Source organism: Empidonax traillii, unplaced genomic scaffold, assembly GCF_003031625.1.
Source record: "Empidonax traillii isolate 1590-97213 ecotype Southwest subspecies unplaced genomic scaffold, ASM303162v1 scaffold128:size1411021, whole genome shotgun sequence".
NCBI lineage: Eukaryota > Metazoa > Chordata > Aves > Passeriformes > Tyrannidae > Empidonax > Empidonax traillii.
The window spans coordinates 392,791-496,134 of NW_020955321.1; the positions used below are offsets into that span (position 1 = coordinate 392,791).

At 44.7% G+C, this 103,344-nt stretch overlaps 1 protein-coding gene and 1 long non-coding RNA gene across 3 annotated transcripts; one reads left to right on the top strand and one right to left on the bottom strand.

Moving 5' to 3' along the window:
* Window positions 1–18,257: 18,257 nt before the first annotated feature.
* On the bottom strand, window positions 18,258–48,227 carry LOC114057364. Its single transcript, XR_003571198.1, has 3 exons — window positions 48,097–48,227; window positions 19,174–19,248; window positions 18,258–18,289 (listed from the first exon to the last, which is right to left on the bottom strand). It is a non-coding gene; the product is annotated as an uncharacterized LOC114057364 (long non-coding RNA).
* SNAP25 (synaptosome associated protein 25) lies at window positions 23,569–82,143 on the top strand. 2 transcript variants are annotated; one of them, XM_027883539.1, is made up of 8 exons: window positions 23,569–23,714; window positions 54,922–55,056; window positions 55,717–55,758; window positions 63,345–63,393; window positions 70,379–70,496; window positions 74,602–74,727; window positions 76,767–76,911; window positions 80,790–82,143. In XM_027883539.1, exons 2-8 carry the CDS (start codon window positions 54,985–54,987, stop codon window positions 80,856–80,858), a joined length of 621 nt encoding a protein of 206 aa, XP_027739340.1. In that variant the 5' UTR covers window positions 23,569–23,714; window positions 54,922–54,984; the 3' UTR covers window positions 80,859–82,143. The 2 variants fall into 2 exon arrangements, with proteins under 2 accessions (XP_027739340.1, XP_027739339.1); XM_027883538.1 differs by lacking the exon at window positions 70,379–70,496 and adding an exon at window positions 70,635–70,752 and having other exon boundaries at window positions 23,573–23,714.
* The last annotated feature ends 21,201 nt before the right edge of the window (window positions 82,144–103,344 follow it).

Here is a 103,344-nt window from a genome sequence, read left to right on the forward strand (position 1 = left end):
CAGATATCAATCCCCCACAGGTCCCAGCTCTAACATCAGTCCAGTGAACTGGCTTTCTGCAGACTTTGCCCCGTTCCTGGGATGAACCAAAGCTTTTGGCACTGCAGCAAGAGACCTCAGGCACTCACCAAAGGCAACTTCTTTATCTCCATGCAGAGAGATTAAGGCTTTAGCAGCTGCAGTCAGGAATGTTTGCCAACAGCCCATCCACAAAGCCCAAGAAGTAGGGGAAAAGCATCCATCAGCACTGAAGCAAGCCAGTGTCATCTCTGATTTGCTAAAAAGCAGGTGAGCCTTAAAGCCTTGAAAGTGGTGTATGGGGAGAGTCATCAAGGAGTCTGATCCAATCCTCCAGCCTCTGAAAGCATCTCGTACAAAGAGCACAGCAAACTGCAGCTCCAACGGTGCAAGGGAAGCCCATTTGCTCTTTAGCAAAAGGCAGAGGGGAAAAAACAAACAAACAAACAAAAAAAGGACTCCTGTAAAATACTGGAGGGGGAGGGAAAGAACATAAGGCTTGAGCAAACCCTGCTGTAAATCCCAAGAGAGTTGCAGGAAACTGCTTGGAAACGAAAGAAAAGGCAAAAGCAGCTTTCCTGGATGCCAGATGTGACTTCAGGGCAGAAGGAGCTGTGGTTTTCCAAGAAAGAGAGGATTTTGCCTTGGAGGGACAGATCTAAGGACAAACCAATCCAGCTCGATGTGAAATCTCACCCTGCCATCGGTTGCATCTTGCAGGTGTCCCAAATCCTCTCTGCAGTTAACCTTGGTGCCAGTCAGGCCGGGGGGGATGAGTCTGACCCTGCCAGACCTCAGCAGCTGTGAAAATCTCCACACACCTCATAGTCATCACTTCAGATGATAGAAGGGGCAGAGAGAAGCAGCAGCTTACTCTTCAGATCAGAACTTGAGCGTGTTAAGGCGGGATTTTCTCCTAACTTCTGAAATGATCAAATTTAGAACAGGACTCACATAAACCCAGGTGAACTTTGGGTAGCACGCCTGACATCAACCAGGTTGTTTCTCAAGGTGTCTAGCCCCTAACACTTCATGCACTGCAGAAGTTGGGTGGGCATGTGTCTGCCACAGCCACCAGCCATCCTGCAAGGCCACTGCCTCTCCCTATTCCTCCTGGAGTCCCTCAGTGGTTCTCACACTGCATATGAAACGTGGACAGTGGTGGTTCAATACAGCAGCAGAACCACTCCCTCCCGAAGCGTCGATGGCCAGAGAGGGAAAACTCGGTGGTGTTAGACCCCTCTCCTCCAGTTGCTTTGGGTTTACTGCATCAAGGGAGACAAGTTTGCTCATTCTGCCAGTGCTCTCTTTGCTCGATCCTCACTGAGCTTTCCTCAGTGTCTGTCAGCAGACAAGGAAATGCTTCTTGAGGTGCAGCTTACAGATTGCTGCACAAAAATAGTTTATTTGCTTACAGTGCCAGGGATGCAGCATTAGGGATGCTCTCAAGTCACTTGAAGCATAGTATGACTACAATACAAGCCACTGGAGCAGAAAGCCTGGAAGGGGGAAGGGAGACTAAGGGGAAAAAAAAATAATTCAGGCTGCCTTGAATGCTATAAGCTTTGCTTTTTTTTCCTCCTTTCCTAATGTGACACAGTAAGCTGCACAGGAGCACAGAGTAACAAATGGTTCCTGCAGGGATCACTTTATTAATGAAGTATTGATAAAAGCAGAATTTGAAATGCCCAAATAATAAAATGCTGCTTTGCATTTATAGCACAAGCTTAAGCTCAAAGATCTTTCATGCCTCTCTTAGTCACTTGCAAAATGGCTTTTGAGGAAGGTTCTAGATATTCTGTGAAACCCCAGATCATCACGAATTAGGGCTGCCTACATCACAAAATTATGCTCATCAACTGACTCAGCACTGGAACAAGATTAGCACTAACAACACTTGATAGACAATAACAAGACAAATTTAAGGTACTCCCAAAAGTTTATTACAGCGTCGATGCACTATGCAATGGTTGTCACTGGAAAAATTACTACAGTGTGGAGCTAATAGCTAATTTTCCGAAATGTTTTGCAGCAACTTTGAACACTCAAATGAAAAGTGGGTGTTGTGAAAATGAAAGCATTCTGAGCCAAATTTTGCTCTTAGATATGCTGTTATTGCAGCTCCTAATGAGATTTGGTCTTATAGCCGAGAATCAGAGCAGTAGCATGCAATTATTTGGGAGTTTTAACTGAAATAATGTTGATTTAGAGCTTGATGAAGTAGTCTAGTTATATAGAGTTTACAAATTTTATTTTTTTTTACACCTGTATCTTTGCAGCTGCCAGGCTCTCATAAAATAAAACCGAGGTTAAATGGAGCAGTAGCTCCTCTCCTAAGTGACTCACCGCATCTCTCTCTCTCCTGCACTTGCCATTCAGCCTCCTTTCTCCAAGGCCGTGCTTGGGTAGTGTTTTACTCCAATTTTAGCCATATCCTACATGGCCACCGAGGATCAGTTCCCCAGACTTCCCCTGGCTGAGCTAAATATGTTTGTGCTATAGGAAAAAACAACACCATATGGCAGTTGTTTGATCTCTAAGCAGAAGCTGGTTTTTGGAAAACCGATGAAGCTCCACCTGTGTAGAAAGTTGCCTTTCCCTCCCAGACACTGCAAAACTGATTTGCACACTGTACATGCCCCCAGCACCCAGGATAAGGAAACTGTGGAGGTCTGTTCTGGACTGTCACCAGTTGCTGATTACACAAACTCCGCAGTGTCATTGCTGTCTAAGGTGATCAGAGATTGGATTTTCCCTATTCAGGTACATTGACAGTCTTTGCTACTCTGACACTGGTAGCTGATGGGATTTTCCCATCCGTTTCCCAGGATGCTGACCCCAGCTGCAGCCCTGAATTTGCACATAACCTGAGGTACACACAGCGTGGCTCAACATCCACTTACATAAGCCTGACACACCACATTATCAGCCTTCCTTTAAGAGCCTCTGACATTCTCTTGGACTAATTCCGCAGGCCACTGATTCTTGCTCAGTGCAGCTGTGACCTTTGTATCGACATTGAAATCACTTAAGGACACAAGAAGGGCTCAGCCTTTCGTGGGACACAAAGTGTCCACTCTGAGCTGCCACACGGTGCCAACAAGAGACCAGCAGATACCAGCTGGGTACCCTGTGCACTGTGCCGCGGTGTGGCCTGGCTGCATCCACACCAAAAACAAACCACTAGAAAAGAAGGATGAGGAAAGGGAGAATAAGCATGATTTCCCCGAGCAAGATGCTGGCTCTGCTTTCTTTCTTCATGCTGTGCAACTATTTGCTAAAGGAAATAATTTCACTGAAGATGCTCCGCTTCCTTTGTGAAATTACTCTCGAAATGCTGATTCTCCATCTGTTGCACAGCTCCAGATTTTGCAAGATATTTAGGGACCCAAGAGCTCCCAATTCAAATAGATGTCTGACATGTTTTAAAAATTAAATTTCTGCCTTTACATGTAACAACACACAAATTTAACCCTCAATTTTTTAGGCTAGGGGAAAAGAATTTTAAGAGCAATCAGAATGATTTAAGGCAAACAGACCTGACCTTGAAACAAGATACAAACCTTGATGCAAAAGTTTATGGGCCACATCTATGTGTCAGACACACCATGTGCCACACCAAAAAGTTTACTGCTTTGTAATAAGCTCTCAAGTGTGAAAGCAAGTGAAAGTTAAACTTCCTTCACATCACACGAGCTCAGTAAAGCTTAATTTAAACTCCCCTGCCACCAACACCTGGCTCCCAGGAAGCTTGGCAGAGCACCCTACAAGAGGTGCCTGCTTCCACACCATCTCACCAACACCTGCTTCAGAAAGTGGAAATGAAAAGCAGCCTCAGTAGGGAATTTTTTTTTCCTACAGGGAAACATGTCAAAGCTCCAGGGTCACAGCTATCACATCACGGGGTTAAGGCCCAGAACCACGAGGGCAGAGCAGAAAGGGCTGTGCAGACTCACACAGGCAGTGCTCTGTGATGCTCAACACCACTCCTAGACCTCCACCAACCATCAGCACCTTCACTTCAGTCCCCTGACAAGTCTGCAAGTCACAGATTACAGAGGTGCCGTTAAAATAAACGGCTCCCTTGATGAAGCTGAGCTGCTGGCTGCGTCTTTTTCAGTCACCTGAAAACTCTGCACCTTTGCTACGTGAATTCAGAACTTCATTTTCCCGTATTGTTAATTTTTAAATTGGCTTTCTTTATCCAGACATTTTCACACTCACACCATGCTTATCTACACGTTCACATTTTTATAGAATTCTTCAGATTCATTCAAGGCAAGTTACTTTAACGACACTCTAAAAGGAAACACTTCTTGAGTCATCTATCCATAAAGTGCTTTGACTATCATGAGTCTGCCCACTGAGGACTCCAAGGGACAGCACGGACCAAAACGTAGAGCTGTCCTAAAACCCTTTTGAGTTGCAAGCAATAATTGGAGACCAATCTGTAAGAATCTTTTTGGGCTAGGAAGAAATGCTGTATAACTTATATGAAATGTGAGCCAGTCTCCAAACTGATGAAGGTCCCAAACAGCTTTCTTGGTTTTTAGATAAAGACTAAACCAGGTCACCATGGCAAAGATAATGTGTTCAATACAAGACATGTAATAAGTCAGTCATATATTCTACTTTTCTGTCACCAAGGGGTCTTCCAGAAAACCGTAATCTCACTGCAAAACCTTGCTTAGTCTTTCATTTCTCACTGCAGTTCCAAAAAGTAGCCACTGAAGTGATTTGTGAGGGCTCCAAATTCTCCATTGAAGGCAGCAGCACCCCACCAACTCAAAGCAACGGTAAGTCAAGCCCATCTTTCACCCTGTTTAAAAATTAAGGTTCAGCGCACTGCCAAGTTTCCTTCTTGGACTCACAGATGTCTGAAAAGTTTGCTTCAAGAGACAATTAGCTCTTCCATTCATCCTGTGATGTGTTCATTCAGAAACCAAATGACTGCCCTCTTTCATATTAGCCAAGATTCATGCTCTCATATCTCAGGGTAGCACTCTGGAGCAGACTGAAGAACCACTTAAAAATGATGTATTCATTATTCATTTCCAGAGTTCATTAAATAATCTTTCATATTTGTTTTCTTTGTATTTTTTTTGCCACGACTGAGTGCAAATAAGCTAACTACTGGGTCTCAGAGGAGAAGATCAAGGATGCTGATTACCTCAACATACAGCCTGTGCTCTGCTGGAGGTTACAGAGGAGTGTTTCTCCTCCTGAAAACCCCAAAACATACCCAGTGTAAACAGCACTCACTGCCTGGTTTGGGAAGGACTCCGACAGCCCTCACCAGGGCTTTGACAAGAGTGGAGCATAAACCAGCTTTTTCCCTTAGAACCAGGCAGGCATTCAGGGGGGAAAGCAAGCAGCAGGCAAAGGCTATCCTTGGGGAAGCAGGGGAGCCAGAACTCCACCCCAGGGAAATGGTCTGCAGAGAGCAGAGTACAACTTCCATCCCAGGCACCAGGCAGAGGATGTCTTCCTGAAAACAGCAGAGAACTGACTGATAGAGAAATCCTATGAGAAAGAACCACTGCCCTGGGGAATGGCCAGAGTCCGAGGTTAAAGCTGTAATCCCTGTTTGGGGATTTTCATATAACCCTATTTTGGTTGGTTTTGAGTCAGAAAGAAATCCCTGCTCTTCTCCTCATGTCCAGTTCCTTCACTAGATGAATGAACTTTGCAAACTAGGAAAGGTCAGGAGAAAACACATCTCCCCTACACTGGCATTTGATGCAGGACCAGGCCAGTTCCCAACCAAACTGAAGCCTGTTGACCACTTACGAGCTGCCTCTATACTGCTGTCCTCAGAATCCTTCATGTAGTCATTGCCTCCGCTCCCTTGGGCTCTGGGGGAGGAATAAGCAGCATCAGCAGCCTGAGGGACTACCACGGTTGTTTTGCAGAAGTTCAGGCTGTTATTTAATCGCTACATCCTCAGATGATAGACTTGGGTTATGTCAAGCACTAGAGATCCACTGTAGCCAGAAGGGCAGCGCTCTGGAAAAGCAGCCTCGGATTTGACAGGGTGGAGGAGGAGGGCTGAGGCTGCAGTGAACTCTGCTGCACTGCTGGCCTCAAAACACACTCACAGGTCAGTGCCTTGGTGGCCCCTTGATGTCTCACAGGATGAGCTCCTTCCTGAGAAAGTTCTGCACTCGGGAAAGAGTCAGAAAAGCCCTAAGGACGGGTAGCAATCCTATGGGGCACATCCCTGTACCTGGTGTCTAAGGCAAGCTCTTCCTCCCTCTCCAGCTGCACATATTCTTTCCTCAGCACTAGGAAAAAAGGATTAATCAAGTGCCTAGTGCTGCCCACAGCTCTGGAGCAAAGGAAAGAGTATGCCAAGCCAGGGCTGTGACAGATGCTGCCACAGGGCAGGGATGCCTTGATCCCAGCGCTGTGTGGGTTTCCCAGCCAGAGCAGCACCAGCTCTGCTGATATTTATCTTGTTTTTCCACGGGGCTCTGGTTAGTGAAGCTTTAAATGTTTTTCTTCCCCCTTAACATGGTTGCTCAGAATGAGGCAGTTGAAGTGAAACGCAGAGGTCCTGAAATCAGGCAGGTTTTGTTAGCAGGGTACATTGCTCCTCTCATCAGCTGCCTCCCACCTCCTTTCCTTCCTCCACATGACATCCCCTGTTGTTTAGGCACTAATGAAGACAGCAAAATGGTTATAGGACTCTGGGGATCGTTTGTCAGGAATTCTGTGCCTATTTTAAAGGTCTGTTCCATTAAAAAAAAATGTAAGGACTTCTCTCCTAAGGATATTCCTCAGGAACTAATTCATGTGGGAGAAAGGATGCAGTGCAGGTGAAAACTAAAGAAATGCCTCTTTGCTGAATTACTACAAAGAGATAATCAATATTTACCTGCACACTTTATCACCACCCTACAGGACAGCTGCTCCAACACATGGGAGGAGATGAGTAAAGGTACAGGGGAAGGAAAAAAATCGCTATATCCAATCCTAGCCTGTTTTACAGGGCAAATACCTCTATTAAGAAGGTAAAAGAGAGCTTGATGTTTTCACTTGCCACACATCATTTACCTGTGCCCAGGTGAGCAGCAAAGGGCATTGCTGAGTTTCACCATAAACCCCACCTGGAGCAGGATGAGGTGGTTTTTGGTAAGGCAATTGCAGCCCACATGTGGAATTTCTTATGAGAGCAGCCTCTGGCACTCTGCTTCCTGTAGGAGAGTCAGACTCTCGGACAACTTCAGGAGACAGCAGTTACCTTCACACCCATATACCAACACTTTGAGGTCCTCTGCCAAACTGGACCCAAGAACAGGTCCAGCCAATCTGGAGGTTTAAACCTCCATGGCCCACCATGCCCAGGGACAGTGGTTGCCTCAGGTCCAGATAAAGCTGCAGTTTAATCAGTCTTGTCCTCTGAGACAGCTGTCAAACATCGGTACCAGCACTCTGCTGGTTGTCAGCACGGGTTTCGGACCTGCCTGATGATGCGGCCCAAAGGCCAAGATCTGGTTCAGCCAAAGGAGACTGGGCCAGTTCAGCTAAACTGTGTAAGCAAAAATACAGCCCTGGCACCCTGCACGGCACAGGGGCTTCCAACATCTCTGCTGACACAGACCAGGAATAATTCACCAAGTTCCTTTTCCCAGAGGACACAATACAGCCCACACCTCCAATGCCAGCTGATGCCATCTGTGCAGCACAGAAACTACCCCCAGCATCTTCATTCTTCTTTTCAGTAGGACACTAATATTCTATACAGCCATGACATGGGGGTGCTCTGTAAAGGAGGCAGTTGTTGAAGTAGGTTGGTAACAGGACTGAGATCTTTCACCCATAACAACACCTCAAACTGTCCCAGCTCATTGGTGTCCATTCAGCAATTGATGAAATTATCAGGAGGTAACAGAGGGAAGGCATTCACACACCAGACATTCCTTACCAGCCTTGGCTCATGGGAGAGGTCAGATTCTAAAGTGAACTGTCCTCACTTTAGGCATTGAAAAGAATCGGGGTAAGACACGTTGGCAGAGAAAAAAGACAAAGCAACCAACATCACATCCCTCTCTCAAGAGGGAGATTATTCCCTTCCTGTGCATCTTTTTCCCACTCTGTTCCTATAGCATCCCTCCTTAACACTCTGCTTTGGAACATCTTCTGAAGGATTAAAGGGCTTCTCTTACCCTAGGAGGGAACAAAGCACTAGGCTTGTTCAAACCATGCTGCTTCCAAGGACTCTGTAAGTGAAGTAATCCATGTGATCTGCTCCACTGAACCACAGGGAACACACAGACACCTCCAGACTGAGAGCCCTTCAGAGACAAGCACAAGCAAAGAGAAAACTACCAAAAATAGAGGTCATGAAAATAGGTGCTGTCATGATGGATTTTCCCCAGAAAGTAAACTAAACAGGAATCCTGCTCCAACACCAGTTAGCAGCTGCCAGTGAGTTTTCCTGGAAGCTCATTTAAACTCTGTTCCCAGCAGACCTTTACACAAACCTGTTGTGGGTACACAGGGAGCACGAAGTCACTTTTCCCTTTTTTTTTTTTTTTCCCCTGCTTTGTATCACCCTCCTACAGCTGGTGTGGGATTTGTACAGCTAAGAGCTTCAGAGCCCTTCAAGCAGGGACAGAAGACAGTACTGGTGCTTTTCCCCTCCCTGGGAAAATAAATAACAACAGCAGTCCCCTCCATACTGGGTTGAAACCTGCAATTAAGAATTCATTCAGAGGCAGAATCTCTAATTGGTCTCTCCCAGGAGAAGGGGAGACTCAGCTTCTTGTGCTGTTGTGTACGCTGAGAACTTAAAGAGGACTCCAGAGAAATGATGGTGGAGGAAGAGGAGCCACTTGGGTTCTTTCCTGCTGGGGCAGGAAGTGCAAGGGAACAGAAGGAGGGAAAACACAAAGCCCCACCACCAGAAGAGGTTTTACACCTAATATTGACAGGTTTAGCTTTTGGAAATTGTTGTCTTTTTCTCTGAATACTTGCAAGACTTAATAAAAATAGGCTTTCTGAAGGAGCCAGCTGCTGCCTGCCATCTCCCCCACACCTATAGAACAGCAATACAGAGTGGGCTAAGTTACTGCAGCATCTTCCCTTGCTTTGTTTTATTTTTAACTCTGTGTCTTCCTCCAGTTCTCAGAACAACTCCTGCACATCGCTGTCATTTCAGACTCATATCCCACAGTGGATTTCAGATTCTTGCAGTATTTCAAGTCTCCCTAGATAAAGTGTCAGGGCAGATTATTTTTCTCGATCCCAGTACCCCTTTTTATTATTTATTTTCACCAGACTTCTGGAAAGTGCTTTTTGTTTCCCCCTGAACAAAACAACCAGGACAGCAGGGCCTCATTGTACACACAGTCCTCTTTCTTCTGACCCAAGACCTGATGCTGCTTAGGCCAGGCTGCTACAGCACAAGGTACACTGAGGTCAATCCCCTTCCCTCAATACAAGTTAACACTCCAGTATTGGACCATGCTTAAAAATGGCAAACATAACACAGTGGGACTTTTCCATCAGATAAATTATGCCTTGGAAGTGAAGAGAGGATAATTGGAGAAGTTACGAATTTTAGCTGCTTCCACTTCGCGTTTTTATCTTATTATCTACTGTTTATAAAATTTCTCATTAGACCACCCCTGTGTCTTTAGGCAGTCAGCACGTTCTCTGAAGATATTTTCGATATAACATCCCTAGTTAGGTTTGAATCTTAGAAGAGTAAACTATACCATCTGAAAACAATAAAGTTGCCACCAAGCAACCCCTGCTCTTGTAACCATCGCTGCTGTGTCTCACACTTTTGCCTGAAGCGCCGTAGGAAACATTTTCTAACCCCTATCAAACACCACACATCAAAGCCTGGATCAAAATGACATGGAAAGACAACAGCAGTAGCCACAAGTACCGGGCTATGCAGTATTTTGCCTTTTAACCATACTGTGTCTCACAGCAGAGGAGCAGCTGTAACAGCTCACCACAAATACACCCTTGTGATTCCCTCCAGCCTCCTGGTGAGGTGAGACCAGACCATTATCGTACAAATTCTCTTTTTCACAGAGAACACTGCAAGCCCTGCCCAAGCAGGACAGTCCCCATCACTGGGATAGGGCAACTCAGCCAACTCCTCTCTCACTGGTTTCTCTCTGTCTCAAAAGTTCATTAAGCTGGTGGAAGATGAAGGCTCGAGTTAATCTTGGGTTGCCTTCATTCAAAATAAGTAGCTAAAAAATCCCCTCATGGGTTACTGCCTTCCTCTAGAAGCCTAAGCAGTGATTTTTACCTATTTTTTAACACTTTACCACTATCAACACACCAAGCTAACAGCTGTTTGTCCCATCTGATCTCTGCCTTCAAGGGATACTATCCAAGTACTCCCCCATTCCTCAAACCCTTTCCTTCCATGCACACACCATTGCTGGTTTTTTTCCTTTAGATCTGATGATTTCCCCAATATCCTGATGCATTTTTTTTTGCTTGACTTGTAATGAAGGCTAAGCAGACAACACTGAGTGTGTTCCTGCTTCACCTGCTCTCCCCAGGATTTTTCTGTACAAAAATAACCAGAGGTGAATATCCAGATTCATACTTAAAAAAACTAGAGCATACAAACATGACTACCTCTGCCCACCCAAAATTTCCCTTCACATTTCACCTTCCATGACACACTTTTTCCCTCCATGTTGCTTTGCACAGAGTCAGGATATTGGGATACTGGGAAGAGCTCTCGCCTTTCACTGCACGAAATGAAAATTGAGATTCCAGCTCAAACTTTTTAAAAATTAAAGACAAAAATAATTGCTGTGTCCACTCAATCATGGCCAGCAGTCCCGGGAGAACAACAGTGGGAACTTTGCAACCCACAGGTGGATTCCTCAAACCAGAGCTCTGAATTTCACTTGCTGGCAATGATCAGGTATTTCATCTTCCAGCCAAGATGCGCAGCGTGATGAAAGCAAAGGCTTTAGATCTCAAGAGAGAAACTGAATCTCCATTTCTCAGGTGACAAACAGTAATTCACAGGGAGAGAGATTTACCTGCATGTCTTATTGCAGCAGAACAGGAATATCATTACCTCATTCCTCCCACTTCCTTGCAGTTTCCACAGAGAATGAAGGCAGTTTTGAACCCAGTTTTGACTTGTTGCACTGTCCCAGGAAGGGAGACACGAGAAAGAATTGGTACTTTGAGAATTCGGGGGTTCATTGACATTGTTTAACTACTGGCACCTGAAGAGGCTCATGTGCAAACTGCCAGGCCCAACAATGAAAAATATTCCCAGATCAGGAAAAAACATTACATTAGTGTATCACAGTTTGTCCTGCCAAACCAGGATCCTGCAGTTAGTTTTGAGAACTATGAATGAAGCTCATGCCTTTATTAGCATGGGCTTTTCCTACATAAAGTCTTGCCTAGTTTGGATGTTGCCTTCCCTTCCTTTCCCTCATCCATATTAAGCTGTTGTTACTTCACTTGCAAGTATTTATCTACACAGAGCCAAAAGCCAATGATCCATGTAAGCTGCTTTTTGCAGCCCCTTAGTCAATAGCAAAATTGATAATGACTCCTGGAACAGGCCACTGCAAAGGTTCAGGTCCTGACACCACTGGCTCAGGCTTCCTTAAATCTGACATTTTAGTCTCAATGGCCACTGAGAGTTTCCACAATGTTTCTGATCACTGTCCAAAGGAATCACCTGGTGGTCTCACAAGACCTGAACTAGTGCCCACCACAAAACTGCTTCTAAGATGGGGGGGTTTTAGACAACAAACTCATTGGGGCATAAATATCTTAATCACTTTGTTTGTATACAGCACAAGAGAAGATGTGATTAATCTTGCTTCAGGCACTACTGTCATGTTAATTAATAACAGCAGTGGTATATTCAAATTATGGTGCAGCCACCCCTCCCAAAAGCCCCAGTGCTACCTCTCTTGGATCAGGCTGTATGCCAGGAAAGAAAAATATTGGATTTCTATAGCGTGTTTAAAAAGAAGTTAACTTACAAAACTCAATAGCTGAACTGTAACTCTAAGGTTCAGATTAGGGCCAGCTGACTGCCCTTGCATTGAAAGAGGGGGGACAACTGTTTCTTGTTACTCTTCAGCAGCTGTCCCATTAGCACTGCAAAACTACAGTTTAGCACACACACACACAAAAAAGAGGCTTCCAGCACAAGTTCTTCCCTGCATTCTGATTTCCAGAGCAGGCAGGTGGAGCTGAGGGCTCCAGCCAGCACGCAGAGCTCTGCTGGCTGGGGATGCAGCAGTCTGCACAGTGACTGCTCAGGGTGCAGAGAGGGATGCTGGCAGATTGCTCCTGAAAGGTCTTTAATACAACCAGAAGGAGAGAATTCATTTGGCCAGAAGAGATAGAGAAAAAGCCTTTTGCAATAATATCAATAAAATCTCATTCCATCTCTATCCCACCCCTCCTAAATCCCCATTGCAAAGTTAAGACTGATTTATTATTAGCTGGTTGAGATGAGCAATTAAAACAGAACATTAGAAGACACTTAGGTGAATTCGGCACCTTGTGTGGATATGTGGCAATAAATCTGTTCCCTGGCAGTGTGTGGGAGAATTCCTCCCTGCTGTGCATTCATAGCCAGGATCAGGCAGGGCCTCACTTGCTCATTGCCAAATAAGCAGTGGGACTGGTGCATAGGATGGCAGCAATCCCAGTCTCCATAGGCAGGAACAAAACAGTGCCAGGGATAATTCTTCATACAGGTAAACTGGAGGCATCTCCTTTTCCACGAGGAAATGCCAGATATTAATACACACAAGCTGCTTCTCCCTTCAGCCTGTGTTATCTATTTATGAGGGAAGAGAAAGACCAGAAATTGTGCAGAGCCTTGACCCTCCCCCCAACAAACCAGTCCATGTCACCAAGCAGATCAATTCAAAGAGCCAAATTCCAATACCTTTATCACACCCAGAAGTTTCTCCAGCTTCTAAAGTGAAGAAGGGCTGCACAGTGAATGATGACCTAAGCAATAAAGTAGTAACAGCTGGGTTTTTGGACAGCCCCTGTGCCAACACAAGAGGGCACAGCAATGCTGCCCTATCCACAAAGGGCCACATCCTGGCTCCTGGCAGAAGCACACATGTGGGGAGCAGGGAAAAAACCTGGAAAATTCCTGGGAGGAGCCTACAAAGCTTATGAGGCAGCACATGATCCAGCTCCCCTGACACCAGCAGGGCAGCTCCTGCTCTGGCAAGCTCCTTACTGTCGCAATCCTTGGTCCATTTTCCATCCACTGTGGCTGGAGGTGTAAGTGCTGGAAGCACGGCTTTTAAACAGCTGAAAGCTAGAAAGCAAATACCTGCTGCAAAGGGATTATTTTTAATTTCTTGGAGTATTTGGGGCCGGGCTCCCAATGAATTCAAATAGCTGAGATTACTTACAAAGCCGGCGCTGCTGAAAATCCCCCAAACGAATGACTCCTGCCTTGAAAGGACCTTGGCTCCAGCACAAAGCTATTTCTGCCTTAGCATGATCGATTCTACCAACCTGCTGGGCTTTTTGTGCAGGAGATGTCGGATCAGCTGAAGGAGACGTTCTGCAGAGAGAGGCTCCGGTGCCGAGACAGAGCAACGCAACCAGCAAGGCAGCGGGCCACGTGCCAGGTGACTCACAGGAGCGAGGGGACACTCAGAAACCAAATAAAGTCACAGAATATTCTGAGCTGAGAGGGACCCACAAGGATCATCAAAGTCCAGCTCTTGGCCTCGCACAGGAGAGCCCCAGTAATCCCACCATGTCCCTGAGAGTGCTGTCCAAACTCTCCTTGAGTTGTGACCACAGCCCTGGGGAGCTTGTGCCAGTGCTCAACCACCCTCTGGGTGAGGAGCCTTAAGAGTAAAGAGCTAGATTACTCTATCTGGGCCTTCCCTGCAGATCTGTGCTGCTCACTGCCTTCCAAGGGTTCTGCCCACTGGGAACATGAGCAGCTCTGATCTCTGGTGCAGCATAAGCAGCCACAGTCCTGCCAGCCAGAGGCTCTGCACCAGCCTGAGGAATGGCTGGGGAGGCAGGAGGAGCATCCTGACTCTTGAGGAATACATTCAGTGCAGGTAGCTCAGGGTGCAGCTGCAGAACAGGAGCAAAAGCTGCTACAAGGCTACTTGCATGTCCAGACTCTTCTTGAACGTGACTTTGGACACTGCTCACCTACTTCAGGGACAGGGAGAAGCTTCTCTTATTCTCCTTGAACTATTTACTACAAACAAGAGTCAGATATAAAGTGTAATATTAAACATTTTTGTCTTGTTTGTGTGTGTGCTGTGGGATTGAAACCCCACAGGAATAAGTGACTCACACAAACAGCTTGGGTGTCAAACTCAGATCCCCTGACAAGTAAGTGCTCACAAAGTTTGGGGTAAGGACAAGGCAAAAGCCAACACTGAAGTTTGTCAGGTGAGGCAGCCTTACCACCCCAGGGTTAAATCCCTGAGCAGGTAACACACACAACTCCCTGCCCATCTTCAACTGTGTGTTCAGGGCTCTACTCCATCCTCAGTTCTTCACCTCCTCCTGTCTTTTCTCAAATGCTCCCCTGCACACCAAACCTCACCCTCAGCCAGCAGCCAAGAGTCAGCCTAGACGTTAAACCCTTCACTTTTAGCCTTTCTTTAGGAGGGGAAAAAATAACCGGTCCACAGACATATTGCAAAGGCTTAACCTCCACCCTCCAGAGGCAGGAAAAGTCAAATAGCAAACCGTAAATCTAGAATATGGTCAGGTCAGGTCAGGTGTGGGAAAGCAGCTTCTCTGCAGCTCTCTGTGCCTTGGAGGTGCTCCAAGTGCCACACCACCCCCTCTCACCATCCCAAATCACTTCCAAAGGTGATTTGCAACAAAGGGGCCACCATCCCTTTGCTAAGCAGACAACCACAAAAGGGACATCAGCTCTCTTGACTTTGTGCCTTCACTCCCACCAAGACTCACAGAGCCTGAACAGGGGCACATGAGGAGCCCCCATCTCCTCTGCTCGGCTCCAGAGTCAAACTAACAGCCAAGCTCCCAGCAGAGCAGTCCCCAACATCCCTTGGGCCCGGAACAGCAAGAAAAATGCCAGAGGCAAAGGCGTATTTTTATCTCCCTGTTATCTGGATCATCCTGGTCACAGGGAACATTACTTAGGAGCCATGGTTTCAGTTGTAGTAGCAATACTAAAGTAATAATCCATTTTAATTGTTTATTTATCTTATTATTTCTCTAGTCACCTTTAAACACCCTCCCTTTGCCTTGGAAAGGTGTTGGGAGATCCTGAGGAAGCCCAAACCTCTGGAAATATTTTAAAAGCATTTCTGACATAAATCAGAGATAAATAATGCCACAGAGCTGCTCTAAGGAAAAGAACAAGAAAGGAAGCACTGCTGTAGGCACTGATGGGATCTGGGAGGGCAGCTGAGCCTGATAATGGGCTTAACAGAGGTCCCAGGGCAGCCTTCATCCTCACCTGGGGGTGTTCTTTTGTGGTCTCTGCAGGCTCCAAGAGACTCCTCTTAATAAAAGGTCTTTTTTTTTTTTGGCAAGTGTGAGAGCTGCAGTCTGACTTGTGGGTGGTTGCTCAGACAGTCAAAGTAACGAGGATTTTCCCACACAAGAAACCATCTCTAAGGAAGTATTTACAAGCGATCCAACAGAAATCAGCATCATCATTTAGTCCAAAGCTGTCTGCAGACCTGCATGGAAGTCCACAGGAAATTTTGGATCAGGCCTCCACTTTCTCCAGTCCTTTCTCATTTTCTTACACTGCAAGGGCACACCTGGATCAGGTGACATAAAAGCTTCTCCTCAGCACATCAACAAATCCAAGCCTGACCTGTAACACCCCCTGCCATGCCAGGACTGGGCTTACCAGCAGTGCCGGTTGCCAAGTGTTATCACACTCCAGTGCTTGGTGCTTGCATGAAAAACGGAGGTTTGACAGTAGGTGACACCTCACATTCAGCTCCATGTCATCCCCACAGCTCGTGTGGGAACCAGGCTCGCTAATTACTCAAGAGGAGTCTGTAACTGTGCATATTTCAGGAACAGGCAGGTCAAAGAACAGCCCTTAAAACACCTTCACACCAGGGGCAAGAATTAGGTTGAGAGAAACAGAGTTTTCCTCAGATCATCTCTGGTTCCTCAAAATATTTTGGAACATTTATTAGTTTTTCAGGGGAAGAAAGGAAAAAAATATTCCACATTCAGAAGTTGGGGAGCTCTTGACAGATTAGCTTCCCTCACTTGCAATTTTCAGCAAGTTTCTCCATTTAAAAAAAAAAAAATCAATTATTTGCAGAGCACTAGGAGGTGAAATTGAAATAACTCTCAGGAAGTTTCCAGGGCAGTTTTCATTCCCATTTAAGAGATATATTAAGACATTGACCCATAAATCCATAGAGATAGTCTTTCTGTTAGACCAAGGATGCATAAGGCTCCTTTTTTTTTTTTTTTTTTTTCCCCTCACACAAGGCTGAGGAATACTGCCAGGAATAATTTTAAACCTACTGCAATGCATATGGAAGCTGTAGAACACAAGGGTTAACAGCTTAAGCTACATATTTCCCTGGTCTATCCTGAAACTCAGTCTTTCTGTTGTACAGAATAAACCTGGCCTCCTTTTGAGTCACTTGAATTATTCCAGATGCACATCCATGTGATGGAAAGTTGACATCGTGGCCCAGAGGAGCACTTGCCATTCCCCCTTGAGTGGGTTTCCTGTCTGATTGTAGCCCCTTTCTGGGCAGAGATTAAACACACATATCAGGCTTTGCCAAGAGCCTTCAGCGACAGGAACGAGGCTCCAAAAGGATCAGTAAAGCTTCCCTTTGCTTAACAAACCTCCTCTCCGGGCAGTCGCACTGTTGGCTTTCCAGCCTCTCCTCAGAGAGGTAAATTAGAGGCAGCACCAAGTCCCCCCGGGCAGAGATACAGTAAACAATAGGTGAGGATGAAAACATTTACAGCCTGAATAGGGGAGGAAAAGGCAACACGAAAAGAGGCTGAGACACATTCAAGCCCCAGTTTCAATAGGGGAAGAGAATTCTCTGAAGCACCAGCAAGGACCGCCCCAGGCGATTCTCTCAGGGAGGTTTATGCTTCTCTGTCTCAGCCCAAAGCACTCATTTTCAAGGCAGAAGGGACTTTTCTCCAGAATGATAGAGCTGTTCAATACCCAGGCTAGGATCAAAAGCCAGGTGCCTGCTCTTTTTCTGGAGCTTGGTCTCTTCCACCGCTCTGCACAGCACGTAGTTAGGAGAATTTGCCAGGGAGGGAGAACCTTTCCTTGCACAACAGAGTGAAAGCTGGAGCAAAAGGTGTTACCCAAAAGCTAAAACTGAATATGTACAATAACCTTGTTCAGATGGGCAGCAACACTCACGGGCTCTGAAAGGAACAGTAATCAGCTGTCTGGCCTATATAACAAAGATAATTAATATGGAGCAATGGCTGATGGTGAGCACTACAGTCCCAGGATCTGTAAACACTGGAACTCAAAATAAATGAAAAAAAAAAAAAAAAAAAAAAGACAAAATAGTATACTCACCTGTCCAAACCCTCACCCTCAGCTTCTGAGCCTCCTAACCCTGCAATTCCCCTAACGCCACACCTGGAACCAGAATCCAACTCACTCCTCAAAGAGAAGCTCAGCTTAACATTGAGTTCCTCACTGAAAACAGCAGATAATGGGTAAGGTAATCCCGAAAAAACAAGGCCGTGAGGGCAAAAGAATCCCTGGGACTGTGCCTACATTACAAAAAAAAAAAAAAATTAAATTTGTATGCTTGACTGGGCTGCATATGCCTCTTGTTTGTTTGACTGAGGGTGATCTAAAGTCCTGTTGTGTGGCAAACAGCTCACAGATAAAGACTGCTAATAAGTGAGGAAGCCTTTCCCTCTTTTTCTGAATCATTTTTATGGATGCCTGAGGTTATTGCGAACTATTGCATCAACACTGAATCACTCCTTCCTTTGCATATTTAAGTACAAGCCATCCTCTTCAGAAAACTTTGTTATTTCATTGAATCAAAGCAATTAAAAAAAAAAGGGAGAGGAAAAAGGTCAACATCCTTACTTTCAGCTTCCCAAGTCACTTAATCTCAACTTGGATTTGAGCTACACAACCAGACAGCAGCACCAGTTGTTACATCAGGGGTTTAGAAGCAAATGGAAAGGAGGAGGTGAAGCAAACCCAGGAGACAGTCAAAAGGAAAACATCTCTAAAGCTCCCCTGAATTGGTGACACTTACCTGTTTGTTCCATTTTATGCCTCTGGGTCTCTCTGAAATAGAGAAGAGCAATTATAAAGTGACCCACTTTCCTCCTGTTTAGTGTAAGGAGGAAACAGGGGGAAGGGGAAGGAGGGGAGGAGAGGAAGAGTTGCAAAAGGATAATATCAAAGGGGAGAGAGAAGGGGGGAAGGGGAAAAGCAAATCCTCACAGAAGGTTGGAGGGTAAATTGTGATGACCCAGTTTAAAGGAAGAGCAGGAACTAGACCTACTGACAGCCAACACCTTCCCACCCACTCTAAGGAGATGAAACAGTAAGGGAGAGGAACAAACTCAGGGCTTACAGCATTTCTTCGGGGTGCAAACCCCTTCCTCCAGGACAAAGTCCACGCAGCTGAAGTTCCCCACCAAAAGAAAGGGCCCCTCCCATCATCCCTTTTACCTGGGTAAGGGAGGGGCGGAGCAACATCCTGGTGGGGATGGAGCAAATCAGGGCCAGGTGTTAAAACTTAAGATCCAAAGAACTCAGGCAGTTTGCAGTAGCCGAGGCTGCCTCACAGGTGAGGCTGGGAGGCACATCAAGCTGCCAGGGAAATGGACAATCATTCTCCTTGTAAAGACCCGAGAAGTGGCATCACATGTGCTCGAGTCAGAGGCAATCACTCGATTGTCCTGATGTCATGATCCAACGTGGCAGCTCTAGCCTTCATGTTTTGGTTTGCTTTACATTTCTGTCTTTTGCTTAAAAGATTAGTGGTGTTTCTATTTCCCTCCTTCAGACCCATTTGCCTCACTCAGTATAATCAGGCACAAGTGGAATGAAGTCGGTACTCGTGCACCACTTCACACTATTCAAAACTGATTAAATAAATACTGTAACAAATACATGTACTGTGTGGTTGACAATTCTAACCATAAAGGAAGGAGTAGCCGCACCCTCATCTCCAGGTGGTTTATTAAAAATCACAAGCCAGCTTGTTGAACTCATCACAGCACCACTGATTACAAAGCCTGCAAATGAAGGGAATTGCAGTTCTCAGTTCCAAAAGTCTAGGCACAGTTTTAAATTGCCTGTGTTTTCCTGTAAAAAAAGCAATATCCCCCGAAAGCATGACCTTGTTTATTTTAATAAAGCAGGATAGTGTTAAATGAAAAATGGAGTTTAACCCTTACCTGCTGTCTCTCTCACGGGCACACAGAGATACCTGTGTTTATACCCCCTTTCTTCTGTAAAATATAGACCAAGTGATCCTACTCCTCCCTCCTTCTGTGTCCAACATCTTTGTGACTCTCTCTGTGCCTACTCAGACTTGGGCAGAGCCTTCTTCTCATGACAGTTGAGCTTGGCCTAAGTCTCCACTTGGCGAGGTTTTTGGAGACCTCAGACCAGCCCTACCTCCAGGCCAGAATATAATTGCTATTATATTTATAATTATAATAATTATTCCATGATTATATTGTGACAACTTCTCCTTTACACATCAGGCAAGAGATGTTAGAGCCTGGCCTTGCTGGAAATGACACAGTCACACTGGAGTGTGTAGCTGTGGGAAGGACCCAGCCAGGGCAGAAGAAGGTGGGGTCAGCTCTGGAGACTCAGACTCATCAAATATTTAAGTCCTGGTTGCTCTTTAAGCGACTAGTTGGGAATCAGGTACCAAAACACGGGGATCTGGCTCTGCACATCTAAGCGAGTAATCAGGAAATCAGGGGGGACTCAGCTCTGAAGGCTGATGTTAAAATCATATTTTAAATGTCTCTATTTTTGAACATAAGCCTCAGAGGAATCTTGGCTTGGCTGGAAGTGGAGCACCTGATCATAGACAGGTCCCTAAAAAAGCCCACAGCTTAACTGCATATCTAGAGATCCTGAAACTGCAGGGCAAAATCAGGCCCAGCCATTCCCTCAAATTGAATCAGAAGCAGCCTGGGGCACATAGATGCAAGTACTGATGGTCAGAATCAGTAGTTACATAAACAGCAATGAACGACAGAAAATAATTGGGAGTTCTGCATAAAGAGCTCGATCCTCAAAATGTTCTTATCACACGGCCCATAACAGACTAGGGCATGCCTTGGCACCCAAGACTGGAAAACAAGAAAAGTGGAGAGGCTGTGAAATGTTCAGGGCCTAAGCAGGTACATTTTTCCTCTCTTTTTTGCTTTATGCCTAGTTCAGTCCATTCCCCAGCCACATACTTGAGGCACAGATGGGCAGTGCTGAGCTAAACAAGATATTTCCCTCTCTGCTGAGAAAAAAATAAAGAATGGAAATGTCTGAGGAAGCTGGGGGAAATCAAGGCAGACTTGGTGTTACAACCGACTCCGGGAGCGCCCAGGAATTAACATCCAGGACCTACTGGCACTGTCAGCACTGTGGTGTTTTGTTCACTTAGCTGCCTCCCAGCCTTGTTTTGCAGCACCCAGGAGGGTGTGTTGGAGGCTGAGGGTGATGCTGTGACAGCCAGGAAACTCCCACTGCCCACAGACCTCAAATCGTGGCCAAAAGAAGGGCTGCTCCTTCCTCCTCTGAACTTGTTGCAGGCTCTGCCTGCTCTGCCTTTTGCTGGCTCCTGGCTGGTAACGTGGGAACCCACATCATGTCCCTCTCATACAGCTAAGTGTGTTCCCTGTCTCATTATTCATGGGCTGTGCCCACAGGTACCAGTTGTTCAGCCTGCTGAATATCTGCCTGAATAATTAGGAATGAGCTGAATCATTCTTAGACCAAATTCCGGTTTTCTATCTCCTCCTCCCTCATTTACAGGCTTTGCTTCTCACAGCTCTCCTGTGCACAATGTGAAATGAGTGTGCAAGTACTGTGGGAGAGAGTAAAAAAAAAAACAAAAACCCCATGTACTTTTTCCTTTTTGTCTTTTTTTAAACCATCCTCAAAAGACGATCAAGAATCAGCTAAAATTGCTTAGTAGCACTTATTGCGACAGAAATCCTAGTGCTTTGGTGCAAAAGGCTGCCCCCCTCTGCATCTTCCAGGATAGAGGCACTCGTGCTCCTGAATGACACAGGATATATCCCTTCCCTCACTCATTTTCAGAATAACTGTAGGAAAGGTAGTTGTTCCTACTAAGCTTACTGGGTGACGTTTATGATCTATTTAATGATTTTGCCCTATGTTGTTTTATTAAAGTACGTGATTTCTGCTGCGGCAGAGCTTGAAAATGAATCTTAAATTGAGCACAGTTTGCTCACTGGAAATCTACCTTTTATCCTGCTCCCACTCCCTCCCTGCTTTCCCTTCCTTTTTTCCATCCCTTATCCCTCTTTCCCCAAGTTATGCTGCATTTTATTTTGCCTTCACTGCATTTTCCTCCCTGGCTTTCGATAAAAGGAGCCAAATTCATCCCTGCTGGTATCCAATGGACTGAAATTCTTCTCAAAGGCGTTATTGGGCTGAATCCAAACCCAGCCAGCATTGTGCAGTGCTGGTGGCTTAGTCAAAACAGCAGTTTATAATTTTCCTTCCCTTATCTACCGTTAGGATGAATTATTAATAAGTACTAGTATTGCTCCCTTCAAAAATCATACTTTATTTCAAAAGCACCTATCAGACAAGCTGTCTGACTGAAAATTCCTTTTTAACTTTCCGCGTGTGCTTGGAACTCGCACAGACAGCCTGGCTCTCAGATCGGGGCTCGCTCTGGGATTCCTCCTGCCATCTGCAGTGCACACCTAACCCGAGCGCTGGGCACGGTTAACCCGTGCGTGAGCCGGCCGGGAAAGGTTTGTTTTCCCAAATTGTCGTTTGTGACGCTAAATCTGCTTCCTAGTCAGGCTGCTGTTCCGGATCCCTCACCTGGAGGAGGGGGGTGTCTGCACAGCGTTAATCTGATGCTGCAAGTCTGTGTTTACAGCCCTTAAACCTGACAGGTTCCCTCCTTCCCTGCGGTTTCCGTGTGCACAGCTCATTAGATACTCTAATGCAGCAGGAAGCCCCTCTTGCCTGAGAATTCCTTTGCCGTATATTTAGCAAACTTTTGACTGCTTCCCTTCAAATGAGACTGAAGGACATATTTTCGTAGGAGAGGGTGAGACTCACAAAGCACGATCTACAGTCACGTTTTTCTGTGGGGAACTACAGAGCAGGGGAGGAGGAATCACCCGCAGTTCTCTCTCCTTCTCCCCCGCGCTTTCCCTTCCCTCCCCTCCCCGTCCCTCCCCCACGCCGATACAACCATAACACGAGAGGAACGCGCTCCAAAATACAGCTGCATCGTCTTCCCTCTCTTCCGGTTTTCCTTGCCTTGGCAAAAGGGGGAGGGATATGATGAGGATGGAATTATCGCTAATGCGGGACCGATGTTTTGACTCTGTGTCATCCACAGACTGTTTAGAAAAGCCTGTACCAGGGTGTCGGAGTTAAACGCAGCCAGTGCTCGGTTATTGCTCACAGGAGAGGCTCAGACAGGGGAGAGGGAGGCATCTGTAGGTCTGGATGGTTCCATAAATGAAGGCACCAAGGCTTGTGGCATGACCAGGGAAAGGATGGCTGAGGTTACGAAAGGGAGCATCGCACTTCGGCTGCAATCCCAATCCTTCATTAAATTCTCCATTAAGAGATAAATTTTACAAACATACACGGTTTTGTATGAAATGAAAGGATTTCCTCCCCATTAGAAATCACACTGGAGACAGCTCCATTTGCTCCAAATTAGGTACGCTCTGAATGAATATTTTAATTAATCCATGATAAATCAGCCAGGCTCTTTCCTGGAACAGAGCTACCGTTTCCCTCCTCGGCAGCAGTGGGATGTGTTCCCTCTGCTCTCTGAGTGTAGGTGCCCAGGCTTTTGTTTATTTTTAATTTCTCTCTTTTTTTAACCTGTCCCTCAAATGATCAGTTACAACACATGCCCTCATCCATGGATTTCCTTGCGTTTGGCTGCTCCTACTTAGGCGGGAGGAGGGGGGAGAGGGGGGGAATAACCAGATTAACACACCCAGACCCCCGGCAGGACATTCTGAGACATAAAAAGAGGGGAGAAGGAGGAAGAATTCACACATAAAAATAGAAGCCCACGTAGATTGGCCATATATGGAGTACCGGGGACTTCAGAGGGATACCCTCTTCGGACCACCCCTTGGCGGAGGGAATCGCTGCTGCGGGAGGACCCCTCTCCCCCCTCCCCGGCCCAGCAGCGGGGCTCAGCCCCCTGCCCCGACCCCGGCGGCGGGGAGGCGGCGGCGGGAGGCGGCGGGGCCGGCGGAGCGCGGAGCGGTGCGGTGCGGCGGCGATGACTCAAGCGCGCCCGGCCCGCTCTGCCCCCTCCCGCTCCCCCCGCCGGGGACGGCTATTAAAAGCTGCTGACGTAGGAGCGGACGGCCATCTTTGATGAGGGCACGGCTCCCGCTCCATTGAAGAAGGAGCCCCGCGGAGGTCAGCAGCGCCTGTCCTTGCCTCCCGGCCAGCGGCCGCACCGACCCGCCGACCCCGCCGCGCCGCCCTCCCATCGGAACAGGTAAAGGGGGCACACCACGGCGGGCATCCAGGGGATGAACGGGGGGGTACCAACGAAAATGAAACGGAAAAAAAGGGATATGTTTAAAGAGGGACCCGTTCGGCTGTTTTTGTTTCCATCCTCCGGGCTGCTGCGGGCATGGAGGAAGGCAGGGAGAGGGGGGTAATCTCGCCGCCAGCCTCATCGCGGGCTGCCGGCAGCCGGGCTGTGCCTCTCGGCCGTGCGGGCGGCGGGAGGCCGGCGGGGAAGGGAAGGTCGGAGGAGAAGGGGAACCAGCGCCATTCCCAGCTCGGAGCGGGAGGAAGGGTGTGCGGACGCTCTGCGCTGCAGGGCCGGACCGGGCTGTGCCGCCCGGGGCACTGCAGCGCCCGCACCGCGCCGGGGCTGCGGCGGCGCTTCAGCACCGCGGACAGCGCCGGGGCCGCGCCGGGACCGGGGGGGGATATCCGTGTGTGTGTGTTTGTGTGTGTGTGTTTGTGAGTCTGTATATATATATATATGTGTGTGTTACTGCCTGTGTGTATTACTGCCTGTGTGTGTGTATGTATATATCTCTCTATATAAATATATATAAATATTTATATATCTATCTATCTGTGTGTTCAGCACCGCGGAGAGCGGCGCGGGAGCCGCGGCGGAGCCCCCCCGGCGGCCGCGGGGGCGGCCGTGCTGCAGCGCCCTGCGGCTCCGCGCCCCCCGCCCCGGGGCTGCCCCCCCGGACAGACCCCGCCGCGCCGCACGGGATTGGGAAGCGATTCCCGACTCGCTCATTCCAGGACAGGACCGCGGGCAGGAGCAGTTGTGGTTGTGCAGCGAACTGGGCGAAGAGGGGGGGAAATAAAATTTTAAAAGAATAATAATAATAATAATAATAATAATAATAAAAGGCAAATAGCTTTAGTTCCTGAAATTAATGGGCGCTTGGCACTTCGACCCCTCTGGCCGGCGAGGTGTTTGTGTAAGGGAACCGGGGCGTTATGTAACGCGTAGCCCGCGGGGTCCTCCCGGGGCCGGGCAGTGCCCGCGGGGACGACCGACCGCCCCCCGGGGCTTCCCCGCGCCCGCGGCGGCTCCGCGCTCCGGCCCCTCCGCGCCCTCCCCTTGGCGCCGCTGCCCCTCGGGCGCCTCGGGCACCCGGTGCCGCGGGCTCCGCTGCCCCTGTGCGGTGGGGCGAGGGGGGGCTGAGCTCCCTCCCGGCCCCCCCTCCCCGCTCTCCGCGCTGCGGAGCGGTGCGGAGCCGCCGCCTTATGTAACGCGGGCTGCCCCGTCACGGCTCCTGGCCACGCTCCCCCGGCGATGTTCCCTCCGCCCGTCCTTCCGCTCCCCGGCACCGCAACCTCCCCGGACCCCTCGGTGCGGCGAAGTTGGTAACTTCGCTGCTTTTTCTGCGGGGCGAATAAACAAGGGGAGAAAAGGGGGATTGGGCTGCGTGTCCAGACACTGCGCTGCGTAGCTGCGTCAAAGCGGGGCCGCGGGATCTGCCAGATTTACGTGCTTGGCTTGAATAATTGCTGCTGGTTTCGTTCCCAGCTGAAAAGCGGGGGCTGAGGGGGGGCTGGTCTGCGGTGCAGCCCGGGGGTGGCGGAGCAGCCCCACAGCCCGTACCCGTCTGCTGCCAGCCCCGGCCGCAGCATCCGCAAGGACATGCCCGTCCCACATCCCCTACCTCGTCCCAGCTCTGGGCATGGAGCTGCTCCCACACCGACCATAGCAGCATGAGGATGGTGTGGGGCAGCCGCCCCTGTGGGTGGCAAGGGAAGGGATGGAGCCATACGGGAATTGAGTGCTCCGAGGGATTGTAGCTATAGGAAGTGAATCTCTCCTAGGCCCCCATCTCCCTGCATGTCCCCGCATCATGGGCAGGGACTCCAGTCCAGGGAAAAGCAGCAGTGGTTTTCCATTGCTGCTGCGTAGCGCAGAAGGGGTCAGCCAGGAGGTGACCACTGAAGAGTTTGATCCTTCGGATGAGTGCCAAAAAGATAACAGAGGTGACCAAACCAAAGGTGCAGGCAGGCCTGATTTGCAAAAGCAAAAGCTTGAGGCTGCCTCCGAAGTCAGGAGGAGTTGCAGAAACTCAGCACGTTATGAAACAAAATGCAGCTGAATAGCAACCCCCAAATAAATGCAGCTTAACTTTCTTTCTAGAGCTAACTAGAAAATTAGAATGGCATTTCCAAGAGCCCTCGGGACCAGGCTCTGTGTCCACTGAACTCATGGGGGCAGTGAAAGAAAGAACAGCAGAATCCAGCCAGTACTGAACCCTCAAAACACACCTAATGTAGATGCAGCTCCAATTTGCAGATTTATTGCACTGGAGGTGGGAACTGCTTTTCAGGTCAAGGGAAAGCTTTTCATTTGTCTCCCTATGCTTTAGGTATGGCAACAAATAGCAAGATTGAAGTGCTAAGGCAAATAAAAGCATGGTCTGTACCTAATGCTTGCACTGCTTTAACTGAGAGAGGTAACAAAACAAAATACTTTCCTGTCAGCGTGAACAACTTCAGCGATTTTTATGTCTGTGTGTCACAAGGCTACAGCTGCTGCATTTGTAGCAACCCTCGGGAAAAAATGGAAAGTATATGGCACGGTGTAGGGCTCACTCTTTTTAATGATTTCTCCTCTCAGGAATGAAGGGAAGAAACTGTTTTTCCTTTGCTTTGGCTCGTTGTCACACAACTACTCTTTTTCTTGTAATTTTTCTCAAACCTCTGTCATAACTCTTTATAACATAAGGATGGTACTTTTATCTGCACGTATTTATACACACACACACGCACTCATTTCAGAGATTTCTGGGGTTCTGAGCTGTAAATGCAGACTGACTTTGCAGCTTTCCCTGGGCAGAACGCATTTTTCTGTCTGTGGAGTTTCATGCCCTGCTACCAATGCAGTCACCTCTGGGCTGGGCCAGTGCCAGGCAAGCTGTAACAAGAGACTTGTTCAACCGTTTTAGAGCATCCAGCAGAGACAAGAATAATGCTTTGCTTGAGAGCTGCAGCAGGATGCAGATCTCGGGCGGATCAGGATTACCTCTAGGAAGCTGGACTTTGGAGCGGGCACCAGGGTTCATGCATCTACTCCTGGGAGGGCTGGATATAGTTTGTTGAGGCCATAAGTTGTCAAAGAGTAGTTTATTTCTTTTTAGCTCATTATTTTTGAGCCTTCAGTGATATCTCTCACTCTGGCTTTCTTGCCTACTGACCTTGCAGATTTAGCTTGCTGCATCATTATTGCAACCAGCAGTTCTCCAAAACACACAAGTGATATTCCTGGTTCTTGTCTGTCACCCCCTTGTTACTCCCTCCACAAATGCTTAGATACACACACTTCCACCAGCAAAATCTGCCTCTCATCAGATCACACTTTTCAATACGCTGTCCCACATCCCACTAAATTTTCTAGGACTTTCCTTTCCACCAAGCACAAAGACAAGTCAACTTCATAGGCTCAAAATATCCCCTCCTGCTTTGTGATGGCCCCACGGCTGACACTGTGAGACTCAGAAGTGGAATTGAATGGCCTAGGGGGAGTGTTTGAACTACTTGCCCTGTTATTTTTAGAGGGAAATTTTGCTTTGCCTTTATGTCTTTCATTTTGCTCACTTGCTTCATTTTCCTCATCTTCGTGCTGAGCTGCAATCCTCTTTTGATTCCTGCTAAAGACCACCAGGATGAAAGGCACACAAACTCAGGCATTAGGACCCTGATGATTGTCGACTTCTGATTTTGATTATTCCAAAGAGTCTAATCCAAAGTCAGTTGAAATCAAGGAAAATACTTCCCTGCACATCGTTCTGTGGGACTTGCAACTGAACATTGAGGAGTTCAGGTTTTTCGAAGGGAAGCAACTGCTGAAATGTGCTGGCACTCAGTAGTTCTAAAGAGAATGCAATCATTGCATTATAACCTTTTTATTTTCTTTCTTTCTTTTTCTTTTAATAATGAGAGATATGGTATCTTATCTCCCTCACTGGAAAAGGCTGAATTCTACTGCAAGCGCGGGGAGGAGAAGAAGGAAATACCAAGTCATTAATCATGGCTGTTCCTGCCCTTCGAAAGCTGAAAGTTATTGCTGACCAATCTCTGCTCTGTTTGGCTACTGAATAGATTTTTAATTTTTTTTTTTTTTTTTTAGAGCTAACAATGCTTTAGTTCCCCCTTTTTTTTTGAAATGGGATTTAAGTTAATATTGGGCCCCATTGTTAATTAGTGTGATTAGCATAACTGAGTGCTGTGCTACACCGCAGGCAGATAAGCTCCCGAGCTGGGACTCCCCATTCGTATTTTAAACCCGAAATGGGTGTATTTGCTGAAGGAGCAGCTCTTCTAAAAACAGAAGTCACTTGAAATGCCATCTTCCCCCCCCCCCCAAACCCCTATTTTTCCCCAGCCTGGTTCCACTGTCAGAGTTCCTCAGAGCTGAGGTGCACACAGTCACTCTGCCTCCCCAGTGGTGACGCTGAGCAGCGATGAGGCAGCGCAGGAGGAATCCTGCACGCTGTGCCTCTATTTCAGGTTGGGTTCTGCTGCACTCTGCTGGTACGTAACACCGGCAGAACTTTTTCTGTGGTGTAAAACCCAGGACACAGCTGAGCTTTTCCCTCAGTTTAGAAAAAGTCAGAGGTTCCTAGCAGTAGGCATGTGTTTTCCTTTCAAGCTGGGAAGTCGTGTGAGGTTTTGCTGCATTCCAGTAAATACGCAGGAAAACGATGCTTCTTCCATCAAGTGTTTAAGGCAACATTTCTAATGTTTGAGACATAGAACTGGTAGATTAGAAGCATAAAAGGAAGCAAAGCCGTCTCACTGTACATGTTTCTAAAAGAGGGGAACTGCTTTTATATGTTTTCACTGTAATTATAGTTTTCTTTGTGCTTTTGATAGAACAAAGTTATTGTGCCAGAGTTTACTGGTAGAATCCATGAGCAAAATGATAGTTATCATAGCCTGTGTCAGTGCTAACAGCTCAAATTTATCCTAGATATTACAGGAGGATGCTTCACGGAGGTGACTTTGGAAATGAATGCAAGATTTGCTATTTTTTACTCAAAACCTGCCCGTTATCAGCAAGGTGCACATACAAGGCACTGCAGAGTGCTTGGTAGGGCACGTTTGTAATTTTACATTGATCACTTCCATCTCCCACATCTTCTCAGTAGCATTCCCTGTCTGAAAATGCCAGGCAGCAAATCTCCAAAGGCTTTCACAGTCACTAGGCTGTCAAACACACCAGAAGACTGAAGTGAGGAGGATCTAAAGGCTCTGATCACTTCACAGCTCTGCTGTTTGTCATGATGTATTTATTTGTTATATTTACTCTCCACTCAAAGGAGAGGAATTCTGATTCTGAATTGCAATACAGTTGTAGCAGAAGTAGTAATTTTGTTTTTCCTTTCGTATAAACCAGTTATTTGGAGGATATGCCAACCTTTCCTTTGGTTCTTTTTACCTCTCCTGGAAATTATAGTTCCCAGTGGAACTGTGCAGATGCCAGTTCCTTGATCTGCCTTACAGAGGTAAATATATTTCCTCCAGCTACTCTAAAAACTTCATGAAACAAAAGTATACTTCAATAGAGCTGATCTGTCAAAATAGTGTTACCATTCATTGATTCCTTTTTTTAAACAGGAACAGAAGCCTTCCCTGCATATTTAAGCCTCTTTTAAAATAAAAGATCCTAAAATTAGCTTCACCGTGCTTTAGATGCAAATGGAAGTTTTCTTTCTCCTCCCTGCTGTAGTATTTTTTGGTTCAGTCTGGTCCTCATTCACATCCTTAGGCACCTCACCATTCACCCCAGAGGGATTTAGCCAGGCTTGCACTTCTGCAGGCACCAGGGAATTGCTGGTTCATTCAGCTCCTGCCTGGAGCCTCTGCACCATCCGTGCCCACGTGGACACAAACCCCCCCGAGCTCGGCGCTGACCCCGTCAGCCACCGACATCGTTAGGAGAGAAATTTCTGTTCTCTGTTTATTAGGCACAGATATCTCTTAGGAATAATTTGTTCTCACAGAGAATGGTAAAAGGCTCTTGCAATTTATAGAACTGGAGAAGTTCAGTAACATCTGAACCTCAGATATTGTGGGTTAGTGATTAAAACACTGGAGCTGCACCCAGAATATCTGGATTCACGTGCAGGTCTCACACATTACATAAATTTAACCTTTGTCCAGTGCCTCAACTACCTCCATCCACAGAAGAAAAAAATTATATCAAAACAACTTCTAGTTTGCATTCCTCAGCTTCAGATGTAGGATAAGTATCTCCTACCTTTGGAAAGATATTTTTATGTCTATTAGGACATAGAGTTTTCCACTTCCCGGGGTTGCTGATGTAAGGATTAATACCCCTAAAATGCAGTATCCTCCCAACAAAGGTGGTTATCATTTACTTATCATTTGAGGGGGTGCTACACATGATTATTCCCTTCAGGCAATAATAAGTTAGTAACAGGCTTGACTGGAAGGTGCCATATAAACCCAGATTTTTCATATTACATTCATGATAATAATGGAAGAAAGTGATCTCAGACCAGAAGGTAGATGCAACATCCTCACTTTTGATCATGCCTAACACAAGACCAGGAGTTGGCCAGAGCTGTGCTTTTTACCAGAGCTGTGTTAGGGCTGTGGGGGAGAGTGGGATTGAGTTCTCTCCCTTCAGCAGCGCCGGTTCCAAACTGCTAACGCAGCAGCTGAATACACAGCCAGGGACATTTGGTGAGCATTTGAACATTTCAGCCAAACGTTTGCTTTTCTGGAGAGTATTCACGTGAGTGACACTCAGGTGTGTGAAAAGCCCTCAAGAAACAAAGTAGGGGATGGGAACCCAATTAAATTGGAATTCGCTGCCTGACTTCAAACAGCCGTAGAAGCGTTTGTCTTAATTGCTCAGCCGTATGGAGACAGGTACCGGTGGCCTGGCCTTTTGGAGGATTTCCTACCGGTTCTTTGCCATTGAAAACATGTTCTTGGAATATGAAATTCCTGAAATTACATGTCTTGTGTCATACCAATGGCAGGAGCGAGGGGCAGGAAGGCCAGCAGCAGCACAGGGTTTTAAGATGGCGCTCGGTGAACGCACGGAGGGGATTATATGACGTAGCTGTTGGTGGTCACAGGAGACTAGACCTGAGAAGTCTCTTCAAGTCTGGTTTTCCTAAGAGGTTTTCTTATTTAACAAGAGAAAAGAGAGGAGGGGGAAAAAAAAAATAAAGGCCTGGGTGGTTCTTTGCCGTGGCAGAGGCCTGTCGGTTTAGTTCATTTTAGAGATGAGCACGTCAAGAGACAGTGGAAAAAACCCTCGAGGCACCAGGAGTGCACTAAGTGGAATTGAAAATGCTCTAGACCGCCTTTGTAACGCAACAGTAGGGCCATCTGCAGGCTTTAGGTTTTCAGTATTAGCAAAGAGGTTTTATTATTTTAAATCGTTGTGTCGCCTAGTTCCCTTTTTCTTAATTAACTGCTCGAAATAGTACAAAACAGCTGCTCCTGAAGCAAATTTCAGGCTCCGAAAACTGTTTTGTAAGCCTAGTAAACAAGAACAGGTGCGCACTTCTAACAGGCTGGCAAATAAGAACACCTGAGAGCTGCAGACGTCACAAAAAAGGTGTTATCTACTGTAGTACCCCAATTTCCAGATTAGTGCCCAGGGCACTTAAGGTTACAGTATTAAGCAGGCTGATCAATGGTAGCATGTGACAGAAGAGCAAAGCAGCATCCCTCATCCTCTGGAGGCCTCAGTAAATGCACTGCCTTTTTGGTTCTTGGAGTTTGGGGTCTCCTCCCAGCCCTACCTCAACTTCCCCAGCTCTCTGCCCTCATCATATTCTCCAGATGCTCTGGAGGGAAATCACCTTCTCAAGGGAGGGAGATGTGAAGAAAGATTCCTTTCAGCTCCATTCAGGACAGGGGGCTTGGTGTGCTGGTATGGCCTGACAAGGCATTACAGGGAACGGGCCACCCAGAACACAAAGGGAGAGAAGGGAAAGAGAAGGAAGACAGGAACACAGTTCAGGTGGAGGTGAAGAGCTCACTCCAGCTCCTGCTCCATAAGCACCCTCAGCTGCAAGAACCCCAGAGCTTCCCTCTCCTTTGACTGGTTCACTGAGTGAGAGGCCAGAAGAGGTTTCCCATCTGTGACCTGAACACCCTATAAAACAGAATGTCCCACAGGCTACTGGGCTTCTCCGTATTAACTGCTTCTCCAGCAGCACAGTTATCCAGTTTTGATTTCAAAAACTGCCCACAGTGAAGAATGTGACAATATATGGTTTTTAATTGAACAGTGAAATCCAGTAAATTCTTTATTGTGGATGCAACCATTTATCTGCAAAGATATTAAACTGCTGCTTAGACTGATGAGCAGCTCTCCTGCTGCCATACTGTGATTCTCCCATGGTTACTCCTATTCCTTTTTGGAGCAACATTTGCTTTCCTCTTTAGAGTTCATATTCTTAAGTGCCCCACTTTCCCAATCAGGATCCCATTATATTTCTTTCTTTCCTTGCCCCCAGCAATTCTTTACTTGCACACAGAAGATCACTCACAAAACTTCTCAAAGATTCCCCAGCCTGGCAGGTGCAGAGATAAGACCCTGATCCAATGTCCAAGGCACACTCCATGATGCTGGAGATCAGATGGTCAAGCACAGAATGTGAGACTCCAGAGCTATTTACAGATTTCAGTTTCTTTACCTTCTGTTTGGGGTCTAATCTGTTTTTGTGGTGACATTTCCAAGAAATGTGTTGTACACTCAGCTGTTCTCCAGACAAAGAGCTGTTCCATTCATGCCTGCAGCCAGAATTTATTTCTCAAAACAATGAGCTTCCTGTAGTAGAGAAGTCAGAGACCTTTCAAAATTTAACCAGGCTTTCCACTATTGTAAAACACAGTAGGCCAAATCCTGAGCTTAGAAGAGTTACTTTTATCTTAACCAAAAAAATGATCCACTGAACCAGTAAAGCTGAAGAAGGGGAGAGGAGGATAAAAATGAGAATAAAATAACTAGGGAAATGGAAAAAAACCCCACAAACCCAAACACACAAAAAAAGACTAACCCCAGCAGACTAAAATAAGGGAAAGGACAGGATGGACTTTCTGATTAATTCCTTTTCTTGCTGTTCTGTGCGTATCAGCTCACCAGTGACTTCCATCAAGAGACTTACATCAGTACTCAGGTTTTTGATAGAGACATTGTAAAGGTGCCTTGAAGTGTTAGGTTATAAAACAGTCTCGCTCCTGATGTCCAGTCGGCATGCCTTTAGCAGCCACAGCCTTCTGTTCCATCTTTGCATTTCACAAGGCAGAGGGGGTGCAGAGGTGCCCCCTCACTGCCAGTCTCAGCCTTACAGACACACACACAGACACCAGGATGGCATTATTTGGGACAGCTGTCCCCCTGCAGTGTCTCAGAGACAAATAGCTGAGCAAAAGGATAACAACTGCTGTCCACTCACTGCGGTGTTTGAGACGTGCACTTGCTCTGCAGCACTTCCATTGAAAATAAAAGCCAAGCAGTGTTTGTGATATCACAAGGCAAAGCCCAGACTTCTTTCTTTTTTTTTTTCTTTTTGCTAGAAAGCCTAAAAAAGGCACTCTTTTCAAGCATGTCAGAAATAGAAGGCTGTTTTAGGAGAGACATGAAGTTATCAGTGCAAATTAATAGCGCCAGATGGGGGGTTAAATTACTGCCTCACAGCTGAAGACATGAGAGTGAATGAAAGCGGTAGACTATAAAAAGGGCATCATCAGAAGTGATGAGATCCCACTGCGAGGTGGGATTTGTGAATGCCGTGCTCGTGCTTGTAAGCAGTTGCTCAGATGAGTGGTTTTATGGGCTGGAGCGAGCGAGAGAAAGGAACAAAGTCATCCTGAAGATCTTGTCTCCCAGTTTACTGCTTTGTTTGGGACGAGCTGTCCAGCAGGACAAGCCACAATTGAATATTGTGGAGCTTGGTGTCCTGAGCTGGCACACAGGGCAGGGGAGCTCGGCCGAGCAGTCAGAGAAATGTGGCTGTGGACTGGTTTTGCGTGGCAAAGTTTTGGGGGGATATCGGGGTGGCTTCTGTGAGAAGCTGCCAGAAGCTTCCCTGGGTTCAGTGGAGTCAGTGCCAGCTGGCTCCAAAATGGACCCGTGAGTGACAGTGGCAGGGCCTCAGGGATAAAAAGTTTAAGAAGAGGAAAAAACCTCTGTGCAACAGCAACTGCAGCTGGAGAGAGGAGTGAGACTATGTGAGAAGAACAGCTCTGCAGACACCAAGGCCGGTGAGGAAGGAGTGGGAGGAGGTGCTCCAGGTGCAGGAACAGAGGTTCCCCCATAGCCTGTGGTGCAGACCCTGGTGAGGCAGGACGTTCCCCTTCGGCCCATGCAGGTCCATGGGGGAGGAGAGATCCACCTGCAGCCCGTGGAGGACCCCACGCTGGAGCAGGTGGATGCCCAAGGGAGGCTGTGACTCTGTGGGAAGCCTGTGCTGGAGCAGGCTCTTGGCAGGAGCTGTGATCCCCTGGGGGAGCTGCACTGGAGCAGCCTGATCCTGAGGGACTGACCCTGTGGAAAGGGACCCACGCTGGAGCAGCCTGTTCCTAAAGGACTGACCCCATGCTGGAGCAGTTCCTGAACAACTGCAGCCTGTAGGATGGAGCCAGTTGGAGAATTTAATGTCTCCCATGAGAGGGATCCCACACTGGAGCAGGGGAGGAGTGTGAGGATTCTCTCCCTAAGGAGGAAGGAGCCACAGTCCACATGTGATAAACTGACCACAGCCCTCATTCCCTGTCCCTCTGCACTGCTGGGGGGAGGAGGTAGAGGATTGGGAGTACAGGTGAGCCCAGGCAAGAGGGAGGGGTGGGAGGAAGGTGTTTTAAGATTTGGTTTTATTTATCATTATCCTACTCCGATCTGATTGCTAATAAATTAAATAACTTTCCCCATGTTGGGTTTGTTTTGCCCATGACAGTAATTGCTGTGTGATCTCTCTGTCCTTATCTCAACCCACAAGCCTTTTGTTATATTTTCTCTCCCCTGCCCAGCTGAGGAGGGGAGTGACAGAGTGGCTTTGGTGTCCCCAGGCTGTTGTGCTGGGATAGCGCTATCCGAGTCAGCTTCCAGAGCAACAGGGAGCTTTGTCAGGAAAACTCCAGAGTTTTAAGGCTGTTGTTACTGAAAAAGTGGCAGTTCTTACACTAAGAAAGCAATTCTTTAATGTAGGTCTTTCCCAAACCTTTTCAGTGGAAGAGGAAGGTTTGTTTGGTCATAATTAAGCACTTTTTCACTCTCTGGACACAGTAACCAAGAAGCCCATTCAAGAAAAAAATGTCTTGAGTACAAACAATTGAATAACACAGAGCTGGGTTACAAGGGGGACTTGCTGTGGAGCTGCTCCTCCTTTCCAAGGGAAGTGCAAGTGGAGCAAGCAGTGCAGAACAGAGGCTCAGGAAGCACTGAATGCCATTCTTCTCGTGCCCTAAGAAAACAGGTCTGCAGCTGTGGCCTTGGCATGACACAGCCAACAGCACAACCTGAATCTCAGAGCTAACAGTGATTTAATTCTCACTGAGAAACTCGGCAGAAAGTCACATGCAGACAAACATACTGTGGATTATACAAGGCACTGAATCAGTTCTTGAAGTCCAAAACAGAGGCCAGGCTGAGAAAAGTGGCTCATCAGCACCTCAGCAGTCACGTGGCTGAGATCCTCTCAAGGTATGACGCAGTTCAAGAAGCAAGAGAATAATTTGCAGCCAACCAATTCTATAGTGAAATCCCCGTAACTTCTCCATGTTCTGGGAATGCTCACCACAAATTTCTATTTTTCTCGGCTTCATCTGAAATTATTTGATGAATCTTTTCTCAAAAAATAATTTCTAGATCTCTAGGCTGCTCATTGCTCATATTCAAGGCTTGACCTGGCCTGCATTCCTTCCATTTTGTACCCAGGGCTTCCTACTCCCTAACTGAGTGTGCAAGGGCTGCAGATGAATATTCTGAACTAACTATTTCAAAAAGTGGTGTTTTAGCAAGCATTTGTTCCAAGTAATTTTGCCCACAGGCTTCTTGACAGGAATCTGAACAGAGGCACATGAAATAATACTGTTTGGAGGCTATTAAAAATGCAGAATTGCAGCTGGATATATGTTGTTCCCGTTTCCTGAGCTGAGTTGTCACGTTCCCCTCTGCAGAAAGAGCGACTGTCACAGCAGCAGTCACAAGAGGTGCAGCCTGCAGAGAATCACAGGGAGGAAAAAAGAGTATCTGGGACAGTGATTTAGCTTGTCTGGATTATAACGTTCCTCCTCGATGCTTTAGTGTTGTTAAAAGTCATCCTGAAGGAAGATGACAGGGTGTTCAGACCTGCCATGAGTAACACAGGGGAACAAATAGCTGCTTCAGGAAGGCTGATATGGTATTACACGTGAAAAATCCTAGGCAAGTTCCAGGGAGTGCTGGAACAAGAACATTCGACCTGAATTTCAGCAAACCCCTTTCTGTGCTGCCATATGTTGGGATAGGGGGAAGAGCCACGGAACTGGCTTTGAATCCGTGAGGTGTAAAAAGTTTTTCGTGTCTGGGTGACATTTTCACCTACTCGTGGTCACTCTGAGAAGGGACACAGCAAACATGATGCAGGGGATCAAAAAAAAAAAAAAAAGTCCATCTCAACCCAGGAGTGGATTGTTTTGAGCTGAGTTAGAGATGTGACCATTTAAAGAATTTTAACAGGACTGCCAGGACCTGTCTCTCTTCAAAGGAAGGGAAGACAAATGCATGTGGACTCGTGGGGGTCAGCAGCAATCTGGCATTATTTGAGCAAATGAAACCCACTGCAGGACTGCCAAATACAGATGGACCAAAGGGGGCTGTCCAGATGTAACTGCAGATGTCAGAGGAAATTAAGCCGCTCAGTTGTGCTTGTGATTCAAGAAGTTCCATTTCTAGGTCAGATGACAGCTTAGTTGGCCATTAAAGCAAACATCTCTGACTCCCCTTGAAGTTTTCTGCCTAGAACTCTTAAAAAAGCAAAGGACAAGTGCCATTTTTATGGGAAGCACATTGTAAAGCCATGTGAAGGATTACACTTGTGGAGGTAAACAGTGAACTAAGGAAGCAGGTTCTTAAAGCGTGAGGTTCTTTAGTACTCAGTAGAAAAGATAAATTGAAATAAATATTTCTTTCACTGGGAAAGCCAATATTGCCAGTTTTTCATGTGTGAAAATGTAAATACAATTATTGTTGTTTGTGATTCATTAGAATTTTGAGTAAACTACCAGTAAAGTTTATTCATCTATGCTGTTGTTGTGTTCTGTTGAATGATATGCTGGTATAGTTGTGAAATATGGGTCACTGAGGGATGAAGTGTTTGTTTAATAAATCACACTGAAGAATGTAGAAATATTTTTAATCAATGCTGTTGAAATTAATTTCTTTCAAAATTCAATCACCTCACTCTGTATAAATATCTCCATTACTGCTTAAACTACTTAATATTTCTCACAGGAGGACATGTCAATTATGTGGTAAAAACTGAAAGCTCAGAATGGGAAATATTGGGGGACATTCAGTATTTTAGATGAGAAATGTTACTCATTTTTTACCTATTCCAATGCCTGAGAGAACAGCACTTCCCTCCAGAAGTAACATAACCTGTGGCATCTGTTTTAGTAGGTGGCTAACTACAGGTTGTACAGAATGTGTGACAGTGTAGTCAGATCCCCAGACAATAAAAACAGACCTTTGATTTGCTGGAGGAAAGGAAAGGAATAGTTTTTGTCAAAGCTTTGAAAAGGATAAGAGGAATTTTTAGAAATAAACACGTGCACCCTTTTTTGTCATATTCTGCAAAGCTCCCATTTATGTAAGAAATGAAGAGTTTTCATCTTCTTAGTAAGCTTTTTGATCATTAGTTGGTTAGTTTATAAAATGAGTATATTGCACATTTGGAATGACATGGGGAACTTTTTATTGTCTCTTTGCTTACGTGTGTCAGTCTCTGTGTCTGGCCCGAGTTTAGTTCAGCTCCTGCCAAAGAGTCTCCACTGATGAATGACATTTGTTCTGTTGTTTAGCCCAAACCCCCCTAACGCACTTAGGCTGATTACAGACTCCCGAGCCAAGAAACACTGACACACAATCAGAACTGGAGGGAGAAGGGGACAAAGTTTTTTTGTTTGTGCTGTGGAGATGGTAAAAAAGCCTTTCCAGCCTCAGACAGAAATGTAGTGGAAGTGGGAAATGTTTCCATCTCATTTTTGGATGAGATGAAGAAGATGAAGACTAATTTGGGCTTCTCGTGGCTCAGCCATTTCTGGAGCTGATGCATCAGATGTCTGGGATAATATAGAAGCTGTGGTTGTCAGCCTCTAATGCAGGTTCCTGTCTCTTCTGGAAGTGGCATTAAACAAAATATATGGCCTTGAAATGTCTATTGTTTGGAACAGCAGGTGCTGTCCAGGGTTCAGAAAGAAGGCTCTCTTTTAAAACAATAAATGGCTGGAGAAATCATATTTTAATGGTGTTGTCCTACTGAATTCTGTACTCAAAATTGCCCAGAACAGCTGGAAAAGCTTAACATGGTTCTCCTTTTCCTGGCTTTCCCCACACTCCGTGGCTCTTCTGCCTGTGGGCCTTGGAGTGTCTTCAAAGAAAACAAGTTGATGGGCACTGCTATTCCTTGGTGTCCCCGGTCTGAGCTACCTCTCAGCCTGGGGAGATTGCCAAGGCATCTGCTGGGAGGTGATTTTGGGGACCCCTGAAAGGCTCATATTCTGTGACTGCCTTTGAACTGATCATGTTTGGAGATCGCCCTGACCCTGGGAGTGGGTAACCCTGAGGGGCAGGGGACAGCTTTCCCCCCTCATCCCTGGGTCTCTGTGAGCGCTGGTTCATGCCATGAACCTCTGGGGCTTTGCCCACACCCCTTTAGTGCGTGACTGACACGACTCCTTGGTGGTTACAATCCTCATGTCCAAAAAAGCTGAGGCAGTGAGTGCCAGGGGTCAAACCTCTCCTCCAAAGGCAGGGCGAAGGGGAGAGTGCACTGAACAACTCATCACGTTTCCTTTTAAATGGGGATAAGCGACACAACACTGGTTTGGGATTTTTGAGGTTGGTGGCTTCTTGGGCAGGGACCCATAAAGGCTCTCTGTTCCCAGTTTTAGGAAGCTGTTCTGTCAGGCCACCTTCACATCGTGCCACCTCTGCTAACCAAGGGAAAGTGTTCATCAGCAGTGGAAGGAAGGAGCCTTCTCAGCAGCCCAAACGTGGCACGTGCCTTACCTAGTCAAGCTTGGCTGCCTCAGTGACATTAATTTGCTCCTGACCTAACGCTCCCAGCACTGCAGTTCAACGTGTTTATTAATTCTAGGAACGAGCTTTCATGTGAATTTTATTGTTGCACCGAGGCACAATGAGGTGAAGATATGTGGGTTCTATTCCATTTTCCATCTCTGTGCCATAAAAACGTAGCATTTGTGGTGCCTGTATTATTTGTGAGCTTGTATTAGTGCTTAGCCTAAGGTCTGTTGAAATGTCCTGGAAATAAAATAGCCTCATTAAGCTTTGGGGTAGAGTTTTTAATTCTTGCTCTTGTTTTAAGTCGGAGGAGGTTTGAAGCAGCAAGGCTTGCCAAAGAACTAGGATTCCTATGTCATGGAAAGCTTGGCTCAGACACATTAAAAAAAAAAAAAAAAAAGGGGGGGGGGAGAAATTTCCCAGTGGATGATCACTCGTGACATTAATCAACTTCTAACTGAGGACTCAGGGTTGGTGTATTGTTTTTCATCTCAGGGAATTTTATACATTCCTCAGAAGAAGATGGCCACAGGTTATCATGGAGACAGGTGTCTGTACTGAGTGGAATCATATTGTGGGGCAGCACAGAAAGTACCACATTTCAGTAGCAGAGAAATCTCTTTTACCAAAGGGGAATATTACTTGATTCTGACAAGCAGGGCAAAGCTCTGCTTTCAAAGAACGATTGTTAAATATGAATAAATATTGATTTTTCATTATGAGTCAATATCTGTAGCTAGACAAGGTAGTCAATATGAGCTGCTACGAAATTAGCCTTATGAGCTAAAGTTTGCTACCACTGGGTTCGTAAGGAAGTTTTCATTGCTTCAGCAGAAGAGAGAGTAACACCTCCGAAAAACTGTGCAGGAGTTTTCTTCTCACCTTAGTCTGACAGGGAGAAGGGTTTTTATAGGGTTTCGTTAAAGAGGGTGACCTCTTCCAGGCTCTTAGGCCGAGTCCTCAGAAGACACAGATTTTAAATCCTTCCCTCAATGAATCCAGCCTTAGTTTAGCTGACCCAGACTAAGACATTTCCCTGCTTTGCAGAAGTGAAGAGAGAGCCATTCAGAGCCCTTCCTCACAAGCTGCTGTTTTTGTTCTTAAGCACAGAATTAATCTAAAATTAATTTTCCCCATTTGCCAGTTTCAGCTTCAGCTACAGTTATTTCCATATGCCAGGGCAAAGTTTTAAATCACGGTCTGTATTTTGGGGTTCCTGCAATTCAGATTGGAGCTAAATTTGCCTCACAGACTGCTGCCAGCTGTCTGCTGGGCACTGATGATGGTTCGTGTTCATCCAGGGCCTGTCTGAAGCTTCAGACAGTGATTACCCTCAGTGTCTAATGAAACCTGAGGAACTAATTAATCTTTTTCGTGACTCTGCTATTCTGCATTACTTAACCTGGATTCCAGGCAGCCTCACGGGGAGGAATGGGGAATGTAGGGAAGAAGGAAGGCGCAAAGAACTTCTGCTCTTCTCCCTCCACCTGAGGCTGCCAAACCTGACCCTGCTCCGTATCCACCGCCCTGGTACCGGTGCTCGGGTCTGGATCTGCAGGGCTCCAGCTCTGGATCCTGCAGCAGACTGCAAATGCAGCAGCAGCTGACAGCAAATCCCTGAGGCAAAGGGCCTCAGTGCATCAAATATTAAAGTGGATACTGCAGCACACCCTCCCTGCTTCGCTCCTGCCTGAATTTAACACCCGGGAAAGCTCCTCCTCAGCATCTTCAGTGCCACCTTGGGAGCGGCGATCGCAGCAGAGTCACTGCAGAGACTGCAGTGCCCTCTGGTTTGCAGGAACCGGGAGGGGTTGCAATGAGGCAAAACCCTGGGAAAGGAGGATTTATGGGTCCGGCTGAGAGCAGTGGGAGAGGGGGAAAGGCATCCCCCTGCTGCTGGACTGCTGTGGAGCAGAAGAATCCAGGGAGGTGCTGCAGAAAACATGAGGGCTCCTGGCAGGTTTGCAGTGATCCCTCTGAGGGCTCCTTTCTCCCTGGCAGCCACCCAGGCCCAAAGTGTAATAAACGCACAAAATGGATTATTTTTCTTTAAAAATAGACCATGCCCCTCCCACGGGCTCCTTAAATAAATCTCTTGCCCCTGTTCTCTTCAGCTCAAGGTCACCTGGCAGTGCAGCTCTTTCACCAACACATTGGTACTTCACCCATGAGAGAGGAGAGTGGAGAGCCCGAGGGCTGAGGCCACAGATGTGCATCCTGTCCTTGTCCACTGCTCACTGTATCTGGGCTAAGCCCCAGGAATTTTGGACAACAGTCTGACTGTCAGTCACAGGGCTCCGAGCTTACAGGGGCTGAAGTACAGTTACAGAGCTCTCCTAAGCCATTAACTGATTTAAGTGACATAAATATTCCCTTTTTTTCCTCAACAAAGGATGTTTTTTTCTTTTTTTTCATTTGCTTGAACAAGGGGCTTTTAGTCTATCAGATGGGTCCAGGCTCTATGTCCTCGAGATGTGCTCTTTAGATGTGTTTTCAGAGCTTAAGAGGGTAACTTCATTTAAATCTGAGCTTTTCAATTTACCCTTGGGTGAAGTGTGAAGGCAGCAGCTGCACTACAAGATCTCTCACACCACATGGAATTTCTGCTCTGTGTGCCATTGGGGTTTCGTGAAGGAAGGAGCCACCTCCCTTTTTTTATTCCCTTATTGAAAAATAAGTGTCAGCACAGTGAATGCAGTTCAGTCTGAAATATCTGAACTGGGCAAGGTTGCTTGCAGAAAACAAATTCTATATCAGACACAGAACTGTTCCCACATTATTCTTAGGTCAAGAATGAAGACTCACTGGTTCTTCAGGAATTTAAATTACATAAAATATACAAGCAAACAACGATTGCTGTAGATTTAAATTGGATTACATTCAAATGAAGTTCATGCCCCATCCTGCTGTCTTATAGCACTTGTATTTATAAATATATAGTAAAGCACGTCAATATTCTTGATTGGAACTAATTTTACTAACAAATTACTTCATTAGCAACTATTGTTCTTGTCTTCATAACGTTCCCATTTCTAAAAATCCTCAAACGCACATTTGCAGGACGGATAGAAGTGAAGGGAAAGCTCTCCAAGCTAAAACCAGCTGAAAAAATGGCTCTCTACTGGTGGGTCTTAGAGGGGAGACACATTTACTGTTCCCTGACCAGCTCCAGCAAAACCCTTGGGTGCCCCATCTGCTTGGCACACCGAGCCTTGAACCCTGACTGCTTGGAAGGATAAAAGCACCTTGAGGGGTAGAGTGTTTTATAATGCCTGATCCCACAAAGCTTCACAGCATTCCAGCTCCTCACTCAGGATTGCTCAGTCCTGAGCTGTTCAGCCCCAGTTTGGTCTCACCCTGGGCTCTGCCCTGTGGTCCTTGTCATGCTGAGCTTTGTAAGCACTGGTGCCTCTTGCTCCCAGTGTGGGTGACTCATCCCTGCAGTGCTCCAGAGGCAGCGCTGCTGAGGGCCGCTTGTCCTTGAGACAAGCTGGGCTTCCATGCAAAAGACTGGAAAAGCAGGCTGAAACCCAGAAATCCTCTGGATTTATGCTCAGGTGAACGAACACAGTGTGTGTCATGAGAAGGTAGAGAGGGTTGGAAGGCAAATCCCGTTTTTCTGATATAAACCGAGCACCGTTTTAATGTTTGGAAGAATCACGTTGGCTGTCACTATTCATCCATGCAAGGAATAATTTATTCCTTCATTTTGGCATGGCTTTTTATAAAGCCTCTGGTCTTAAAGACCCAAAGTCACCCCACGCAGGTTCCAGCAATGGCAGAAAAAAGTTTAAGGATTTAAATGAAAAATAAAAAGGAATTGGAGCTCTCACTGCCAGGCAGTGAGGCAAAATCCCTCAGCCCTCAGCTGTGTAGCACATACTCAGCTCTTCAGCTTCAAATCTGGAGCTGTAGGATATCGACAGTGAGACTGTGGGAATATCCAGGCACGGTTCTGGGAAAATCCTCTATTTGCTGAATCCTGCAACCTGTTCCTGAGCAGGCTGTGATTTATTTTCCTGAGCTTATTCTCGCTGTTTCTGCTGGTGGCATGTGAATTGCCCTCGTCCCAGCTCACTGCTGTGGTTCATCGTCCAGCAGCTGAGCCAGTGGGTTGGTTTTGTTTCAACACATGCCAGAGCCAGAGAAACCTCTTGGCCATGCTGGGTGTCAACCTTCACATGTGATCCTCAATCTCTGTAGCTCCAGGTGTGCTTTTGTGCCTCAGACAGATATGAGGCCGTCTGCTTTTCTGCTCTGTTTTGGGGTTTTTTTGAGTCCTGTTTTCTCCAGTAAAAACACTCCTGTGTTACAGCACTGAATGCACCCTTTGCCATCAGCAGCAGTTGTACCTGCACGGCTCTGGGATCTGGGCATTAAATATCAGGGATTGCAGCAGGAACCCCCATGTACCTCTGTGTTGAAGTTTGCACATCAGCTTCCCCAGAGCCAGACTGCTGTGGCCAAGAAACGGTTAATTGCTGCTTATTTTATTCATGTGATCAAATTTAATCTCTTGTTTTATTGTTCAGCAGAGCTCTGTAAATCTCCTGTGTCCCCACAGGACTCACCCAGCTCCTGTCTTCCCCAAACCTTTCCCCTGCAGATTGTATCAGCCTAGTTCAACACCTCCATGTCCCTAAACAAGAGCCACGGCAGGGAAAAGGGGAAGCTTTGGCAAAACGTTTTAAGTTATGTCCTTTCAGGGCCATTATCTGTAGGCTTGATGAGATTCAACCAATAACGATGCAACTGTAACACTCAGGGAAGAGGCAACATTCCCACAAGGAACTGGAAAGTGTTCTCCTCCCAAACACAAAAGGAAAAGGCTAGAAAGCAAACCAGCCCATCTTGCGTGTCCTTGTGGGACTTAATTCCTTCCCAAACGTGTGCAAACTGAATAAAACGAACTAGCTAAATAAAAATCCCCACGCAGAGAGAAAGATTTTGATCCTCTGTTAAAACAGTTTGAGCGGAAAGGATTTTGCAGCCTCTCTGTTAATCTGCCGATCACGTGGTTGAAAGCGATGCCCTTGAGGCACCATCCAGCCTGTGTTGTTGAATTGATTGGTCAACAAAAAAAGAAAGGAGGAAAAAAAAAAAAAAAGAATAGAAGTTGGGCTCTTGTATTAGGATGGCTAAATCCTTGCCTGCAAGTCTGGGTAATCTTCACTGGAGGAGCGTGCTGGGGCTTTTTTCATCAGCCTGTGAAGGCTGAAATGGGCTTCAGAAGAAAGAGGGGTTTCTAAATCAGCCTCGTGAGCCTGTAACAAATAATGAGAAGTTCTCATACCCTGCACCAGCAAAAGCCAGTCTGCATGTGTACCCTTGGCCTTTCGAATCTGTGTTACTGATTGCTGGGAAATGAGTAGCAGCCAGGAATTAGTTGTAGGTGTGAATCAGAAAGCAGCAGTGGCCTTTGAAAACGAGTGAATAAGTTTTGCATATCTACGGGGTGCTATTATGCATTCCTGTGGCTAATACAATTTGTTACTTAGCCTAGAACCGTCAGATGCTTTCATTATTTGACTTGTACAACTGTAAGTGCATTGTAACTGTACATCTTAAACAGCCCTTCCCAATTTATTGGCTTTGATCTAAGTACCCACCAGTGTCAAACAGTGGATATGACACCGGGATCTTCCCATTCCACCTCCCAGCTGTACCCAGTAAAGGGAGTAGCCAGATCCTCTCCCTTGTCTGAGCAGCATTTGCAGCACTGCAGGGTTTTGGGAATGTGTCTGGACTGGTCATGGGTCCAGCTTCACTTCAGGCAGAAGAGCCGTTTAATAGCAGCAGGATTTTCTGTTATTGTGACTCTATAAAAGAGCCCTGAAATAACAAAATTTAGATCTGTAAAAGGTTTAGTGGTTTAAAACTGGGTTCCCTGCCCTTCTTGTTATATAAACTGCATTTAAAAAAAGATACTCTACTGTGTCCTTATATTATCCTGCATTTTATGTACTCACACATCTATCTGTGTATCACCTCCGTATAAACAGAGAATGAGGGTAGGTAAAAACTAAGTGGAGTCCTTTCTTGTTATAACACAGCCATAGCTGTTTCTTTTTTTCTTGAAAGGAAGTAAGCTTTTCAAAGTTCATGAACTTCCTTCAGCTTTTAATCCTGCTTCCACAGTTCAAGTTCCCAGGGGAGACGAGACACAAAGCAGAGGAGAGCGGAGCCAGGGGTAGGGTGTGGCAGAAAGGTGAGGCCTGAGCCAAAAGTGTGGCTGGTGGTTGGTAAAACACAGAGACATCCCCGGGGGTAACTCTGAGCTCCCTCAGAAAGGTCAACCTTGTCCTTCTTGGTTTTGTTTGTCCGTTTTTAAAGCTCCTTTGCCCTAGAGAAAACCCACGGGGAGTAGTGGAGAGGTGCAGACAGACTCCCAAACTCCTTTCAGCCACATTTTGGAGAGCAGTCCCCCTCAAAGACTGTGAGAAAAGAGACTCAAAGACTGAAAAAAAACTGCCATTCAGTTAAAAATCCCATTCTACAAATAACACCATCAGCCCAGTTTCATAAGGCTTATATTTTGTCAGCTGCTGATTTGACTCTGACGACTTAGTTAAAGAAGATTTCTGCTAAAAATATATCAGCCCCATTGCTTGAAACATGGCCACGCTTTCACCAGCAGGGAGAAAGGAAAGGATGAGTATTAGAAACATAAAGAATTGCTCTGTTTACCATATACAGTGTCAATAGGGGAAAAGTTGTCTATTTACATTCCTAATGCCCTCATGATCACAGCGTATAGGGTTTTACTCCCCCATTAAGATGTTTATATGTGTTAATAGCTGCATTAATTTTCTTTCTTTCATTTCTGTTGAATTGAAGGTCCCTACTGGTGTAATGCAGCCCAGGGGCAGGGGTAGGTGGCAGAAAAATCTTGCAAATCCAAACCACGCAGAAAGAAATGAAATGTCAGCTGAGTGTGCTGACAGCCCGTAACAAACACCATCAGGGGAACGCTTTATTCCCATCTAGTGCTTTGAAATCAAAGCCATGACAACACTGATGCTGATGGGGTTAACTATGTCACTGCCAACCTTTCACACTAAAATACTGAGTTATTGTTCTTTCACCACAACATTCTTTTCCATGTTTTCCCGTCTATCAAAATCATCAACCGTTCCATGCTAAGCTTGCCAAAGTGCTGGTTAGACTCGTGGCTTGTCTCACCTGGTCCTAAAAGCATCAGGACTAGCAAAGACAGGATAGCACCAATTTTTACCACACAAATGAAGAATTTCCCGTCTGTTTTAATGGCGGAGTTATTCGTTGCTCCCACCAGTCCATTGTAAAAGATCACTCTCAAATTAAATAAAGTTCACCACAAAATTTCCCCCCGACTTCCAGACTTGCACAAAACGCAGCAGAAATTAGCTCTGCTTTGTGACAGGCCAATGCAAATGTGCTCCCTTTTCTTACTGTAATACTCGTGGGTTTCCTTTCTATCATCCACTTAGCCTAAAAATACCTGTTTCTTCAGTTTGTGGGTTTCCTTTTCATCATCCATTTAGCCTAAAAAAAACCATCTTTCTCTAGTTTGTGAGTTTCCTTTTTATCATCCATTAAGCCTAAAAAAAAAAACCCCAAAACTTTCTCCAATTTGTGGGTTTCCTTTTCATCATCCATTTAGCCTAAAAATGTCTTTCTTCAGTTGTCAATCTGCTTTCTTGGATCGCTACAGGAAATTTGAGGATGAGCTCTACTGGTTTGCATTTTCTGCCATTGATTTGAGCTGTGTGTGACACAGAGATGGGCAAGAGGGTTGGCTGTGTGATGGAGGCAGGGGCTGCACCAGGAGCTCCTGGGCACTCTTGAGTTTCTTTTTACAAACCCAGGAACAGCAAATGCAACAGTCCTCATGCAGCCTGATGGGAAAGGCCTTTACGCTCCCCAGAAGAATTTGCCGTGCGGTTTTCTTATTCCCTGCTCTCTCCTGAATCCCTCAAAAAAAGTCTGGCAGTAATTCCTTTTTATATTTCCCTTCTATCTTTCATCTATCCATCTATTAATCGAGGAGAAACAGAGGGGAGCAAGGTAGAGCCCCAGAAAAATTTGGCAGAAAAGCATTTCAGACAGCAAGCACTCCTGTTAGATGGTTACACACCCACACACCCCCCTTTCACACACTGCCAGCATTTCCCAGCACTTGCAGCTCCACCTGCAAGTCTGACCCCACTACTGGCAGTGGGAAAACTTCCTCCAACTGGAAATGGGGCGTGACTTTCACCACTGGTTTCTAAAACTGGCCATTAATCAGATTTGGTGGCTTAGGAGCAGTGTAAAGAAACCAGGTTGAATATAATCAAAGAAAGGCTGACTGCTCGTCATTGCTGCTGTGATGGTGAGCGAATACTTTGAAGACTGGAACAAGTTCAGGGTGTGAGTTTTAGTGAAAATCATGACACAGTCAGAAATCTCATCCTCCAGCTAAGCAGATGCCTTTGGTTTTTCTCCAGGATTCTGGCCACAGAATGCAAATAGCTTTGTCACAAGTCAAGACATTTTGTTTAATCCTCTCTACTAATACCTGGATTTGTTGTCCTGAGCCACCAAGATCCAGCTATGCACATGGCAAGTGAGGTTGTAGGATATTTTGGAGCAGGTATCTCCTGGAAGGACGGGGAAGCACTAAGCCCTTTGAGCAAAGCCCACATCCTTATCTGAAATACCTCGTGAAATGCCAGCCAGCCTTTTCCAGAGGAGACTAATTCAAATGAAACCAGCACAGCCAACAGCTGGTGGCATGATCAGGGTGGCAAACAGCCCACCTACCAGGGAAGGACTGATGGAGTCTGAGCTCTCACATCATAAGAAATGCTGAAACCTCAGAGAAAGAGAGAGCAGGGAAGGAGAGAAACTATTTAAGCCCCGGGGCAGCACCAGAACAGGAACAAGCTGCTGTTTTCTGGCTGTGATTTAATTTGTGCTAGAAGTGAAATATTTTCGGGATACTGGAGACGTGAGGGTCTGGATTCAGAACTATTTGGGAACACAATAAACTCAGGGAATCATAGGATAAAGCTTGCTAAATTATGAACGAAGCTGTATGAGGCAGGTAGCTGTAATAACAGGGAATTAAACTTACAGCAGCCGGTTCAGTCCAGGTCTCTGATCACTCCTGGTAAGAAGGGTTCTTTCTTCACCCTCCACCACTCTGGCTGGTTGCTCTCCCAGATGAATGGAACAAACATTTTGCCTTCAAAATGTTTTTCTGTTGCTGTTGGAAAGTAAAAAAAAAAAAAAAAAAAAGGAAAAGCGTGTGGGTACATAGGTGTAAAAACGACTGCAAAGGGGAAACACAGTGAGAGGTTTATTTTCTTTTGGCAGTAAAACGGACAGAAAGTCAAGTTGTTGTTACTCTGAGGTGAAATTGTTACAAAATGCCTGCTCTGTGCTTTGTGATTTTTTTTGGTGCAGGAGCCTTGTAAAGCCCCAGGCACGTGTTGGAGCCTCATGGAGCAGCCGTGTGTCTGACAGCTGACAGGGCAGCAGTGATTTGTGTTGGATTGGGATTGGGATTGGGATGTGTTGCTCATAACCTGCCTGTTTGCAGGTGCTGGAGGCACGGAGCAGTTGTGCCCACACACCCCGTGTGCCGCTTGGCCGCTGCGGATACCCACAGTCCCAATCCTTTAGCCACTCGAGATCAGGGGACACCGGGGACAGAGGTGCCCATGTCTACCAGAAGTAATTCCCCCTGGTAGCACTTCTGTGCTGCCTAATTGCACTCACAGTCAGAAATCACTCGATTGAGCTTTTTTGTCATTACAGCAACACGAGCCCATAGGACAACTGTTTTCCAGCTATTTTTTACGACACATCAGCAAATAGTCAGGAGTCATAATTTTGTCTAATTATACTTCAGAATCTTCATTTTGGCCTCTAACTGGAAAGTTCTTGATCATAGGTATAGGTTCTGACACAGAGAACGTGATGTCACGCTCACTAGCATTTATCCGAAAGTCCCAGTTGTCCTGGACCCCAAACCAAGTGCCAGTCTGTGCCCTGAAATTTAATTAGAACAAAAAAAAAAGGGGCACGATAGGAAGGAAAAGAAGGATTTTATCTGTGTTGTGTAGATGGGAGACAGATTCAGTTGTTAAACACGGACAAGCATTCCCATCAGAGGGTATCCAAGACATCTGCACGGTGCTGACAGATAGAGCCAGCAGCAGGAAACCAAATACCTGCAGCATCTCCCGCAGCTCCAGAGACCTGTCTGCAGGCAAAGCAAGCAAGCCCTGAGAGTAAAATAAGGTGCCCGAGGCAATGCAGGAAGACAGTAACAAACTAGGAATTACCTGCTTCTCCTGTATTCAGATTTGCAAGATCCCAGTGCCTGTCTTTTCCAAAGTCACTCCCTGACAGGCCCTGAACAGTAGGAATTATTCTTTACTAACTATTAAGTAAAAATTCCAAGTGGAGTTGGTTATCACTGTGCTCTGCCAGCCTGGGCTGGGGAGCTGGGCCTAAAGGTCTGAAGCAACACGCTGTGGGACAACAGCAGGAGAGAGATGAGGTGTCTGTGCCGTGGGTTAAAAATAACGTATCCTATGGAAACACAGAGGAGCTTCTTGGCTTAATCAGTGACACAAACATTACAAAGGGGTTTCTTTGGAAATGAGAACTTTGCTGGAAATCTTGTGAATTAACTACATCCAGGCAATAGGACGTGCTGCAGAAGTGATATATAAAGCAGACTTTCCTCAAGATTTCACTTCAAAGCTATTTAGAGTTTAAATGTAAATAACAGTTCTTTTTCATTGTTACATTTGATGCCATATTAAAACCTATAAATAGAGTTTTTCATTACAAAATCACCTGATTTCTTCTCCAAGTGCTTTCAGATCAATTAAAATGCAGTAAGAGCAAAAGCAGGGCATGTTTAGTTACAGACAGTATTAATTGTGGTAAGCTCTGGGTGAAAGAAGATGGAGATGACAGAAGTCAGAAAAGTTAGAGCTTGTGAGGGGCACTGCTCCGAGCCCATGATCCATAAATTACGCTTCCAAGTCCCTTCAGTCATTTCTCACCAGCTGCTGCCTGTCATACCAACATACCAGCCTTTCCTGGCTTTCTCTTGGGATCTGCCTTCGACCACACAATTTTAGGGAGAACCTGCTGGTGTCAACAACACACCCAGGCATTGGTTTCTAAGCCCCATTTTGCAGCAGGGTCTCACCTGCAGTGTGAGTTCATTTCCTGCTGGTGTTAGCAGGCAGTTCCTGCTCTCCACTGAGCTTTGGGGTTAATGCCAGTGCATTTCCTATAATCCAGACACCAAGAGCCCCTCCAGGGAAGGTTGGTGAAGGTGCTGAAAGATGTGGCCAATGTGCTGGTATTGACTGGCTCTGACTTTTTTAGTAAAATATGCCAATGCAGTCATCCTCTGGCTACAAATATCCACGGGAAGAATAGATGTGTCCTTTAATAACAGGGAGAGTGCTTAAAAAAAAGAACATTTTATTGCTGTGTTGCCTTCACCACAGTAAACTGCAGCATTTTCATTTTCCTGTATTTATTGCGCTGGAGTGTTTATATCACTGTGAAGCAAATATTTGCTTTCAAAGGTCACCCATTGTATCTCCCTTCCCCTGGGCACAGATGCAGGTCTCTCTTAGCCTTCAGTAAAACTCCATAGGGATTATATAATGTTCTTGCTATAAGAACTGCAGAATTCAAAGTATAATAGGCCATGCCTTTCCATTAGCTGGTCTCTCTTTGTATTTTTCTTTACCATTTGTGCTGCTGGGCAAGCACTGGTGTAACACATGAGACCACCTCCCAGAGAATTTGATGTAAGTCACCCAGGTGCCTGGAGTTAATTGCACTGTGCAGAAGATGATTGTGCAGGCAATTATTGCAACTGGAAACACGAATTGAATGTAGAGATGTGACTTCTGTAGCACCTCTTTTTTTTTTTTTTTTTTTAATCAAAGTTTTAGTTCTATATTGCTTAATATATTCTATCCCTCCTCTGGTTGTCTATCTGTCATCTCTGCAGGGACTGCACACAAAATAAAATGTAGGTGAAGTTAAAAGTACAGAGTACACTATAGAGAGTTTATTCCAGTTATATTAAATTCCTAAGGCAATTAGAGGGTTTTGATACTTAGTTTAGATAAACTTAAATGAGAACAGAATGAAAAGTATCATCTAGGATCAAAAATATAAATTCCACAGGGAATTTATTACTAAAAGTCCCAAATAGTATTTTAGGCCTGTTTCTGTTCTACTGCAACAAGAGTTGGGCCCAAGCCAGACTGATACCTTATGCTTTTGAAGCTTTCTCCAGTATCAGTGAGGGCAAATCCATTATGGTTCACCTTTTCTTGGCCATTCCCGAGATCACTCAATTTTAATGTTTTTATATATATGTAGGTGTTCCTAAGAAACACTATAGAGGGAAAACTGTTAATTTGTACTTTATAGAAATTTTAAAGCATAAATCTTCTCTCTACAGTTTTTTTAATTGATAAAACAGCGTTTGTTGTTGGAAATTCACAGCACTGGAAAGGAGTTTCAACCTAAATAGGACTTTTCAGAGGAAACCTGATCTCTAATAAGTCCTATTCCACATTATAAATTGCAAAATCTGCAAAGAAATTTAAACCTCTTCCCTGCCATCTACAAAATATACGTAGTTTATCATGCTGGGTGCAAATCAGTAACCTTTATTGATTCTTGTGCACGGTTTCCTATTAAATAAAGTTGAATCAGCACAGCTGCAGGGCACTTGTGTGTTTATGACTAAAACTTGATGTAAAATGACTTGTCTGGAAGAATTCTTTTTGCTGTTTCTCAACCCATTCTAAGTGCTTTACAAACACCAAACAATCTCAATAAACCTGTCAGGTTCGATCACTCGCTGCACAGCATCACTCTGCTTACAAGCTCTGACATTTATTTTTTTTTTAGCTGGATGCAAAATAAGAGGCGTCTGTCACTTAAGATGCCAGCTGATGGTTCTAACTAACCAAGAAGGGGAACTCTAAAAAAAAACCCAATCCCACAAGAGAATGGAGTGACAGGACAGGGGACAACACCTTCAAACTGGTGGAGAGTAGGTTTAGATTAATGTTAGGATGAAGTTCTTTACCAGGAAGGGGGGTGAGGCACTGGCACAGGTTGCCCAGAGAAGCTGTGGCTGCCCCATCCCTGGAAGTGTCAGATGGGGCTCTGAGCAAGCTGGTGTAGTGAAAGGTGTCCCTGCCCATGGCAGGGGGGTTGGAAATAGATGGTCTTTAAGGTCCTTTCCAACCCAAACCATCCTATGATTATATGACAGTTTTCCCACTTTGTTTCTTTTCTGCACCACCCATCACCACTGCTGTCTCATGATTAAAAAAACCTAGGGAAATGATCAAAATCTACATGAGAATGGAATTTTCTGTGCAGTTTTTATTATCTGCAGTGACTGACCATAGACTGTTATTATTCATTACTGTCAGTAGAAACACTCATCTCACTTCCACGTCTGTAATCATTCAGCTCATGCTGGATATGCTTAGAGACTGAACCAAATTCCCTGTTATCATCCCACCCTCTCACTGATGCATCACCTCCCACTTCACAGCTCATGAGATGCTACCAGGCAGACATAGCACAGAACCAGTTTCCTGCCCCTCACAGCTATTTGTATTTGCCAATTAGATCAGTCTCCAAGTCCTGTCCAAATTGTCCTGGTTTTTTGCTAAAGCTCAGTGCTGCTATTCTGCCAGCACAGGTTTAGCAAGGATCCAGGCAGAGGAGAATATTTTAACTAGATGCTCAAAAATTAGGTCCACAGACTTTAATCCTGATACTCTGTCACGGAGGCTGCGCCAGAAATATTTCAATGCTGGGCTTTGCCTCAGTCTGGGAAAAAAACCCACAATCTGTGAAGCAGTGACCAGTGCTGGTGCCAGCCTGTGCCAAGTGGGACAGGAGTTTGGAGCACGGCTCTTTACAGAAATAACTTCTTTTTATCCCAGCTGAGCACGCTCCATTCGTGAGCAGGAGCTGTGTCTTCCTGGAGCTGCGGGATGTGCCACGGAAGGGCACCACGAGTGCAGCAGCTGCCCTGGGGTGGCCCAAAAGAGCATCCTCACCCCTTCACGTGCCCTTCGGGGAGAGACCAGTTCCTGCTTCCTCTTTTCCTCCTAAACATCTGAGAGCACCATTGCCTGTAAAGCTTATTTTGTGAGCCACCTTGAAGTGTCCGACACCAGCCTGAGTATTAGCCATGAAATTAAGCTCTGGCTTTGCCTCGGCCGGCGCTGCAGATGAGTTGGTTAAGCTTGGTCCTTCTCACCGCTGTGACCACGCAGCTGGCAGAGCCAGGTGGCTTCTCCAGCAGACATTTGGGCTCCTAAACACTGTGTGACCCATCACAGAATGCCAGGCTCCCTCTGACAAGAACGTGGCGATGTGCTCAGTGATAAAAGTAGGATGCTGTGCCAGTAGCTGCAGGGCTGACTCTGCGAGATGGATTTCTTCCTGCTGTAGCTTCGAAGGGGAAAAGCAACCACGAGTGAGGGCACAGCTAATGTGAAAGCATGAAGGTCACATATTCCCTCTTAGATAAGAAAAGCAGCAGATCTGCTGCTGAAGCTTCAGAGGAAATGCAAGGAGCTGTCTGCTTTCCTTACGCAGTTCTAAGCAAACAGAGTGTGACCCAGGAAATAACTGCTGCCCCCCAGCTGTACCTGCTCAGCCCATGCTCCTGAGGCCCTGATGGAGAGCACAGTCAAAGTGAGGGATGGATTCATCTCCAATATATAGCAACTTCCATTTAAACACAGTTGTTACCGTTAAAATTTTAGAGCCAAGCTCTGCCCTGATTTATCTTGTTTCATAAAGGGTGCACGTATCGCACAGACAGGGCAGAAAACAGCCCCTGGGATTTTGCCTTCTTGGAGCAGCTTTGCTGAAAGGGGCTGCTTTTGTCCTCTTTCTGTAACTGAGCCTGATGGCACCTGCTTTATGGGTGTTTATTTGCCGTCCCCCACAACTTTCCCAGCTCCTCTGCACCTGGGATTAGGTTTTCCTGCAATGAACATTCAGTGAGCAGTAATTTGCAACGTGCCATGTTTGAATCGAGCAAAGAAAGAAACCAGTGTTGTTGTTACAAAGATCTGACAGATGGTAGGAGGACCCGCCATTCTTAATCGAGCCATGCTCAGTAATCAGAGCTAGCTCGAGTTTGTAACAAAAAAGAAACCCTACCCAAATGAGGACTAATGGGCTGCATAATGGCCCCGTTAGGATGGGCTCTGGGTGTTGTTCTGTATCAAGAGGGATAACCACGAGCAGAATCTCACCCACTTCCCCCGAAAGGAAGGATCCTCCCAGGTAGATAACTTTTCCTAGTCTGGCTGTAAATATGATTTCATAGCCTGAGCTATAGTGTGGTGGACAAGTTGTAAGCCTGTAAAAATCTTCAAAGTTTCATTGTCTTTAATTTCAGTGCAGATGTATTAGCTGAGCATCCAGCCCTCTGAGCAGCTGAAACACAGGACATGGGGGGCTAATAGACTCAGCCTTGACCTCCTTCGCATTCAACCGCCTTTTAATTCTAGAGAAGAATTAATGGGTTTCAGGACTGTTTCTGGCAGCAAATAACATCTCCTGAACCTCCAGCTTTGCTAGGAATAGCATTTGAAAGGTTAAGGAAAAAGGAAGGATTTTCCTCAGAGAACATGACGAGGGTACATCCTCATTCTCCAAGAGTGATTAATGATACAGGAATAAAGCAGCACCTTGAGCAACCTCGTGTGCTCTCCACGAGGTAGGGATTGCCATCCGGAACTGGAGAGTTTGGGTGAGGGCGCTCATGCAATTAAAGCACTTCTGTGGGACTGACATTTAAGCATGACTCGGCGAGCCAGGGAGCCCAGCCACACTGTTCCTTCTCCTTTGTGTCTTCCAGGCTCCGGAGCAGCTGAGCACAAATCCCTGATCTGCGGCGTCCACAAACACCCCCCCAGCTAAAATGGCGGAGGACGCGGATATGCGCAATGAGTTGGAAGAAATGCAGCGGCGTGCGGACCAGCTCGCTGATGAGGTGAGACCAGCAGCTAAACTGGGAACCCGGGGCTGGGGCTGCTGTGAAAGACACATCCAGGAATAGGAGCTCATCCGGCAGAAGGATTTCTAGGGCTGATTCTCTTTTCCATCAGCTTTGCGCGCTGAACGCAGAATTGGAAATGAAATGAGCTGGGGTGGAATTTAATGTCGTGTTTAGTCAAGATTAAGGCATTTATTGATCGTGAGTTTGGTTTAGGAATTAGATTGTGCATCAATTTGAGTGGCCTCAGAGCAAAAAAGCAGCAATTTAATATTTTCTGAGGATCCCTTCGATTTGTCAAACCTATTAAATGTTAAAAGTCACCAATTAGGTCTCTGAAAAGTCGTAGCTGAAAACCACAGACTATTTTTAAAGTGGAACACCAGCTGTTCCAAGCAGCACCGCCACAGTGTGTGAGCAAAGGGACCACAAGCCTGGGAGACTGCAGCTGCCTCAGGATGCAGTGGGAATTGCTGCATTAGCGAGTCCTAATGGAGAGCTGGAGATGGAGAAAGCACCAGTGCCCTGCTGATGGCCTGATTTGGCGGGGAAGGCAAAGAGTGCAGGAAAAACATGGTGTCAGCATAAACCTGCACATTAGTGCTGGAAAGTGTAACTTGCCAAATCTAAGTTTTTTTTCCCTCTGTTTTATTCCAGTCCCTGGAGAGCACCCGTCGAATGCTGCAGCTTGTTGAAGAGGTAAGGACTTGCATTTCATTTGCACTTCTGCTGTGAACAAAGGTGATGGACAGTCTGACACTGGAAGTGCTTTTTCAATAACTCACATGGCTAAGGCACGTCCTTGGCTTTATGTGCCACTTGTTGCCAAGTGTCCACGGCAGGCCAGCGGCCGAGGCACCGGTTTGTCTATACCTGAGTATCCATTGAGACAGGATACTGGAGAGAAATGAAGGGCACAGCCTCTGAAGGTGACCAGAGTCAGGGACAAGTGGCTCAGGTGCTGCAGAGCTCCAGGAGCCTCGTGCTGGCACCTCTCTCTTGTCCTTGCCTGAGAAAGGCCCTCAGTGCATTTGCCCTGTTGTCTCTAAATATTTCCCACTCTGTAAACACTCTGAGCTATTTTTATAGAACATCAGTCACAGTATTTAAATGCCACTTCTTTATGTATCTCTGAAATATTTATCAGGATTTCAAGGCTCGTGAGATGTCCTAGATTGACAGCTTTGGAACAGGATTTTCCATGGTGCTAAGGAAGGGGGTCCCAGCTTAGGCCTCACACCCACTACAGCTTCTCCCTGCCTGGAAGGGTCACTCCCAGAAGAGAAAAACCAATTCAGACAGGCTGTGTTTCACCCTCTTCACAACAAAGGGGTTTAAAAGTTGGAAAATCTCAAACTCAGTTTAGCTTCAAGTGTTCAGCCGTCAGGTGGTGGAAAATTTTGCTGCCTCCTGACAGGACATATTATTTTCAGATGCCCTGTGAGCCCTAGTGCTGCAGCTGGTGACATTTTTAATCAGGGTCATCAGCACTGACAGTCCCAGTACTCCTGACAAGCAGAGGAGTCTCCAGAGGAGACAACGGGAAGAAAATTACATCAGGTCCCACATTCAGGAAGAAGCACAGTCCCAGCTGTAGGCTGAGGGGCCTTGGAATCGATCACGACTGTGAAGATCAGTGGAGTCCAGTGGAGACAAAATTAAATTTCCATGTACAGACAGACAGACAGACGGGTCACTGAGCGTAGTCAGCATCACTTCTCCTCCCCAAACACTTCAGATCTGGGCCCCTTCCTTGCAGCTGAAACACACTCTTGTCTCCTGAGCAGTCTGTCCCTTTTATCTGCACAATTCCCTGGACAGACCATTTCTAACCATCACTTTAGGTCAGCTCTGTGCTGGATGCAGCTCCTGTTGAAATCAATTCAACGGCATGGAAGAGAGTCTCATATGGGTACCCCCCCCCCCCCCAACACAAGGCAGGAGAGCCAGCTGCCCCAAAATGCCTGTGATCTAAATAGACAAGGCAGATGATGAGTGGGAAGAAGGAGAGGCACAGGAAAGGGAAGTGATTTGCTCAGGGCCAAGCCATCAGTAAATATCAGCCCTGTCTCTCCTGAGCCGTGTTTGTGTGACCTGTGCACCGCTTGAGTCTTCCCAACATATTGAACCAGCATATTGCGAATGCCACTGGGATTTCAGCATTAAATCACGGCAAATGGCAAAGTGGGAGGAGAGCTGGGACTGCTGAATTTACCAGTGAATTTATGGAGGACTTGGAAGAGCTCAGCATCTCTCTGGACCTGGCGTTTATTCAGATGCTACAGTATCTCCCTGTCCAAACACAGAAGTTGCTAAAACCAGCGCTGAGCAGTCAAGGGAGTTCTTCTAAAATGAGCTGCATATTATTTTCACTAATGTGACTACAAAAGACCTTTAAAATCCTTCTGTGGCCTAAACAGCTGGTTGGTTATTCTGATCCCATCTCCTAGGTACTTTTAAAAGAATGAAGCATTTAAGGAGTGAGAGATTTTATACTGAAAAGACAAATGGTGAGAGTCTTTGAAATCAAACTCGCTATGATTTAATAGACCCCAAAAATCCAATTAGACTCCCTTACTTAGCAGAACCTGTCTAGTGGGTAGAGATAGAAAATATTCCTTCTCAGTGACAGAGTGTTTCTTACTTTATTCTCTTGATACAGCAAATATGTTTATTCCTTTCTTAGGAAAAGGACGCCCCCATGTCTATGCATTATTGCAATATACATATGTATGGATTCCTCTCATAGCTGGCTCCACTCTGTTACCTCCCAGGAAAACACAGAATAAACAGACTGACTGGACTCTACCCTGAGACAGAAGAGTGTTGTCCCCCCAGGGAAGCCCTGCAGCAGTAGAAGGTTTGCTTCACGCTGAATTGTAGGTCTTTGTCTGGGGGACATGTCCCAAAGGATCATGCCTTCCTTGCCCAGGATGACCATTCTGAGTTTGGAGATTAAGCCCTGATGTTCCCAGGGAACATCAGCAAGGACCACCAAGTATGGAACTGCTTCTTGGTTTTATAACCCAGCTTTGCAAGAAGCTGATTTTTCCAGTCCTGGCACAACAGAGGAAGCAAGAAGGGGTGAGTGGCTGTTACAAAAACAACCACGGCTTTGCCCCAAGGCAGCTCCTTACTGGAATGGCAAATTCCAAAAGCCACTTTGCTCTGTGGTGCCAGTGCACCCAGGCAGCACAGCTAATCCACACTGACCAGTGCTCGTTGGAGCCACTCACTGCTATAAATACCTGTATTTTATGATGATGCTGTGCAATGTTTGGGCCAAAAATAAAAAATAAAAATGAACTGAGGAAGAACAAGTGAGAGTAAATTACGCAGTTTGTAGCTGACCTTCTTATTTTCTTGTTCAAGCCTTTTACCTCTGAGGCCACGTTATGCAATGCAGAAGATCACATGGCAGGGGGAAAGCCATGAGTTTAGTATCAACAAGATCAGTACTGCTGAAAGCCCAAAAGAAAGCATTTAGGAACATGTCCAGGCAAAAGGGTTGTTTTGTCCATTTAAACCCAGAGAGGACTATTTTCTCCTCTCATATGCTCCGAGGTTAGAGTGAAGCTTACCGAAGTATCAAAGCTGAAATGTTAAGCTGTAAAAGTTTGATAAGCTCATGATGCTGCCATACACAGGACACTGATGAACACACAGGATGCCATTTTACTAGCTGTGGGTTTCCCCTGACATTATTATCCCAGTCAAATATTCCCTAATCCGAAAAATAAAAATATTATATTAATTTAGAGTTTGGCCCAAATCTTGCCACAGCTAATTTGGAAAATCCATTTGCCATCGTAAGAACCATTGGAGCTATTGAATCATCGGAACAGTTCTACTCAGAAAAGTTTTGTAACCAGTGTTAATTCCACAGAAATACATGTCTGACACAAGGGGATGTGATCCAGAATTCTGGTCTCTTTAATCAGGCACAGAGAGACACTGGAGCATTAACAGGGCGACAGGGAACTCGGAGCGGGAGCTGAACAAATGCATTACCACGGATGACTAAAAAAATGTTTCTTTGGCCACATTTTTTGTCTTCAGGGTGTTGACAGTTCTCTTTAGTGTCTGTGGGAACTGCTAGCAATGTCAGCCTGTCCTGGAACATAATTGTCTCTATTAATTTATTCAAAAAACCCTCTATAATCCATACTGATTAAAGCAAAATTCTTCATCGAAGTGGAAGTCTTATGTGTTTTTCACAGAGCTGAGAGTGCATATCTGCTTTTCAGGGTATCTCTTGAAATGCAGAGAAAGAGATTTCTAGAATTTGGATTCTCTCTCCAATACATTATTCCCTTACACTGTTAGGAAAATCACCCCTCAGGCTAAACCAAAGTTTGAGTAGCTGCCTTTTGGAGCAGGCATGGATAGGGCACAACACACTGTGTTCCTGGAGGGACTGATGAGCCCTTTGAGAAGTCATTCCAATTATCTCCCTACTTTTATTCCCACCTTGGGAAATTAAGTTATGTAACAGCAGTAATAAGAAATGATATAGCAATGCATTTCCCCTCCAAAGTGCTGGGGAGGAATTTCAGTGACTGTTTTGTTGCTGACTTGCTCTGAGTGAAACACCCACAAAAAAACCTCCAAAAATTTTGAAGAAGCTATTACAGAAGATCGGGGATAATGTATATTAAAGCCTCCAGAAGGGTTCCCAGTTATGCTGTTAAACTGGCTTCACTGAAGCACTGATAGACTTAAGTATTTAAGAGTTGAATTAAGCCCAGAGGTTTAAAATCATATATTCTGCCTTTCTGATCATCAGCTTAGCCAGTGGCCCAGTGGAAAATGTGGGCATGGTCTTCATATAAAGGATACCCAAACCAGCACTGCTTGTTGGTTTGCTTTTAGCTAAACACTAGAGCTTAGTGCTGGTGACAGGTTCAAGGACATCAACTTCATAGGCTCTGTTTCTCCTAATATTCCCCTAAGTTGAAAGTTACGGCCTCCTGCTCTGAGGGGTCATATTCTGGGCAAAATCAGAGGAACTCCAGAGCTGCCAGTTTAATGCCTCAACATAAGAAATGCTGTGCCATTTTCTTCTCAAGGAAAAGAGTGTGAGATGTTTGCTGTGCCATGGCAAAATCCAACAGTCCAAATTCTCCTCTCGAGTGCAATGAGAAGGCAAGGAGAGTCAGAAGTAACTCTGGAGACAGAAGGTTCTTACAGATTTGAGAGCTGGATGAAAATGGAGTGTGGGTTGAATCCTTCCAGAGCCCTCGGGATCAGACCAATCAAACCACAGTCACTGGGCCCATGGTGATGGGAGCCTGTTGTCAAGGTTTTAGGATCAGTGGTTGTCAAACAGGTTCTTCCGGGCTGGCACTTCGCAGACACAGCTTTTGGCACCTTCTGTTACACTCTCCTAGCACCCAGTTCTAGTGCATCTGCTGACACCTGGTCCCACTGAGACCAAGAGGATTTTCTGTGATACTTCTAGTGCAGGAACCTTTAACTGAAGAGGTTTTTTTAGTTCCCAGACACGCCTCAGTCTGTTGTCACTGAAGGTCAGGTACCGACTGATTTTCTCCTGCTCAGACATCTGGATGATGAACACATTTTCAGAGCAGTTCTGTCTTACAGACAGGTTTAGTTTTGAGCTATCTAAAGGAGCAGTTACAGTGAAAATACTGAGTTTTTCTAAAAGTCTGGATCTGTTTTAAATGCACAAATGTGATTATATTCTAAAAATTGCTTTACACGTTTAATTTTTTGTGGAAAAGCTGAAAATTGATGCTTAATACAAACTTGGAACAGCAGGAGATTGTCACTTGATGTCTGAATCATCTCCCATCTTTGCCAGTCACCATCTCTTTATTAGCCTCAATATGCTTTTGATTAGACCGCAGATGCAGACAAGTACAGTCACTGCACACCCTTTAATATTTTCACATTAGTATTAATGTCGTGGCACTGATGATCAGGTAAATAAAAGAAAATTTAGAAAATGTCACCTCTTTCACTCCCTGTAAGGATTTGATATGAAATGCAAACCATAAGGTCTAATTGCTGAGTTCATCTCTCAGCACACACCTTATTCAGGTCACTGGACATCTTAGCTGCATAAAAGGAGTTTGCTCAGATGATAAATACAGCAGGAAAACAAGGTAAGAGGGTTAAGGAGCAGCAAATATTTCTCAGCCTGACTGTGTTTGATTCTCTGAAAGCCAACAACTATCACAGCACCAACTGCAGGTTTCTGAGTCCAGTATTTAGAAGAGTCCCATGTCAGACTCAGTAAGATACGTTTACTGAAACACAAAAAATGACTCAGAACCCAGGCAGCCTTCTTGTGTTTGCATGATATATGTTTGTTAAAATACAATAATAAATGAATCAATCAATAATAACTTGTTTAAGGTAAGACCTCCCTGGATACTCAGAGCATAGAAAAAGCCCAATAAAAAGCCATTGCACATCCAATGCTCAGCAGACCCGTCCCACAGCAAACGTGAGATAATCGAAAGTGGTTTCCCTATTCTAAATAGGCAAGTCTAAGATAACCCTTGGACCCTAAGTTTCTGCAGGCTTCAAAAATAAAAGCTGGCTGGGATTCAAGTGAATGCAGTATGAGCTTGGAGGGAGAGACAGCAGCAGTGGGTAGCTGGGAGGTGGCTGACCTGAGGTCAGCAGTGTGCAGCAGACTGTGGGGAGAGGCAGGAACCCTTTTCTCCCCATCTGGCAAGTCACACAGGGATTTTATCAAAAGAGGGAGCAAGCCAGCCTGCACATTTCTGATGTTTTTGACAGTTTCTCCAGTGACATGGACATAAAAGACAAGAAAGGAATCTCTCATCCCTCTTGAGCTGAGCAGGATCCTCTTGAAGCCCAGCAGAGAAGCACCAGCTGCACCAGGCAAACAGCCCTCGAGCGTGGCACAGTCAGGCTGTGGCTGAGCCAGTGTGGGCTCTGTCCTGCCTGGCAGCACAGAATGGGCAGCTGAGGGCCAGGGACACTTTCCTGCTCCCAAGAAAAATGATGGGCCATGACAGAGAGCAGGGCAGCTGGGAGGAAGGATAATATGAAGTCCTTAATTTGCCTCTAAGGAGTGGGGTGGCTTGAAAAGCAAAGGGACCATCAAGACTTTAGGTTTCTGTTCCTTGTGTTCCCCTGCAACTGTGAGCATCTCCTCTGCCCCCTGCTAAATGGACACCACCACCTCTATCTGTTCCACAGGAGCACGGACAGCTTTATGTTCATGGAAGCAGGCAAATTACTGCTGCTCGTGTCCAAGGACTTACTTCATCTGCTATTGACATGCAACAGGCCATTAATTATTCCCAGATGTTATCACTGCTCCGAGCAGAATGGAGCTGGTTTCCCCTTGGTGATTAAGAAGGAGCTAATCTGATCTGGGATACAGCTCAGTATCACAGCACCCAGAAACTCGAGACACCTGATCACGTCCCAGAGTGAGGATAACAAATGCAAAAACTGTACTTGTGAAAGGTGCCCTCCTGCTGGTTTAGGCAAGTGGGAGCTCTGAGTGGCTCAGCTTTGCTCAAACCCTGTATCCAGCAAAGGCAGTGATAAGATTCCCACTAAGCTGTGGGAGCAGAGACAGTTTCAGTGTGTAGGTGTTTTAAAAATTCTACCTTCAAGCTCAATTCAAAGTCCATTAATGCTAAAGGTGCCTGTTGACTGAATTAAAACTTGGCTCAAACCCATATCTATGAGATCACTGAGCCAAAAAATATGGTTTAATCCTATTAAATATTAGCCTACTTTAAAATGGATTTCCTAAGTAGGTAAGCTTTCTGACTTCTGACAGCACCAAGGGCTGTGTACAAACCACTGTGCCTCCTTCCCAAACACGTTTGTGCCACATCTGTTTTCCCTGGGAATTTCTTCTGTGGGATTAACACACACCTGCAATACCAACAGCCTCATCCTCCCTTCTTCTGCTTCAGTGAACTTGGAGATGAACCCTCTCTTTTTAGAAATTACTGTTGCATAAAGTGTTTGTTTTAATTGCAAGGTCCGTGATTCTGTGCTCTCTGCTGAAGTTTGGTATCCCAGGGAATCCAGAAGGACTGATGGTACAGCTGAGACTACCTGGTTCCTTAGACATTGTCCAGGCACATAAAGTCTTTGGACTGTGCCACCAGCCCCCTATGACCTTGTCATTCCTTTCACTGTTTTTCTTTTGTCCTCCTGTGTCCCGTACCGAGGGCTGGGTGTTCCCTCACTGATCTCTCTTTCTCTCTCTCTCTCTTTTCTCCTCCCCTCTCTCTCCTTCCCTTGCTACCACTATTGGGATGTAGAGTAAAGATGCTGGTATCAGGACTTTGGTTATGTTGGATGAGCAAGGAGGTAAGTTCAGATTGCTTCAGTAAGGAAGTATAACCCTTCTCAAAGTTCTGTGCTAACTGTGTGCAGCCCTGGAAATGAGGGCCACAAAATAACGTGTGGTTGTGCATGAGAACCCCCAAAAAAACCTCTTTGCCTTTAGCACTGTTGTCTGACAGAGAACCAACAACTGCCCAAGAGTCTGTACTTCTTTTGATCTGTTTCCCATGAATGTCAAAGAGAGCTGCAGGCTGAACTCATCCAAATCACCACTTTAATTCACAGCGAGCTTTGGGTCAAGATCCAGCTACGTGATGAGAAGATTTGCTTCCATGAGTGTAAAATCCAGCATTATTTACGCAGGTGCTACGTAATTTTCCCACTAGTTTAAGTCACAAGTGTAAGGTACGCAATAATTGCATGCCAAGAGGAGGTAATACAGGTTTACTTTGTGTAAAATTCAGTTGCTTTTTGTATAGCCATGGCAGCGAGGATGGCAGAGTTTGAACATTAAAAGCTATGGCACCATCATAGCTCATTTCAACTGACCATACAGGAGGTTTCAGGCTTAGATGACTCCCTGTCTGTGGATGACAATGACAAAGCCAGAGCCTGATATATTCAATGCATTCCAGGAAATTACATTTTTACCCTTCATAATATGACAAAGAAGTAGGTACCTTCCCCCCTCCCTTCAGTAAAACTAATAAATCCTCATTTGGTGTGGACTCACAGCAAAAGGGTGTCTCCAATAAATCAACAGAGTTTAAATTCCTGCCACCCTCTATCAGACCTGCCCCCCAAAGGCCATTCTTATTATTTACTATATGTCATGACACCAAACTGTATTAGGAAGTGTTTTTTACCCTCCCCCCCCTACTCTCCCCTTAGGAAAAAGAATTTAACCCAAGCAAATTTGTCACATCGATTTGTCTCGACGAGAAAAATATTGGAGGGAATATTTTGTTGTCTTCAAAAAATAGTGGCAGTACAAGAACTATCACTGAATACAGAAAACCAGAAATTACTTATGTTGAAACAGATATGGCACCTGTCTAAATAATGTGTTTTGTTTCTGAAGGGAATTATACAGTTGTAATAAATCACAAATACTGTCAAAGAAAGTGTAAATATCCAGATGTGTCGTGCAATGTAATCCACGGGCAGAGCAGCAGAAACTTCAGTGGTTCCTGGGAAAACTTGTTTCTGTTCTTTAACTACTGTTTTTCCACAGATTGCTAGGGAGGATTATTTTGATTTTCACCCTGAATTTTGGTTTTGTTATTTTGGAATTCTACTGTTGCTAAAGCCCTGTGTGCAAAACTTGTCTGACTGATTTACTCCGTAGTCATGGCGGGAAGGACAATCTGGATGAGCCAAAGAGCTGAAGACTGGGCCTATTCACCTCTTTGGGAGTCCAGGGAACTCAGTGTTAAACTCTTATGGACAATGAAACCTGAAATGTGTATTGTACAGTCAGAGATGCACTGAGTCAATACCTACAGCAAAGAATCAGACATTTCAAAGCCTCTTTAAATTGGTTCTGGTCATGCCTTAAGTGGTTCAGTAAATTTAGCTGATGACTATACAGTGTGGGTTTCTAAAGGAAAACAGCCAAGTAATGCTACAAACCCTGAAAATATTGTAACCACTGTCCTATGCTAAATGCCTAATTAAGTTTTCTCCATTCCAGCAATATGTAGGTGTAATAATTCCTGATTTATTTATTTATTTATTTTAGCAATAAAGGACTTATACTATTGGGCAAAAGACGCTAATGATGACTTTGAACCCTCTGTAATTAGCGCAGTGTGTGCAGCTCACGGATGTCTCAGCAGATTATCAGATTAAGGAAATAATTTGCTAACGCTGCCATGTGATCCCTTTGCAGCTGACTGCACAAGTCACTTAAGATTATTAGGTGTTAAATATACAGAAAACATGACACTGATCTTTGCAGTGGGCGGCAGGCAGAATATCTAATCTCCGCAGTTGCTTGCAGCTCTGTTTCTAGGTTTCCTCACAAAATTGCTTGTTTGGAAGTTAAGCAGACCTTACAAGGAAAACTTCTCTGAGCCAATTCCTCCTCCAGTGCTCTTTGAGGCCTTCAGTTGAGCTCCCTTAGTTAATGATTTAAATATAAATAAGTATATAAGTCTTTAAAGTGTTTTCATTTTACACTAACACCTTCGTGCTGCAAAGGATTATTGAGCTGTGGCAATTGCTCTGCTTCATTAAATGTGTCTTTAAAACATGCTAGCTTAGAAAAATGGTAATATTTAGATGCAGATAGGTTAAAAGCAGAGTGTAGAAATGAAACTGAGATACAAAGTGGGAATATGAAGAGAAACCTGAATTGTTAACATAGAAAGGGTCCCAGAGTTGTAGCTCTCTTCATCCAAAGGAACCCCCCATCACCTGGGAATATCAGCAGGGACAGAGATTTGGACCTTCAAGGACATTTGTATGTGATGATGTCCTCATGCAGTTTGTTACAAGAGAATTTGGGGTTTGTATTCCAAAGGAGGCGCAGGGGAGAAACTTCTCCAATAACAGCAGAGACAGCACAGCCATTTCTCATCCAAGATAAGATAGAGGAACACTTTGATAAGCGACAAAGAAAATGTCATTTCATTGAAAATTGAAATTTTCCCCCAGCACCAGCAACAGCAAATGCACAAGCAGTGAACACGGGGGGCAGATTAATGTACCCAGAAGATCTTAACTCCAGATCAATTTGATAAAGGAGATAAAACTTCAGAATAACTGAAGCAACCTCCCAAGCAAAAGCACTGGCCCCACGTGATGGTACCCACACCAGCTGACCTCTCTAGCAGGAGTTGTGAGTTTGGCAGTTTGTGTGAGTTAAGGGTAATTAGGGAAATAGAGAGTAACTAATGGCTATTCCAGATTCTACTAGGAAAATGGTATTAATTATGTTGAAAATTGTAGTGCAGAACGAAAGGCAAACGAACCCCCACAAAGCAGGTTGTGCCTTGTCTCCTGTTAGTTTTAGCAGGGCTACACGTGGGCTCACAGCACTCCCTGCCAGCTCTCTGCCAGTCCTACCTGTGCTCTGCAGTGCCTTTCAGAGCACAGATAGGTCAAGACTCAGGATTTCTGAAAAGGCTGTCCTAGAAATGTACTACGCTCCGACAGGATTCTCCTTTATGGAAAATGGGATCACGGCGTAGCATTGGAAGCAGTTAATCTGCTGCCTCTCTTCCAAATTCAGCCCTTTTGTATGCAATTATGATTACAATGTGTTCTTAAGATGTCCTTTTTCTTTTTCTCTCCTTTTTTTTTTTTTTTTCCCCTCCAATTAAAATTGTCCTTGTGGAAATTGCTTCACTGCACAATACTCGGAGCAAAGGAGCGAGTTCCCATCTCCACAGGCATTTAATAACTGACATTCAAGCACAGGCCGCAGATCCTGGACATCAGTCAAGGAATATTTGTTGTAAATTACAGCTGGGGACGCAAAGGTGGAGCAGCACCTCACTTGCCCTGTTCTGGTCCTGCCTCCAACGCTAATAATTAGCAGAGTTTACTGGAGAAAAATAAAATTGAAGGAAATCACAATGAAACCTAGCTCTGTATTCTGAGGCCAGACAGCACCAATTGCCTTATAAATGCCACATAAACATAGGGATAGATGTAATATTTTCAAAGAATATTGCAACAAACTGTCAAAAAAATGTCAAGCTCTGACCTTGAAGTGCTTCTGTAAATGGGAGACAAAGGACATGATCCTTTGTAGGCGTGAATTTGTGTAGGTTCATGGCAGTATCTGCCAGCAGACTGTCTTCCCTAAAACCTTTAACACAATACAGAACACTGGAATAGGGAAGATCTATGAAAACAGACATTAAATTAACCTTTTGATAGCCATCTGATTTCCTACCAGCAGTGATTCATTCTGGGCCAGATTTTAATAGCAGTTATACCAAAACAAATCCAGTGTGACCCCATTAAGTTAATTCCACTATAATATTTATGCCTCAATAACTGTGGTTAGACTTAGGAATCTATTTCCTTGCCAGTGGGACCAGGACTTTGACAAGTATAAATTGGTGTTGCTCCACAAAGCCAGCATAACTGTGCTGATTTTAACCAGTTAACAATCCAGCCAGTGACATCAACAACCAGCAAATAGTTTTAGGACCAGCAGCCAGCTGTCTAGACTTCTGGGCTACAAATATGACATGGGTTTTTTACACTGATGAGGTTTCCTTTAATGGAAGATAAATTAGTTGTGGGTCCCGTTTCTATTCAGAAATAGCATGAGCACCACACAAATCCTGAAGCAGGATGAATTAAGTCAGGTTTCTAGAGAGAGCTGTAATTTAAATGAAAGTCTCTGAGTCATGTCAAATCTACTCTTCAATTAGGACTCATTTATTCGGGCAGAAAAAGAAACAGGGAAAGAAAGTTCAAACGGCCCTACTACACACGAGGCTTCAGAGAATGAGCATCTGGGCAAGGAAATGAGCTCAGACTGAAAGCTACCATGGAACCAGCTCTGGGACTGATCCCTGCAGACTAACCTGGCATTTTCTACTGGGCAGACAAGGTTAGAGAAGGACTAGAAGGAAAATCAGTGGCAGTGAGGTCAGTACCTCTGTCCTGCCTAGTGTCAGAATGCAGACATGGGTACAGCTGCCTTTGACCTGAGCCCTGAGAATGGGCTCTGCCAGCACAGCTCTCGCAAGCAGGAGGTGGGAATCTGCCACAGAAATGCAGCAATTCCCATCCTGTTGCATGAACCAGGAGAAATGCCAGCTCACACTCCCACAGCTGCTTCCCAGAGCAAGGGTTGCCCAACTATGCAAGAGCAGGCAGGACTCAGAGTTAGGCAGGAGCACTGGGAGGAGCATCCCCTTCCACTACAGACACACATTTCTGATGAGACTGACCATCTGCACCTCCAAACATGAACCAAAGCTTCTGCTAAAGCCCGAATTACAGCGTGCACTGCAGCTTTCCAGCCTTGCATTTCTGGCTCTCAGCTCAGCAGTTTATCAGGCAGAACCTGTGCAGTCCATCTCTCAGGTTTCCTTCTTAGTTTCCCAACCCTTTGCTTACACGATATGTGCCCCTTTTAGAGGACAGTGCCAGGTAACTCCGATCCTCTAAGTACATCCTTGGATTTGGGATCAGCAGCTCCTGTGGTGTCAGGAGACTGGCCCATCCAGATGAGGAGAATGAGAACTGACACCTGAAAAGCAGATGCATCTCACCATCCTGACACGGCACCTCTCCTTCTCAAAGCCCTGTCTCATGCAAGAGTTAAACAAAGAGCACAAGTTCAATATTCGAATTATTTCAGCTTGAATAATTTAGGCCAGGATTTTCTAGGCCCTCGAGGGGTGAGGTGCCTGTTTCCCATTAAAATTAATTAAATAAAATTAATTTTAACGGGAACTGGGTATCCAAATCCCCCAGAAAGCTTTGAAAATCTAAACCTCAATTGTTATTAGAAACCTAAGTAAGAAATTAGGCCTATTCATGTTCCCAGAGAAGTCAAGAGAAGCTTTGTACTGACGTCAATATGCATATGATTTTCCTTCTAAAATGCCTTTTTTTTTTCCTTCTGGATAGGACTCAATTAACATCAGGGATGACACTAAATTCCTCCCATAACCAGTGCTCTTAGTTCCTTCCTCTACAGTCTAATTCTGTGTTTTACTATTCCATAGGGTGAACAGAGATGTATTTTTGTTTTACTGGGATTCCTTGATTTTGCCTCTTTAGCTACAGTTACAGCTTGTAATGGATTGAAATGTCACTCCCAAGTAACTCTCTGATCCTGGGTAGTATTAGAATTTATCCTTCATGAAATGGTGAGCCTTTCCACCCATATAAAATGCTGTTGCTACCACAGACTCCACGTAAGCCCCCAATCCCACTGGATCCATATCTGTTTACATCAGCAGAGAATCCCTTCCTAAACTTTTACATTGTGGCATTCTGTTCCTCTAGGACACCTTCCCCAGGTTTAATAGTGAAGACATTAACATATTAAGTTTTTCTGAGCCACCGAGTCACTAAGAAAACCCAACACCACTGCCAGCCTTAGGTGGGAATACTCCAAATCCTGTTGTCTCTGTGGGGCTGGTTACTGGGCTTGGTGCTGCTCATCTTGCCCTGCAGCAAAGCAGAAGTGACCCCGCTGAAAACACGAGTCTGCACCCCATGTGTGTGTTCATAAGGTCCCCTGGGGACAGGGACAATGAATGTCACAGCCGGTGTTCTCTGCCAGTGAGCAGGAGAGGTTTCTCTTCTCAGGCTCCCGGAGAGGTTTCGATTGCTCTGTGTTCACTGGGGTTACTCCTGATTTGCAGCCTCTGCACCAGAAAGAAAACCAGCCCTGAGGCCACACTCAGATTAGAGATGAATATCCAGTGCCAGTCAAATGGCAGGTCTCAGTTTCCTCGGCCTCTGGAAAAAGGGGTACATGGATACAAGCCCTTAACAGCTCACTCTGTTTTTGGTACTTCTATTACCACCTCTCTCACTCACTAATCAAAGCAATTGTGCTGCCCAAACTCACCTAATTCCAAGGCATTTGTAAGCGTAAGTAACAAGTATTTTCCATGGAAGGACGCCTTTTCTCTTATATTAACATGCATAAATGCAAAATAATAACACTAATCTTTCTCTCTCCTGGATGTCACTGTGTCTTAGTCAGTGGATGTATTGTATGATGTTTCTGGACCTTGAACTTTATAACCCTTCCTTTCTACATCATTACATCTTGTTTCTATTAATATATTTCAAATTAATTCCTCCTTTGTTTTACTCTTCCCATACTAGTAAAAAAAAAAAATAAATCTTCGGCATCCGGTGCGGCCCACGTGCCTTCAGCAATGCATCAGTTCAGATTAATGCATTGTAATGTCACTATTAACTCGGTTCTACGTGGTCATTTTTCATGTTCTGTTGAAGACAAAAGCAAACAAGCAAAAATGCAATTCATTCCACACTGTCATCCCTTTGTCCTGACCAGAACAACTCGATCGTGTTGAAGAAGGCATGAACCATATCAACCAAGACATGAAGGAGGCCGAGAAAAATTTAAAAGATTTAGGGAAATGCTGTGGCCTTTTCATATGTCCTTGTAACAAGTAGGTACTGGGTACCGGCTCTGCTATGTGGTGTCCAGTTTTTTTGTCACAGTGAATGTCTGAAGTTTTTGTCTTTTTTTTCTTTGTCCTTTTCCATCTGCTTCATTCTGTGGGGATAAAATACTTGTGTTTAATCAGAACAACTGGAACGCATCGAAGAGGGAATGGACCAAATCAATAAGGACATGAAAGAAGCAGAAAAGAATTTGACGGACCTAGGAAAATTCTGTGGTCTTTGTGTCTGTCCATGTAACAAGTAGGTGCTGCCTGCCTCATCTCTTTGAGCACTTAAGGCTGATCCCAAAGGCCTTGTGAAGCTCATCCTCGCTAGGCCCATGGACAGGATGAGCATGTGGCATGCAGAAAGAACGATTCTGGTTCAAATGCATCCATCTCATAGCATAGACAACCGACTGGGAGTTACTGTAGATGCATTAAAAGCAGGCATACTGCAGTGAAAGCTTCACTGTCGACACCTTTTAATGGTAAAAGTTTCAACATTTTACACCAAGTGTACTCAGTGGTTTCATTTTGCAGCAGATAAAAAACCACTGGGGCTACCTTATTCCTGGACACCCTAAATTGTGAAGCATACTTTCACAAGTCTAATAACCAAAAGAGCTGAAAAACTGCACAAGAGGTTGTACTAAACATTGCTCAAAATTGTGGATGAAAATCACACCTTTTTTTCATTGTTCAACAGAAACAGCCCTTGATGAGCTCTCGAAAGAGACGTTTCATAATTGGAACCCAACTTGAACTAGTTTTCATCCTGCCACAGGCAAAAAAAAAAAAAAAAAATTGAGAAAACCTGAATATGCCAAATTTCTCCAGTTTGGGTAGCACGTACACTAAGCAGAAATGTTGAAATGCATCGAATTTGCTTGCATGCCATCACACTTGAACGAAACCGTCCTCCAAGTAATGCAAAGCTTGTTTTAAATGCCAAATGGAAATGTGATGTGCGGTTATGCGGGTGGAGGAAAGCGGGGACAAAGCGGAGCGACCCCCAGTCCTTGAGGAATGGCAAATCCAGCATGCAGTGAGTGGGCATGCAACCAGGGTACACTGAAAACTGCCAGAGATGGTTGGCCAGGGAGTGTGCAGGAAACAAAGGAGAGAGCAGTAGTTCTGAGCACTGAACTCCCTTTCTGCGGGATAGTTTGTTCACAGCCAAAGTCTGATCCTACCACAGTTATCAAGACCGAAGGAAAGAGAGATGTCATAGAGTTCAGGGGCATTTTGCCCAAAATCAGAACAGCAAGACTGGGGTTTTGCCTTATCAATCATACTTATTTTGAAGTTAATTCCCTTAAGACACAATGCAGATACTTTAAAAAAAAAAAAAAATCAGTTCTGCCCTGAAAACTTTTTGGGGCTAAATATTTTACCCAAAATACGTGTACTATTGCCTTGGTGTGCACAATGGGAGAAAGGGCAGGAGGAATGGGAAGAGCTAAACACACACACAGCCTTAGTCAGCAGGACTGCCTGTAATGGGTATCAGGTTTTTATCTGATACAGGCTTTAGGCAGAGGACCTGAAGCAGAAGAGCTGCAGGTACAAATGCAGCAGAAACTTTACATCTCCCACACTGTACGAGCTGTAAAAGCTCAGAACTGGCAGCCAGACGTGTGACAGGGATGGGATCAGCACCTGACACGTGGCCTTCAAACATTTGCCACTTCACTACGGCTGCAGTGCCAGGCTGCAAGAACAGAGAGATGCTGTGTGTGTGCCGTGAGGGGGACATTGATCTGGAAGGGTGTTTCTTCCCTCCTCCAGGGCAGCGTTCTGACCTTGGCAGTCTGCAGCCAGATTTCATAAAGCAGCATTGCCTATCGGTGTTCAGAAAAAGAGTGTGGATGAACAGGGATTTTAGAGACTGTTCCTTGAGTCTCCACGCCAGGACTCAACTGGTACAAATGAGATGATGTTCTGAGGAGTGGAGTGTAGGAGGGAGAGAAATCCACACAGTTCTGGGCATCAGAAGCACCACGATCCACTGGTGCTCTTGTGGCTGGTGGGAGATGAATGGCAGGTATTTAAAAAAGATTAACCATTTCACACATGACTGTACCCTGATGCACAGTGAAAGTCCAACTCTGTGAGCCTTACCAGTATGTAAGGCTTGATCCTACACCCTGAGGGGACTCAAAATGCCCGTGGCATGAAACTTTGACCAGGACAACTTTGTTCAAAAGGACAACTACTATTGCCCATGAGCAGACCCAGGCTCCACCTGTTGACTTTTATTAGAAAAGTCCATGAGAAAATGGAGATCAGATTCTGGGTGTATAAGATCACTTACCTCAAACACAAAGGCTGTTTCACCCTGAAAGCTGCACAGGTCTAAAGAACAGGCAAAACCCTGTAAAGGTATCTGCAGCAAGAGAATGACTCATTTACTCATTTCTGGTAATGTCAAAGCTAATGTATATTTCAGACAGATAAGATTAAACAAGCCAACCATCACCTTTTAAGTCCTCACAAACTTTGAGAGGAAATAAGCAACAAAGCAGATGAAAGATCCTCTCTTAATCTACATTTTAATTCTATATGGGAGCATACAACACATCTTCAGGTTTATTTAAAACTGAGCTGCTTCAGGGGGGCAGGGAGAGAACATAACACCAGAGATGGGTTTGTCATGTTCTTTCCCAAATCCCCCAGAAGCACGTTCAGTTCCTTCCCCAAAATCCAAGCCACATGGCTGTTTATATGACGGATTGGAGATGACCAAAGCACAGGGAAACCACAGAGGTTTGCAGTTCCCAACAGTTTTTTTGGAAACTGCTCCATTTCCACAAAAAAACCCAAAACAAAACAAAACAAACAAACAAACAGCCAAGAACTTATACCTGTGGACCCCAGACACTCACACTCTCCTGTTAAAGTGTTCAGTCTCATCTGAGGACCCTAAATAAGCTGCACATGTCAATCTGCCACTCTAGGTGTGCCCGGATTTTAATTTTCCAGCCACGGCAGCTCAGTCAAAAGCGGCTCCCCTAAAGTTAATGTAACTGTCAGGAAGAACAAATATAACAAGTTATAGGCTATATTTAAAGTCCTGTGGTTTAAAACTCCTGAAGGAAGCGATGATCCATTTTTTGCCTGTGTCTTGCTTATTGTGAAGGCTGTTAACTGCTGATGCATTGAGGGTATGATGAACTATTGGGGCAACTGTGCTTAGTGAGAATGCTTTACTTCTTATTCATGCCTGTAGCTGGTGCATGAAATAAAATGTAGAGAAACTTCCCTTTCTGATGCTAGATTGCTCGTATCTTTTATTTTCTCCTGCACTCATTTCATTTCTGCCTATTTTACTTTTTGTCTCTGTGGACAAAGGTTTGTACATCAACTGTCGATGTATGATTACTACTCTCAAGTACCGATATATTATTTGAAAAATCGAATGAACCCTATGGTAAAATCATCCCCAAATCACCTTGGGAAAGGTCAGTGGCTTTAAATGCCTACAATGCCACATACGTATTGAAAAAAATATCAACAGAAGCCCAATATTCTGCATGGTAAAATGTTAAATTCCAGCCAAATCTGTTTTTCTCTAAGAGGGTGTGTTGCTGTGATGTGATGTACACACTATACTTGGCAGTTCTGTTTTTATGTCTGTCTGCCAGTACGTTCTCTGTGTTTGATGTCAAAACATATGTGTCACTGAAATGAAACAATGTTTTCTACTTATCTGTATTTCTTCTCTTCTTCTTTTTTACTTTTCCTTTTTTTTTTTTTTTTTTTTTTTTTTTTTTTTTTTTTAAAAATTTTCCTTCTTTCTGGAAATCAAGTCAACATCCAAAAACCTGTGTGCAGTGTTGTAAGACTTGACAATTGCAATTCACCCTATTGGAAACTAAACCTCTGACCATCACTGTTGTTGTGGCAGTAAAGTTAAAAAAAAAAAAAAAAAAGAAACAAAACCCACCCCCCTCCTTTTGTTCAGGGTTATGATATATCGGTATACAGCCAATGGCCCTCTCTCTGAAAACTCATTTGCTTGATTCAGCTTTTAGCTTGGAGAGGTAAAGAGTTTCGCATTTGTCCTTGTCCACTCGATGCTTTGTTACTCATCGTGTTTTTCGCATAGGCTCAAATCAAGTGATGCCTACAAAAAGGCCTGGGGCAATAATCAGGATGGTGTTGTAGCCAGCCAGCCTGCACGTGTCGTAGATGAGCGGGAGCAGATGGCCATCAGTGGTGGCTTTATCCGCAGGTGAGCCTTTGGATCCACTGTTCTCTCTCTATTCTCCTTGCCACTGATATATTTAGATCTCTTCCATATGGTCATGAGTTCTGGGATGCTCATTAACTCCTGCCGTGGTGCTGGGTAATGAGATGGAGACAGTTTTCCACCAAGTGGTGGCTGCTGGGATTCAGGTGGTCGGTGAGTAACACAGGTACTAAATGCTTATTGTGTCCAGTGAATTCCCCTGGCCCTGTAAGAAATCCTGGAAGTGAGGGTCTTGGCCCAGAGAAGCAGAAAATGCTTGAAAAGGAAACCCTAAACCTTCCTCCTCGAGAGTGCCTAGATTTGGGCAATAATGAAATAGAAATAAGATCTGTTCAGTTGTTTCGCAGCAGCACTGTGAGGGTGCAGTCACGGTCAGTCAGCACTGTCCTCTGCACTCCAGCTCCCTGCATCAACATTTTTCCTGGGGGCCTCATTATGGGTCTCATTAATGACAGTCGTCAAACGCCTTAGAAACGAAGTGTCAGATAAATACAAGTTTATTGCCGTTGTGTCCCAAGGCACGTAGTGCCCGTTATCCACCCTTGCCAGAAGAGGTACTAAACCATCCAGCAGCCCCTCCTTTCTTTCGAAGGAGAACAAAAAGCCTCAGGTTTCCTGCAAAAGCACCGAGCCAGGTGCAGAATTTGAGATACACTTTTAACTAGAGGTGAGCCCCTTCCCTGCTCATAAGCATCCAGGGAAGGTCGCTGAACAGGGAATGATGCCCCGTTCCTCAGCTGCTGTGAAGCCCTGGCATAGTGGGAACTCCTGAGCACTCCAGTGAAAGCTGGTTTGAAACACACAGCTCTACCAGTGGCAACCCCACTGCAAACTTCCCCCAGTACACGGGGACCCAGCACCTGCTGATTCCAGTGCTTATGGAGCATCATTTAGATGACAGTGTTATCAGCTGAATGGATAACGGCATTCCAGTAGGCAAAGCTTTGATCTCTGAAGATTAAGGACACTGGATTAATAAGTAATTATCTTTCCAAAAACTATTATCCACTTATTTTTTTGGCTGCTGTGATAAAGGGAAACCAGTGTGATAGAAACAATGCTGTCATGCAATCTGGAGCGTGGGCTGGAGTTGCCATTTAAGTTTGCTGGGTCTGCCATTCACTTGTTTTTAATTTCTGGATGGCAGCCCCACCGAAATGAAGGCTGGGACTTGATCACAAAATAGCAGTGAAGGAAGTTATGCTACATAATATTAACTGTCCTGCAAATAGCACCCTTTGGTGCTATTCACCTACATGAACAGAAATTGTATGAGAGGCACAAAGTAGGGATTCTCTGAGTGGGACCCATGGACCTTGCTTTTCCCAGTGCCAGTCACCCTGTGCCTCCAGAGTCACTGGAGAGTTGAGCCGGGCCTTGGCTCAAGTACAAGTTTTTTGTTCCAAAAAGCAAGCAAGTGCACAAGACAGTGCTGAGAATGACAGACAGAAGATCTTTACTAAGAGAGGTTGCTCCTGTCATTTACCAGAACTGCAGTTACTTGAACAGGATGTTAGGTCGGGATTTTCACAGCTGAAGCAGCTCTTCCTCAACATGTCTGTGAGCCCCAAGCATAAGAGGACTGGCCAGTTCCCATTAGCTCTGAGCACTTCAAGGAGAGGACCTGGAATAGCTGTAATTCCACCACCCTCCAGCAGTTCCCATGAACTCTAACCACACGCAGATCCAAACAGGGCATCCTTATGTTCTCTGTTCGAGAAGGGTGATCACTGCAGAGGGGTGCAGTCTGTGGTACAGGCAAGCACAGACAGCAGCACTTCTAGTAAGAGCAGTATAAATGGAGCAGTGATGAACCCAGACAATTGATCCCAACATCCAAAAAATAAGCATGTCATGTTTTTTCAGGCAAGCTGTTTATTAATCCCTTTTCCTCAAAGCTGGGCACAGCAGCTGTTCCTCAGGTGACAAGAGATGGAGGATGCAGGGGAGGTTTGGGATGAATCAGAGTTTCAGGGGGAATCTCCTGTCTCTGCTTTAAAGAATTGGTGTTTTGCTGCCAGGGTAACAAACGATGCCCGGGAAAATGAAATGGATGAGAACCTCGAGCAGGTCAGCGGCATCATTGGCAACTTACGTCACATGGCCTTGGACATGGGCAACGAGATCGACACACAGAACCGCCAGATTGACAGGATCATGGAGAAGGTAAGAGCTGGCATTCCTAACATGACCCCAAGAGGGGCTGTGTTTGCCCTTCTGCAGTTCCTTTTCAGTTCGGAGGAGGAAAAGGGACAGAAATAGCTGCTAAATCTCCTCTCTTCTCCCTCCAAATCCTTGGGCCAAAGCAGAGCTCGCTGCTGTGGATCTTCAGGAGCCTCCAGCGCAGGCTGGGTCGAACCCATCTGTTGAGTTTGCTGGGTAACAACTGCAAGGGGACCCCTTAGAGTTAATGTTAACACATCAAGGCTTCTTCTGCAGCAGTTCTGGGAGACAAAAGTGCCCTGAGCTCTGCAGAACTGTGAACACTGGGTCTGAATGCCCTGGCCCTTCCTGGAAAGTTTTAAACCTACCTGGACTTCTCCTTCCTCAGAAACTCCATGAGCAGTTCAGGATTAGATCACCTGCTTGGAAGATCAGTCCCCAGAGGAGGATGGGGATTTATTAAGCAAGGTTTTGCTGTATGGTAAAAGTGCAGCCAGTTTTGTGGTGCTTCCTGCTTATAACAACATTAGGACAGAGGTTTATTTGCTCCCTTGGTGGGGGGGTGTGTGTTTGTGTATTTATAATATAATTGGGCCCCACATGGCCCCACTTAAATACAAAAGCTCAGCATTACTATTGCAAAATCACCACCTCTAAAGGCAGAGAGCAGCATTCCAGCGCCAGACCTGCACTGCAGATTTCTGAAGCAGAGAGCAGCCCCCTCCAAACCTGGCTGCCATCCTCAGATCCCACGATCTGCAAGCCATCTGCATTCCTACTGGCAGAGCTCCAGGCACAGGCACAGCCAGGCTGAAGTGACATAAGAGGCTCGATCTTCATCTGGTGTAAAATCAACACAGCACTTGACTTCTGCTGAGATTTACACAACCTGAGGATCTAACCCAAGGGGTGCTTAGAGTTAATTCTGACCTTAGGTGGTCAGAGCTTGCACTCTTGAGCCTCCTTACATATGCAAGCATCCTCTCACAAGCAGGATGCCCATTCCTGGTTTTCATGTCCATTAACTACTACAGAGCTTAATGAAAAAAACTAAAAATACTACACTGAGGTATTCACTCTGAGAGCTCTCCTTGTTGGAGTTTGATTCCAGAGAAAACTAGGTAAAGGATAAATTGTCCTAAAGGTTGGAAGTTCATGCCTGAGAGAGAGGGACAGTCACATGACACCACAAAGCACATGGCTTTGCATCAGTCAAAAGTTTTGTTTTATAAAGTTGCATCTATTTGTTTGTCTGTGTTGGAAAATACACAGTATTGCTGGGATGTCATTCTGCACCATTTCATGTTTCTGGGAAAACTTGGAGCATGGGGGGAAAGATTTACTGCTGTTATTCCTACTATCCTTGCTCCTGTCACAACACAGTGGCAGGAGATGTGCCCTGTGGATGGAAATCAGCGGTGTCCTACCCATGCCAGCGGGATACCATCCCAAACTACAGCAAGCCTAACAAGTCACTGTTCTCCTACCAGCCCAGGCTTGCAAACATGTGGATTTTAAAAACGCTGCCCAAGCCCTTTGTGCACGTAAAGCACCTGGGCCAAACCTCCAGGCAGAACGTGCTGAGAGCAGGCAGCTCACTGAGGGACCCGCCTTCCATGTCAGCATGTTCTTCTTACAGAGTTTCCCATTTCATACAGCAACAGCAACATAACCTTGGCAGCTGATGGGATTCATTAAGTGCAGCCCCTCAGGAGGGCCTCGTCACCCAGGGCCCTTGGCTGAGGAACAGTGGCACATTTGGGGAAGATGGATTTGTGTTGTACACAGAGGAGTCGTCACGAGAGCGGCACAGAAACAAGACAAGTCTTCAGTCTTAGTGAAAATCTGCCAGATTTCTCAGAGTGAGGAGACAGTAGTGAGAGACTAGAAAAAGAAACACAATATATTAGGAAAAACCTCTCTAAAAGACAGATCTGATGGTTAGCTGACACCAGAAATGCAATGAAATATGCCAACAGACCATCATCCCTAGCTGGTGGTGAGAGTACAGCACTGCCAGGGTTGTTTTCTTTTCCTGACCTGCTGGAGCACTGTGTTTTGGATCAATTAGGACCATCAGAAAGACCCTTGGCTGGCACACTTTGGGGTGCATCACAAAGCTAACCCAAATGTTCCTGAAGGATTTATGTTAAACTGGATGCCTGCATCCAAACCACAGCAATCTTGGAGACATCACCACCGAAAGAGCCTGGCCCTAAAACAAGCCATAAATAGGAGGCTGGGAGGAAAGTGGGAAGGGCCTAAAACACTCTGTCCTGATCTAGGTGGGAAAGTCTGCACAAAAACTCCCACTCTCTTCCATGCAACTTCATCCACCAGGTACTAAGGTCTAAATATCAGTAGGAACATGATGTTTCATCAGTATTCAAGAAATACTCATGCATTTCATCACAAATGTAGCTGCTTCCAAAACCATTATCTTTTTAGGAAGCCTTTAGGCACAAGCACACAAAATTGTCCTGTGGTAGACAAGGTCAAACTTGTGGCTAAAATGAAGGAGTGGGGCTTGTAATGAGGAGTTTTGCTGATTTATACTTGTTGATCTGGCACATGCCCCTGCGCTATAAATACACATCCATATAGCATTCTCCAAAACAATTATGGAGAAAACCCCAAGATGTTTCAGGTTGATTTATTGCACATCGGTATAAACATTTTTAAAGGGTTTTTAAATGCATCTGGGAGCGTCGCTTCACCATTCTGCTGTTTCAAATTGGAGATTTAAAATAAACCTGTGCAATTTGGATACACCCCAGAGATGTGGGAACGATCATCAAAACTAACAAAATGCAGCCATCAAACCACAGAAAAGGGTTTGCTATTTGAGCTCATGCTTTTAAAGCAGCAACACAACTCTCACCTTCCCCACAGGTCTGATTTTTAAAAATTGAAACCATTTTCTATCTAGTCCCTCTGCTAGAGTAAGTAGGCATGGCAACGTGGGCTTGGGAGGGAGCTCTGCCAATTTTTGTCAGCTCAAACAACGTCTTCAGCCTCCAAAACCAACTTCTGCAGAGCTACAGAAATGGCCAAAGTGTCTTCCCACTCAGAGAGAACTCCCAAATCTCCCAAGTGGTGCCATTTTATTAACAGAGTTTTATATTGAAACCTATAAAGAGACCTTTCAGATCATCCAGTCCAACCATCAAAAAATTCCAGTTGATTGCCTCAAATAACAGTAGAATCCCTGCTTTTCCTTAATTCCTGTTTATGCTGCTGCCCAGTGAGAGAGGTTAGTCTGTCTTGCAGCTGTGCTGGTGAACTTTGTTGGAGCATCAGCATCGCTCCTGCCTATTCCCCTCCTGTCACATGCAGATCAAAGACGTCCAGGCTGATCTTTCCAAAGAAATTTCTCTTTGCCAGCATTCCCTACGTGAAATGATCTTCCTTCTCTGCTCCAGAGATTCTCTACACTGACTCACATTTTAGTTTTGACTGCATGCCTGGTGATATAAATTAGAACAGAGCCCAGGTCCACTGAATCTTAGAGGGTCCTGAAGCTTTTCACCAGCAAAGTCCATGTGCACACCACCAGTTCTCCTGAATCCATCACCATCAGTACCACCAGTGCTATCAACAGCTCCAGCTACACACCTGGCACAGCATTCCCAGGAGTTCAGTGAAGCTGAATACAGACATAAAGGCTCTGCTCAAAGGCTACATGAAATGTCACAAACCCAACAAAGCTGTAATTTCCTTTTGGGGTCCATAATACCACTATAAAAAGCAGCTCTCTGGTACTTTCAAGTCTCCCTTTTTTTTTTTTTTTTTTTTTTTGGTCTGACCAGGCCAAAATTACAGAAGTGTCTCTTCTCTTTCTTCCCTGCACTCATCTGTTTCTTTCCTTTGTGTTTCCCTAGGCTGATTCCAACAAAACCAGGATTGATGAAGCCAACCAGCGTGCAACAAAGATGCTGGGCAGCGGTTAAATGCAGAGAAGTGCATTTCCTTTTAATGCTGCCCAAGAGGGCAGCACCTTCATGCTTTTATCATGGTATTTATCTACTAGGTTTGCACACATGCACATATCAGCCCCATTGTAAATGTTGTCCTGTGTAGTTTGTCAGCTTTCCAAAAATGATACTTGTAATTATTTTTTTCTAGATATCTTTCTTTCCAAAGGTTGTACATAGTGCTGATTTGATGGCTATAGCTCACTATGATGTTTTCTGGGGTTTTTCCTTTCCTTGTTTCTGTTTTGGATTCCTTTCCTTTTTTTTTTTTTCCCACCCTCTCTCTTCATTATTTTTTTTTAATGATGTTTGCTGAATGACAACACTGTTGGAATGCTAAACGTGCTGTTAACCTTTAAATATACAGTATTGTTCTTGTAAAACTGTGACATTCCACAGAGCTACTGCCATGCTCCTGTCTTTGGGTATCATGATGTTCAAGCACTTAAACCTGCTGTCTTCAGTTCTTCATTGCCATTATCTGTTGTTATGATTTCATGATTAGACAATGTGGAATTATATTACTATAACAAGCATTGCACTAAAAAGTGATGTGATTTATGCATTTATGCATGAGGAATAAATAGACTTTTAGACTCCTACTTAAACAAGAGTTTTCCCATGGCAGTAGCACACCAACAATGACAACAAAAGCATGCTCAGTATTCGGACTCTTTTGGGACTATGTTATACCAGCAAGTTTGCAGTTGTGCCACTTTTTTCTTGTTGATATATATATAGTTATTAATCATGATCATTTTTTTTAATTATGGAAAAAAAAAAAAAAAGAGGAGGGATTTGGCACTCACCATTTAGCCATTGCCAGCAAAATAAAAGCTTGGCTGAAAATATGTCAAAGACAAAAAGAAATAAGTGTAATATATTGGGTTTGTCTGCTGCTTTTGAAGACTTATCTTTTGGAGGAAACAACAACCATATGAAATGGTGCAAAGAAATGTAATTTTTATAAGGCTCTCTCTTACTAGTTGCTATCCCCATGTGGTTTGTTCTCAGTACAGTTCTCTGTTGCTTACCTAGAGCTATGCACACCAAATCGCTGAGATGTTTAGTAGCTGACAATTAAAACAAAACAAAAAAAAAATACTGAAAAAACCTAAATGAATGAACTCTAGATAAACTGTGAGATAAATATCATTTACAGCATGTAATATGAAAAATTCCTTATGTCTCCTGTCAGTTTGTGAAGTGATTGACATTTTGTAGCTAGTTTAAAAATTATTAAAAATTATAGATCTCAGAATCCATGCTTGCTTTTATCCATTTGTTGCCCTGTGTGTCGGTGACAAGTAGTTATTTGCCACTCACCTGGGAAAAGGAGAAGAACAAAGCCTAAAGGCTTCTTTACAAACTGGTTCTGTTACATGTGGGAAAGTGAAGATTTTGGTCTGCAATACTGCAGAGAAGTAACCACTCTAAAAACAGCACTTTACAGTCGGTACCTTCCAAGTGAATATTATTTTAAATAACCTGCCTTGGATTGCCAAACACTGAATCAAAATATTTTCTCTTGTTCAAGGGGAAGAGGAAAATGAAATCAGTGTTATGGTACAGAAGGATACAGTTCCTTAGTTGTTAAAGTCTGTTCCTGTAGTGGGTGCAGCCACGTGCTAATACACCTTTTTTTTAGGGAACACTTTGAGCCACAGAATTTCTATCGTCTGCTAAGAATAGTTTTCTCAAATGACTAACAACAACTGGGGTTTGCTGCCAATGAAAAGTGTTATCATATTTTCCCAGGGTTTTTTCCCCTATATGGACAAATTATAATTAATTCTGCATGAGTGACAGTTCACTCATGTGTCTCACATGGCCGTAAGTCAAAATACACAAAGAACATAAATGCTTTCATAATTAAAATTACATGATAATGCAGACAAGCTACATTTTCTTTAGCAGCTTTTTATTTTTAGTACCTATTAAAAATTCATTTATGCAAATATTTCCCCCCACTACTTCAAACCAAAGAATAAGCTTTTTAATCTGCTGACCATTTCCAATCCTGTGCATTTGGGGATTCTAATATTTGTGACAGCGCAATCCTTCTGCAATGTCAAAGCCTACTGAGGGAGGGCAATAATCGTCCTGGAACGTGCAAGAGAGTGGGAACATAAAAACACAAGGATGATTGCAAAGGGCAAGACATATATAAAAAAGTAATGAAAACATTAATGGAGGTATTATTTTCATGTTTGACAAGAATGCACCCCTATCTGAAGATCATAATTCCATTAAAGCTGATCAGAAATACAGCTGCTGCTGTGAAGGAACGTGTTTTGACATCTGTTTTTGTCTGGAACAAAGATCAAAACCTGAACCATTGGAACTTTTTCCCAAATGGGAAGCTTAAAGGATAGAAATACTGAAATGTTTCACTGCATCTGTCTTTGCATCCTCCTCCACTGCATGCAGGGTCTCCTAGGAGTTGGCTGAAAATTACCTCAGTACATAAGTTTAATATATTGCATTTAATATATTGCATTTCTCTGATGTTTTTGGAAATTGACTTTTCTAGGTTTAGTTATTCTTGCAGTAATTCAAGGGAAGGCTCAGCCTTGTGCAGTTTGTCATTAGAACAATCCACTTCTGTTTGTTCTGTTTGTCACCCCCTCCCAAATCCCCGAAGGAGCAGCTGACTCAGTTTTAAACAGAACATTGTCTCAAATGTGGCTTTTCCCTTTTTATCCTCCCTTTTTCCCTCCTGATTCCCTGATGCACTGCAGAATTCCCCCTTGAGGGACAAGGCTCACTGGAAGGAAAGGGACAAAGCAAGGAGCTGGAATGACAGTTCCCGTAAGATAAAATGGCCACACTGATCATGGAAACAAAAAAAACAACCAGGTTTTTTGAAGGCAAAGCCTCCTATTCCTGGTAAGGAATTTCCCTTGGAGCACATTGTATTTTTCAATCAGTATTTTCTTTCGTCCCTGTGGAAATTCAGGTTTGAGAGGGGAGGAAAAAAAAAAAGAAGAGGGTGCTCAAAGAAACAAAGTTTTATAAATATCACTTATTTCTAGACTTTGAAGGCAATTTTACCAACAGTTTGCAACAGGGCAAGATCCTCAAGTTGGTGTTGTTTTGAGGTGGTCAAAGGGAAAAGGCTTTTTGATGTTCTGAAGTGCCAAAGCTGAATAAACCCTCCAGCTGGATTACTTCAAATTGTGCTTAAAAACTGAAGTCAAACTAAAAGACAAACTTCTGTTGAGCTCTAAAAATCCACAATTAATGACTTCTTTTATATCAGGAATTGTCCTCCTCTCCTAGTCCAGGCTAGAAATGAAATAGAGAAATATCCCCAAGGAAGGAAATTTGAATGTTATTCCTCAACAGAACAAAATTCATATGTAATGTAATAACTCATGGAAAAAAAAAAAGGAAAAAAAAAATCACTTTCATCAAATACCTGGCCTGATTTCAGCAGTGAGAAACTAAGAGAGAAAATTGGAAAAGCTAATTTAAAAAAATCAAAGAAAACTTGAAAATTTAGGATGCTAATGATTCCCAACCTTAGCACAAACACACAAGATGAACCCAGAAGAGCGTGTTCCAGCTTTCTGGACTGACACAAATGCAAGAAAAGAAGCTACAGAGCCTACAGAGGACCCTGTGGTTTGATGGAGCACCTATTATGAAGAGCAGCTGGATTTGATGCAAAGGTAAAAGATACTTGATTAGTATTCTTGAAGATTTGGTGATATTACTGTATACAACAAAAGCTTAGGACTAAAAAACAACAATGCTTGGGTTTATTTTTTTTAAGATGAATGTAAATTTTCCTGGCTTATGTGGACTAAATACAATGCCTCCTTCATTTCTGGAGAAAACTAAATAGAGTTTGCATGGCAAACTGTAAACAACCCCTCACAGAGCTGCCTGTGCCACGTGACACTTATTACAGATATACTCTAAATCTAGAAATATAGGTGATAATTATTCTCCAAAATACTCTGTGTGTCACGCTAACTGCTGAGCTCCACAGGCTTTGGATTTGGACCTGAACCTGGAGAAACCCCCTCCAGAATGTTTATTTGAGGGATTTTAGAGGCAGACAAAGCAATCCCCACACTTTATTTTTTGCCTCCCTCTTGCTTCTCCTGTGTGTACATATGAACATATAAATCTTTTGTTTTAAAGGCATGGAAAAAGGAAGAGAGGAGCACTTGGAAAGAAGGAAAATTATGTGTGTTAGAGACAGCTTAAGTACATGCAGGGCTGCTGTGTGTGCCCGTGGGTGTGGGTGTGTAGGATGTGAGTGCTGTCTGCTGAGCCATTTTGTTGCCTTTCCAGAGAGAGGACAGTTTGTTTGGAAGTTAGTGGAACACAGAGTATTTTTAAACCTGCAAAGAGCTCCAAGAAATGCAGACATGGGAGAGAAACCCTGCTGAGAAGTCAGGGCCTTGGGCTGGTTGCACGGGGGCGAGGGGGGCAGGTTCTAAAGGATTTATTTTGCAAAGCACCTGCCAAATAGTGTTGGATTCCCTCTGGACCAGTGTTAAGAGACGTTATGTTTGTGTTCTAACATACCAAGCAGTTTTTGAATGCTATTTTGTAATTAAAAAACACACATTCCCCCCAAAATGAAAACATACAAAAACCACCAAAAAACAAAAACAAGCAACCAAACCCCACAGGATGGTGGGAAGGAAAATCAAAATTGGGACCCAGCTGATTCTCACACATTTGGGATCTATTCCCGTGCAAAATCTGTACATAATGGGATAACCAATTCTTTGCACAGTCTATCCAGAGGGATCTAAAAAGTCTCCACAGGCTGATGTTTGGATAGTTGAGGACAGACAGGCAAGCAGTGGGAAGGTTTTTCACAGCAGGGCAGGAACTGAGGGCCCCTTCAGCTGCTGAATTCCATGTCTCTGGTCCACAGCACTAACAGTGCTTCTCCATGAGACAGCTGGAAAATCTTCCCTAACAGAGGCAAAACAACTCACTTACCCTTCTTCCATGAATTTCATTCATTAAACTACCAAGACTTTCGATTATTTAATCTTAAATTCAGAACAGCTCAAGTTTGCATAGGAAAAAGAAAAGTTAAAATGAAATACTACATCAGAAATGGTTTAGTAAAATTCGCTCTAGGCAGTCCTAAGTTCATTTGCTAAATGTTAAGTTAAATACAGGCAGCTGTGAGCTCCACTTGCAGCACAGTAGGTTTTTCCATCTAAATTCTGATCAAAAGTTCATTAAAAGGAGCAAAATTGTTCTTGTCCACATTCATAGGGGGTTGATTAGACCTCCAAAGCATGAATATGCACAAGTCCCCCTGTGCTAAGGGTGTCTTGGGGGATCAAAACCAACAGCAGCGAATTCAAACAAAATGTTTTTAAGAAATCCTACCTGTTTTGACTTCACTGTACAGGATTCCCAGATTTACCCTATCAACAACAATAATTCCAGCTGATGACAGTATTTTAGTCACTGCTCTTGATGCTCTGCAGGACCACAAAAGCCTGGGTGGCTCTAGAGTCAGTTTATAAACTCCATGAAAACACATGCTGAAAAGTTAATTTGGAAGAAACAGCAGCTGTAATTGTGACATTCAGCCGTAAGCCCTTATCTTAAACCAGATTTTCAGTGCCCACTGCACATTTCTGTTTCCTGGATTAAATTAGAATATGAGGAGAAATTAACCAGAAACATAAAATTTAATGAACTGCTGCTTCTTTCGGGCAATCCTTAGAGCCTTACCCTCAGAAGTCAACCCATATTCACTGTCTCTTGCTGGGCCTTGGGGTGAAAAAGAGAGGAAAAAAAAAGAGAAAGATTAGTTTGCCTTCAAACTAATGTATAATTAGGTTTTAAACCCCTAAACACACACCAGAAGCACTGGTAAGCCAGAGAGCTGGAGAAGGGGAAAGGGCTGAGGCCAGAGGAGGGTGCAGAGGATGAGAAATGAAAGCTGAAAATGGGCAGAGTAAGGCACACGCTGGGAAGTGGAGCTGCTGTGGTGGATGTGAGGACACGGTGGGAACTCAGGGCACAGCTGTGTGATGTTGTTCTGCTCCGCAGTGACCTCCTTTCCGGGCACAGAGACACAACAGCCAGCAAGGACTGGACTGCAGAGAGCACTGTGAACATCGAATCAGAGCCCCGTTTGGGTTGGAAAGGACCTGAGAGATCATCTGGTTCCAAACTCCCTGCCATGGACAGGGACACCTTCCCCTGGAAGGCCATGGACAGTTTCTTTGAGGGAGCAAAGACCTGAGTAAGATCAGGGGCTCAGTTGATGCTAAGCTGGAAACCTACAGACTACAGATTACGGTATTATGAAATTACTCCGTAATTCTGATTATGCTCAATAGTAAAAGCTAAACCAAGAAAAGCAGCCTGGGGGGAGGGAGAAAACTCTCCCCAAGTATCTTGGTAACCTACTCAAAATATTTGCTTCTCCTTCCCCTTAAAATACTCCTGTTTAAAGCTAATCAGGAGAGCTAAAAAGCTTTAGTTCCCCTTCAGTCAGTAGCAGTTTGTTGCAGGGAAGGGCCTGCCTCGTTCAGCGTTAGGTGCCAGGCAGATGTTCTCCCTGCCCATCAAATCCTCTGCAGCAGCAGTGCCTGTGTCACAGCAGCACCTCAAGGCTGCTCCCAAGCTCAGCTTCCCTCTTCCAAAGGCAGGGACAGCCTGTCACTGCCCCAACAGGCTTCAGGCTAAGCAGACGAGACAGGCAAAGCTGTCCTGAGAGCAAAGGAACTGTGTGCAGGCAGGTTTGCTCCAGTCAGTACCCCCACGTCACGGGGGGGAAAGTGAAGTGGCACAGGAATATCTCCTAATGGTAAAGGTTCATCTTAGTTGAGTCTGGGTGGCATATATGTTGACAGTGCAGAAGTCTGAGTGAACTCAGTTCCTTTTTTTCACGGCTCTGCAATGCTACCAGTCATCCTACACTAATCAAATCCCACCTGCTATTTATGGTCCAACACAGAGAGAATGTTTCTGCAGAGTTTCAGAAGTGAGAATGGTTGCTGAGAATTGAGCTCATTACCAAAGGAGTGACACACCTAAAAATACACCATTGCTGTGCACCAGCTTGGATTTTCATCCCTTATTTAACTGTCCAAAGCAACTAAGCATGTTATGAGTCATTTAGTGGTCCAGTCCAATAAAATACTATGGAAAACCTGAGAAATGGTAAGTGGAGGTCCAGCCACCCTAAAATATTGGAGATGTACTTTATCTCAGTTCAATAGGTCTTGCCTAAGACAAACCCCTGAAGCTGTGAATAACATGAGCTGTAGGAATCCCCTGAACAGAATTTCAAAATTATTTCCACAAATCCTTTGAAATACAGAAATCTTTGGGATGCAGAGAAAGTGTAAGATGAGGGTGACAGGACTAGAGATTTTACGGTTTTTATGAAATTGTGACAGAGGACTAAGCAGGATGTTTGTTTTCCTTTATTTCCCAAGTCTCCTGACAGGGATTGCTAGTCAAGCGTTCAAACCTGAGCCGGCACAGCAAAACGGCCAAATTCCAAAACTAAGTCTTGAAACTGGATTACTCTTATTTTGCTTTGAGGGAAACTAACTGGGACACGTGACTTTTAGTCAGTGAAGTGTACAGATAACAGTAAAATTAATCTGAACAGCAAAGAAGATGCAGGTCCATAGCAGCATCTCCCCAAGCAAAAATACCCTGCACAACTGCTGCTGTTGTGATGAAATTCTCTAGGATTAGGAATCCACTTTCTGTGTTGTGTAACACTGTGATACAAGCAGCTTTTTCTGAAGCAGTGATTCACAGAGCACACAAAGCCAGCGCATCAGGCAAGTTACAAGAATCAAATATGATGGCAATGCACAAGGAAGTGGTTGTGGGAGACACAAGGACACTGACGTGCTGCCAGGGAGTTACACAGACATGGAAAATGGGAATGGCTGAGGCAAGGCAGAAAATGAAAAAGGCAGAGAGCCAGGTGAGGAAGGGACAGCTCTCTAAACAAGCCCTGTCCATCCTTTCACTGAGAGTGGCTCCAGAGCTTCAGCCTGGACTGGACACTGAAGTGACAACACAAAACCACCAAATCTCTTGGGTCTGACACCAGTCTTTGGTTTTGGCCCATCTCTTACAGAATATCTTTGCAGATATCCACCTACTCTCCATAAAGTCCCTTTCCACTTACTTGAACCACCAGCCAAATTAAACCTATTTTAAAACTGAAGAAATCAAGTACTCTGAGCCATTTTCCTTCTTGTAAGAAGTGTTTCCCCAGGAAGAATTTTCAATGTTTTATTAAAACAAATAAACAAACAAACCCAACCGTTTATTTAGACAAGCCTGAAACAAAGTCTAGTGATTTCAAGACTTAGAAGTACCACCCCTGATTCTTGTTCTTTTCTCTGAGCTGCATTTCAGTGCTGGCAGGGGATTTTACACAGCACTGTGTACATAAGTAATAGGAAGTACTGCAGGATAAAACAAAGCTTATCCTCAGGGAGAGGTGGGGAAAGAGGGTGTGGGAATGCACAAACCAAAAAACAAACCAAAACGAACAGGCGTGCAAAGCCCCAAACCCAGAAAGTGCCCAAAAGGCCTGGACAGCAACTTCCACGGAACAAAACTGCATTTCTGGATCAAATACTGTTGTGGGCTGTTTGGGGTTTTTTTTCCCCTGCAAATTTTATCTTGGTTTCTAGATGAACGACACTTTTTTTTTTTTTCTTTTTTAAACTCAAATTTTGGGATTTTGGGTGAGAAAAGAGTATTTTTTTTTTTTTGCAAAGTGTCTCTCCGTTTTTCAACCACCTCTATCTCTTTCAAGGAACACCCAACACCTGCCAAGGCATTTACTGCAGCATCTGATTTTCACAGCAAAAAAGGTTATTTTGCAGCTCAGAGTAAAGAAAAATGTGCTGTTAAGACAAACTACAGCTGTTTAAATCATTCCTCTGTGAAGCAACAGTTCCCTGCAGGGAGGAGTCCCAGAAGTGTGTTTTTGCATCTGCAAATGCCTTCCCTGCTCCTCTGCCCAGCACAGCGTGGAGAAAACTGAGAAGATGAAGTCATGCTCCCACAGCTTGTGGTTGGGGCTGTTTGTTGTTGTTGTTCTTTGAACAAACACTTCAGAAGAGGAAAGAACGTTTCTCCCCCTCTCAAGCAGCCCAAATAAAATCAGTGTATTTTCAGTGGTATTAAGTGTTTAAACACAGCACAGACTCTCTGGCTGTCAGTGGGTTTCTGATCCCCATATCACACACACATGGATGTAGGGATAACTAACAGCAACACTGAGAAAACTCAAGGATATTCCATCTAGTTTTGCTCCAAGGCACAAAGCACCTGGACAGGGAACACTTCCAGGAGATCCACATGGCTCTGGGCCAAACGCTATTCAAAGCTGCACAGACTGACCTGGAGCTGCTCCTGGCAGCAGATCCCGCAGGGTAGGGATTGCTTCTGCACAGCCATATCTGTGACACTGGAGACATAAAATCACAGGTAGCTTTGGGTTGGAAGGGGCCTTAAAGATCATCCATTTCCAATGGCCCTTGATGTGGGCAAAGGTACCTCCCACTAGACCAGATTGTTCAATGTCCCATCCAACCCGGCCTTGAAAAATTCCAGGGATGGGGCAGCCATGGCTTCCCCTGGGCAACCTGTTCCAGTGTCTCACTCCCCTCACAGTGCCATCATCTCCATCAGAGCAGCCTCAAGACAAAAATCAGACCTAGGCATCTGTATTTGCCAAAAGAAGAAAAGACAGAAGTAATGAATTTTATCTTTCTTTTCAGGCAGGATCAGGAAATAAGGACATATAAATGCAGACGTAGAAAGGGAAATTTCAGTCAGAAACAAGGACTTACGGGTAAATTGAGAAAGAAAACAGCTTCACATCTGTCATTTTCAAGGAAGAGGTGCTAGGATGTGTAATAGTGTAAGAAGGGACTCTGAAGTAGCAGCCTGGAATTCAACAGTTTCTGTGGGAGTAGAGCCTGAGCCCTCAGCTCTCACTGGCTCTGCTTCAGGAGCAGGTGTTCAGGTGTCCACTGCCATTTAGGAGAGCTCCTTTTTTCCAGATGCCAGGAGGCATCTCCTGACAGCACAGCTATTAAAAAAAAAAACAACACATCCAGCCGCACATCCTGGGGCTTCCCACTCAGCCCTGCCCCGGAGGGCTGCGGATAACGGGGAGGGACAGAGACCGGCGGCTCTGCACAGCCCAGCCCGATCTCCGCCGAGCTCCAGGCACTGTCCAGCAGACCACGAGCTGAAAACCCTGAAGCAAGATTTGTTAGTGCAGCTCTTCAGGAAAGTGCTGGATTAGCCTGGATTAGCAGCTGACTTTGTGGTTGCACATAATGAATTACATAAACTGGTGCTGTTAGTGTAAAGCAGATGTACTACCACATGACTTCAGCTGCAGGCACAGCCAGGAATATAACTGAGTGGATTCAGTTAGGGGAGGATAAAAAAAAAAAAAAAAAAGGAGGGGATTTCATCTACTTCCCAACATGCTCTGTGTCGTACCAATGGTATTTGAAAATAACACAAAACAGTAATTTCAGCAGGGAAGCAAGATAGAGTTCACCACGTACAATTAAGGGAAACAATTTTCCTTTGCCTCTCTGTTCACAGTTACATTACTCAGGGAATACCATGTGAGCCTCCAGGAACGGCAAAATTAGCCACAGACTCTCCTGAAGAGATACTGAAGATACAGTCTAATCATTTTCCATTTAAGCAAAAATGCTTTCACCTAATAGGATTAGCCCGTGCATTTTGATAACGTGCTTCCCTTCAGAATTCAGTTTTCTATCAACTTAAATGAACTCATCTGCCAATTAAACAACAAGCGCAGAGACATTCACCAGCCAGCAAGGATGAATATGGGAAAATTAACCACTGGGAAGAAGGAAAGACAGGACATCTAATGTTTTCAAAACAAATATAAGTGAGATTAATTTAGGTTGAAATGTGGTCAACATCCCCTTTAGATACTGCACATGAAAACACTAATTTTGGAGGATATGACCCAGAGCCCAGTAATATCAGACATTCCTTACCAGAGGCAAACTTCACACAAGCAAGTGCTAACTGATATAAAAACACACCATGAATAATTTGTCTGCAGTGACTCAGTAGAACAGCCAAGGCAGACAGATACTCTGTACAGACAGGTAAAAACACATGATTTGAGTTTTCAGAGAAGAGCCCTCCCCTTCTACTGCCAGTTCTGGTAGAGGGGCCGGTCACAGGGACCTCCCTACTTGCTGACCTCTGCCAAGATTTCCACTCCTGAGCAGCCTCATAACTGATCCTGCCAAACCACAGCCAGCAGGTCTCAGAAAGCTGCTACTTCAGGTCTGCCACTGTCTGGGCTCAGGCAGAGGCACAGGACTGAAAATACATTACTGCACTGTCAGAGGGGAGAAAACAGACACCCACCCTCACCTTCTGTGCTGCTGCTGCACTATCCAGCAGCAGGAACAGTGAGAACTGGCTGTGTGTTTGCCAGACACAAGTGGCAGGGCTTTAGGGGAACGTACTGAAACGGTTTTAGTCCCTCTTTTTCCCCTGGAGAAATTCCTCCCCGTGACAAGGATGTGCAGCCCCCACTGGGAAATTCGCTGACTGACCACACCAGAATCAGAGCTCTGCCTGCTCTTCCAGGGCTTACAAATATTGTAAGACTGAGACTCCACTGCCAGCCATATCCACACATTCTATTTCTTGGGATTACACGACTTACTACTAATGATAGTCTTTTGGATAAAGGTTGTGGATGGAAAACAGCCAAAAAATCTGAGGCTGGTGAGAAGAATATCGAATCAAAACAAGTGTTAACAGAGATATCAGAAGCTTTAAAGATTTCATCCCAACCCAGCTGCTGGTGAGGATTTGATCACATGTGCTCTGCACTGAGTTTATACCTATTACCTGGCACCTCCTATGATAGGGGTGGAACATGACAGTAATTAACTAGTGCCTAACTAGCATGGAAATCAATTCCAGCATCAACACAGCAGCTGTTGAACAGCCTCCTGGTTAACAGCCATAATCCAATAATCTCATATTGTTATCCCACATCCGTGATAGTTTGGCAAAACACTCTAAAAATGAGAAGATCAAAAGGAAAAGAAAATGCTCAACAGTCTGAGCAAGACGAAGTCTTTGTAGCTGTCTGCATAAATAAATTGTGACAATAAACTATTTTTCTACTCCTTCTAAACCACGGGTTTTGGATTTGGTTTTTGCCTTCCAAATTGACTGTTTTCAGAAAAATGTATTTTACATTTTCAAAGAAACCACCATCTTCTGCACGAGGATGAAAGGGGAAATAGAGAACATCATGAATGCTGCTTAGTTCAGAATCCAGATAGATTTTTGTCTGCAAAAAAAATAATAGCACTTTGATTGAGAAAAGATTTATGAACAAGCAAATCAAATGCCACGGAAGTTGCCTAGAAATGTACTCTGCAGCATTTTCTATTGCAGCATTCTGAGCTGCCTGTGAGCTCTGTACATTTGGGTGATTTTCATTGAAATTCAGTGCACTGTGTTGCAGGCAGGGAAGTCTGCCAATGATTTTATTTTTAAGATGCAGCAGCTCCATGACCCATTTTTGCCTCCGACAACCAGCAACTTCTCTCTCAAAAGGAAAAAGAAAATAAAATTTAAACCCCAGTGCAGATTTGAGTTCCTGTGTTTTACTTTTCTCCCTTGCCACACAGATGAAGTGGAAAAGCAGCAAGGATTAACAGTGGATAGTTAGAGATCTGGTTGTTTTCCTTCTTCGCTCTGTGTTTAATCTCCTCATGGCCAGAAGAAGAAGTCAAAGACTACGTGCGAGGCCCTGACAAAAACAGAGATCAGCATCAGGATAACAATGGCATTTGCCATCCCCTCCAAAACAGCAGAGTCCTCTTGTGCCCCTGTACAAAATCCTGCTCTGGCTGCCTGTCAGAGCCGGCCCTCTCCCTGCAGAGATGGCAGAGGTCTCAGGAGCCCGTTCTTTATGTAACACTCGAGCACAGCAGAACAGCCTGTTCCTCAGGCTTCCCATGGCTCACACTTCCAGGAACAATTGCACTCACTGCCCACACGGAGGAAGAAAGGTGGCTCGTCCAAGTCCTCAAGCTGGGACGGACATGGCAAAGTTGGAAGGTGTGAAGGCAGTAGGAAAAAAAGGAAATCAGTCAAAAGCCCCAGAGCGGCTACAGAGCTAACAGACATCTCTGTGCCAGGAGGAAATACTCACTGTGCACATCAGTGGGGAAAGAAGATGTGCTCCTTGTACTTCTCCAGGACAGAATTCATTCTGACTCCCCACTGGAGTCCCTGAGCACACACACAAATCCAGCTCACGCTTTTAAAAGCAATATTAATCAAGTCAGACCTTTAGACCCCCTCCAAAGCCCCCTCCTTCACAACAAGGTAGACCAAAGGACTGTTTTTAGAGTTATAGTTTTTTTGCCTGCTTGGGAACTGTCAGATTCATGTTTTTAAGCTTCTCTGCACTGCAATCAGTACACATGGATTTTTTTCTTTTTATTTTTAAGCTGAAAACTGGGACTCCAAGTGTTTGTAACTGCAGCAAGAAGCCAAGCTCGCTGAAGATTTCACAGGAAATGCAGGTATTTGCCTATTTCCACTGCTTCAAAACAGAAATCCTAAATTTTGTGTATCTGCCAAGTTAAATCATTACATCTGATTGTTTAACATTGCAGAAGAGGGGTAGTCCAGACTTCCCAGACAAAAAGAGTGGACACTTGCACCATGATTTATAAGGAATTAACAAGATACACAGTAAAACTCCTGCTATCAAAGGGTGGAACTGCTTGTGGGTCTAAAACCCCGGAGGACACTCAAGAGCAGTAAAGAGGCATGAATACAAGAATATATTAGCAGAAATTTAGGTTCCAGATTATCCCAAAACTAGGAATTAGGGACAGGTTTCTTGCTGTACAGTGCCTGTATTTGCCCTCTGTTGCACATACAATATCTCACTATAATTCTATTAGCTGCACATGCACACATGTAAAGGAAAAGCTAGGCCTTATTAATGATCCAAACATGTCAAAATATTCCAATTTAGAGCAGATTAACAAATACTTATTTGATTTTTCAGTGTACTTCTGTAGAGGTGATTTGCAGTCGAGATTAGCACCCTGTGATCCCCAGTTCTCCTGACTGAAGCTCCAAGCAAAAAAATATTCATATACATTTATATACAGGCACATATATGAAGGCAGATTAAAACACAAAAATGAGGAAGGCCAATGCAGTGGATGACTCCCCAGAAATGGATTTAGCTGATGTGAAAAGAGACAGGACAAGATAACAAACAAGGGTAAAGGAAAGTAGTCCAAGTGGAACAGAGGGAATCCTGAGAGGAAAGAACTCAAGTTAATTCACTTGTTACTTCTTGGAGGATTTGGATCTTTAATATTAGTTCCCATCATTTAAGCAATCAGGTTGTTTGTTTGTTTGTTTTTAAATTTTACCTCAGAGTACAGCAACTATGATTTTATGTTGTTGTTTGATTCCAGAATGGAACTTCCTTAAAGAACAGCAAAATATCTCGCCCAAACTCACAAATTTCCCAATTTCCTGATACAGATCCCATACAGAGACTCCATGATCATCCTTCATCTTAACCCTCAGGGCAATGTTCAGAGGCCTGCTGGTGGCCCATAATCTACAGTCATGGTTATGGAAAGTAATTTACTGCCTCAGGTGTTGCTGTGTATAAAATGAAAGCTGCCTGTGCGCTGTTGCCCTTCCTATCAGACTTCTGCAGGACCTTTCTGCTGTGTTTGCCACCACACTGGTTCAGAGGCCTTCCCAGGAACAACAATAAATGAGCACATAAAGGGCATCTGAGAATCCAGAGAGACTGAACATCACTTGGAGCAGTTCCCTAAAAAGATCAAGGGACACAAAGATCGGTACAACAGGGCTTGGACTAATAATAGGCAACCCACTACAGGGATGAAGTAAATCAGATCTGCAGAGAGCTCTAACAATGTTTTCAGGCTTTCAGTACTTCTGAATGTCTTTCACAAAGTCAGAAGGGAGGAAAAAAAAAAAAGGAGGGCACTGACTTTGGATCCAATCTGGAGACTACCAAATTCCTGAAATATAGACAAAACACCTTAGTTACTTCAGGGAAGAAACTGCAGAGTTTAAAAATGTGTGTCTAAATTCACAAAGAGGAATATTTTGGAAAGTTTTACTTCAAAAGGTTAGAGTGATCTGGATAGGAAGCAGAAGCAATATAGGTAAGCAGTTTTGAGAAATAAAGACTGAAGAATGCTCAGCTGCCATTTCTCCAACAGATCACTGGGCCAGAAATCCTGGTAATTTATTCTGTGATTGCCCAGGAGTTTTTGTATTGCTGACAATGTGTCTTTGTGTCTTTGTGCATAACAATCTGAAAAAAGAATTCCCCTTGTATTTGTAAGAGTGCCTGGTCTTCTTCTTTTCTGTTTTAAGATGGAAGAACACAATGGAAATCCATAGTACAGACTGTGGCACAGGTTATTTTGGTGAATTGTCTCCAGCAAACAAACCCATCCTTGCTTTGGCTGAATAAGCCAAGAAACCTCTCGATCAGCTGCTCGAGCACATGAAGGAGCCCTGAGAAAGGCAACACTAAAACACTTCTGTGTCCTGCAGTCTCTGACTATTCCCTCTATTCCCAGGTCTCTTCTGCACAAGCTTCTTGTTTGACTTTCAAACAGAATTATACTTAGATTTTCCATTACCTTCAAATATACCTATAATTTTTTTAAAAATCCTTGTAATTGCTATATAGTAATTTTAGGCAGCCACTTAATGCTCACTCATATTAAGGAACCTTTAATTTAACGAGCCTGTTAAGTGTCCAAACACTCAAATCACAGAGCACCAGATCTTTTCCTCAAAAAACCTGCAATAATCCTATTTTCTTCATATCCTTGGGTGATCAAGTAGTGTTTCATTGTATTTTAATCCAGACCACACTCTGAAAAGGCAGATATCACAAAGCAATAATCTCAAATGGATTCAATCAAGTTCCTGCAGTGAAACTGGCTTAGTTAATGATTACTTTAATCTTATCTATATTTCCTTTCATGTTAAACATTCATTTGCTCTGTGCTACTAAAACACCAGCAAAAAAAGGACTTTGGTATTTTGTTTTACTTTTTCTTTCCTTCTTTGTGCAAAACTCCCATGTTTCTTTTACAAGAACACTTTAGTAACAAAAATATGTTTCATTCCCCAGAATGCTATCTTTTAGCAAGCAGATTATTAACTCCAGCATTGAATTCTGAGAGCTGGTTGAAGAGTTTACTTCTCTCAATTCTGCCCCTAAGATTCCCATATTCAATTAACCAAGCTGGTGGAACAAGATATGCAAGGAAAATATAAAAGACACTTCTCTTCTTCTTTTTGTAATGAAATTCTGCTGGCACAATACCCCGATACAGAAGGCACCAAAGACACCCAAGCACTGGATCAGCTACAGTGATAAGACCCCTGGCACCGCTGCCCAGGGAGAAGAGCACACAGGGAAAACATGCAAGAAACTGGAGAATAAAAGTGCTCATTTTTTTCTAGAAGGAACTGCTGTCTGGCCCCGGTAGCTATAAGAGAGCTGAGAAAAAATTCAGCCCAGGACTGCCTAGGATGTGAATTGACAAAACCACAGTGACTGCTGCAGCTGCAGGGCAGGCACAGAATCGCTCCTGCTGTTGAGTCACAGCACCAGGAGCTGTGAGTAGGTGTGGAGCGCTCAGAAAACCACAAAGCTGCCACAGGATGACGACTGTCAGACGTGACTAGTGATTCTCGCTGTAAACCAGCTGGTGATTAGTGCAAGTATCTGAATAATGCCATCTCTTTTTAAAAGGGAAGGCTTGGTACATTTTGGAGATCAGGTCCCTTTGGTAGGTGACTGCGAAGTCACAGCCACTTCACCTGTGAAATACAGGAGGTCAAAATGACTCGATGTGAGATGAGTCTTGATGGGATTTACAGCTCATGATCAGCTACTGCCTTTGTGATAAAGATGCAAATTTAAGTGTTGAACCCCAGTAACAAATACCTATTGAAGTGACCCCAGACATTTTTAGTATGGAAACATGCATTTTAACCCAGAGAACAAACAATGGGCTACATGGAGGGGATTGTTGTCCAGGCTGGAGAAGGTTCCAGGCAGACCTTATAGCAGCCCTTCAGTACCTAAAGATGACCTACAAGAGAGCTGGGGAAGGACTTTTGACAAGGACAGGGAGTCATAAGGATGAGGGGGAATGGCTTCAAACTGACAGAGTGGGTTTAGATCAGATATTAGGAAGGAATCCTGTGGTGAGGCACTGGAACAGCTTGCCCAGAGAAGTCGTGAATGCCCCATCCCTGGAAGGTTCCCCCATCCCTCTTCAAGGCCAGGCTGGATGGGGCTCTGAGCAACCTGATCTAGTGGAAGGTGTCCTTGCTTTTGGCAGTGGGGTTGGAACAAGATCATCTTCAAGTCTCTTCCAATCCAAACCATTCCATATTTCTATTCCATGATTTGCTTGAGTCAGGACTATGAATTGCTGCATGTTATGGGCCACTGCTCCAAGGCTATAGGATTATCCTTCACATGACAGCAGCATCAAACACTCGTGGAATCACAGAATGGTTTGGGTTGGAAGGGACTTTAAAGCTCATCTCATTCCAACCCCCCTGCCATGGGCAAGGACACCTTCTACTGGACCACGTTGCTCAGAGCTCCATCCAGCCTGGCCTTGAGCACTTCCAGGGATGGGACGTGTAACTGTCCTCTGAATGTCACGATGTTCCTCACCGTGCAATTCAAATAAGTATCAACAGGCAGGCACTGAAGGAAAAAGTGCCTCAGTTTCTCCAAATACACACATTCTATCCCCGCTTTTGCTGCTGGAGATCACTCCTGCTGATTTCATGGAAAAGAAAGTCATTCCCATCACTCTCCACCCCCGACAAAATTAGGACAGATCAACAGGTGAATCAAGCGAATGCACTAGAAAATAAAGGTAATTGGATGAGAACACTTTCAGACATAGCAACGGACCAGTTTGGCCTTAGGGAAAAAAGAGCTGGAATTCGCAGCACGCTGTCATTATAGAAAGAGCTACTTGCATTGACACTGGACAGACCAATAAAGTGGATCTCTGGCTTCTCAGATTTTAAAACCACAGTAAAAAACATGGGGCTGAGGTAAATCTTGGAAGAACATCTGGATACACTGTGCATGACTTCATGTATTACTTTTCCCCTTTTCAGGCAAAACAAAAAAAGAAAATATAAGACGCTTCATAAAATGCTTTGCATCCATCTGGATTCGCTTGATATGGGATTTGTTGAAACATATGGCACAGCAGCACTTCCTAAACAGAAGTATTTATTAAAGAAAACAGTCATAAATATAGATCCAAATAAACAGCTTTCAGTGTGAGAAACTCTCCTTTGTTTATCCAGGCGAGCTCTTCCTTGGAGCACTGTGTATCACACACGCAGCCAACGGCTGAGGATTAATGCAGATTATTACAGAGCATCATTATGGTTAGCTTCGAACTGACTTTATACTGCTCTAGCTCCCCCTTGCCAAAACGTCCTTGGCCATCATATCATGCTCCTGGTGTTAATTGCAGCGTGTTGGTTCCTCTTCTCTAACTTAATCCTTTTCACTTGTTAAAAAAATAAACCAAATCTTCAGAAAAATCAAAAACCAAACAAAACCAAACAAAACCACAAAACAAACAAACAAAACCAAACCCAAACACTCAAGCCACAAACAATTGATTATTCCAAAGGGCATGAGTAGAAAGAGGAAGGACAGACCGAGTGCTGTCATGGACAGTGGCTTAAAGAATTTGTTCAACCCACACCTACTGAACAACGGAGTGAAACATCTGACAATTAGCTACTGGAATACTCAGTTTACAGCACAGTATTGTTTTGGTGCACTGAAAGGCTGTGGGTTAAAGTGCTGCAGCTCAGCAATGAGAGCACAAGGGGGTTCTGACTTCTTCGGTCTCACTATTCCAACCCACCAGCCAGAACTAAAATATTTAGAGAACCCAAGTTCAACAGCATGCGCTGTAAATTTAATATCAGCAGTATGAGCAACACCGAAGTGTTTCACTGGTGGATTGGGAGGAACACTGCTAAGGCCTGAGCTGCTCTGTCTGTTACCAAGACAAATGTAAAATGTACATCTGCAACCCAACCTTACCATAATTCCAAATTTTACAAGCATTTTGCGCAAATTGAACCAGAGGATTGGGGCTGAGGTGCTTGCCTTCCCAGAGCAGCCTGCCTGCAGACAGCACTGCAGCAAACTGCAGAGTAATTGATGACTTAGCTTTATCATAGCAACTAAATCCTCTTTTTTTTTTTTTTTTTTCCAATGTTGCTAAAATGAGATAGGGTTTGGAAGGATGGAACACCTGCCACTTTCTCTGTCCTTCACTTACGGCCCATCTGCAGATGACAAAAGTGTTGAAGCACACAAATAGCAGAGGGAAGCAAAGCAGAGCAGCAAATCTTCTCCTTCATTTGCATAGTTTCTCCAGGCATCAGTTCAGCAAAAGGCACAGATTTCCTCACTTATGGTTTCCTTAGTTTGACAATTTGCAAAAGAGGCCGAGTCCAGAAGAATGGAATCTCTCTCATCCTTGATATCAAAGGTTTCAACTTCTAATGCAACATCAACTCCAGTATTAACTTCCCACACAGGTACAGGAGAAGTGTGTACAGAGCTGCCAAATCCCAAATGCCCGGATCAAACCAACACTTACTCTTTAATTCATAAGCACGTGGATGTAAAGGAGAAAATTTCAGGCCCCTTGCAGGCAAGACACGAGTCGAGGACTCGGGAGACAAAAGATCAAATACCACCTCCTCCCACCTAAGGGTGACCTACAGCATCTGAAATTAGAAAGATCAGAAATCTTCTAATCTACCAGGAAGCCACATCTCCCTGCACCTGCTCTGTTGTAAGGATTGTCTTAGTGAGCCCGACTAGGCCACTGGTTTGGCTTGTTTTATATGCAGAGAGTTCGGACTGAAGAAGATTTGTGTTTGCTTTTTAAAATAAAACCAGGAAATACACCTGTGGGTTTTCCTTTGGTCAGACTCTGCTTGGCAGTCAGGGCTCTCCCCCAGGCTGTGGGATGTTGCCACACAGCACAAGGATTTTCTCCCCTAAGCAGTGGAATATCAGCCACACTCAAGTGGGTCTCTCCCAACTTCCTTCAGCCCCATTAAAAAAAAAAAAAAAAAAAAAAAAGGCTTATTTTTAGGACAAAAGATGTGTTAAATTCACCTTGTGGCACTTCCATTATGAACAATTCCAGGCTGCTCCTGCTGCAGAGGTCAGTATTCCTCCACTAGTGGTTTGTCCAGCCTCTGCTGGGCTTCCCAGCTGTATTTTGTTACTCTGTGTTTTCATGCTGGTACACAGCTCACTGCATTGGTTGACTCACAGCAATGTGACCACTTCCACATAAGGAACCTAAACAACCGTAAATATTCCCTGTTGTGGAATAACACCAGTCTGGAGTACATTCAACAGGAACTAAGTTCCCTGGGTATCTTCACCTGTAAATTTTTTTTTTTTTTATTATTAAATCCTTTGTATTATGACTTATCATCTGATCCTGTGAGCTCTAGAAAAGGTGGGATCCAGCATGGGTGGGCAGGACAGGGACAGCAAGAGAACTCAAGGCGGGGCCATGCACATCCTCTGTATTCCTTTCCCTGCTGTCACACAATAAATCTCTTTGGCTCTTTAGCTCAGCCCTCCTGCTCCAGCCCTGACACAGCTAAAAGTGACCTCCGTGATCTCAGGACTCTTATGACCAAAACACAGCCTGAAAAATCTCTCCCCAAAGGGAGATTTTTGACCCAGGGCCTCAGAGAGTCCATATAAACACTTCTGGATCTCATCCTGCCAATTCAGCGTTTTCAGCATGGCTTTTAGGCACTGCTTTTAGAAGTAACCTAAGAAAGGCTCAGTCCTGGATATGCTCCTTCATGAAATCTCAGTCCAGCACTTGTTTCCTTTGTCTCCTTCTTTCTCATTGAGCCAGATTTTTAAACAGTCGCTCCAAAACCAGACAAAACTATAGAAACTCACATTTAGGCATAACTGGGAAAGAGTCCTAAGAGTGTCCATTAAAACTGACAATCCAGATGCAGCCTGACCCAGAAGTCCTTAAATTGCTGATTGCCAGAAGCTAAAAGAGCAGTTCAGGAGACTTCTTGCTGTTCTTCCCTCAGCACTTAAAGGCCACTGCAGAAAATGAAGATAATTGGATCTCATCTGAGAGTGTGCTTACTATGTGTCATCATCCCTTTTGAGGGCAGGGAGAGTCTCTGTATCTTATTTTGTGCTTTCTGTACTCAAACAGTGCCAAGGAACACACCAAATTCTCAACTTGGTGTGGGAAAATTACATTTTCATCTCACAGGACAAAGAGGAGACAAAAATGTCCTTGACATTCTTAGGATCTGGTCTAAATTTTGAATATTCCCATTTTTAAAAACTGGAATAAAATCAGATTCTCAGGTTTTCTTATGGGTCACTCTAATCCCCCCTTTAAAAAAAAAAAAAAAAGGCAAAAAAAGCTTAATGCAGACAACCAAAATAAACACATTAGTCTTTGAAAAGGTCAGAATTTCATCAACTCCAGCTCCTGCAAATATTCACCACTACGACAACAACGCCCTGACACACTGTTCAAGACCAAAAGGAACCTGTTAAGTGTTTGTGTGAGCTCAGGGAACGCAGCAGTTCCCACAGCTGCCTGAAGCTCTTTGGAAGACATTCCCTTTCCACATGAAGCCTCCAGGGTCTCCACTCCAGGCCGAGAGGCAGAGGCACAGCTTGCCTTGCTCTGACAATAACCAGAACCACGTAGCCCTTCTCCAAATTCATCACACCCAGAACCCTGTGCTGAGATAATTTCCTCAGCTCTATTCATTACACCCATGCCCCTGAGGATCCTGCCAGGAAGAGCCTGAAGGACGGTGTTTCTGCTTCAGGATGTCTCCTCATGGCAAAAGGTTCTCATCTAAGTGACTCGCCCCTGACAAAGATAACCACTGCGTTCAGCTGCACTTCTGCTCACAGACAGATCCATGAGTAGGACCAATTGTTTGCTCCTGTGACAGCTACTGGGAATTTGTGTAGGACTTTAGGTGAATTCTTGATTAAATATGATTGAACACAAGTGACAAATGTATGGGGCAGAGTTTGCCCATCTGTACCCAACAAAGTTCAAGTTTACGTGTATAATACATTGATTTTTTTGGTCAGGTATTCTTTCCACTGAACACACAGCTAATACCATAGTGTACTTGCCAAACTAGTCTATGTTTTTATTACCTGAAAACATTAATCTAACTCCCTATTCAGGGAGCCTTTCTACATAATTATGATAAAATTGAGTGTTTTCTTTCCCCCTTCTACAGAAATAAT

Excerpts from the sequence above, each read along its gene's own strand:
- SNAP25 (XM_027883539.1), top strand. The coding sequence starts at position 54,985 with ATGGCGGAGGACGCGGATATGCGCAATGAGTTGGAAGAAATGCAGCGG. Across the intron at positions 63,394-70,378 it reads TATGTTGGATGAGCAAGGAG|AACAACTCGATCGTGTTGAA; the intron begins GTAAGTTCAGAT and ends TGTCCTGACCAG. Across the intron at positions 76,912-80,789 it reads TTGACAGGATCATGGAGAAG|GCTGATTCCAACAAAACCAG; the intron begins GTAAGAGCTGGC and ends GTGTTTCCCTAG.